This window comes from Amphiprion ocellaris, chromosome 15 (assembly GCF_022539595.1).
Source record: "Amphiprion ocellaris isolate individual 3 ecotype Okinawa chromosome 15, ASM2253959v1, whole genome shotgun sequence".
NCBI lineage: Eukaryota > Metazoa > Chordata > Actinopteri > Pomacentridae > Amphiprion > Amphiprion ocellaris.
Window position 1 is genome coordinate 644,114 of NC_072780.1, and position 120,198 is coordinate 764,311.

Here is a 120,198-nt window from a genome sequence, read left to right on the forward strand (position 1 = left end):
ACAGGCTGACATTATCCATTCATTTATCAGATGTTTGACTGATCATTTTTCTCCAAAAACACAAAATAAGCAGAATGACAAACAAAGGTTTATATATTAAAGTGCAAAGCTGTAGAGTTAAACTCGAAGCTTTAACTCCAAAAATATCCAAGTTTCTATGACAAGACTCTAAACAAACTGAAAATGTTTGATCTGTCTGTTACACAAAGTGTAAGATGGACACAGGACATGTTTTGCAAGCAACTAATTTTCTCCTTATTGTGCAGTTGTTGTTTCATTTTGATAATAGCTTCAGATTCTGTGTAAATGCAGCTTCTGTGTATGATGAGTTTGTTCAACAATGTTATGAAATCAGGATTTTAGTGGTGTAGAACAGCAGCTGGTTAACATGTAGTCTGAATGAGTTGTGTTTCAGTTATTATTCTTACCCTGATGCCCTCATCTGCTGGTTTATCTTCGACTCCTCTGGACACTACACCTACCTTCAAGCATGGAGGTAGCAGTATCATTATACTATCAATTTAAGTGACTCAAGTCTGAGACAGAAGATGACAAATTTAGTGGAACGGCACCAATTCTGGTGCCGTTCCACTAAATTTGTCATCTTTCTGACTTGGTTCTTCAGGTTCTTGATGGGTTTAAGTCAGGACTGTGGGGAGACCAGTCTAGAACCTTCATTCCAGCCAGATGGAACCATTTCTTTACCACGTCTGATATGTCTTTGGACTCATTGTCTTGTTGAAACATCCAACTGTGTCCAAGATCAACCTTCTGCTGATGGTTTTAGGTTTTCCTGAAGAACGTGGAGGTGATCCTCCTTCTTCATGATTCCATTTATTTTGTGTAAAGCTCCAGTTTCACAGAGCATGATACTGCCACCTCCATGCTTGGTGGTAGGTTTGGTGTTCTTGGGGTTAAAAAAAACAAACGAAGACCTGCCAAAGACAGTCTGAAACCAGTCCTCACAAAGTCTTAAACCACGACCAAAATCAAACCTAAACTACTGCACCATCACTTTGGAACAGGGTAAAGCTGGACCCATCAGACCACATGACCTTCTTCCATTGCTCCAGAGTCCAATCTTTATGCTACATAGCAAACTGAAGCCTTTTTTCTGATTAGCCTCAATGATCAGTGGTTTTCTTAGAGCTACAGCAGTTTAGTCCCAATCCTTTCAGTTCCCTTCATGTGGAAATGTTAAACTATTAAACATAGTCGTGAGTTCCTCTAAGATGATGGTTCTCCACTATCCTTCAGGTTTTAATAATGTGTTGGATGGTTCTTAACCTGATTTTAATAGTTTCATCTCCTTAGTTGTTTTCTTTGCTTGATTCAGGCCAATAATTTGACTCTTCTGAGACAGATTAACATCCTTTCCATGACCACAGGATATGTCTTCCAACAGGTTGTATAAGAAATGAGAAGCTCCTCACTGCATCAGCTAGAGTTAAAGAAGTTGTTTCATCACTGCAGTAATTATCCAATGGAAGGCTCTGACCTATTTGCTCAGTTAAATCCAGGTGGAGACTTTCTTTTGGCCAGTCAGTGTATGTCATTATGAGAGCTACAATGTCTCATACTGATATACTTTGGTTTCTGACAATGATTCATACTGTGATGTGTAGTAGTAGTTTTGTTACATTTTTTTGTGACATATAATTTAAGATTTTGTTGTTTTTTAAGTTAATGTGACACAACAAATTATTACTGAATTACTGAAACATTAAAGCAGCAAAACTGATTTCTCATATGTATGAAAGATGAAAAGGTTGTTAAATTTGGCTGAGACACAACTCGCGTTCTACTTGGCTTTTCTTTTGAACTTTGACAGATTCAGCTTCCTTGGATTTTACATGTGATACAGTGTTTTAAAAGTAAAATTAGACTTGTAAAGGTCGCGTTCTCACTACACACCCATCTCTGCACAGCTGCATTATTCTGACTGCAGCAAACACAACAAATACAGTCATCTATTTCAGTGCCACTGAATAAGAAATAAAGGCCAGTGTCAATAAAAACACTAATGTGCCTTCATTACACAGACATTTGAAAGAGTAAGAGGTCAGAACAGTGATGGAAAGCAGACGCCCCCCTCCCCGCCTCCTGTCCAGGCTCATGTTCACCGTATGACAGCGCTGGTCATGTGATGCTGTTCTGTCCACTGCTATGTGATACCCAGCACGCATGGACAGGGAAGGAAATGTCATGGAAGGTTCACCCAGGCTTCAAACTGCCACGGTCAGTTTAGTTTTCATCCCACTGCAGGTCAGTTTCAGATATTTAGCTAGAAATATAACGCTGAATGAGCTGAATGAGACTCGGAGGGGAACAGAGCACAATCAGCGACAGAATTCAGGAAATATGTTGCTGCAAAATTTGAATTAAAAAACGAAAAGTCTTACTTAAACCTCCTGTCGTCCTGCGGGTCAGATTGACCTGTTTTAAAATCTGAAAATGTGGATAAAAAATATATATATTTTCACAGTGAAAACTTCTACATTTTTAACATTTTTGGGAAATTTTTGAACATGTTTTGGTGCAAAAAAAGAAATGCAAAAAAAACCTATTTCTTTAAGAACATTTGGAAAAAAGTCTGAATATTCTTAAAGAAGATATTAGAACTTTTACTGATATATATGGAATCACTTTAGATATTTTTAGGATTTTTTGGAAGATTTGTATTCATTTTTTGAAAATATTTACATTTAAAAAAAATCATTTCTTACCAAATTAGTTTTGTTTTGTTTTTTTAAAATAAAGCTTTTAAGGGAAATTTTTAAGGAATTTTTGGAATTTTCTTCATGGAGATTTTGCAGGGTTTTTTAAAAATAAATTTGGGGAATATTTTGCTGAGTTTTTGGATTTTTTTCAGAGGGTGAATATTTAGCAAATAGTTGCACACTTTCAGGCAATATTTAAGGTTTTCTTGAGAAAACTCGTGAATATTTATTTTGCTTTTAATGATTTTTTTGGGGCTGCACAGTGGCGTAGTGGTTAGCACTTTCGCCTTGCAGCAAGAAGGTCCCTGGTTCGCGTCCCAGCTTTCCCGGGATCTTTCTGCATGGAGTTTGCATGTTCTCCCTGTGCATGCGTGGGTTTTCTCCAGGTACTCCGGCTTCCTCCCACAGTCCAAAAATATGCTGAGGTTAATTGATCATTCTAAATTGCCCGTAGGTGTGAATGTGAGAGTGATTGTTTGTCTCTGTATGTAGCCCTGTGACAGACTGGTGACCTGTCTAGGGTGTCCCCTGCCTTCACCTGAGTCAGCTGGGATAGACTCCAGCTCCCCCCGCGACCCTAGTGAGGATTAAGCGGTGTATAGATAATGGATGGATGGATGGATGGATGATTTTTTTGGTAAATAATGATCGATAAATATTTGTTTTTCTTTAACATTAACAACTAGATCTACTGATCGATTCCCTGAATAGATGCAAGTGAATTTAGTATTAAATCTTGAACATGTTACCAAAAGCCTTGCAGTATTTGTTCTGTTGTTTGGCTACAGCATTTAAGCGTTTTGCAGTTTTTCCCTCTTTTTTAAGGGTCAGTGATCCAAATTTGTCATTTACTAATTATTCAAGTCAGTTGGAAACAATTTTATCTGTCTTCACCAAATTTAATGCCATTCCTATTTATCTAATAGCTTAAACAGTTGAATACAAGTTTAATGCAATGAATATATTTCTAAAATTGCATCCAATTAGTGACAATTAACTAAAAAATAAATCTTGCCTGTGTAATATTATATAGATTTGTCTGTTTAATGAGCGACATCTTGTATAATATAAATTGTGTGATGCTCCAAAACACAGTTTCTACAATTATATATAAATGATTAGCAATTTATCTATTGCTAATATATACTATACATAATTTATTGTTTTTACACATGTAAACATACATCAATAAACATTTGAAATAAAAGTTTCATGGGAAACTAAGACTATAAAATGTATTTAATGATAGAAAATGATTGTATTTATATGTCATGGTAATTTCCAGTTAGTTTGTAGCATTTATTTTGATGTTTCAGCTGTTGAAACACGACTAGCGCGTCCATCTCCAGGGTAAGTCTTGCAGAGCGCCTGTCCAACTCTGTTCCTGTATAATCAGTCACACATCAGACCTCACATCCATCACACGCTGTCAGCACACTGGTCAAACACAATGGAGCAACATCTGTCCAGTCTGTTATTAATGATGTAGGATGAACCATTTATTAAGCCAAAAAAACCCAGTTCCAAAATACATTTTCACTATGCTGACATAGTTAAGTGTTTTCTAGGAAACAGGGTTAGTCGCGATGACACAAAGACAATCAATGCCCGTCATGAAATATGCAAAAAAAAAAAAGAGTGTTTCACAAATGAATCCCATGAAAATGCCAAAACTAGCAATAGAAAAGTTTCACCCACAGTTACTTTTGGCCTAAAGATCAGTGAAGCTGACAGAAGTTTTACACTGACGTGTGAAATAGCTGCTCTACCTGTCAATGTGCAAATAATTACACCTTGATGGTTCATCTTCTTCTCTGACTCTATGACAAAGCACAAAGAACAACAAACAAACTGCATCAGTACAGCTAGGAATATTTAAAAATGGTATCCAAGTCAAAATGCTGCAAGTACTCAACCAATCAGAGAAGTTTGGCACTGCAAGCCCCACCCCCAAAGTGCTTGTACTTTTTTGCTACCACCTTGAGCAGGAACTTTCTGCAGGGGGTAAAATAATTCCCCTTGGCACTCAATATAAAGCCTGGTCCCTTCAGTGTGAAAGCACTGAGGTCCTTCAAAGGTTCCTGGTGGGGAAAGTTCCTGCTGTGGACTAGAGCCTCATGAGTTTGTTCCTGTCTTAGTACTTCCTGACCTTGATCTCATGTCTGTGGATCTCAGCTCCAGAATCCAAGACATTATGTGGCACAAATGTTGACAGCAATGACCTCCTAATCAGCCTGTTTCAGCCTTTGTTTCCATTGGAGTGAAGGATCCAGAAGCTTTGACTATCATGTTAGTGCAGCCACAAAGAGTACTTAGTGGATATAAATCCAGTTCTATAAGCACGGAGGAGATAGAGAAGGGAGGTTTGTTATGTGAGCCTATACGGTGAATTTTACATTGTTGATGACAATGTGGCAACGTGAGGGATCATCATTTACCAGTCAACCCTCACCAATGGTGAAAGAAAGCTGAGCTGGTTCAGTATGATTTGGATGCCTCCTGGGCAACTTCCTTTAGAGGTTTTCCAGACAACTTCAACAAGGAGGAGACTATGGGGTAGACCTAAAATATGCTGGAGGGATTGTATATCTCATCTGGCCCGGGAACATCCCAGCATTCACCAGAAGGAACTGGAAAAACGTTGCTGGAGAGATGTCTGGAATGAGCTGCTTGTCCTGGATAAGCAGAAGAAAATGCATAAATGGATGGATGATGGCAACGTTGGAAGAATGCCAGTAGACGAGGACACCATATGAGCAGTAAAAAGCTGAACTGTTGGTACTGTGAATTTAACCAATCAGCACTAAGCCCCATATAGCAGGTTTTCAAGGGCCGCATTGAAGTACCTACCCTGGAGCAAGAACTTAATTTGTCCACAAAAACCGTCCTGAAAGAGATTCTACAGAGAGGGTTCTTAAAATGACCTACGACCCTCTTTATAAACAACTCACGACTATATAGTTTACAAAAAGAAGGCTCACTAAACTCCTGACACTATAGTTCACTGCATTATTTGGCCTTAAACAGCAGGTAATAGCATGTTTTGGTGCTGTACTGCAGCACACAGAAGTGACTCTAGTGAAGGTTTCCAGCAGCACGATGCTTTATGAGGGACTGAGTCACAACAAACTGCACTGTGAGTGTTCATGGTAATGAAGGAACACGTCAAACTGTGCAACAGTGTGGCTCCTGGATGAGTTTTTAAATAGTTTTTTGACAACAATGGAGTTCCGTGGCACAAAGGAATAAGATGTTCCAGGCTGTGTACACAAACAACACTTATCATTAGGAGCCATTTACTGTAGGTTTTGCTTGATTCATGAGTTTGTTGACAAGAATATATAAAATACAACCACCACAACATGTGCAGTTTGACCCTGTTTATACCTGGTGGTAAGATACAATCGGACAGTGCAAGGTGAAAATTTGCATTGAGATCAGATGTTAGCAGATGTAAATGGACTCCATCCTGAAGAAAAAACATCCATGCTGTTCTAAAAGCAGACACTGTCCAGATCACATGTTAAACCAGGCGTAAATGCAGCTTTTTACTCCTCACAATGCACCAGAACCTTCAAACCCTGAAGGCTGATGAACATAGAGTCCTGTAAGTCACTCAGTGGAGGGTGAAGTAAAGGTCAGGCTATAAATATGACGTCCAAACTGCTCCTGCTCGGAGCTCTCTTCATATAGTCTCAATATGTCAAAGGGTGTGACATTTGGTGAGACGACACGGTGAGCCGGGCATCGCCGGCTGGGGTCAGAGATACCCGGGAGGTTAATGCCGTCCGGGGCAGCGCGAGCGTCTGGAAAACAAGATGTGACTGAAGGTTGGTCTGAATACCTGAATAAAGGCTCGACAGCCCACAAAGGCAGTACGGAGATAAGATAAATGTGGTTTCTTTGTGTGTGTGAATGCATGTCGTGGTGTAACAGTGTACATACCGGCAGTTTATGTAAGATTGGGTGTGATAGATGCTTTGTCTCTGGTCAGGCGTGCTCTCCAGCTGCACTGATAATCCCCCTGATCCACCACAGCCATGCCTTATCAAAAAATAGGGGCACCTGGTTGCTATGACAACCCCAGTGGTTGGACAGCTGGTTAATAATTCAAGTCTCGCTTGCTCCTGTCTGATATTTGTCTTTCTGCTGCTCAGACTGTATAAGCATGGTCTAAAATTCACTCACTATTTCATGACTCCTCCAGAAGAAGCTCCGTTCTGACTTCAGGCTGTTCTTCTTTCTCTTCTTAAAGCTGCTTTCTGGTTTCATTTCCCCTCCACATAGACATGCTTTTAAATACATCTGAACATTCCTCTCATAGAAAGTGACCTGTTCGTAACATTCTGCATTATTCACTGAGAACTGGACGCATTTCTTGACTTGTCCATTCTAAAATCACCTCAAAATGCTCATATTTAGGATGAACTCTTACCTTCTTTAGATGGGAGCAGCAACACTTCACCATAACGGTGGTCTATTGATAGAAAATTATGAGATACAAGTCACTAAAATCCAACCATATTCACACAGATCACACAATAAAATGAATTTTGTTTACAAATAAACCAAACAATTTTCTATTATTTCAAAGGGTTTTGTGTTCATCTTGGTTTAAAAGACAAGAATAAATGAGTAAACTCCACCTGCTGAGGAGGAGCTCCACAAAAAGCACTGAATGGACATGTGGTGAAAATGTTTTCTGAATTGTTGACAATAAATATATAAAGTCAAGATGTTCAGTTCTCTGTCAAAGTGTTCAGAAGGTCAGGAGATAACCTTTACGCTCATCTGTGTCAAAGCTCAGGTTAACAGGTCAGCTGGTGTGTAAAAGGCAGCTCGCTAAGTTTAGTTCTGAGGTCAAATAAACTGGCTGACACCTGGCAGCTTGCTGGCACTCACACACACACACTCACACACACACACACACACACACACACACACACACACACACACACACACACACACACAGACACAGACACACACACACACACACAGACACACAGACACACAGACACACAGACACACAGACACACACACACACACACACACACACACACACACACACACACACACACACAGACACACAGACACACAGACACACACAGACACAGACACACACACACACACAGACACAGACACACACACACACACACACACACACACACACACACACACACACACACACACACACACACAGACACAGACACACACACACACACACACACACACACACACACACACACACACACACACACAGACACAGACACACACACACACACACACAGGTAAAAGGCTGCCGACAGGACACAAAGAAGCTGAAAGATTCTCTGAAAAAACACAAAGTAAACGTATGAAGCTGCCTTCATAGTGTACTGCTGCAGTATAAAACTATACAACTTCAATGTAAATATCACTGTGCTGCTCCGCCTTTCTCTTTAAAATACCCCACAGGTGTTCTATCGGATTCAAGTCAGGCAACAGCAACAAACTGGATTTTAGCCGTGTGCTCTGGATTCTTATCATGCTGGAATATTCCTCTTTTGCTAATCTTCTGCAGACTGGGAGACGTCGCTTCAGCCACTATTCTGGTAAACCCACAGACATTCAAGGAGGCATCTATAAATGTTGTCTCCTTGGCACTCCTGCAGCCCCCTATCACCACATTCTCCCAGCCCTGTGCTTCACTGTCAGGACTATGCATCCACTGTGGTAGTCAAACTGCTGGGCCACATCCGAGCTGAATAAATTCATAAATCGGTATTCATCAGGCTTCTTTTAATGCTCTTTAGTGAAGTTTCATCCTGTAGTTTTGTGCTCAAAGGCAAGCAGTTGTTTACACCATCTGAGCTGTCACAGAAACTCTTCCACTTTCCACTGATGACTTCATCTGCTCACCTGCTTTCCAGAACTCCATTGTGAAAGTAGTGCACTGACTGTGGAGTCATTTTAGGAGGAACTGCAGCCCTGATTAGTGGCACTATGACTCCTTCTATACTTCCTGATTACTGCTGCAGCTGTGTTTAAAGTATAAAGTAGCATTACACTGGACATCATCTGAAATCCTTGAAATTTAAATTACTACGGCATCGTAAAATTCTTTATCGGATTTTAATTACATGAAATTATACAGTAAAACCTAAATATAACAGCATTTTTGCATTAATCAACCATGCTTGTAGGTCACTTAACTGTTTTACACATAAAAATATTTGTCATTACACATAAAAAGACAAAAATACACACAACATCATGTCAAAATGTGTCTAGAAACTTTTTCAATTATTATTCTAATCATGGAGAACTATTGAATTTTTACTATATTGATATTTTCTAAAATTTTATGATATTTCTTTGGTTCTCCAGCAGCTAGACTATTACCAGTCTTACAGTGTAGAATAGAGATGAGTATCACTAAAATTTTAACGATACTACTACTTTTACCCATACTGCTTATCGATCTGGTTCTTTAATAGTGCTCTTATGAGTACTTTGGGATTGTTTGTGTGTGTTTGTTTTGTTCTTTAAGAGAAAAATCAAAACACATTTTGGGAGGATGGCCGCTGCAGCCCTGATTAGTGGTACTAAGACTCATTTTACACCTCTTTATACCATTGAAATTGAGATTTTTAGTTGCTAACTCCTACTGTATCCCTTTTCATCTCTGTGAAGTCTCACCATCAGCTTTTTCAGTTTCTTCTGGTAATTCTTTTCCATGTGGAGCCATGATGAAGACATGCAGAGATACAGCTGAGACTGTGAGAAAGTTCTGGAGTTCACATGAGCTGATAGGAAATCACAGGTGTATTCAGTTTAGTATCAGAGTTTCCTCTTTCAATCCTGTATTTTCTACATAAGTAAATGTTTTGGATTGTTGTACCGTTTAACTTAGAAATAATGCAATTACTGAGAGGTAGAATCATTTGACATTTCAGTGATTTTGCACAGGGGTGTACTCACTTCTGTTTCTCCAGGAAATGACTGAGTCGCCACAGGAGGCTCAAACTGTTTATGGGGGTGACCTTTTATAATTTCATTTAAGTTGATGACATTTATAGCATTTCCTTTTCATTAGAGAGTGAATGTGACGGTGGGTGTAAGAAAAGGAAAAAAGGAAGACGTGGCGAAAAGGTCAAGAGGCAGATCTGAGTCTAGATGACGGGAGTGGGTGATGAAACCTGCTGAGACACCACCACCACAAACACACTCCACGCCAGCGTCTCACATCTCGAATAAAGTGGGATTCTGAAGGGTTTATCCTTAAAGTGGGATAAGACACACAGCTGAGTGACACTACACTTAGATGCATGATTTGCTGCAATCATCCTGTGGATTTTAACTCAGAACTAGCAGCTCTGTAGCTCCTCAGCTGCTCAGGAAATGTTTTAGCTTTCAGGGTTTTTGGGAGAAACTCAAGCAGAACTAGTTGGTTATTATGAACACATAATACCAAAGAAGAAACATAATTATCATCAGATAAAGCACACGACACGGTGCGGGTTTTAATTGACCAGACGGATTAAAAAATTTCACATCTGAGTCACATGAATGAAATCTGAGGTGCTGTTTGACACTCTGGAGGCCCAAAACCAACAAAATATAATAATGGTGCGATAAGGTTATCAGATAAATCTAAATTACAACTGAGTACATGAAAATATAATCTTTTATCTGTAAGAAAAATACAGTTTTTACAAGCTTTTGGTTTCATTTTTGCTGAATGGGTAAAAAAGCAAAATGCCTTACATCAGGGGTGTCAAACATGCGGCTCGTGGGCCAAAAGCGACCTGCCAGAAGGTCCAATCCGGCCCGCAAGACGACTTTGTAAAGTGTAAAAAATACAGAGAGGACATTAAGGGCAATTTGTAAAACTAAAAATTTTAAATAATCTCTAGACCATGACAAGTTGTTTTGATCATAAAATAAAACATTAGATTGTTCTTTGTCATTTTGGGTCTCATTTTTGTAATATTTTGTCTTGTGTGTGTTCTTTTTTTGTCTGACTTTTATCGTTTGTCTCATGTTTATGTCGTTTTGTGTTTCCTTTTTGTCTCGCTTGTGTTTTTTGTCTCATTTTTGCTTTATTCATTGTTTTGTGTATCGTTTTTCATGTTTTGTTTCTCGCTTTTTAAAATTTTTTCGTCTCGTTCGTGTCCTGTTTTTGTTGCATTGCAAATTCTTTGTCAATTTTTTTGTCTCTTTTTTATTGTTTCGTGTCGTTTGTCTCGCTTTTGTCATTATACGTCTCATTTTTGTAATATTTTGTCTTTTTTAAAGTAAAATACTATATCGTTCAGTTCCAGATACCTGTGACTAAATGTTGTGTTCCTTTGTAGACACTCTGATCTGGAAGTTGTAATGTGGAAATGATAAATTGAGGCTGTACGTTGCTGAAACTGAATTTATCTTTCTTAACAAATTTCAGTTTGTTCATAATGTTTTGTAAAAAGATGGTTCCTTAAATGCGAATATTTTCAGAATGGTTTTTTTTGCACTAAAACAAAGGATAAATTAGGAGTTGTGATTATTTATAGGCTATTCTGCTGTGGTTTTACTCCTCTGGTCCATTGGAGATCAAATAGGGCTGAATGTGGAACCTGAACGAGAATGAGTTTGACACTCTTGCCTAACGTCATCAGTTATTTAAATTAAACTACCACTCTATTTTCCTAGAAATAACAAAATAAAACTGACTACATCGTGTCCTCTTCAGTATTTACATATTTATCAGACAAACTGACACCGCAAGAATGAAGCGAGATGATTTGATCTCCCAACCTTGAGGATAAAGAGCGAAAACGAGGGCAGGAGGAGGTTCAGGGAGGAGATCAATCGATGGACAGCCAGGCGAAGAGAAAGAAGACGGAGAGAGGAGAGGAAACCTGAAGTCTGCATTCAGGGTAGAAGCTACAAAATCTCACAAACAGCAGTGACAGTGCAATTAAAATAAATGAGCGGATCGTGCTCTTTACCTGCTATGTGGCGCCCTCTAGTGCAAACAAGAACAACCTGCTGAAGCCCATGGAGACCTCCTCCTTGACCTTTGGGAAAAAATAATAAGACAATATCACTTTGTGTCTGTTTATTTATGACGGTTCTTGTTTTTGGCTTGAACTCCTGTTGCATTCACTGTCTTTCTTTTCATGAGTAGAGTCACAGGTCAATACATAACTGAGGGACTTTTGAAGTCAGTTATTTGCCCCCTAGGGACAAATAAAGTTTCTGAATCTGAGTCAATGGGATATATCTTGCATGCATTTTTATGAAAAGTAAAAAAACTAATGTTGTTTATGTTCATTATGATCATGTCTTTACAAATTCCATCATTATTTATCATGAAAACAATCACAACCAAGTATTTGGTTATAGGCGGTCATGTTGATTTTAGGCCTAAAAACAGCTAAAATGTCAGCTATGTTACAAAAAGTCCCACATTTATATATTTATACTATTTTTATTTTTACATTTGGCTCATCTTTTTTGTGTTTTTACGACTGTGTGATTTTCTGGGTGTTTCTTGCTCCTGTCACATTTTTATTTCCTGTGGGCTTATATTTTTTCACTGCAACATAAAGTCTCCCAGTAGAGAGAATCAATGTCTTCTGTTTAGTGTGACACATCCGTCTAATAGCAGAAATCATTGCACCTATCAGAATTTAATTCATTCATTTTGGCAAATCTTTAAATCAGCCATGTTAAATATAAGTGAGTTTTGATCATTTCTCTCCGTTTCAAGGCTTCTATTTGATTATTTATCTCATGGAACAGCGAATCACAAATGATTAGTTCAAGGACTGTCAGAAAGTCTGATGATTCTTTCTGTTTTTGCAGTTTGTGGCTGATAAACTGTGCCATTTTACAGATTTTTAAACGATAACATGCTTTTCAAACCCACTGCCAGGTTTTGCGATTCAGAGGGTTGAATTATTGTTTTATTTATTTGTTTATTTTTTGTTATTTGTTAGTGGAAGCAAACAGGATAAAAAGAATTAATAATAGAATTAAACCCCAGAACAAAACCAGACACATGACCAAAGTGTTGGAGTTCAGGTAAATCAGGGGAGTCAAACATGCGGCCTGCGGACCAAAACCGGTCCTCCAGAGGGTCCAATCCGGCCCATGGGACCACTTTGTAAAGTATAAAAATGGTGGACTGTATTCACCAGCTGCAGTCCTAACTGTGTTTGCCTTCTGTTTGCAGGTCATCACAGAGGCTTTGTAACGCTTGCTTTCTTAAAAAAAACAACACAATGGAAGCAGCAAGAGTGAACCAAGAAGGTACATTTGGTTGCATGAAAAGCAAAACTATGCTGGGAAACACCACAAAGAGAACAGAAGATTTGGTCCATCAATAACAGCAATTCCAGTCATGTCAGCCACTGCTAATATAAAAATATTGGAATAGAACCTTAAAGGAAAAAATCCATCTTTCATTCCACTGTGATACAATCTCCTGAGGTAACTTTAGATAAACTGCTCAGCTGTTTACTTCAGGACAAAAGACTCAAACATGAATTTTCAGAGGCCTCTTTGCTGTTACTTGGTACCGATGACGTTTGAATCTCATTTTCAGAAGGACTCTAAAGGCCAAACAAACACGCTTTGCGCAAACACGAAGGGAAAATAATGAAATAACGGCTGCATTTGTGATTATCTCATCAAACAGAGTCCTGTGTGGCGGCCACCTCGCAGACTGCCATTTTAACCCACCTTTCCCCCCGCAGGATTGGACCATCCGTCTTCATGGAGCTGCAGCCTCCGCCTCGGCCAGACCGGCTGAATCTAAGAGCTCTGCTGGCAGACGGGAAGCGTGTTGTCCTTGTCTTGTCCTCTGTTACAGGAAAGGGGCCTCTAATCAGCTCTGCAGAGAGGATGCTGGGATACCTGGCAGGAAACCAGGTGAGGAGAGGTAAATGAGATGGAAGGATGTTGCTGAGGAGGGCTGGGGGTGGGCTGTGTGGGATTTTTCATTCATAATTCATTCAGCCAGTTGTTTCTTAGCACACACTGAAAAAAGGCCGCATTTGAATCAGCGTGACATTTCCAAAATTACAGAATGGCATTTAAAGAATTGTTTAGTCAGATAAACAAGAACATAATTGTCTTTTAAGTAATCTTAAAACTGAAAAATCCTTCCTGGACAATTAGGGAAGATTGAACTTCTAAACTAATGTCAGCTCCCCCTCTTCCTTTCCTCGTTCATTAATCTGTCTCTTCACTGACTCATCAATCAGTTTGTTCCTTAATTCTGTCCGACTACTCTTAAGTAGACGACACTTTTTGAGCTTATTTTAGGACACATCAATTTAATTCTGTCTTGTACTCATGAATGATTTCAAAAGAGTAAAAAATAGACAGAAAAGCTTCTTACTGTGATGCCAAAGACAGTTTGTGTACACCAGGGCCAGTGAAATTTAGGATTCCAATTGAATGTGCATTATTTATAATAACTGTACACAATAAGTCAGGAGAGTCAAACTCATCTTAGTTCAGGTTCTACATTCAGCCTAATTTGATCTCCATTGGACCGGATCAGTAAAATCACAGCATATGAACCTATAAATAGCCACAATTCCACATTTTTCCTTTGTTTTAGTGCAAAAAAAGTACATTCTAAAAATGGTTACATTTAAGAAATTATCTTTTTACAAAACATCATGAACAACCTGAAATTTCTTAAGAAAAATAAGTTCAATTTCAAGAATATGATCCCTCAGTTTATCATTTCCACATTACAACTTCCAGATCACAGAGTGTCTACAAAGGAACACAACATTTAGTCACAGCTATCTGGAACTGAATGATGTAGTGTTTTACTTTATGATTAAAATGATAAAAGTCAGACAAAAAAAAGACAAAAAACTACAAAAACAAGACAAAATATGACAAAAATGAGACGCAAAATGACAAAAGAACAATCTAGTATTTCACTTTCTGATCCAAACAACTTGTCATGGTCTAGAAATTATTTTAAATTTCTAGTTTTACTCATTTACAATCTGCAGTTAATGTCTTCTCTAGAATTTTTACACTTTGAGGACCGGATTGGACCCTCTGGAGGACCGCTTTTGACCCGTGGGCCGCATGTTGGACACCCCTGCAACAAGTGGACACCTCTGTGTCTGCAGGGCTTTTATGAGAGCTTGTATCTCGCATGTTTGTTTGTGTTTTTTTTGTTCTTAAGCCCATTTGGTTTCATGCAATATAATGTCGCCTCTAGAATGCAATAAAAACTGCTGGAGTTTTTTCCAAAACAAATCAACTTTTGTATTTTGGGAAATCTGTTGAAATCTTTTGGCAAAATAACAATCATTTAGTATTGAGTTTTTCTTAAGCTTTGCTATATTTGCACATCTGAGCAGATGCAGTCGGTTTCAGTTTTATTACTTGGCCCATGCATGTTCACATTCATGTTTACGATTGCAGTAGTGACTAATCTTTATTAACTTCTTGAATAATAGTAATGATACCTACAAAAACTTTAAATATTCCTGTTTAAAGAACAGAAGGTTTTAAAAGTTAAACTGAAGACAGAAATAACCTAAACTACAAGGTCTCTGCAGTAGAAAGTCTAAAAATATCTTCATTCATTAATTTAAAGAGCAATTTGGGGTTATTAGTATCTGGTGTATTTCTCATTAATGTTGCTGTGGCTAACTTTGTGTCCTTTACCTACTGATTTGACTAGCGCAACCTTCTCACAGTTTTCCCCACAAAAAAAGAATTTTTACAGCACGTTAGGTTGCTTACATTTTAGAGGCTCTTTGATTTTCTAGAAACTTAATAGTTGATGCAATGACAGATCAACCCAAGAGTTTCCTTCCGAGTCTAACTTGAAAAATGACATTCATTTGCAATATTTTGGTGCCAGACTTTCATCAAGTGTCTTGAACAGGAAGTGGCTGTAAATCTGCAGCAAATCAACATTCCCCAAAATACTGACGGAAGGCATCGATTACAAAACATAATTCCACCAAATGACAACTTCTAGTAACATACAGAATGCTAAGAATCATAAATATATCCCGAAATTATCTACAATAAATGTGATACCAGTGTTTTAAGTATGTAAATGAACCTGCGATTGCAATGAAAAAAAATCCACAAAGTCCACACATTAAGCAGATAACATTTAACTCTCCTGTTGTCCTCATTTACGGGCACCAAAAAATATTGCTTCCTTGGATAAAAAAACAAAAAAATTCAACTAAAAAATTCCCCAAATTTCTGACAATTTGCAAAACCTTCAGGAAGAAAATTCCAATAATTCCTTAAAAGTTTACCTTAAAAGTTTTATTTAAAAAAAAAAAAATGACCCAAATTTGGCAAGAAAATTCTTGTAAAAATTTTCAGAAGATGAGCAAAAATCTTCAAAAAAAAATCCTAAAAATATCTAAAGTGATTCCATATATATCAGTAAAACTTCTAGTATTTTCTTTAAGAACATTCACATAAAAATCAACCAAAATCCAGCGAAATTCGCTGGATTTTGTTTGATTTTTTTGTGAATGCTCATCGAAACATTTTTAACATTTCTTTTTTTCCACCAAAAAATGTTCAAAAATTTCTCAAACATGTTGAAAATGTGGACTCAGAAGTTTCACTGTGAAAATATATTTTTTTTCCACATTTTCAAACTTTAAAACGGGTCAATTTGGACCTGCAGGACGACACGAGGGTTAAAGAGCACAGAGGGAGAGTGAACATCTGATAAATAACATCCAAATTAACTTTACTCAAGACTCTCCCCACTCCAATATATAAATACAGGCATCACATCTGAGCCTCCAGAATCCATGCAGCATTAATGCATGTGTATATGAATGAACACAATCAACAGACCGGGTGGTAAATGAACTGTGTCATACGTGTCTATATTCCCACGTATGTAAATAAAAGGTAGCGTCTGTGAAGAACAATCCAGTCATGTGACACAGACACCTTCTGTTAAACGGAAACTACGGCAGTGGCAGCTGTGCACAGCGCAATATGAAAATGAATCATTGTTTCATCCCCCACGCAGGTTAAATAATATCCCATCAACGGTGTGATCAGCTGTGCATCGAAGCATGTGATCTATATGATGTATGCCCCTGCTGGCTCACACGTGTTGGCAAGCAGAAAACTAAAACCAAGCATCAGCGAGCGTAAAAGCACAACACACTTATCACACAGCTGGTTTTACCATGACATCTCCTCACTGTGTTTGTGTGAGATCGAACAAGCTTTGTTAACACCTAGAGGTGAGGACAACGATGAAATACTGAAAAAGCGGAACTGGATTTACACTCTTCAAACATTGTGTTCACTGAACGATGAGCTGCTTCTTAGATTGTACCTCTGGCCTCTTACATTGAATATTTACCTGGATGTATATACAACTGGTCGAGGCTCATTACACATCAAAGCACCAATATTTGTCAGGTTTCATTTTTCTGTGCATATCTATGCATATACCCAAAAAGACAAAAACAAAACACAAACTGACATAAACGAGGCACAAAACGACAAAAATGAGACAACAAAAACGAGACGCAAAACGACAAAAAGGAGACACAAACGAGACACAAAGCAACAAAAACAAGGCACAAAATGAGACACAAATAAATGTGTCTTTTTTGAAACTTTTGTAAATGTTCATCCCTCTCCTATGTTCCTTTGTGTTGGGTTACCTCATGAACCGGCATGAGGACATCTGCAGATCATGTCAGTTTGATGCTCAGCCATATTTACTGGAGTCCACAGATGAAGAGTCAAATCAAGTAGAAAATGACACTCTGAGGATTGAACTCATCGCCTCTACAGCTGGTCTGAGGATGTTTGGAAAGAAATGAAAGCTGTGAGGACTTTTCCCACACATGGGATGTTCGCTTGGTATATATTCTTAGTGTGTGTAAGTTCCTGTTGTTTTTAGATCAGTGCTAAACCTTTGTTCTTACTGTTTGTCATCCTGTAGCTGCAGTACAACTGCTCACACAACAGCTGTACTTTAAAACACACAAAAGTCTTCCAACACCTAAAAACTGCCACCTGTTCAGTGATGTACCCTGTCACTGTTACGGCTCATCCTCTGCTTGAATAATATAGTTTAGCTTGTGGTGATTATTTATGTATTGGGGCACAATATAAACCAAAATATAACTACATGTTGAAACAGACACGACTACAAAATTTGCTGCAAATGCAGGACTCACTGCACTTTGGTTTTGTGCACCAAACAAACTCTGTAACTGATCTGAAGTGAACCTGGCACTCATCTTGGCTGCATTTAATTAAAAATCAGAAGTAAAATCAATGAATGAATCACACATAAAAGAACTCACAGTGAAGATGAATCAAGTCTGATCGGTGGATTTCCAAAAGACTTTCACGTCTTCAGATCCGTTGAAGAAGGAATAACTGGAATGAAGAGAAGAGAAAGACTGTAATCAACAAATAAAACTGCTTCATGTAGACAGCTGTGATTAAGAATTACCATCACAAGTCAGTGTCTAACAAACCAGTATCATATAAACAGAAGACGGTTGCAGCTCCTCAGTGGTACCATGATGAGCCTCTGATCAGACTGGCATGAACACATTTCACTTCACCATACTCTCTCTTGTCCAAACATTTTTTTTCCATTCCTGTTGCTCCAAACAGTCAAGGACCTCTGCTGCAGATCAGCTGATCCCTTCTGAAAAGTTGCCACACAAACATTTCTTTGTATTTTCCTGATTTTCACGTCGCTTGACAGTTCCTGCCACATCTTTTCCTTTCTGTTGCTTCTGCAGCTCCTAGTGAGGAGGAGCAGAGCTGATAAAGTTTCGTCTGCAGCTTTAATTTCAGAGTCACAGCGTCAGTCAGAACAGCAGGCGACCTCTCAGCATCACACCACTCTGCTGCTAGCACTGCTGCACAGAAACCAGAGGAGAAAGGAGCAATCTGTGGGACTACAGCCACGCTTTCACATCTGCTGCCATGCTGGAAGTACAACATGTTTAGAACCAGCACATTTACTGCCTTTAAAATGATTTTATCACATAAACTACAGCTGTAAGACTGAAGAAACTGTAGATATGAGCTGAAGGTGATGGATGGATCAGCAGCGGTCAGTGAACGGCTAGCATTGGATGCATTTGTAATTTAAATAAGAAAAAAATGTTTCAGGTGTCAACAACTGATAAACTGATCAATCATGGTTGGTTTTAGTTTTTTGGGAAAATATTGTGCAAATTTTAATAAAACAAAACAATAAAAAACAAACATATGAGTTCCGTGTTTGGATCCCAAACAAATAAGGAAAACAAAATTGTCAAAAAACAAAAAAATGCACCATGATTGATCTTTTTTTTCCCGATGGTGACACCTGAAGCATCTTTTTTGTTTAGAATTTCACATGAATTATGGATTATCTGACGATAAACACGATCCTCAAGTCTCCCGTTTCACACTGAAAGCAGAGAAATGAGCCACACCAGCATTAATTAATTTAGTAATTAACATAAACACAAAATCTATTTTACCAGAAACACCTTAAAAAGGCGAGGGGAAATGTGGAAGCTGTTTTTTCAAGTATCAGGTGAGATGGATAATCTCACACTGAAAGGTGAATTCTTCCAGAGTTCAGAGTCAAAGACAGAAAAATTTCTGTCTCCCTGCAGCCACCAAGCCGTGCTTAATGGAGATCCATAATAACATTTCTGTGTTTTACACTTAGAAATATTTAGCACAAAGAAATATTTTACATTATTTTTTGCACTAGCTGCCCAGATACAGGCCACTGTGCAACAAAATCTCTATGACGACGGTGAAGGAAAAACGACTCGTTGAAACTAGAATTATCCTTTAAAACAAACTCCCAGAACATTCTGTAGTAGTCTGAGAGACTTTAAATTAATTGAACAGAGATTAAATAAATCAGGAGTAAAAAAAAAAAGAAGTTGTTTTTACAGTAAAATTCTGGCAGCTGTGGTCGCCAGAATTTAATCACAAAATTACAGTAAAACATTTTCTACATTTACGGCAAAGAAATGCATTGATATTGTTGATTTTAGGGTTAAAAACGTGCTTCATTCCATATTTTACTGTAAGAAAAAGTTTTACGCTTTAAAAACTTGAAAATTTACATGAAAATACCATATAAAATAAAGTTTGTGTAATTTATTATAAATATCAGCATTTTTCCAGTGTATTTACCATTAAATGTGTGTATTTTTAGGAAAATTTGTGGTTATACCTATTATGACATTAAAGCGTATGTCCATTAAAGCAAAAGTACATGAGTTTGATTGGGAACAAACTGTATTTTTTTTTTATACATGTACTAAATGCAAAGAAATAGCCATGTTACTATAAATAATGCAGCATGTTCCCACTGTCAGTACAACAATATGTACATTTAACTGGGAAAAACTGTATTCTTTTGCAAAAATTACTGTATTGTTCTACACATTATGGCATTTTTCCATTAAAAACTGTGCAGGAGTCAGGAAATGTATTTTTTCAAGAGAAAAAAAACCCTAAAAAAACCCCACATTTTTCTCCTGATTAACTTGGTTATCGTGATTCAGTGTTATACAAACTACATCAAACTGTTGCAGAGTTTACAGATTTTTACCGTCATGGTTTGACAGTTATTCACTGTAAAATTACGAACATTTTTTCCAGTGTATCTGCACGAGAATGGCACTGACTCCATTCCAAGCAAGATGTAAATGACTGGCAGGGCAGTCACATGGCCATTTCTCTCATTAAGAAAAGAAAGAAAGACGAAGAAAAGAATAATTAAAGAGAAAAGGTGGTGTTCAAAGCTCTGTTTGCATTTATTGTTTGCTAAAGATGTTGTCTTTTTATACTTGAAGTGTAGGAATTCATTTTTTAGGTTGGGACTGCTTTAATTTAAGAAAAAAGAAGAGAAAAATGTTTAGTCCAATGCTCTGTAGGCACTTGTTTTTCCCTAAAAGAGCCACCTATTTATTGTTTTCTGAAGATGCTGACTTATTTACTTGAAGTGTAGGCCTTCAATTCTTTAGGATGGGAAAAAAGGGTTATTTGGCTCTGTTTGCATTTTTAAAATTTGTTTCATTCTGAGGTTTTTGTTTTCTTTAATCTGAAATAAAGGCCTTACATTTATTTGCCTGGGACTACTGATATATATGTTGAAACCATGAAAATGTGGACATAAGGGAAGGCTGTCACACACAAACTAGACTTCAGTTTGGACCTTTTACTTGGAGGAAATTTTAATAAGTAGACTTCAGTGACTTTTAATTGAACATCCCTGATGTTATAAGCTAAATTTATATTGAAATATTGACACTGGAGCAGCATCTTGAACCTACATCTCCACAGTCGATTCAGGAATATAATCATTTCTCAGCATATCTGAAAGATAAATATGTCTGATCTTTGAAATAATTCACAGCTGGAAAAGGCAGGTTCTATACAGTGGATGCAAAAAGGCTTCAATTTTCATTCTTACCTGCAAATGAACTTTGAAAGGTAGAGCTGGTGGTACAAACAGGGTCCGCCATGGCGACGGCCTCACAGTCTCCACAAACGATGCTGACAGGTCAATTTCACACACGCCTGTACAGATGGAAGTTAAAAATACTGCAGTGTGACCCAGGTTATGTCACATTCAAAGTTTTAAAGCTTTTGGGCGACAAACACAAACTGTACATGCCCAGAGACGACTCCTCCAGTAGATTAAAGCTTTATACGACAGACGGAGAAACAGTCCAAGTGGAGAACAGAGGATCTGACTTTCCTGTCATCAGCAGGATGCTCTCAGAGTTTCACAGCTCTGCTTCTCTGCTCCGGTGAACTCGTTGTGTTGTGGTTTCAGAGGCCTGACGAGCAGCACAAATGCAGCTTCAGAGGTCTTTTCACTGCAGCGGGGAGCTGAGCAGCAGGACAACACTGTGAGTAGAAAACAAAGAGCATCGATTCTGCAGGACTCAAGTGTGGGATCAATCGTTTTTGCGTTTACTGTGAGCTCTGTGAAGCCTATAAGCCGTTGCTGGACTGTGGATGTTTGTGTGTCTGTGCCATCGTCATTATTCACGTCACACTGCTGGAGTATGTGGTGGTGGGAAGAGTGTTGATGCCTTGTGTGTTTGTGTGAAGCTGAACTGAAGCCTCTTAACAGGAGAAGTTCACTGTATACGATCACACGGTTTGTTTTGATGCGATGAAGGATGATGTTGTTTGTGGCCAGTTACCTGTTCAGCACCAAACAGCCGGTTGGAGACAAGCAGTGGAGCATTTAGCAGCTAGACGGGCAGATATTTCTGTGAGAAGGTGGTGGAGACCAAATACGGAGCTAAAAGTGAGTGAATATCGGACTGACTTTGATCAAGTAGGCAAAAACATAACAAAATAAATGATCACGCAACTGCTGGGTGAGGAAATGCAAAATTACTCCGCCAAGGAACGTGGTGGAATAATTGTGCACAACATTACTCAAAAACAGACTAACGGATTTGGATGAAATTTTCAGGGAAGGTCAGAAATGACACAAGGACCACCTGATTACATTTTGGCAGTGATGCGGCTTATAGTCAGGATCCATGGATTTGTGAAAGATTTCATTATCATTGCCAGATAGCGGCACGGCGTCACTGTAACCATGACAACCAGTGAACACTACGTCAGCTGCCTGCTGACGATCACATGATTGTGATCCTACTACAAATCCACCACTGAGGACTTATCAGGACTTATCCGTCAAAAATGATTCAAGGAACAACTGATTAAATTGTGGGGGTGTTTCTGAGTCCCATCAATTCCCACCACCCGTTACATATTCAGGTCACGTGATTCAGTATCCATACATAACGTACACATGCAGAATACATGCCTGTACTCAGCGCAACGGCATTTTGTTTGTGGCTACATCTATATTAACCCTCGTCTCGACCTGCAGGTCAAAATTGACCCCTTTTTTTTTAAAGTTTAAAGATGTTAAAAAAAAATATAGATTTTCACAGTGAAACTTCTGATGTCCACACTTTCAACATTTTTGGGAAATATTTGAACATTTTTTCGTGGAAAAAAAGAAATGTTAAAAATGTTTCTTGTATTTAAAAATTAATTTCATCTTTATTTTTTTCCTGTTGGTGGGTGCTTAATGATGTCAACTGTGAACACGTGGGTTTGGCTGCTGTTGCTATTAGTTACTGTTGTTGTTTATGCTTTTGAGCAAGCAAACTTTTCTTCTAGCTTTTAATTGTATTGAACCTGTTTTTTAAATCTTTCATATATAGTGTATTTTGTTACGCTTATTTATGTCTTTTTGAGTTAAGTTAATCCCAAGTGATTGATTTAGACAAAAAGATCAAATGTACTTTTTTTTGCTTCATTGTTTTTGAGCTTTCAAGTTAAGATCATCAAACAGTAAGTCAAATTTTTAGTAATTTCTACTTAGTACCTTGGTTGTGGTGCATAATCTGCCTATGAATTAGATAAAATGTAAATGTAAAAAAAAAAAAAAAAAAAACACCAGTAATTTAAACTAAATTTCATTTTCTTCAGATATTCTGGTATTTATTTAAGTATACAATATCAATAAAATGACAAAATCCAAACCAAAAAAAACAAAACAAAGCAGCAGAATAGGCTGAGTTTGCACCTGTAATCTAAACGTTAAAAAGCTGCAACTGTGAAAACCACATAGTGTCTATTTTATTCATATTTTTCCACATGAAATACATTTGCAAAGGTGTTTATTGTTTATTTTCAGGGTAAATTCAAGAATAAATAAAGTTTGATGTTAAATTCAAGTTTAATCCTGTAACTACACTTTAGAATTATTGCAATTAAGCACTGGTTGAGTAATTTTTGTTTGTTAAATGTATTTATCTATTCTATGTGTCTATTGTAATTCTATGTAATTTTGTTGTTTTTATACATGTCAACATCCTTCATTAAACATTAAGTAGCCAAACATATTTCATTTAAAATTAAAGTCTGAAAATGTCATCTAATTATGGAAAATTACAGCTGTTTTATGAGATTGTTATTTTTTTTCTTTTTTCTTTTTTACAGCATTTTCTGTGGTTTCATAACTGCTGAAACATTACTGCGTTTATATAGTGTATTTTTTAACAGTGTAAACTTGACAATTGTTTAGAGACACACAGTCTTGATCACTAAGGTCATCATTATTTACAGAGCTGGACAATGTGAAGTTTGAAATATCATTTGTGCCTGAAAAACTGCCTGACTAACCTTTTTCTTTGGCAAATAATGCAAAAATAAACTACAAGAACAAGATAATCAGAATCACTTACCATAAGTTGTCCTATTCTATTACTTATGTGAGTTTTTCTAAGAATAATACAGTTCAGCCTCGTCATGCTCAGCACATTAACATTATATAGTACCCTGTATAGTATTATTGATATGACATCATCAGATGTAGCTGTGATGCCCAGAGGCGGCTGTTTGAATTCTGATGACGGCGAGTCCAAACCACAGACAAAGAGAGGAAAACAAACAACTGGGAATCTGGTTGGTTGCTAGTCAGATTACTTTCATGTAAAAATGGGTGTTTTGTTGATGTATCTTTAACCTTCTGAGCCTCACTGGCAGGTTTGAAATGCATCTCACCAAAATGACACAATTTATCAAACAGTACAAACAGAGAGAACTGTCGGATTTTCAACAGAACACCAAGTTACACACGATGCATTCAGGGATCATCAAAAAAACTTGACCCAACCTATGCTTAAAATCATGATATTTAATGTGGATTTCACATGTTGAGTCCAAGTTTTATCCATTTTTGTACATTTCTGACATCATGTGGAGCAGGTCATGTGATCTGGAATTAACACACTTCCTTGAGAGGTGTTTTTGTAATAAGGAACTTAGCTGAAAGTGATTTCTGGGACACAGATACAATTTGTTATTTTCCATATAAAATTTGATATATTTTCAAAAAAGAAATATGTCATGATTATCTCAACTTAATAAAAAGAACATCAATCCAAACTATTTCTGAATCAGCTCATTTTATTATTGTTTAGCTCATTAGAAGGTGGTTGTTATTAAATTCAGACGCTTATTTAGTTGACATTTTAGTGACATCCAGTCATTTTTTATTAAAAACTGAGACACAAAGTGACAAAACAAAATACAAAACAACAAAACCAAGACACAAAATGTCAAAATCAAGACAGAAAAGGACAAAAACGAGACACAAAATGACAAAATCAAGACAGAAAAGGACAAAAATGAGACACAAAATGACAAAACTGAAACACGGAACCACAAAACCAATACACAAAACGACAAAAGTGAGACAGAAAAAGACAAAACCGAGACACAAAATGACAAAAACGAGACAGAAAACGACAAACTGAGATACAAAACAACAAAACTGAGATACAAAATGACAAAACGAGACAGAAAAGGACAAAGCCTGAAACACAAAATGACAAAAACGAGACACAAAACAACAAAACTCATACATAAAATGACAAAAACGAGACATAAAATGACCAAAAGCAGACAGAAAACGACAAAACTGAGACACAAAATGGCAAAACGAGACAGAAAACAACAAAATCGAGACACAAAATGACAAAAAGTAGATAGAAAACGACAAAACTGCGACACAAAATGAAAAAACGACACACAAAACAACAAAAACGAGACACGAAACAGCAAAACTGATACAGAATATGACAAAACCGAGACACAAGATGACAAAACTGATACACAAAAGGACAAAAACGAGACATAAAATGACAAAAAAATTGTTGATTAAGCTCATTGTATTATTGTTTAGCTCATTAGAAGATGGTTGTTATTAAATTGGGACGGTTATTTAGTTGACATTTTAGTAATATCCAGTCATTTTTATTAATAAGTGATTGTTTCTATAATAAATAATTATGGAATTTGTAAAGATATGATCATAATGAACATAAAAAAACTATTTTTTTTTTTTACTTTTAATAAAAATGTATGCAGGATATATGCCATGGACTTCAAAAGTTCCTCAATTGTATATATTGACCCGTTCAGCTTTTTAAAATAGCGTGGAAATACAGATTTGTGAGGTGTTTTGAAAGGATTTAGAGTTGACAGTCGGAAGCAGAGGAGCTGAGAGCTCCAATCAGACTCACACATGGTTGGTTTTGGCCTTTTCACTGGAAAAACACCAGACTTACCTCTGGAGCTGAATGAAGGCTGATGTTCCTCCTTTTTCCGTCTCTGTGAGGACATCTGGTCTGCAGAACAACAAAAGAACAGTCAGCACAGAGGCTACATTCATCATCTTCATGAGCTTTTCTTCTTTTTGTTTCGCGATTAAAAGGCAATTTAGCGAGAAGTGTCCACCGAAGAGCCTTTCATCACTTCCTGTCATCCCCGTGCGTCCACTCACACAAACACACACCGGCTGCATTCACACAAACACAGCTATAAATAGTTGTGTTTGTCTACATATGCAAATACAGAACATTTCTCCTTCTTGTCAGCTCCCATTATTTTTTAGCTTTTCTCACCTTGTCTCACCCGTCTCTCCCTCCTTCCTCCCCCTCCTTTGTCCTCTCCCAGCAAGAATACTAATAACCCTCCATCCTCCTCATCCCTCCTTCCTCTCCTCCACCTACTTTCTATCCAGCTCAAGTTTTTTATTCCTACAGAAGCTCATATACCCCCATAAATTTTCTCTGCTTGAATTCTTTCTCCTCATTTCTCAGAATGACTCATAGACTTTACCCTCCTCCTCCTCATCCCTCCATCACTCCTCTCTCTCGGGCAAGTTTTATTTGGAAAGCATCCATGCTTGCTTCGGTTTCTTACCTCCCTCTCACTCTTTCTATGTTTCTTCCTTTCTCTATAATTCCCATCCCTCTTTTCTTCTTGACCCTCCCGCCTCCCTCTTTTTCTTTTTTTGTTGTAATCTTCTCCAATAAACACCCCCCCCCCAAAAAAAAGACAACTTTAAATTTGCAAGTCTGAGTCAACATTTTTCTCTGTGATCAGAGTAAAAGGGCTGCATTAGCAGATTATGGGGTTCTTGGTTCTCAGTACCTCCAGCATGCAGGACATTATGTTGTCATGGCGATGTCTAGACTGCCAATGTGAATTTTAAAATGTTTTTTTACCTGCAGTGTTGAATTTTGGATGGCGTCCTTTGCAAAACTGAAGAGTATATCAGACGTATGTCAAGGCGAGGACGTCACCTTCTACCAGGAACCTCGTTTTATTTCCGGCTGTCAAGCTAAAAGCAAAATGAGTCATTCTGCCTTGGACAGTCGCAGACCATTGTTCCACTGTGACTGGCTCCAGAAAACCAAGTACACAAAGTATGAGCACTTTCAAGACCTGAAGTGCGTATTTACTGGTCTTATCCAGATTTTGCACGTTTTCACACAATGCTAATAAAAAACTCTGCTTGAAATGAATATTTTAACTCTTGGTAATTTCATTAAAATGTCTTCTCATTCAGCAGTGAAAATGCAAACTAATGTTCACTTAAATCATCTCAGAAAGCCAAAATGTTCAGAAACTGCATTTTTAGTAGGGATGTCCGATATTGGCTTTTTGGTCAATAACCAATATGTCGATATTATCCAACTCTTAATTTCCAATTCCGATATCAACCGATACCGATATCTGTGGGCTATTGAACTAATTGTAGGTATCATCACACATCTCCTGTGGTGGAATTAACACGTCATGCCTGATTTTATTGTGATGCCCCATTCGATGCATTCTCTAATGCAACAACGCTTTCAAAATGTAAACACTGTCTGTGCAAAATAAGAAAACTACTTCAACTTAAGTTACGGAAAAAATGCCTTTTTAAAAAATTTTTTCTCCAACAACAGTTCACACTGTCCATCCCTTCCTCTATGGGTCAGTAAATGCCGGCGAAATCAGGCATTATTTTATCGGTTTTCGTGACAGACAAAAAATTCTATAACAATATTGACCGATATTATATTTTTATGCCGATATCGGGCTGATAATATCGGCGGGTCGATATTATTGGACATCGCTAATTTTTAGGACAAAGATTTTTGTTGAAAACCTCTTTTTTGATTGGTTTAATTGGACAGATATTTGTCAGAAACTGAAAATATTTTTCATGTAGACAAAACTTTCACCTTACTATGCACCTTTTCCCTAATCTGTTCACTTGTTGGACACAGTAACTGTTTCATAGGTTTTTTCCCAAGTTTTTTTGGAGGTTTCATCCAACTGCATCAAGCAAAAAGTTCTGGTGTGTAATTTCAGAGGTAGGGATTGCAGCAACAAAATCAAAACAGCAGAGAAAAATGTGCACCCTGCGAGATGAAATGACGGCACGTTTCCGTACCTGATTTACATTTTGCCGCCATTCCCTTTGAAGCTGTCTGCTTGTGTCGCTGCTCCTAGTGCTCCTGCAACACCTGGAATCCTCTCTAGAAGTCCTGCTCTGGAAACACACCAAAAAAATGTTAAAAATGGTCAAATATTAAAATGTTTAAAAACTGTAAAAGAACAGCAAATATCTGTAATTAGCATTTTAGCTGATTGAAACACAGCCAAACTGCCTACTTTTTGCAGTGATATTACAATTTATTATGTGCAATTTAACAACTTGGAAAATCTGTAAAATAACACCAAATTATTTCGACTATTTTTCAATCCATAATATCCACAATTTTCTTTCAAACAGCAAATATCTGTCAAGTAACTATTTGTTGCTGATTTAAATACAGTAAAGTATTCTAATTTAAAAATCAAACGCAGTAAACTTCTGAACTATTATTTACAAAAACACATATTTTTGTTGTGGACATAATTTACAGTGTTGACCAGTTTATTGATCTGCTTATTTATGGTTAAGACATAATTTATTACTTCTTTTGGGATTGTTCTAGTTACTATCTTCAATTTAACAAAACAGGTAAATCTGTAAACAGTAAATTGTTCAAAAAATGTTAAAATCACTTCGTAAAACCCACTTCTATGGACTTGCTTTTATGTGAGGTTTAGCTTTATTCAGTTTTAGTGTTTTATTCTGTATCATATCCCATTTATTTTAGATCTTCTCTCTTGTTTATTTTACTTTTAGCTGCCTGGTTCTTTGGTGTGATGTCGTCTCTCTAATTCTTTAATTCTGTGATTTTTTGATTTCTAATTTCTAACTTTAATCCTCAATCTTATTCTTTAATTTTTAAAACTGCCTAGTTTCTTTGTTTGTTATGATTGAATTTATTATGAATTTATCATCATTTTTTACTATTTATTTTAATTGACTGCTCTGACTTGTCTCCTATATCTTGTTTGATTGTCTCTGTTGCATGTTTTAATTTTTAAAGTACTTTGTGAACCCTGTTCTTAAGGGTGCTATATAAATAAAGTTATGATAATTATATTAACAAGTGAAAAGTGAGTGAAAAACTGTTAGAAAAACATGAATTTTTAACAGTGCACAAAAATAAAAAGTCCCAAGAAGCAGCAGTTTGTAATTATCTTCTAAAACTTCACCACTTTCTCTAAATGTGTGTTTGGTTTATGACTACATAATTTGGTGGCTTTCTTAATAACATTAAAACAAAGTGTCCTGTATAAAGGGAAAGAGAGGATTCTCTGTGAGTTTAACTGTGTGCCTCAGTCGTCTGTATATTTATTGAGTGTGGAGTTGAGAGTGAACTGCCGGGCTGTACTCGTATTCTCCGTCTGAAATGGAGATCTGAGTTAATAGAGTCTGGAGCGTCCTCGCCTGCACTCCTTAGCTCAATCACTGCGTGTTTTCATATTCATACTGGGAGAGACTGGAGGTGGAGGGAGGCAGCTGGGGAGGTGAGGGATGTTTGGAGGAGGGAACAGCTGTACTGCATTGTTAGAGAGAGATGGATGAGGGGCTGAGAGGGAAGCCCAGCTGCAGACTGAAACAGACCACAGTGTGGTTTTACATGCATCACATCCAGCCTGTATCACCGCCTCACCTTTACCCGAGTGGAATAAAACTTTCAGGTCCTCCGGCGATGACGAATATAAAAATGATGCATCTGACGGTTCATCGGGGGGCGTTTGAGAGCAAATGATGAGTAAACATGTTGCTGTCAGAGCCGACGAGTTTAACCTGAAGGGGTTTAAATCTGAAGGTTGCAGAGGAATCCATGAAAAGGTTTACTGAGTTTATATGGAATCTGGAGCAAGATATGAACAAAAAGAGCACTTTTAAGAGTATTTAGCTGAAAATTTTCTATCAGTTCACTGTATTTTACAATTTTTTCCTGTTTTGTTAAATTACAGATAACAGAGAAATCACAGCAAAATGTATTATTTACATCTGAACCCGACAAAAACACCTTTAATGATGTCCACATGACAAATCTGGCTTTTTTTTTAATTTAACAATGCCTACCTGTAAAAGTACACTATTTTTACTGCATTTAATCATCAAAAATGTCATTATTTTCCTGATAATTCCCAGTATTTTAAGGAATAAATGCATATGAAGGAATGAAAAATGGTAAATCATTTTTTAACTGTTATTTTACAGATGCTCCTTGCTATTTTCTTTTTTTAAATTACAGATGACACCGAGTAAAATCACTGAAAAAAAGTATAAATTTAGATGTGGACTCAAAATAAATAAACATTACAACAGTAATTTGTGCTTGTACCATGTTTGACTGTAAAAACAACGGCTTAAAACAACTAAAAACACCATAATTTTACTGATATATTCCACTACTTCTCTACTTTTTACACATTTTTTCACACATTTGTTTTCTAGCACAGGTTTGTCACTGCAGCTCCTGGATAAATTTTGGTTAGAAGGTGAATTTGAAAAGAAAAACGCATTTCATATGTCAACTCTAACTTCTCTTCCAGGAACAATCAAGCTACGGAACTCATTCTGCTGAATGAAACTTCAGGTCTGCCAATTCCCATTTGGTTACTTGCAAACGCAATTAATTATTTTCTCTCTGTCTTTATCTGACTCGGCCAGTTGTCTACATTTGTGTGCGCTGTGCTGCAAAAACATGCACAGAGAGAAGAGAGAAGAGGGACTAGTTACTGTGTGGCGTTAGCCTTGGGAGATGACGGTCAGCAGCTCATAAAAAAAAACTAAAACACAGCCTTCGGTCTTACTTTGGGCAAGACTGATTTGATATGTGGTGCAGATTTAGTGGAATATTTGTCCAAAAATAGATGTCAAAATGTACTTAAAAATCTGTTATGCTATATACTTTACAGTTTAGAGTGGCCAATTACAAACTTCTTCCTTCCAGATTCTATTTTGGTGCAAAAACACGTAAAATCCGACGATGTGCCGGACTGAGATCTCGCCAGACAGAAAACCTCCTCAAGGTTCTAGTGAAAGTGTCAGAGAGCCTGGAGGTAATGTACAAACAGAGCAGTGAGCTGCTGAAGGCAGGAAAACTTGAAGATATTTTTCAGCATAAATAATTTACAATTCTGTGACTTTTTCAGTTGCAAACTCCGACTAGAGATCATCCCATGAATCCTGCAGTACCAGATACATCCATGTTTATTGACCCAGTGTGTGGGGGCCAGCCGAAGCACAGAACAGGCCATGGATCTATGGGTTTAACTTAACCTGTCTGCCTTTGGACTGCAAAACACCACAGACGATGCTATAATATTACTGATAGTGAAGATGCACTTAATGATGGGCGACGGCAAGACGAGCCCAGGTTCATCATTTTCATTTAGCAGGTCAAGTTAGGAGGCTACAATCCTCACAGGGATTAGAGTTCATACTGCTTCTGCTGCTTGGTTTTACACCAATAAATATAGCCAAATGAAAAAAATACATATGTTGTCACCAGATGACTGGAATAACTAGAACTTGAAAGACTGAATCAGACAAATTAGTTTTGTTTCTCGTCTCACCTGACTGTGTACCTGTTGTTTTCTGTCAACATCATCTTTTCTGCAGCTGAAATATTTCCACACAAATGATGACAAATGGCAGTAATATAGACTAACCTTTATTATTATTATTGTTAATGTTAGCAACCTGCCTGTTTGTTATTTTATGTTGTATGTAAGCTGCTGAACACTTGAATTTCCCTTGGGATTAATAAAGTGTCTATCTATCTATCTATCTATCTATCTATCTATCTATCTATCTATCTATCTATCTATTTATCTATCTATCTATCTATCTATCTATCTATCTATCTATCTATCTATCTATCTATCTATCTATCTATCTATCTATCTATCTATCTATCTATCTAAAGATTGCTTTCATCAAAACTGTGATTTCAGTTATCTATCACAATGATTCATTTATTTTAAAGACATTTAAAATATTTCCATGTTGTTCATGTTAATGCACAAATCTGCACCAACATCTGAAAATAATATTCTTCACCCGATTACACAGAATCACCTAGAAGCTAAATATCAATAAAATTGTACCCAAAACATCTTCACTGACTGACAGACGCTCTGATTTACGGATGCTGCCTAAACGCCTCAGATTCAGACAACAGTAGATGCTGTTCGTGGGCTGATCATGTAGAAGCCTCTAGTCTCCATTTGGTTACTGCAGCAGCTCAGTTAAACAAACACTTTAGAAAGACTACATCCAACATGCAAAGTTTTGCTTTAGGGCCTGTAACAAAAGCGAATCGTAACACTTGGAGACGAATGGAAAAGAATACAAGAAGATTGGTGATCAACTAGAGAGCTGTGACAAGACACAAAACAGAGACTATGACACAAAACAATTACAAAAGACACAAAACAGCTGCAACTGATGACATAAAATAAGACGCAAATTTACCAGAAAGTGACATAAAATGAGATACAATAGAGCACAAAGCAACACAAAACCTGCAGAAATGAAGCTTAAATGACAAAAGGGCAACAGAAGATAATTGATCATCAACTATTTTGATAACTACATAATCAATCTGAATCAAAACAGTCTAAATCCTGTTTGCAGCTTCTTCAATGGGGATATCTTCTGGTTTCTTCCCTCCTCTATGACAGTAAACTGAAGGTCTCTGGACAAAACAAGACATCTGAGATAACCCGGATCCCCATTTCTCCACATCCAGGACCAACCAAACAGATGATCGAATCATCCACAAAATGATCCACAGATTAATCAACATCAACAGTGCAAACCCAGTGTCAGCAGTAATCGGGAGCCATAGTACCACTAATCAGTTGACCTTAAATGACACCATAAAGCACTACTGGGGCAGGTGCTTCGGACCTGGTGCAGCGTTTATCAGTGGAAATCAGAGGTCCTGTCAGCTCAGACAGAGTGAAGGACAGTTCAGAACCTCTAAGAATGACATGCTCGTTCTTCAGTAGAAATATGCAAGATAAAGAACAGGAAAAACCCTGATGATTATTCAGAGAACGTTCTCTGGTCGGATGAGAAGTTGTTGAGAAGATTAATTTGTTCGGCTCGGATGCAGTCCAACAACTTTGGCCTGAACTTGATCAGAATGACCACAGTGAACGCACAGTCCTGACAGTGAAGCATGGAGGCGACAGAGTAATGATGTGAGGCTCCTCACAAGATGACTCTCAGTCTGCAGGAACTTGAATATTTCAGCGTGATAACCACCCAAAGCACACCGCTAAAATCACAGAAGAAGAAAAAAGCTGCAACCTGGACAGGTATGTCACCTGACTTGAATCTAATAGAACATCTTTGGGGTATTGTAAAGAAAAAAAAAACACTTATTTAAATTTCACATGAGTGCAAATGCTCAGTGTAGAAGTAATCTGATTACACTAAGTGGCTTTGACATTTAGGTGACATTGCACAGGGCTGTTCTCTCCATTACAGGGTCACAGGTGGCTGCTGACACTGTTGCATTCATTTAGCCAACTGGGAATAAAAAAAACAAAAAAACTTGAGTAGAAATCAGAGCATTTAAGAAAGACACATCAGCAGTGCCTTGCTGTGGTATTTACACATAAGACAGTGTGTTGGTGCATATGCGTTGGCTGTAAAAGAGAGAGCGAGGCAGAGTGACAGAGCGACAGCAGCAATGACTGGGGGAGACCGGAGAGTGTGACGACGGTGGAGAGAGAGAGAGAGAGAGAGAGAGAGAGAGAGAGAGAGAGAGAGAGAGAGGAGAGGGAGAGTGAGGAGGCGACGACGCGCACATACACACCCTCAGTGTTCACATACGGAGGAGAGGAGGACAGAGGAGAAGACAGAGAGGAGAAGAAGAAGAAGAAGCAGAGGAGGAGAGGGGAAAGCGCAGAGGAGGAGATGCCCGCTGGACGGATGGATTTTATTTTCCCCGAGCTTCTCTAAGACAACATGGGCTGCATAGGATCCCGGACGATCAGTAAGGACGCTTCTTTCTTTAAATTCTACCATGTGCATGGATGGATGAAATGATGGGTGGATGAAATGATGGATGGAGGGATGGATGGATGGGGGGGATAAATAACAGAGGAATGCGTTAGAGGCAGAGATGGCACCGGTGAATCCAGCGCTACTTTTTTAGGATGATCCTGCAGGGAGTTGCAGCGCTGCAAAGCTGCTTCTCGTCTCTTTCAATGTGTTTTTAAAAATAATTTATTTAGAGAGTGTTTTTGGAATGTGTGAGTGTGTGTTGGAGCGGATGGGGGAGGCGGGACAGACGGGGATGTGAGCGGAATAAGATGCGGCTTGACGTCTCCACATGGATGACACCGGCCAGGCAGGGAGGCAGGCAGAGTGGGTGAGAGAGTGGGTAGGAGAGGGGGTGAGAGAGGGGGTGAGAGACCTCCGACTTGACTTCAAACTAAGGTCATTGCATGTTGGGTGTCTGAGAAAATTCCTTCCCCTTCGTCACCCCTTCCTTCTTTTCCTCCCATCCTTCCTCTCTCCTCCAGTCTCCCTCTCTCCACTGTGCGTCATGCAGCGACGTAATAAACTGAAGACGCAGGCAGTGCACACCGGGTTATTACACACACACGCACGCACACACGCTCAAGCGTCGTGAAGCTCGTGCAGGATGAGTCAGAACCGGGGCTCGGTAAACTCAGGTGTGCGCTTCCTCCTGCACATGTAGGTCAATTCTGCAAAGTCAGTGCGGGATTCAGCACATATATGATTACCCTGCATGCTTCCGGAGACCCCCCTCGCCTTATGCATTAACCCTGCACTCATGTAAAGGTTGAAACTCACAGATAAATTCTTTTTTTTTTTTTTTTTTTGGATTCAGTCCTGCAGTGACAGCGCCCCCTACATCAGGAGCTCCACAGGGGTTACTCATCTGTCAGCACGACGAAAATCAGGAGTATTAAATCTGAATTTACAGCCAGTCTGGGAGTTTATAGATGTATTTATATTGTTGAGGGTAATCTTGGATATTGTGGGTGTTTTTTTTTTTAGCTGTGACATTAACCCTAGCCCTGCGACAGACTGGTGACCTGTCTAGGGTGTCCCCTGCCTTCGCCCGAGTCAGCTGGGATAGGCTCCAGCACCCCCCCATGACCCTAGTGAGGATTATGCGGTGTATAGATAATGGAGACATTAACCCTCCTAAACCCAGGTGTGAGACAGAATGAGGCTCTATGCATGAGTGAAGAAGCTACAAATCAGTTTTCAGCGCTGCATTGTCTGTTACGTCTGTCTGGCAAAATTGTGCCAAAAATGGTTAAGGTCTCTTCAAAGTGGTGGATTGTAATTATGCACACAGGAGCTTTAATATCAAGACAAAAATTGGATTTAAAGATTGAAACGTGAGTTGAACTCATGCAACTTCTCTCAACCAAGCCCCAATGAACAGGGCTGGTCTGTCCAGGGATTTTACTATCATCCATTGTATTAAGGAGAACTGGAAACTGGACTAGAAGATGAAAATTACTCACCATGGTTGATGAGCCAAAAGTGTTCTCTAGCTTCTGGGTTCACTGTTCTGAACCTTATGAACCACTAAATGTGGCGGCAGGTTTGAAAGGCATATTACCTTTAAAGAAACATTAAAAAGACACCTATATCAGCCAGAAAATGTAAAATCTGCAAGAATCTACTTTCCGAAGGTCCTTGAACTACTCATCAATGCCATGCAGTTCCATTATCTAAGTTTGAGGTTGTGATATTTAATCAAAATCACTTTATTCTAGAAGTCGTGTTTCAGAAATTAACAAAACAAAATTGTTTGTCCCAACCCGATTGTGTACAAAAACAAAAAAACAGCGCTCTTCAGCACAACTGTGAAGCCATTAGTTAGCTGCATAGTCGTGAAAAAAATTCAACAAATCTGCTGAACTGCAGGCTGTGTTTACACAGAGGTGACAAGTATTTAAAAAAAAAATCAGAATGTAAACAGTAAAATATCGACAGTTACGTACAGTCGCCATTATTTTTCAGTATTGTAACATCTGTGGGCACTTTCAGAAAAGTTATGTTGCAGTGAAAAATGTGACACAAAACAAAACAAACCCAGAAGTTGCTTGGGGGGGGGGGATTAAAGTAAAAAGTCAGAAACTTTCCTGTACATTGGTGGTCTGTAAGGATTTTCATTTCGCTGCAATACTCTGAGTGACCACTAGGGACAACTGGCTGAGTGGTGTTGTCCTGTCCAGCTCTGCTAATATTGCCAGACTGCAGTTCTCTGAGTCTGAAAAGTAAACCCAATTCTAGTGTCTTAAACCTGCATTCTTTCTAACAGCCACCAGGGGTCATCAGTTTTGTTTGTAACAAGAAGTCTGACTGTATAGATCTGTATGGGACAAAGTTCTTATTTCTCAATTGACCTATTACTTCACTAAACATTTTCCTGATAACTTCACAGTCTCAATCACTAGTTTCAAGTCTCCTTCACTACTGTATGATGTTCACTTAGTGTCCAATTTAGAGGAAAAGGGATGATAAAGAAGGCTATGTATTAGGGTGGGGCCACTTTATGATTTATAAGTTGCTATTCTTCCCCAGCTTCACTCTCTTCAAACATGGTCACTTCTGTTTTCAAAAAGCAAGATGGCGACACTGTGTAGAGTAGGATTCTTTGACCAGTTACTTTAGCAGAGGCACATATAAATCCTCAACCGCAATTATGTCTTTTGGCGTCAGAAGCTGAAATGGTTCAATATGTGATTAGGATTCCTCCTAGGCACTTTCCTTTGGAGGTTTTATTGGCAATTGGGAGGATACCTAGAACTCATCGGATGAATTACATTTTTATTTTGGCCTGGGAACGCCTCAATATCCCAAAAGAGGAGCTACAACATGTTGCTGGGGGAGGGACACCTGGAATACCCTGTTTTGCCTGTTGCCAACCCAGGATAAACTGAAGATATAAGAGCTGTATGATTATTTTATGACATTCATGGGCAGGGAGCCAACCAGAGGTCAGTGAGATCACTTGGTAGAAGGTTCAGATGTTCATGTTCAGTGGGCCAAAAAAAATTGCAGTCATATGAGGAGGCCCACAAAAATATGGGTGGCATTCCTCTAAAAATATGCCAGTGGGAAACTTTCACAGAAATGATTCCAGGACCATCTTGGAACTTCGTTCTCATAAATGCATCCACACTCGAAACTTTCCTCTAAAGTGTAGCTGGAGATTTTTTGAGTCTGTAGGACACCAACCTGATTGGACCTCTTGGTTGGGCTTGTGGCTTAGCAGCTCGGGAAATTGTAAAGTGTTGGAATTTGGACAAAACTCTGGATACTAAATGCTGTGTATTTATCAATGAGAGCCTAACTTGTGTGGTGGAGCTGGTGGCAGTTGAAATTTCAAACACAAAGTAAAGGCTAGTGGGAATCAGTGCTACACACAGGTGGGTTGACATGGTTTGACATTCCGGGTAGGAAAGTTGCTGACATGGTGCTCCTCATGATATCTTACTAACTTGCTAACTTGAAACCATAGCCATGTTTGTAAAACATTTTAGGTGCATTTTGAGATATCGCATTAGAAAAGGATGACTGATACAAATGGCAAAATTAGAAGAAACTTCCATAAGTTTTTGGGGGACTTTTTGAGAAAGCCTTTTTTAATGGAACGACTGGAAACACCTTTTTAAAAATTATTTCTGATGTATAAACATTTAAGGCACGATTGATGAGCCATTTCTGCTTCTAGAGATTGTGGACAGTATGAAATATGGCCAGTAGTATCTGACATGAAGGAATCATTACAACTTAACCAACTAAAGACAATTCCTAAAGACCTTTCTTCATTTTTCTCCGGTAGATCTTCTTTGAGAGTGTTTAATGTTTGGCAAAAAGCTTGTTTTGTTCCCGCCTTCTTTTACTCCGTTTATTGCAGCCATGTTTAATGTAGCCAACTCTACGCAGCCTGATTTATTCACTCTAAACAAGTTAATAGAAACAAGACTAATTAACATTTTCTTTTTTACAATTTCAACAGTTCCCTTCAAATTCGCTTGACAATTCTATGCAAACACGGCTCACGTCTCCTTGCAAAAACAGTCCAAAAGCATGAAACTGAGCTGCTCTTTCCACAAATATGTCCAAAAATTATTCATCCTTTTGCTGCACTAAATCTTTCCATTTCCTTGCTCACAAAGACAAAATAATTCCAAATCTACTTCAGCTTCAACCAAAAATAAAACCTTAAACCTCAAACAACCTCTGAAGAAGTGAAGACCAGAACAAAATGTCCTCCTCCTCAAGGTCTAAGACGGGTCCTCACAGCGACAGAAACAGCAGAGCACTCACACAGCTTTATATTTTCTACAGAAGCATCTCCAGTCCAGACACTGAGGCCCAGGAGACTCAGTTCAAACTGCTGCTGAAGAAAAGCCCGGTCACTGCTCTGCTCTGTGAGCCATTAGGTCCCATTACAGCAGCCGATGCCTTCACATGTATGCAGACACACATCGCAGCAGAGAACGATCACCTCCCTCTGTCTTTGTAACGCGTCATCAAAGCCTCATCAGCTCCTTTAAGAAAACAAACGGAGGCTGCTCAGGGATCGAAGTAAATAAAAGGGAGGGAGAGTTTGACCTTTGCTTGTCATTGAGCTGGTGGACGGATGGACGGCGGGGGAGTCGTCGGGGGAGGGACGGCGGTAGGGAGCGATAAGAAGAAAAAGGTTTTGTGAGAGGAGAAGATTGTGGTGTGAAGATCTAAAAAGAAAAATAAATCCTGTTTTTTTTTGGTCTCATAAGTGGGTGTGTTCCCCTTTGTGCTTAGTTTTTGCTCTCATCTTATCTCCTCTGGCTGTCTCTCCCCCCTCCCTCTGCTTCTCTCTATTATTTGCCATGTCAGAAGTAGATCAAAGCATATTGTGCTAGCTATGCGCTGGGCACGCTATCTAACTCCGGCTGGTATTTTCATTTTTGGAAACATGTGCTTCAGACGCTGAGAGGCAGGTCTGACTGCACGCTGGGGAGACGGAGCAGGAAAGTGAGTTTACAGCGGCAGACAAACATCTGACTATTGCATCATATTACAGCTAAACTGACGATCCAGGATGGTTCATGCAAAGAGCAGCAGCTGCTACTCAATGATCCCATTCAGCCTGTTTCTAGTTTAGAGTTTGACTCTTCAGGTTGCGGAGGCTTACATGTTTTTACAACAGGAACCAGCTAGTTTGCATCGACAGTCCTCATTGAGCAAAGAGCACAAGCGTCAGCTTTCTAAACAAATACTTTGTTAATAGAAATTATAAGTAGAAGACATCAAGTTTTCCTGACTGTTGGAAATAACAGACATATTGAAATATTTTGTATTATGAAAAAATACACCAATTTCCACTAGAAAACCTGAATAACCCTATTCAGAAAGTACTAATCATTTCAGAATTATGAGTGTGTTTTGTAGGGAAATGCATCAGCATCAAAAAGAAATAGCCCGAAAAGTTAAAAAAGTGGCTTTTTACTGGGAATACAGGAGGTCCTTGGTTTACAACGTCCTCGACCTACAGCGTTTCATTGTTAGGTCTGAACTGGTTACAAGGAACTAGTTGGTGAGTGGAGCAGATGAATACGTCGTCACGGTGCTATCAGACAGCTTTGTTTCCATTCTCTGGTTGTACTCCACCTTGGATTGTGCTACATTCACTAACTTTTTGTCCTTCATTATGGCTCCCAGCGTAAGTCAGACTCTTCTGATGCTTGGAAGAAAAGGAAAGCCGTCTCCATGGAAGTGAAATTAGACAGAATAAAACGCTGGGAACAGGAAGAAACACCGACCAACATGGGTGAAGTTGTAAAAACAGGTCAACATATTGTAGTGACCCTCTGTGATGAATGAGTGAGACTTTATCTGGTTCTCTGCTGGTTTATTGAACCTTCACACAGGATACTGTGGGCCGTAGCCAACGCCAGAATAACTAGAAAAACCCCATAACTTAGCTCCAGAATTAGCCACCGTTCCCAGCTCTCTCTACTGCTGACTCTCAGCCAATCAGAGGTGAGCTAACTAAACATGGCACGTTCACTGACATTAGGTAAATCTGGAACTGAACAATAAACATTGAAACCTCAACATCAACAGCAATATCAGTCCGTTACAATATTCTGTTATCTTCTAGTAAAATGATTCATACATGCATGAAAGTCGTTGGTGTTCATGACTTTATGAAGAACTCAGAGTAAATTATAATCTATCAGACAGACTTCTCTTGTAGACTTGATGCTGAAACGATATAATATACAGCTCCAGTTATCTCCTCAATGTGCAGTACAGGAGAACCACAAACACCTAAAGCACATAAAACAGCTGTTTGGGGTGATTTTTTATTTATTTTACCTTGATCTGGGACAGTGGCTGCATTGTTAGGCACTATGTGCTGAAGAACTGAAGGAAAATATACACTTAGAGAAGACAAAAGAAAGGAGGGGAAAGCTGCCCTCTCCAGGATAAAAACACTGAACATTTGTTATTGTATTTTATATGGCCTTCTGTCCTCAGACTACTCAAACACATACAAACAGAAAAATCCTTTACCAGCACGGAATCAACAACAAACAAGCCTCTAGCTGTTTTCATATTTCCTGCTCCTTTAGTCGAGCTTCAGTTGAGTTTAGGCATTTACACCTGGCCCTGCAGGGCGTTCTCCCATTCTCCATTCTTCCATTATTATGGTTCTATATTATTATACAATAAATATGGCACATCTCAAGTGAAGGCCAGCTGCAACTCAGTGCCTCCCAGCATTTGTGCTTCATGTCTGAATCTCTTTTGCTGCATTTCTCATCTAATATGGTGGAAATAGAGCCCAAACAACCGACACATATCAGTGTCCTAACACTTTGTAAGTACTGTACACACAAAACAACTCACAGAAACAAAGAACCAGGATGTGAAATTTCAAAAATGAGAAGATATTAATCAGAGAAAAACCCAGTTTAGCTTCATAAACATAATACAAGTCTATATTAATGCAGCAAATGTCCTATGTGGGCACCCAAACCAAATCACAGAGAGAATCAGTAGTTTTTTCCAGACATGCACGATTGGCAAAGAACCAATCAGGCTCTCTGTGGTTTCAATAATAAGAAAAACAGCAACACTGAGTACAGTGTTTTCTCCTTCAAACTGAGTGAAAATAGTGGTTCATGTTCAGAAAATGAAGATGAAAGCACTAGCAGTGCGCAGCTAACATCATCATCAAAACAGCAACCAGTCAGAGCTCCATGATGAGCATCTTCAGTACGAGGAGCCCCATGAGTAAATATCAGCTGACTTCTTTTGGTAAAAAAAAAAAAGTGACTCGAGTGTTGCAAGTGTCAAGAGACAAACAGTGTGACAGCGCTTGTTAAATCGGTCAGACTGATTGGACAGCCAGCCCCTCCCTCCAACTTACTGCCTGCAGAATATTTCCTGCTGTGTTTCTTGCGAGGAACATCTTATATTAGGCCTGAGTGAGAGCGGCTGCTGCTAAAAATAGATCCGGGGTAAAAGAGGGAGGTCAATGAGAGAGGAAGGCAGGGAGGGGAGGGAAAACGTTACAGTAAATATGGGTCAACAGCTCTCTCTCTCTCTGTGTTCCTTTGTGTTTCACCCTTGACTTCCTGTCTGGCCATGTGCAGAAAAGATGACAACATATTAAAAAAGCTGCTCAGTTACGCTCCTTCCCTACTCTGGTTCTTTCCACTGCCTCCGTGACGCTGCTGTATCATCACGGCTCGCTCTTCCACTGCTCCATTGTTTGACTCAGCTGTGTGTTTCCTGTGGAGTGCCATTTAACCAAAGCATCCGCGTCTGTCATTACACTCGATTATCCTCCAGTTACAGAAGAGCTGATGTTCAGCAGTCATCACTCAGACAGCTGGACAGTCACACAGTCAGGCTTTCAGGCAGAGTTGCATCTCCGTCTCCATGCTTTCCAATTAGGGCCAGAGAGGCGAGGAGAGGATTGAGGCGTCGTCGGTTTGACGCACTGAAAGGTTGCAAATGTTCACCGCGGGCCGACGCCATCTACTATGAGAGATCTTCTCAGCAGATTTAAGACTTCTTTACCTCGAAAATAAAATCTGACGCAGCTGACAGAGACTAAATCTGTTTGATTGTTTACATCAAGATTTGACACAATCAGGGAAAATTGACACAGTTTAGAGTTACTTCTTTTAAGACATTTCATCAAATTCTTTAAGCCTGGCCAGCGACTTTGAAAGACATCTTTTTGCATCTTTAACTTTCAGACGATCTTTAAAATAATCATCTGTGACGGAACATTCTTTTGGGACGAAATCTAAGCGTAAACTGTGAAATTTCATAAAAATTTCTGCTGAGAACGTGTTCTCACATGACTGAATGTCCAAAGATTTTATGTTTTTTTCAGTCTTGAAAGGAAAAGTCACAATATAACACTTCTGAAGGAACTGAAACTGGATTGTTATCTGGAGTTATATATAAATGACCACATTACATTCAAGCCAAATGAGCTCACACATGTTGTTTCACAGTAGACCTGAGCTTTAAATCTGTGGTGACATTCTCATGCAGGTGCACTGTTAACAATGCACTTAATATCAGACTGGTTTTTCAGAGCTTAAGAGGCTGCAGCATCCAGGAGAATGGTGAAAAAATGTGGTCGAAAAACCTAAGAAACATCTAAGATGAGTTTCTGATGCTCCAGATGAAAAAAAAAAACGTCAGAGGAAGAATTATACTCCAAAAAAAAAAGAGATTGAAACACAAGCGTACGTCGTAAGCGCACACACAAGTGTTGGTGTCCATCCATCCGTCTGTCCGTCCGTCCGTCCGTCCATCCATCCATCCATCCGTCCATCCATCCAGACTAAGCAGGTCGTTCCAGGCGCCTTTCTCCCCAGCAATCTTTTCCAATTCATCCTCGGGGATCCTGAGGTGTTCCTAGGCCTGATGAGATATGTAATCTCTCCCTACTCTGGGGATGTCATTGCAGATGGAAAACCTCCAAAGATGATAAGGAGGCAACCCAGTCAAGCGTTGAATCATTCGAGCTGACTACTTTCGATGCAAAAAAATAAGTGTTCCTCACCTTATTTCTAAGGTTTAGCCCAGCCACCCTACAGAGGAAACTCATTCTGGTCACTTGTATCTTCAGTCTCATTGTTTCAGTCACTACCCAGAGCTCATGACAGTCGTTGAGGGTTGGAATGTAAACCGCTTTCTGGCTGAGTTCTCTCTTCACCATGACAGCGTCCACATTTCTCCTGTTGAAGTGCACCAATCCTTCTGTCCATGTTAAGCTTCATTTTGTGTAAAAGACTCCTTCGCTGAATTTAATGCCAGCCCTGAGCGCTCGCTGAAGGTCAAAATCTAATGAAACCAACAGAACCACTTCCTCTGCAAAAACAGAGTTGTGATTCTGAGGGTCCCAAACCAGACACTCTCCTCACAGTGGCTGCACCTCAAAATCCTACCCATTAATACTGTAATATTCTCCGCATGGCGACTGACCATGACATCTCATTGAACTATGTCCACAGTTTCAAAAGCCTGATTTGAGATCTTTATGTCAAACATGACATTTGATGGGGTGCATGCTGTGCCGACTCATTGGCATCACTGCAACAAATCACAGAGAAAACGCTTAGTCATGGTTGGAAGATCCTGCTGTGAGCAGAAACACAACCTGAAGAGAACATCTGTAAAGCAAAAATGGGTGCCAAACACACTTTTTGAATTGTAAAAGAGATTCTGTGACAGTTGATACTTTGACTCCCAGTTTGTTGCGTTTTAACATCAAATGTCTGCATAGAGAGAAAAAGAGGTGCTTCTGAGCAGCACCAAATTACCAGTTATGCTTTGGTGCATTTCAGAACTGGTTGTCTTCACTTCCTTGGTGTACAAAGAGAGTAAACACGTGGGTTTGGTTTTCTATCTGCCTTTCACTCCATCCTCCGACTGCTGCTATCAGGAAGCCCTGAACCCTTTTGATGGGAGGAACAGCTTCCAGCAACTGTTTTCAATCCAGCAGATCTGCATCCAAATCCATTGAGTGGCTGACAATGGAGAGACAATGCACGTCTTCTTCACTGCTGCTGCTCTCTTGTTGACAATAATTGCACTGATGTAGTGACGTCCAGCTGGACAAGGTATCAAGTGTTGGTCACCACATGACGACATCAGAACATCTTTTTGTGTGTAAATAAAGAGATGCTGATGCCCATAAACATGCTGTTAAAAAGCACAAGGTTACACAGTGAAGCCTAGTGGAACTGTTTGTTGTCTCTCAAGGCCTAATAACAGGTTTCACAGTTGGAGCTTTGCGAACATCTTCACCAACTGTCATTTAGAGCGTGACAAAAAAGAAAAAAAGTACAAAAAATGTTTTGTTTTTTGCTTGTGGTAATGGTTCACAGTCACAGCATTTATTTACTGATGAAACTTAATGTTGGGCATTTTGAAATGTACTTAATTAAAACCTAACTTAATTAAAACTGTTCTAATGCTCTGAACACACAACCCTCCAGTGGATTTTAAAAACATGTTAACTTTAAAAACAAAAAGCCAAAATTGGATCATTTGTCAGCCACAACTGGTAAAAAAAAAAAAAAAAAAAAAAAAAAAGAAAAACCCAAAGACAAAATGGTCATATTTCCAACTTTCTGACTGTCCTTGAGCTGTGTGATTTTTGCTTTTGATGGGAAAATTAACCAAATGTGAGCTTAAAATCTTAGTATTTCAGCCCAATCACTTTATTCTAGATATCCCATTTAAAATGTTGCCAAAAACAAACCATTCACACTAACGAGACTGGGTTTAAAAACAAAAATTCTGTGCTGCTTGGTGCAACTGAAAAGCCAAGACGTGACCAACAGCAACATGACAAAAATGTAAAGTCTTTTTTTGGCTGAACTGTAGGCAGTGTTTACATAGACAAGAGGAAAAGTATGGGACAGATGTAAGAAGTCAAATATTTATAGTATGTAGACACTCTAGGTTTATACAATTTTTGTAAAATAAATTCCACCGTTTTTTTTATGATTTATGTTATACTTCATGTACACATTTTTAGCTCCCTCTACTTCTGGCCATGGCTGTGATGCTTTCATTAATGTGCAGGACTGAACATTATCACATGATAGGAGCAAAAAACACCCCACAGACGTTTAAAAATAGGAAGAAGATGCTGAATCAATTACCATTTGTTAAGTCAACAATGTACATTTTTTGGATTACAGGGAGTCCTCGACTTGTGTCGGAGTTCAGTTCTTACGGATCGATGTAAGTCGATTTTTGCCGTAAGTTGGAACTCCGGCGAAAATGTAAACAAAGCCGTTCCGTGCATCACGATATCGATCAGTTCTTCATGAAGTCATGAATACCAACGACTTTCATGCATGTATGAATCATTTTACCAGAAGATAACAGAATATTGTAATGGACTGATATTGTTGTTGAGGTTTCAATGTTTATTGTTCAGTTCCAGATTTACCTAATGTCAGTGAACGTGCCATGTTTAGTTAACTCACCTCTGATTGGCTGAGAGTCAGCAGTAGAGAGAGCTGGGAACGGTGGCTAATTCTGGAGCTAAGTTATGGGGTTTTTCTAGTTATTCTGGCGTTGGCTACGGCCCACAGTAGCCTGTGTGAAGGTTCAATAAACCAGCAGAGAACCAGATAAAGTCTCACTCATTCATCACAGAGGGTCACTACAATATGTTGACCTGTTTTTACATCTTGACCCATGTTGGTCGGTGTTTGTCCCTGTTCCCAGCGTTTTATTCTATCTAATTTCACCTTCCATGGAGACGGCTTTCCTTTTCTTCCAAGCATCAGAAGAGTCTGACTTACGCTGGGAGCCATAATGAAGGACAGAAAGTTAGTGAATGTAGCACAATCCAAGGTGGAGTACAACCAGAGAATGGAAACAAAGCCGTGTTATATGACGACGTATTCATCCACGTAACCAGTTCCAGTGTAATGATGAAATGCTGTAGGTCGAGGACGTCGTAAACTGAGGACCTCCTGTATTCTAATGTTTACCATTGAAAGCCACAGCTTAGAAAAAAGTTGCCAGTAAAAACAACAACAAAAAAAGAACTTGGGGATTTAGACACCTCTGAGTGAACATCATGAATATTTTGTTCACGTTTCAACCCAGAAGCCCTTAATTAACAGATTTTACTGCTTCAGCGTGGTCATGATGCAGCATCAGATGGCTCAATGAGCAGTAATACTGCTGCGTTACTGAGGTTAGGAGCTGAATGGTACATTAGACAGAAACAATCATTGACACGAAAATGTGAAAACTGGTGATAACAATCAGCCAGACACGTTTACTGTCATATTTCAAATGTGCACATAAATACTGCAAGGAGTAAAGAAATCTATACATCCTACAGATATTTATTTGAGCTGTGACGTTAGCCGTCCGTCTGTCAGCGTGCTGCTGTTTTGGCATCTGTGTTTCAGTTGGCAGCAAACACAGTGAGCCGCTCTGACTGAGAGTAAAGAACAGACTGACAGTTTGGCAGACAGCAGCTCGAGTTCCACATAAATAAACACAGGTTGGATAATGCAAGTCGCATCTGATGTGACACTTGGCCTGTGCAGTCATCTGCAAACACAACACGATCACAGCGGAATCCTGCTGCTTTTATTTTTAGCAAAGATCAATTCAGGCCAGTAATGGAAAACGAAGGTGATACCTCAGTTCGACTCGTCTTTTTCTGAGTCTCTAGTTTCTCGTTTCCTCCTCTAAATTTGCATCGCGATGGCTCTGTGTGTGTCTTCCTGCTGCAGGTTTCTCAACATGGAAGCCCAAAGCTGCCAAGTGGGTGAATTTTAGACATGACAAGCAGCCTGGAAAGTAACTGGGCAATTTTATTTCACAATTTATCAATGCTTCTCAGAGATAACTGCTTGAATTTCAATGCTCAAAATTCCTCCACAGTGAAATTGGTTAACTGCAGACCACTCATATTTGCTGTTTCTTCTGGTCTATGTGGCTCTATACACTTTAGTTGAATTCAGTTTGACTTAATTTAATTAGATAAACAGTGTCTCAGTTACTTGGGAAGGAACCAGGGTGTGACTATACCACACAGTATTTATGATCGGTCTTCACATCTTTGCCTTTTCCTGTCATTCCTGACCACTTTATAAACAGAAATGTCTTATCTTACAGGCATATATTGACCCACTAATGGATACAATCTGTTTTGAATTTCTCTGTGCAGGAAACCCACTGCAGCACTCTTTTTTTTAGTTTTGCAGAAATTTGTGATTTCAGCCTAAAAAATTTGTTTTTTAAGCAAAGTTTGGGCACACGAACGAACAGAGTAAGAGCTCAGTTTTAGCTCCATTGCAGACTTCAACAGCCCGAACTCTCATCAGACATTTCTTAATTAATTGCCTCAACCCACTTACCCCTCCAAGGTGAGGAGGCGGCTGCAGTGTGTCCCAGCACACGCTGTCCTTTCATAGAATAAAAAAAAGCAGAAAACACCATGAGGAGCAGCAGTGAAGCTTATCTACTGCTCTTCACATACTTTGATAGCACAGAGTGTCGCATCGGTCTGGTTTGTTTATCTCTTATTACCTCTGACAAGGAGACTCAGTGATGTTTGTCTCATGATAATGACATTTAAATGACATCTTTTAGGTAAATTTAACTGTTTATTCCTGCAGACATGATGTGAATCACATAGACGAATGAGCCAAAACATTACGACCAATTATGTTGTTAGTCCTTTAAATGGTGCCCAAAGTGCTCCAACCCCACAAAGGAGACGTCCCATCATGACACCCACCTGTCACTCGAAGCAGCTACGCCTCAAGTGGACATTAGAGGAACTGCAGTTTTTGTCAGTTGTTTTTGTCAAACTGACAAAGAAACACAAAATGACCAAAAAAGGCTCAAAAAGACAAAAAAATGACCACAGAAAAACACAAAATGACTCAATGACACAAAAAATTATAATTTAAAGATACAAAATGAAGAGACACACACAAAACAACTTCAAAAAGTTGCAAAGTGACCACAAAAAGACCTAAAATGCCCACAAAACAGAAAATGACGAAAAAAGAAACCAAATGAGAACAAAGACACACAAAACAACCACAAAAAGACACAACATGACCACAAAAATGCACAAAATGACAAAAAAAGACACAAAATAACCACAGAAAAACACAAAATGACTGTGAGACATATAATTATCATGATAAAGATACAAAATGACGAGAGAGACACAAAATAACTACAAAATAACTGCAAAATGACCACAAAAACACCTAAAATGGCCACAAAACGGACTGAAAAAATACCAAGATGGAAACAAAATGAGCAGGTCATGTGATCTGGAAATAACACACTTCCTTGTGAAGTGTTTTTGTAATGGGGAACTTAGTGATTTAATTTATTTTCCATATAAAATTTGATTTATTGCCAATAAGAACTATCTGTCATGATTATCTCAACTTAATAAAAGAACACAATCCAAACTATTTCTGAATCAGCTCCTTTTATTATTGTTTAGCTCATTAGAAGGTGGTTGTTATTAAATTCAGACGGTTATTTAGTTGACATTTTAGTGATATCCAGTCATTTTTTATAAATAAGTGATTGTTTCCATAATAAATAATTATGGAATTTGTAAAGACATGATCATAATGAACATAAAAAACATTAGTTTTTTTTTTTACTTTTAATAAAAATGTATGCAAGATATATCCCATGGACGTCAGAAGACCCTCGATTATATATTGACCCCCGTTTTCAGGTCCTTGTGGTTGCAGGTGGCTCATACATAAGACAGGGGGAGGAAAGTTGGGTGAAAATGTAAGTAAGATCAAGAGGGACCACAACTCTGGCACATGCTAACTCTCTAACAAGTGCTAACTAGTTAATATCAAGTATCCGTCTTCAGAATTGCAGCAAACTACACTGAGTGCATTGGATGTGCTGCTTTAGAAAAACAACTGTGTCATGTTTTAAGACATTTATGGACTTCATAAATGAACGCATGAATTAATGATTTCGACTGAAACTGTGATTTTTACAGCAGTCACATCAAAGATGCTTTGCAAAGTCACACTACAAAGACAACCGTTCTACTTTTAATTTCACAAATATACAAAAAGACAAAAATATCAATAGAATTACACAAACAAGCTGTGAATTTACAGACCTAATGGAAATTAACATTTAAACATAACTTTTAAATAATTGTAAAATCTATGTAAAATGTATTTTTTTAACATAAAAAGATCCTTCATAATTTATTGTAATTTCACAAATGATTCCTGTTTGCTTTACTACAGATATATTTCTAAAACTAGATACAATTAGGACAACAAAAATGATTGGTTCTGTACTATACATAACTGCAGAAGTTTTCAGATCAAAAATGTTGAATGAACGGGTTTTTATCAGTAAATTATCCATCCATCCATCCATCCATCCATCCATCCATCCATCCATCCACAAAATACAAACAGTCATATCTATAATTTAGGCTACAAAATGTATTTTTATGTGGAAAACAGCTGTATTTTTGTGAAATGTTTTTGTTTTCTGTTGTTTTACAATCCTTTTTGGTGTCCCGGCTGCCAAATTATTGCCCTTTTTAATTTTTTTTGTACAATAGCAATCGATGTGCACTGTTGTTATGAGTCATCGGTGTTTTATCTCTGGGTAATTATCCTGTTTTGTCTCCTGGGTGGTTCATGAGATACACACTTATCAGCTCTGATACACCAGAATGTCTTGCTACACATACGAGACGCTATAGTACAACGATGAATTTGCACAGAATAAAGGCAAAATCTAAATTTCCATATCTGACGTAAGGAGCGCTCAGATTCTCTGGCGTGCTTTAGTTAAACTGTTAAACACTCTGCTGTGTTTGTCCTCTTCTGTCAGGTGTGTTTGAGGTATCGCCTTACACAGGGAAGCCCTACACCCTCCCGACACAAAAATATTGACTTTGTTTCCTCTGCCGACTGACGGATGCCCTGAGTGCTAAGTGTTGTGTTCGTGTAGACAAACACACACACACACACACACACACACACACACACACACACACACACACACACACACACACACACACACACACACACACACACACACACACACACACACACTTGCAGATGGATCATGTGATCTTGCTCTCAAGTCAAAAGGGTGACAGATACATGCAGTGAGGCCATTGGTCAATAATTTGATTGACAGGCAGCCATGAGCATCTTTAACCTGAAGGGCAGAAAGAGACAGAGAGGTTTTGATATTTCAGAGTTTTAACATGAAAATAACCTCATTATCTCATAGAATCCTCTGAACCCCAAGCAGTTTCTGGGCGTTTGTCATAATGTCATTCACTGTAGGCTCATTATTCACTGCAATATAAAGTCCTACACCTCTATGGAAACAGAACAACCATGACTAGAAGTACAGAGAAGTAAAAACTGTCTTCTCTGCAGTACAAAACAGTTATAATGTCATAAATCACAAAAACAGAAAAAAAAGAAAGTTCAATGTCTTTGATTATTCATTGGGTCAATACATAACTGAGGGACTTCTGCAGTCCATGGGATATATCTGCATACATTTTCATTAAAAGTAAAAAAAACTAATGTTTTTATGTTCATTATGATCATGTCTTTACAAATTTCATAATTATTTATTATGGAAACCATCACTTATTAATAAAAAATGACTGGATATCACTAAAATGTCAACTAAATAACCGTCTGAATTTAATACCAACCACCTTCTAATTAGCTAAACAATAATAAAATGAGCTGATTCAGAAATAGTTTGGATTGTGTTCTTTTTATGAAGTTGCGATAACCATGACAGAGGAAGAATACATTTTTGGTGAACGTTTAAAAAAGACATTGAAGCTAATATTTGGTTACAGTTCCCAACCAATCAGCACACAACAGATGAGAAGTTCAGGGACTGTTGGAAACTTGAAAATGCATTTTTTTTTCAGTTTTTACAGTTTCTCTTTCTAATAACTGGTGTCATTTTGGTGTTTTTTAAAAGACAACATGCCTTTCAGTCCCTCCAGCTGGTTTAGAGTTTCAGAAGGTTAATGAATCTGGACTTCCAAATCAAATTATGCTGAATCCACTTGATTCAAAAGCTGAAGTATGAATACAGCTGCTGCCACAACGGCCTGCACCCCTCTGGTTTCAGCCTTTCCACCAGACGTTGGCTGCAGGGATTTGCTCCCATTCAGCCACAAGAGCACTAGTGAGGACCAACACTGATGTGGGATGATAAGGCCTGACTCACAGTTTGTGTTCCAGCTCATCTAAAAGGTGTTGAATGACGATGAGTTAGAGCTCTGTGAAAGCGAAACTGGGAAATCCACTCTCAGGGAGCTAAAACCGGAGATGGTTTCCACAAGCACTACTAAAGTTACATTCATATCCAAAATGAAGTTAATTTTAGTAGACAACTGCAGGGTAATTCAGATTCTGATTTTTCCCAGAGCTTGAATGTGGACCTGGATATTCACACATGTCCTCAACAGTATAATCCATGCCAGGAAGCTGTCTTTGTTTAACAGAAATCCTCCAAATTGCTCAACCATCAGCGTCTGAGTCCTCTTAAGCTGCTTGCCTGGATAAAGCTTTACTGTTTTTTTTTTTTTTTTGGGGGGGGGGGGGGGGGGGGGGGGTTTAAGAAACAGAATTAGAGTTTGCCTTAAGGAACAGCAGGCTGGAACATCAACTTATAAAGTCAAATTTACTACATTTTCTCCCCCTGGGTGTGAAAAAGTTTCACTGGATCTCACATTAAGAAGAAGGATAAAATCTTATTGTGGAAGATGCCGACATACGCTGCCTATGCTGCTGAGAAGCCAACACTAAGCAACATTAGTAGAGTCATGTGAGCTCCAACAAGACGCTGACCTCCGCTGACCTTTAGCTCCAACAACTTCTGCCTTCCAGGGTGAAGATTTTACCTTAGAGGCAAACATTGCTTAAAGCTGCTTCAACACTATCAAAGCCTCTTGAGGATAAAGTGATAGAGAACGAAATCAAAAGGCACATGACACAGAACTTCCCTCTGGGGATTAGTAAAGTCTAAGTTTAATGTCAGACGTAATAAAAGGATGGAAACATCTTAGAAACATGAAGAGCAGCCATAAAGCGAAGCACCTACAGCTCTCAAGCACAATCAAAGTCCATGTGTTAGCCTCTGAACCTCAGAACCTCGACTGAAAATTGATTCAAAGATGTTTCCTATAAAAAATGCCAAAATGACGGAAAATGTAAAAAAAAACAGCGAGAAGAATTTTAAAATTTCCTCATGATCTTTGAAGTCATCATCTATGACGTCGTATCATCAGGAAAATTGACCAAATCTGAGCCCATATTTGTGTTATATCATCAAAATCTATTTATCCCACACGTGACATTTAAAAATCACCAAAAATAAGCCATTTGCTTTAACGAGATTCTGTACAAAAAAAAAAAAAAAAAAAGTTCCAATTTTGTGCTCATTGTTACTCCGCCAAGGAACGGCAGAGTTATGTGACGACTGGTGTACGTTTGTCTGTCTGTTTAGTATTATGGCTGTGATTGTACTGAAAGAAACTGCACTTGAAGACCGAAGAGTGATTCCTAATGCAATATACATGCAAATGTATGGGGTGTCCGAAAACTTATTTCTGCCACTGTGTTTGTTTGGAAAAATTCTGGCTAATAAACTGGAGATTTTATTAACAATTTAACGTTTCAAATCCGCTGGTGGGTTTTGGAATTCAGAGGCATTAGAAAATGTGACTAAAAATCCAGCTTAATGCAGCAATTTCTTTTTTGGATTCTCAGATAAAAAGCAACTGTTAAAGGTGCAGCAAAATAAAAATACAAAGCATTTCTATTTGTTGGGTCCATGCAATCAGGAGATGTGAAAAGAGAGGCAGGGTCAATATATAACTGAGAGACTTCTGAAGTCCATGGGATATATCTTGCATACCTTCTATTAAAACCAAAAATTTATGCATATTAACATGAAAACTAATGTTTTTATGTTCATTATGATCATGTCTTTACAAATTCTATAACTGTTTATTATGGAAACAATCACTTAATAAAAAATGACTGGATATCACTAAAATGTCAACTAATTAACCATCCAATTTAACAACAACCACTTTCTAATTAGCTAAACAATATTAAAATGAGCTGATTCAGAAATAGTTTGGATGATTATCTCAACTTAATGACAAGAACACAATCAAAACTATTTCAGAATCAGAATCGGCCATTAAAGCGATTCTGATGATAATCATGACAGAAATGTCTTTTTCGGCAATATATCAGAAGAAGAAGGGACACTCATTTCAGGAACACTCATTTCAGGACACCAATGTTCAGATTTTGGACAGGGAGGACAGATGGTTTGAGAGAGGCGTGAAAGAAGCCATTCATGTCAAAGTGGAGAAGCCATCTCTGAACAGGGGGGTGTGGTCTGCGACATCATCTTTTGCCATTTTACAATCAGGTCTTTTCAAAACTCCCCAAAAGAACTACTCAGCAGAATGACTCGGGTGAGGTGGCTCATGCTAACGACCACCATTAGCATACGAGGGCTTGGTGAAACTCACATTTCAACGACCCCCTTTGTGTCTCTCCCTGGCTCCTAACGACCATCGTTGAGGAGCCAGGTGGGCCTTGGCAATGGTCGTCAGAATGTGAATAACACTGACCACACCTCACAGAGGTTATAAGCTGAGGCAACATCAACCACCACCAGAACTGAAGAAGCCTCTTGGATGAGAGGTGAAACGTCTTCAAGGAACCTTCTTAAAGTCCAGTTGGATTGATTTAAACAACTTTGGATAACCATGACCTGGATGAATGAGAAACTACACAGACAATATATCAGAATTTATATGGAAATCTGTGTCCTAGAAATCCCTTTCAACTAAGTTCCCCATTACAAAAACACCTCTCCAGGAAGTGGGTTAATTCCAGATCACATGACCTGCTCCACATGATGTCATTTCCTCCTGAAGAAAAGACTGGCCAGACTCCAAGGCTTTCTGAGTTATTTAACCCCTTGATGCCCAGTGTCATGAATTTGCATCATACCACTTTCATTCAGACCGCAGCAGAGATAGCGTATCCCTTCCCCCAATGCTGGTTTGTGCATATTCAACACATACCTCGGAACCTTTTACAAACACTGGTTTCTGGTAGGACCAGTCAGAGTGGGACCTAATTATTATATATATTTTATTATTATTATATATCTGTTCTATGTGTAATAAATAAATTAACAATCTCCATTTATTTTAGCATCAGCTGGAAAGCAAAAACACACAAAAAAAGTTTTTTTAATATAATTCTAAATAAATTCAGGCATCAAGGGGTTAATATAAATTAGTGTGTGTGTCAAGTGTCAACAGGTTTACTACAATATCTTTATAAATAACTTTCAATTTGCATTTGACTCAATTGTATACATAATATTGAGAAGAATCTTTCAGTAAAAATGCCATGTGGTGTTTGGTTATAGGCGGCCATGTTGATTTTAGGCCTGAAAACAGCAAAAATGTCAACTATGATCCAAAAAGTCCCGCCATTATATATTGACCTGTCTCATCTTTGCACTGTGAGAGACAACATGTACTAAACAGAAACCTCCAGAGGCTCAGGGGAATTTGGGCTAACCCGAGATGTTTCATAAAATGCTCCACACACTAAGAGTCAGGACGGAGGGTGAACGGATGGATGGGTGAAGGTACTACCCCGACGAGCCGTGAGCAGCGAGCAGGACTCCCTCAGTGTTCGGTGTCAGCTCAGAGCATCCGCCACTGGAGCGGAGGTGAGTCAGACTCCAGACTTCGCTTTGCATCACTGTCACAGAGCCGTGTGTCACCTCACATACACAAAGACACGCACACGGACGCAGGGAAACACACACCCAGCACCCAGAGCGATGGCAGCAGACAGGCGAGGGTCGGCCACGCAGAGCTGTCAGGACTTATTGTTGCCACGTCCCACAACGCCACCCTTCCTTCCACACTCGCTTGTGTGCGTCAGCATTCATGTGCAGGTGAATGTTCGTCCACGTGTGGTTTCCTCTCCTCTGCCCAGCTGATCACCTTCCTCATCTCTCCTCCACTACTCTGTTTACTAAAAAAAACTGAATTCCCCTTCCTCCTCATCCTCCCATTGTCTGTTAATTCGTCCTCCACTCAATAATTCCCTCATCATTACAGCCGCTCCCTCCGCTTCATCGCTGCCTTTCCTCTCCCACCTGTGTCCCCGTGGTTGGGTAATTTACCTTTATTAGTCCTGAAGCAGCAGTTAAACCAAGACGCAACACATTTTCGAGCACAAATCTGCTCTCTCAATCTCTCCGACCCCACCTCCCTCGGTGCTTTCTCTCCAGTCTCGTGTTTTTCTTCTCTTAAAGATGCCGAGTTAAAGCTGCACTAATTGATTTTGCACACTGACAGCTCTAAATGACAGCCAAGGCATTAATGTTTACCAAAATGGCTTAACTGGGTGGCCTCAAAGAAAAGCAACCGATGATGAACCGTTCTGATAACGACTGAACTGATTTGATCAGTTAAAGAAAATGAAAATTTGTTACTTTAGGCTTCATGCCATGAACAAAATGAATCTTAGGATATTTTAGGAGTACTGCTAGCATAAATCAGAGAGCGGTGGGTATTTACTCACTACTGTTATCTGAGTAAAACAGAGAAATTAAAAAAAAGGAGAGATCAGTCAACAATGCTTTACAATGTTTGATCTCAGGCAGTCATCATGTTCTGCTTTTTGAAATGATGTAGTTCTGATTAGTTAGTAGGGAAAAGAGTTATAATGTACCAAACTCCTTGTTTTGTTGACCCATCCATCCACCCAGGCCTCCTCTCTCTGAAGACTTTTGGTCCGTTTCCACTGCAGGAACTGGAACACCTCACACAAACATATTAAAAACGGTCCACTAATCTGTCTTTTTGTTTCTATGACAGTTTAAGATTCACCAGACTTACAGAATAATGTACTAATTTCATGTCAGCTTTAAATGCAATGTCAATCCAAGCCTGCTAAAACAACGTCAACAATGGAGGGAACGGAGACAGTTGCTGTTTGATATGTTTGCCTGTATGGCGGAATTTACATTTTTATTGCAGATGTTAGGGGAAGACTGCTGCAGTTTTTTTTAGAATATGATCCTTTTGTTGAGCTGGATAGAACTCCAGTTAGCTGTTTTGCAGAGCTGCTGAGAAGTATCTATCCTGGAGTGAAACATCCTTGAAAGAGCCTCTACATGAACGATAACTGCGATTCAACGTGCACAAAGGTACAGCTGCCCTAAAACATCTGGTGAGCTACTGCTGTAGCAAACAGCTTTCTGTGATTCCAGAACATGAAATGTTCTTTCCTCCAGATGGACAAAGACTTTGCCACTTTAACAGAACCATTCCTAGGTATATTGGATTAACTAAAATATGTGGTGGAAAGAACTTTTATCAGCAGGACAGTCTCAGATGAATAGATAATGAAAATAAAGCAGCTAAAGATAATTTAAATTTGTTATTAAACTTGTTTTTAACCCTCTGAACCTCAAAACCAGCAGCAGGTTTAAAAGGCATGTTATCTTCTAACAGTGGCCCAATTATCAGAGCCAGAAACTGCAAAAACAACAAGAATTGTTGGATTTTGAAAGTTCCAACAGTTCTTGAATTGTCAAAAAAATGAAAAACTGTGCACTCCTTAGCAGAACTGGGAAACCATGACAGACTCAGCTGTGACCAAAAAACTGAATTCAAGAATTAAGGACATTTCTTAGTTTCCAGCCATGGTTGTACTGTTTCCATTCATGTGCTGGACTTCAGATCACAGTTTATAGTCGAAGCAGCTAAAGATACTTGTAGTTTGATTATAAACTATATAATCTGTTGCTCTTGTTTAAAGGGTTAGGGCTGCATGTGTATTTTTTCCTTTTCACTCAGCCAATCAGTGAAGATCACTCTACGTTACATCACACTACATCGTGGCATCTGACAGATCAGCAGAGGCCTGGAACGTATCAAACTTTCTCTTTTCTCTGAAGTTGGAAAAAGACGGACTTCCGGCTCATTCCTCTTCCATATTTGCAGTCGAAACGTCAAAACTAACCATGATTACTTGACGAAACTCACACATTTTACGATTGAGTAGTTGTGCTATGTGATGATATATACATTTCTTGGAATTTTTTTTTTCAAAGAACCGCGTATGGTAACTTCACTGACCTTAAATTTCAACATGAAAATTAAAATTTTTGAAAAATGTCACAAAATTAAGAAGTCTTATGCCCTCCAATAACACTCTAGAGTTAAAATTTTGAATTTCAAAGTATTTCAATGAGTGCCCTTTAAAGGGTTAACAGCAAAGAAAACACTGGAATCCAATTCACTGTATGTGAACTCATACTTGGCTGATAAAGCTGATTCTGATTCAGATATATGACACAATGAGCCATATGTACAGTATCTCACAAAAGTGAGTCCACCCCTTGCATTTCTCCAAATATTTAATGATATCTATTCATGGGACAACACTGACGAAATGAAACTTTCATACAATGTAAAGTAGTCACCGCACAGCTTGGATAACAGTGTACATTTTATCTTCCCATCAAAATAACTAAAAGACAGCCATTAATGTCTAAACTGCTGGCAACAAAAGTGAGTACACCCCTAACCGAAAATGTCCAAATTGGGCCCAAGTGTCAATATTTTGTGTGGCCACCATTATTTTCCAGCACTGCCTTCACCTTCCTGGGCATGGAGTTCACCAGAGCTTCACAGGTTGCCACTGGAATCATCTCCCACTCCTCCATGATGACATCACGGAGCTGGTGGATGTTAGAGACCTTACGCTCCTCCACCTTCCGTTTAAGGATGCCCCACAGATGCTCAATTGGGTTTAGGTCTGGAGACATGCTTGGCCAGTCCATCACCTTTACTCTCAGCTTCTCTAGCAAGGCAGTGGTCATCTTGGAGGTGTGTTTGGGGTCATTATCATGTTGGAACAATGCCCTGCGGCCCAGCTTCTTAAGGGAGGGGATCATGCTCTGCTTCAGTATGTCACAGTACATTTTGGCATTCATGCTTCCCTCAATAAACTGTAATTTTCCAGTGTCGGCAGCACTCATACAGCCCCAGACCATGACACTCCCACCACCATGCTTGACTGTAGGCAAGACACACTTGTCTTTGTACTCCTCACCTGGCTGCCGCCACACACGCTTGACACCATCTGAACCAAATAAGTTTATCTTGGTCTCATCAGACCACAGGACATGGTTCCAGTAATCCATGTCCTTAGTCTGCTTGTCTTCAGCAAACTGTTTGCGGGCTTCATTGTGCATCATCTTTAGAAGAGGCTTTCTTCTGGGACGACAGCCATAGAGGCCAATTTGATGCAGTGTGTGGCGTATGGTCTGAGCACTGACAGGCTGACCCCCCACCCCTCCAACCTCTGCAGCAATGCTGGCAGCACTCCTACGCCTATTTCCCAAAGACAACCTGTGGATTCGACGCCGAGCACGTGCACTCAACTTCTTTGGTCGACCATGGCGAGGCCTGTTCTGAGTGGAACCGGTCCTCTTAAACCGCTGGATGCTCTTGGCCACCGTGCTGCAGCTCAATTTCAGGGTGATGGCAATCTTCTTATAGCCTAGGCCATCGTTATGTAGAGCAACAATCCTTTTTCTCAGATCCTCAGAGAGTTCTTTGCCATGAGGTGCCATGTTGAACTTCCAGTGACCAATGTGAGATGTGTGAGAGTGATATTACCAAATTAAACACACCTGCTCACCTTTCACACCTGAGACCTTTTAACGCTAACAAGTCACATGAAACTGGGGATGGAAAATGTGCACTTGGGCCCAAGTTGGACATTTTCAGTTCAGGGTGTACTCACTTTTGTTGCCAGCAGTTTAGACATTAATGGCTGTGTTTTAGTTATTTTGATGGGAAGATAAAATGTACACTGTTATCCAAGCTGTACGGTGACTACTTTATATTGTACGAAAGTTTCATTTCGTCAGTGTTGTCCCATGAATTGATATCATTAAATATTTGGAGAAATGCAAGGGGTGGACTCACTTTTGTGAGATACTGTAAGTCTCTAGTGCTGATACGGCGACAAAACAAGGATTAAACTACAAAGACTAGAGTTTGACTGTCATTATGAAACCCCCATGTTGGTCACAATCCTGTTCGGCTGGACGGGCTTCACTGAATAAAACTTTTTTTGTGTGTTTTGTGCTATGTAAAGTTTGCGTTGGAATCTGCACACTCCCGCTGTTGTAGGGGATGTGCATCGCATCAATGTCACATCCTGTGGACTTAACTAGAAAATTTACATAGAAATCAATCCACAGGCTGTTGGAGGTCATGGAGACAGTCGGGGAAGGTCTCATTTTTAAGTTACAAAACAGTTCATCCACATATTGGCTTTAAAAAAGTGATGACTGCATGCTAATGGCTTCACATTCTTGCACAAAGTACCTTTAAGTTTTAATTTGTAGCTTCATGTGAGGAGCTGGGATCCTGCACTCCACCACATGTTTAATGCTGATACAGCGGATCTATTTCTACCTAAATACCTGTTCTGTTGTAGCTTTGAAGACAGATAAAATAAGTCGCATAAATCTCTCTTTTTCTGCCTGTTTTTCAAAGAGAAACAGGAGGATATTTTATTGGTTTAAAAGTAAAAAAAAAGAACACAAATGTGCTGCCAAAGCTGTCTAGTAGATTGACTGAGGTAAAAACTGTCTTCTTGGCTAAATGAAGTGTGCAGCTGCAACAGGCCATTTGGCAGGCAGCACTTTCTCTGTCGTACACTGAGGTCTCAGATTCATTTCCGTGAGACCTTCTGCTTTGTTGTCAAACAGATTAGACAGAGCAGCACCAACATCGACACCGACGGCCGCTTAATCTTCCCAATGCAGAAGAATAGCCCGAGGAAAACGTAGTCGAGGCTCCGTGAGGACAACAGGAATGGAAACAAAAAACGCTAAACTTTCTGTTTTCATTTCAGTTGTCGATGAGGTAAAGTTTGGCTTCATTCAGAACTTGAATCTTTTAAAAGTTTAATTTATTTCTTTTGTATATAGCTAAAATTTTAACTAGGGTTGTTTTCTTCTCATCGACTTTCTTTTTCCATTAGTGTGAATCGCAACTGCAAATTCATGAAGTAGACTATTACAATCCTAATTAACTGTAGCTGATTAATTTCTTTTTATTACAAAATTGATTACTAAAGTTAACAAACAAACATGGCCTTTTCAAGATACTAAGAGCTTTGTGGTTTTATTAATAGCTAAAGCTCTTTCTACGTGTCTATAAATGACATCTAAGGTCATGCAGCAGAAGGCCTCACCTTTTATATCTGATAGTCTTTTGTTTTTGTTCGACTCCACTGCAGAGTTTGGATACGTGCACAAACAGAAATGACCTTTTTCTCAAAGGTCAGTAGCTTCACACATACTGTACCAAATCTCAGAAGCTCCGAGCTGCACAATCTAACAAGCAAACATTACACGGCAGCCTCTGACAACACCGTGTAATACATATTCACACTTGGAACCAGATTAATTACCAAGTACAAAGCATGAGCAAGAATCAGCATCCTTCACCTCCCTGTTTTCCCAACTTTCCCCCCACTGGTAGTGAAACCAGTCACATAATCACACAAACGCATCCAACGCTGACTTTGGTAGCCTAATTATAAGTCGATAAATTCATAGAAAATTTTTCTGCAACATTTTTGAGTACTAGTACCAGCTGCCTCAACACTGGCTGATTTCAGCATTTCAGTTGTATGTTGGTAAACTGAAAGGCAGACAAATATACATTCTTTACTATTTTCTGACATTTTTATGTGGCAGGAGACATTATATTTTGGTTATTCCATCAATCTGTTCATCCCATTCTTGTTACCACGTTTCTCTTGAGTAATTGTCTTCAAATTTGCCACAAACGTCAACTTGGACTCCAAGCTGAAATGATTTGATGAAAGGTGAATGTCATTGTGACCTCACAAGATCTGTCTTTGGTCATTACTCAAGAATTAAGGCAAAAAATATGAAAAAAAATCACACAGATGTCTAACAGGAGAAAATGATGAAGTGACGGCATTTTATATCCGAAATTTATATATTTTTTTCCAAAAACACTTCTGCATGTTATTAAAAGCCATTCCTCAGGAACAGGAGGGACGGATGTAAATGGCAACTGGACTGATTGGTGGAGGTGTTCAACTGCAAGGCAGTCATGATTAATAAAGAAAATAATCAGTCAATGGCAAAGATAACTCGTAGTTGCAGCTCAACAAACTTTAAAAGCCCAAGACAAACAGAGACAGATACATCAATGTTAGAGTATTTGCTCCACTAACAAAAAAATCCCAGAAAATATTAACACAGAAGTAGCTGTGATCAGAGAATCATGACTTTTTTCTTAAACAATTCCTCAAAATGACAAACTGATCACCAAAATTAGGGATGTCGCACTTAACATCCGTGCTAATCGAGATTACGAAGCCTCAAATTTGATGTCTGCTGTCAAATAATTTTGTTAATATATGCAGCATTATCAACCAGTAACTAATACTGATTACTTTATACTCATGTTTTAAACCACGGAGAGATGTTATGGGTCACAGAGATGGCTGTTCCATATGCATCTGGGCTATCACAATGCCATTCTAGCTGCTCCCAGCTTGATTCAACATAGAAGTGCTGGTCTGATGTCGTTAAGTGTCACAAACGACTTTGTCATGGTGTCCCTTTACTAGATAAACCCCCCACAATGCTTTCTGCTTGTCAACAACTGCCTACTCTAATCTTCTACAGTATTAAACAATAAGAGGCTCAACATGGTAGCACAACCAGGTACTATCTGGAAAGTGTTCCAGGGTGTAGGCAGACTTTAAAATTATTAAAAGGCTTGGATCAGATTGGGGCAAAAAAAAAAAATAATCAGGATATGGCAAACCAAAATAGGTGATGATAAATTCAGGAACTGACAACTAATCAATTAATGTTTCGATTGCAGTCCATGTACTAAGTAACACCGCTTATAGTAAATTGTAGATAATACTTTTACAGTAATATTGATCAAGTAATTGAGTACATCCCAACGCTGACTGAGGCTCATTAGAATGGGTAATAGTAATGAGTGGGTTTGTGTTAGACTAGGGTTGAACTCATTATTAATAGACTGACAGAAGACCTCTGGGAAATGTAGTGAAGAACGCTGATTAGTTGTTGAAAAGGTTTAACGTTACAGACACTAAAAAAGAAGTCCTGTAGAGTTTGAGTGTTAATGGTCATTAGGTCATCCAACACTGACTGACACTAATGACTAAAGCCAGCTGCACTCCCTCCAGGTGCTGCACAGAACTCTGGGTAAATGTCCATCAAATGGCACTGATACTGCCAGCTATTTGGACAGCTGTGGTTGTGTCACAGGACAGTGCTGTGGGCAGTGTTTGAGTGAAGGCTGAGGACTACTTCACACTCTTATATAGTCTCCTCTTGTGTAACTGTTTGGTCTCTTTTCTTATATCAGACCTGCAAACCTGCATTTTAGCCACATAGCTCCTGAATATTCGTCATGTGACGGTCACTAATTGGCTTCATGGTTGCACCTTTTGTTTTTTAACAAACCAAATATTTAACGAGACACGTAGCACAAAGTGATTTGGATGAAATATGATTTTGAGCTGAGATGTGGTTACTTTTCAGACTGAACTGTACGTCATACATGATTATTTCAAGAACCACTAGAAACTTGAAAATCTTGTTTATGGTATTTATAATAGAAAACAAGCCAGCAGAACCAGGCTCAGGGTGGATGGCCAAATGCCTCAACTGGTTGGGGTGAGGGTAAAGGGGAGAGAGAAAAGGATGACAAATCAGGAAGGTAGCTTTAAACAAGATTTTAAAGCCATCTGTGTTTTCATAAAACTGTCAAGCAAATTTGAAGCAAAAAAAAACAACAAAAAGCAAATCAGGCTTGTTTCCACTAAACCGCGAACTATAAGCTGTTACTCATGGATGTACTAAACAGCAGAAGAAGCTGAAACCAGCCGTTCACCAACTGCTAAAAAAACTTAGATGAAGTGAAAACCAAACTTTGCCCATCTATCGGAGAGGACCTGCAGGAATAGTTTTCAATCAGGATTTAATCAGCAATCAGGATTCTCTGATGTCTAGGGCTAGACTCGAATATCCGAATATTCAGCTATTGTGGTGGTATCCGAATATTAATTTTGAGATCCGAATACTCGGACCAGCCCTACTAATATCAGCTGCTATTGGCCATGTTTCACGATGTCTTTCATGAGTCTCAGTTTGATCAGTCATTTGACCTAAATGGTCATTACATCACTCAAAAAATGTGTTTTCATCTCCAACAAATTAGCTCTTTGTAGAAAAAAAAAAACACCTTCAGCAGACGAATCTGGGGAGGTTTTCTGATTTTTGTCGTTTCCAAAAACTTTTTCTCATGTGACGCGTCAAAATGTGCAGAAGAACACATTACAGAAACATGGCTGCTGACAGATTAGTCTTTGTGGTTGGTGTTAAGTAGAATCAACCTAAAGCTACGTGTCCACTAGATCCGGCAAATTCCCACATCCCATTCATTGTCTATGTGAAACACACCGCGTTGCATGCTGGTCTGGTTGCAGTGCGTCTCCCCGCAGCTCATTTGCATAAACTAGACTCGACTTCTACTTTATGCAATTTCGATGCGGCGTGCGGCGGTCAAACGCATCGTGAAACTTTCGTCAAACATCTAAACCAGCCGTCGGTGAACTAAAACCAGGACAGATTCAGCTGCTGCACAGATTATTTCTCGCCTCAAATGCTTTCAGAAATACTTTTCGCTGAACTGTTTTTGTAATAGTTTGCGACCGAGCCACCATGTTGGTCCGGCTTTAAATCCAGGAGCAGAAAGCTCCCGAGTCGATGCGTTCGTCCAATCAGGGGCAGGATAGTTAGAGAAGAAGGAAGCCTCAAGGACACGCCCACCAAGCGGGAGATTTTCAGATACAGCGCATTTCCATGTGGGAAAAACGCATCTCGTGGACACGTAGCCTGACTGATAAACTGATGTTTGTATATTTTGCCTCACAATCAGCGCTGACTGGAATTAGTCTTTTCCATTCAGATGACATCGCTGCCCTTTCCTCCTCCTCCTCCTCCTCCTCCTCCTCCTCCTCTCGCTCTTCTTCTGTTCCTCCTGTTTGTCTTATCTCTCCAGCTCTTGCTTTATCTTATTTTCCCTGCAGCCCTCGCTGCTCGCTCCTCGAGAGAGGGCGGCTCTGAGCTCCGATCAATGTCTCGCCTTTTTCCTCCTCAATATTTTTCCCCCTCTCTGGTTTTCTGAGAGCCTTCAGCTTCCCTTGGTGCCACTCTTGCCCTCTCCTTCCTCCCCTGTGGCTCCAGCAGGGAGCTCCATCAGCTCTGTGGTGTGTGTGTGTGTGTGTGTGTGTGTGTGTGTGTGTGTGTGTGTGTGTGTGTGTGTGTGTGTGTGTGTGAGTTTGTATGTGCTTCCATGTGTGTGGGTGTGTTGTGCAAAGTAAATGTCCTCCAGGATCCCCTGGGCTGCATCTCAAATGTAGTCACAGGGAGCAGAGTCATGACTAAGACTGCATGCCTTTCATTAACACTGAGAGGCAGGGAGGGAGCAGGAGCTCATCTAGCAAAGTTGAAGAAGTCGGCTGAACTGGCTGCTCTGGTAGAAATGTTGTCCTTCCTCAAGTGCTGGGTCAGGAAAGGAAAACTTATTAAGAAGCGCGCTTGTATTATGTGGATGTAATAAATATGCAGCCGCAGATCAACTCAGACGTTCAGGAATTGTTTAGCTGTGAAGTGAGTTCAACTTTGGTTCCAAAATAACAGACGTCTTTATAAATTCTGATTACATAATTCCTGTGAAAGACATACGACTGATGAAGTGATGTTCTCACATCCTCAGTCTAATTTTATCGTTCAATCCAGGAGTCATTTGTGATTTATTTTCTGCTGCATAAACTCACTCCTTGTCCAGTTTCTGTTCTCCTGTGTTACCCAGACTGCACTTTAAAGAATCTACACTCATCATCTAAACACTTAGTTAAAGAGCACATATTATGCTTATTTACAGGTTCATTATTATCTTGTTGGGCTCTGCTAGAGTATGTCTACATGCTTTAATGTTTAATACTGGACATTTCTGCAGTGCTTCTTCTCACTCTCTGTCTGAAATGCTTCAATTTAGCTCCTGTGTCTTTAAGGGCCCCTCTTTAAAAACCAATTCGGCTCTGACGGGTCAAGACTAAAGCAAGGAAACTTTGGTTAGTAACCCTAGATTACTGAATACAAGCAGAGACAGAACCAGCTTTAGTTTGGCAATTGCTCACTCTTGGATGTGCAAACTAGCTGCAAGGCAGGCACTATGCAAATAGTTACATGATGACATAGATGAGTAATGGAAGAAAAGCATGTATATGGAATGAGGAGTTTCAGGCAGCTAAAAAGAAGTACAAAAACCTTTTTAGTGTGAAATTTTGGCTCTGAAATTTGGCAGTCCTTTTAGATACACAAAAAACAGCCACAGAATACACTGAAAGAAAAACGGCAGATTATGGACTCTTTAATACAGAATTCCACCTTTGTATAGATTATTTTAAAACTATTTGTATCTTATTTTTGTCACTGCTGGTCACTCCTACGCTGTCTACTGTCCTGCTGTGTGTTGGAAGGCAATTACCAGCACCCAGTTGAGTATAAATATGCATAACCTGGTCATTCAGTGGCTTTAACAAAATAAAATGTGATCCAGGAAGTCCCATAGCAGTTTGTTTCTGAAATCACAGCGAAATGGGAGTATAGAGCGAATTCAGCTTTAGGTTTAGTTATGAGTGACTTTTATCAATTAGTTAAATGTGAATAGATCCCCTAACCCTGTGAACCATAAAACCTGCTGGCGAGGTTGAAAGGCATGTTGTGTTTAAAAAATAATTCTCAATAATCAAAGGCAGAAACTGGAAAGAATTGTCTGATTTTAAAATTCTCCATGGTCCCTGAACCACTCATTTGAATTTCCCTCGGGATTAATAAAGTATCCATCCATCCATCCATCCATCCATCCATCCATCCATCCATTTGTGACATTTCACTTCTGTCTGGAAAATTAACTAAATCTCAGCAACAGTCACACGACAAAAATTGTGTTACTTCTCGGTTGAACTGCAAGCTGTGTTTGGAGGAGACAGGTAAGGAAACGGACAAAAATTGTTAGTAGTAAAATAGTATGTCTCTCTCTCTAGAGAGAGACATACTATTTTACTTACTACTACTAAGGAAACGGACAAAAATTGTTAGTAGTAAAATAGTATGTCTCTCTCTCTAGAGAGAGACATACTATTTTACTTACTACTACTAAGGAAACGGACAAAAATTGTTAGTAGTAAAATAGTATGTAGAGAGGAAAAATGTGACGAGAGCAAAACAGATAGAGGTGGGAGGTGAATGGAAGATACTGATAAACTGTTTAGTTGTTAAGGTATGAGAACCTGTTGGAGAACAACAGAAAAACGGCGTAAAGTCCATAGAAAAGTGAAATAATAAAAAAAAAAAAAAAAACACTCAGCTCATCTTGTATTCTGGTCTGGTTTCTGGTCCTGTGGGTGTATAAATTGTTCTCTGTTCATCCTCTGCGATGACAGATTTGTGTGTTATTGATGTTGGCGACTGCAGAGAGAGGCTGACGTTTACTGTGGCTGATGTCTGAAACATTTCCTCATTTCAGAAACCCTCTGAAGCTTTACCCAGAAGGAGTCCCCATGAGGAGACTATCACAACAGAGTGGACCAGCCTGATGAAATAAAGCTGAAATGAAAATGAAAATACACTGCATCAGGGCCGAGCAAACTCACTGCTATCTGTCATGTAATGGGCGTTTATTCCTGATCAACAAGAGGAATGAAGTGTGGGAAGAAGAGTTGTCAGTCACCTTAGATGAAGAAACATGGGACTCCATCTGGGTTAATGCAAAAAAGATTTCAATATGCACCCGGGCAAGAGCAACACAACTTAAAATTATACACAGATTACATGTATCTCCTCACTAAAGGCATCTCTTTAATCACTCTCTCTCCCCTCTGTGTAAAACTAATGTGGTCTTGTCATAAAATTCAACAATATTGGACTGAAATTATCTGGGAAATTAAAAGTATTCTTCACATTAATATAGACATGGACCCTGTGTCTCTGATCCTGGGACTTCCAAGTAAACATGCAAGAACATCAACCAGCAACAGACTTTATAATATTTTAACATTTGCAGCCAGAAAAAATATTCTTTTGCAGTGGATCAGTGACAAGGACCCCTCTGTAAGCGGATGGCAAAAGATTATTTCTGAACTGATCCCTCTAGAATATCTCACCAGCATCATGCATTCTAGTGTGGACCATTTCTTCAGAGTGTGGCACCCATACTTGAACTATATCAGGCTTGACCTTTCCTCCACCCTTCTAAAAGGAATCTTGTACAACTGAAATCATTTTCATAATGTGGAATCCACCACCTCCTATAAATTTTGTATCCATTATTCCCGCAAGTCAGAGTTGTACTGCACTTTTATTTTATTTATTTTTTGTTTGTTTTTGTTTGCGTCTGTTGCAGACATTGTTCTGTATTAAAATGTAAAAACTGCAATAAAAACAATGAGAAAAAAACAAAAACAAAAAAAACAAGAGGAATGAAATCCATCTGAATGACTGTTTCTACAATACTCATTCACCCTTTGGCAGGTTTAAAAGGCATGTTATCCTTACAAAATCGCCAAAATGACACGATTTATCAATTTGTTAACCAAGTTTGCAAAAGTCCTTTAAGTAATCATCCGTAACCTGCCACTCCAACAGAAAAAAATGAACAAATATAAGTTTAAAATTGTGATAATTCATCAAAATCATTTTATTTTACGCGTCTCATTAAAATTTGGCCAAAAATTAATTTTTTTCTATAAAGAGATTCCGTTAAAAGCAAAAAAATTGGTGCTCCTCCCTGCATACGTGCAGCCATTGATGACTCAGCTGCAACCAACAGCAGCATGACAAAAATTCTGGGATGTCTCAGTTGTACTGCAGGCTGTGCTTTCACAGAGCAGAGACGAGTATTGAAACTAATTAAGAATATTGGCAGTAAAACATCTATAATGTGATTTAATGTGCATTAAATTTTTGTGAAACAACTAATCACAGAATTTCAGTTTCCTGTCATTCTGCATTGTCTGCAGAGTCACTACATTTTTTTTCCTTGTGATTGGAACATGGATGGACACTTGGAAAAATATCCAACATGTTTACTCCGGGATTTTTAAAAAAAATTTTTGTGAAATAAATCGTCAACTTTTTTCATGACATATGTTATTCTTATTGTCTTACACTGCACAAACCCCATCTTTTAACTATCTTCTCATAATCATAGCAGTGCTGCTTAGAGGTAGATTATTACTTTATTATGCAGTGAAAAATGAGGCCACAGTGAGTCAAAAACAGGAAGAAATGCATCAGGTTCAGAAGGTTAAATTATATCTTCAGCTGTTTGTAAAATGTTCAACAATGTGTTTAAAGATGTTATTCTGTCTTTAGACACTTTCTTAACACAATAAACAGTTTGGAAGATTTTTTCTTTTCAAGCAGAAGCCAGTAGCTTCTTCTTCAACTTGTACAAATCGATTCCTTGAAGCGACTCTGGCTCAGAGCTGTCACTTTTCTTTGTCCATTGAGATAAAGCACAACATCTCCAAAGTGCATCTTCCACCGCTCAACAATAGTGAAAAATGCCTCCTCCCACCACCTCTGGCCTTTGCCCAGAAGGGTTTTATTGATATTGATTTGGATGGAAAGCTTAGGTGTCCATTGAAGGCCGAGGTATATTTAGATGCTGTCGATGAGCAGCTCTCCCTTCAGCAGGATGGGATCTGGCAGAGAGCACAAAATCAATCCGAACAGCATCGACATGGATGTTGGGCCATATGTTGAGAATACAATACATAAGAAATATCGGCCGGCAGTGCAAAGTAGACTGATAAGTGAGTCCAAACTGCCGTATTGATTTCAGCTGTTTAATCCACTTCGTCAAAGAGATGAAGGAGAGGTGACGGGCTGAAGGAGGATTTTAAGATTTGGACAACGGACTGTTCTAATGACGAGTGTCGAAATCTCAGGGTTACTGCTGCTTGAAACAATTTCGGAGTGATATTCAACAACTTATGCAATTTTCCCCACAAGCACTCTCATCCTGACGCATGTTATTCGTAACTGAAGTTGGACTAATTTCGCTGCACTCGACTTGAAGTATTTTACTTCTTCTGCAGCCTTCTGGAAGCAGCCGGAGCTGTGAAGAGGTGACAAAGCGATTTTTATCTCCGTTCTTCATTCCACAAGATATTCGAGATGTGGGTTATAATTTGTGTTAACAAGGGGGAGGCCTCTCCTTTCATTGCCACTTAAATCTAATATCCTTCAACATTCCAGGCATCGCTGACTCATACAGGTCGTGGCCCCCTGTGCCACGGCATAGCGTGGATAATTAATCTAATTTTAGCGCCAGCTCTCACTGTTACACTGGACAGAGATTTTAATTTCACTCCTTCTAATGCTGCGACAAAAGATGGTGCTTCCAAGAAACAAGAAAGCAGCGGTGTCGTCTGATTCGTTATGATCCATGAGACAAGACTTAAGAGTCATATCCTGGTTTTGTTTATGTTCAGGATGTGACGTTTCCATGAAACACGCTGTGACAAACTGAGTCAGAGACTGAGAGAAGGTGAGAGTCCAGTCAGTGGAAAAGAAATATATTTTAAATAATTAAAAATATTTGAAAATATTTGCAAGAATTTTCTTGCCAAATTTGGGGTGTTTTTTTTTTTTGTTTTTTTTTTTTAAATAAAACTTTTAAGGGAAACTTTTCAGGAATTATTAGAATTTTCTTCCTGAAGGTTTTGCAAATTTTCAGAAATTTGGGGATGTATTTGCTGAATTTTCTGATTTTTTTTTTAGACAAGGAAACAATATTTTTTGCCCCTAAATGAGGACAACAGGAGGGTTAATAACAATTTGAACTATCGATTCATCATCATTTTAAATTCATGGATCTTTTTGGTTTTGGACTGTTGATTTTAGGACAAAAGGTGGAATCTGACAACATTTCTGTGAACTTTGGGAAACTGTAAAAGGTATTTTCATTCTTTTTCAACATTTTATCAGATATTTAACAGATTAATCAAAAACAGTGGCTACTTTTTGCCCTGAATTCATGTATATGGGAGATGTGCACTTAGTTCCTTTCTAAAGCACGTTTAAAAACAACAAATGTTCACCAAAGTAAGATTAGAAATAGAAACAGAACTGATTAAAAAAAAAACAGACATAAAGAATGGGGAAATTAGATAATTATTAAGACCATCTGGACAAAATCAGAACACAGCAAATAAAAGACAGAATCTGGTCAGGCGTGCCTGTGAATATTTTACTACTTGTTCCTAATTTGTTTCCACGCTTCTCTCCTCGCTGAACAGTTTTTTTTTCAGCCAAAAACTCCATGAATTTTTGTCATGTAGTTGTTGGTAGTTATGGCTTCATTGCTGCGTTAACGGGCTCAAAATTTTTTATCTTTTACAGACTCTAATTACACAAAACTAGAGATCGACCGATATGGGTTTTTCAGGACCGATACCGATTATTAGTAGTTAGAGGAGGCCGATAACCGATTTTTGGAGCCGATATTCATTTGCAGTAAAAGTGTAAAAATTAGCGTGAAAAAAATTGAATAATGCAAACACTGAACTTCGTTTAAATGCCTAAAGCATGTTTATTTAATCAAACAAACAGAAAATAATAGCTCCAGAAGTGCATGGATTTCCTACACTCAGAAGCATCTCTTATAAAGTTGAATAAAAGCTTAAATAAATACCTCCCTGAAATTTTTCCACAGTAAATAAAGTAAAATTTAAATATAACTATAATGACTTATCTTTGCTTTAACCCTTAGGAATCTGGGGGGACAATTTGACTGAGGTCCATTTTTGACCTGTACCTTTATATTTCACCTTAAAAATTGTTGATCTTGCTTTGCTTGGTGTCCTTTTTTCAGCACAACCTCACCTATATGATTCTACAATTATTTATACATTTTTGATATAATGTATGAACACACTTGACCTAAAATTGCTGAAAAAATACAAAGTCTGAGTAGGAAAAGGTTAGTTTTTTTTACTGTGTACACCATAAACATGTGTAAAGAATCTTTTCAGACCTTAGAATGCAAATATAAATTGTATATGTCATAAAATAATGTGCAAATTCAGCAGTCAACACAGTTATATACCACTATTTGCACTAAAATGCAGGAATTTTTTAGGCACTTTGGCACAACTATTTACAAAATCATCAGGAGTCACAATAAAATTTTACATAAATGAATTTGTGCCACTCCAAAAAAACTTTTTCTGTCCACCACAGTCTCTACAATGGCAAAAACAATAGGAAAGGGGCTTTATGGATCAGTGGGTAGAGTGGCCGTCTTGTAACTGGAGGGTTGCCAGTTTGATCCTGGCCTGAAGAGCTCATGTTGAGGTCTCCCTGAGCAAGACACTAAACCCTTAACTGCTCCTGATGGGTTGTGGTTAATGCCTTGCATGGCAGCTTCTACCATCAGAGTGTGAATGGGTGAATGTGATGTATAATGTAAAGCGCTTTGGGTATCGTTTCAGGTACAGTAAAGCGCTATATAAATACAGACCATTTACCATTTAGGACCATGTGGAGAATCTGGAGTCCTGGTGTTCTCCATTGCTAGAATAAGTTTATTATTATTATTATTATTATTATTATTATTATTATTTTAAATAAAATGATAGAAAGTTCCAAATCCGCACTTTGGCCATCTCTCCTCTGTGTATTTCTTAAATATTCCACTCTCTTACTAGTACCACAGAGACGCTGTGACTGGGATCATGCCTGTGCAGACGCTCTCATCCCCCAGGTGTTTCCAGCAGGGAGTCTCAGAGCTGCTTGTTTTTCACACGTCACTCCCTAAGAGTTGCAAAACTCTCCCTGATGTTTCTGATTGTTTTTGTGTCGGCTACAGAAGGCTTCAAAGAATCTCCCGTTTAGCCGTTCACCATACGTCTAAAGTTCGCTCAAAAGTACAGCGTTTATTATTGATCATAACTCTGGTTTTACTTGGTCGATCAACACTATTCAAAAACTGGTAGAAAGTTCAAAATCCGCACTTTTGACACACGTTTAAAGGGAGACTCGTCGACGCTTCATCTTCCTGCTTCGTTCGATTACGCAGAGGATTAAGTAATTCACAGACATGTCGGAAGGTAATAGGAGTTAGCAGAGCTGCCGCTAATGTTTACTCCGCTCTTATGTTATTCTGCTGCTCACTGTAACGTTAGTAGTAGTTGTGAGATCTAGAGCACTGGGATGTTTATTACAATTTCGGAAGAGTTTTCTGCATTTACCTTCGACACGTGTTTTCTCTCTGGAGCTTCTCACACGAGAAAACGTTCCCTCTCTGCTGTGTGTGTGTGTGTGTGTGTGTGTGTGTGTGTGTGTGTGTGTGTGTGTGTGTGAGGACAGCTACTGCTTCAGAGGCTCTGCCACTGAAGCTTAACCAATCAGAGCGCGGGGTGGATAGTGCTGGAGACAGAAAGCAGGAGAGAGAGACGCGGCTGCATCTGAGCCGAAATAACTCAGGTTGAAATTGATTTCTTCATATCGGCCCGTCGGATTAAAAAAAGGCCGATGCCGATATACGTCAAATGTCCAAATATCGGCACCGATAATCGGCCCGACCGATAATCGGTCGATCTCTACACAAAACAGTTCATTCTTGGAGAAATGTTAAATGTAAAAGGGATTTTTGACAAAAAAAAATATGATTTTCAGCTCAGATTTGATTAAGTTTCCATATGGAACAGATGATATGTTCAAAGGCTGCTTGAAAATTGAAAAGCTGTTTCTGTTTTCACAGCATCAAGACAATACGCCTTTCAAACCCACCAGCAGGTTTAAAGAAGCACACTGCAGATCCACTCAGCAGAGCAGATATTCATTCAAATTCTGCAATTATGTGTCTTTTTTCTTATTATTATATTCCTGTCTTTCATCAGACGCAAAAATAACGTATTTGCATTATATTAGTCACTGATGCTCTAGAAAAATCGGCATCGGCCCCTGAAAAACCCCCATCAGTCAACCACCACGTTACCCAGTGCTGTCATATCAAAGAGGGAGAACATAAAAGGTGGAATGCAGCTGCAAGTAAGACAGAAAATGAGCTAATAGGTGAGCTTTTCCAGCCTTCAGGGCCCAGCATGAGTAGGTGAGCCACATTAGCTGACAGCTCTCCCAAGGCTCCTGCAGCATCGCAGGATCAACAAGGACAGCGGAAGAGATGCTGTTTATATCCCCGATTACATGATTTACAGCTCTGAAAGTTTGCTGTATGCGTGCGGGGTGTTTTCACCGCCTGATATCTGCATTAGTCATTACTTTAATGACTAAATCATCAAACATGGCCGAAAATGATCCCACTTCATTTAGAAAATGTTTGTGTGAACAGCCGCACACTGTATTCTGGATCTGGCTTCTTCATTTTAACTGCCACTAATGAAAGATACACAAGAAAAGAAGACACTCAAATGCAACCTTTCCCTGCACACAGCTGCTGTTGGGCTTCAGCACTCTGATTATGAACCAAAGGGTCAAACTGAGTCCAAGAGTCTCATAAAACAAACATATGGGTCAATATATAATTGAGGGACTTTTGAAGTCAATGGGATATATCTTGCATACATTTTTATTAAAAATTATCCCAAAGACACAAAAATTATCCAAAATGATGAGAAAAGATCCAAGCTGACATAAAACTTGTTGAAAATGACAAGAAAATTGTCCGAAATGACTTAAAAATTGTCCGGGTCAATATATAACTGAAGGACTTTTGAAGTCCATGGGATATATCTGCATACATTTTTATGAAAAGTAAAACTAATGTTTTTTTATGTGCATTATGATCTTGTCTTTACAAATTCCACAATTATTTATTATGGAAACAATCACTTATTAATAAAAATGACTGGATATCACTAAAATGCCAACTAAATAACCGTCCCAATTTAATAACAACCACCTTCTAATGAGCTAAACAATAATAAAATGAGCTGATTCAGAAATAGCTTGGATTGTTTTGTTTTTATTAAATTGAGATAATCATGACAGATATTTCTTTTTGGCAATATATCAAATTATATATGGAAAATAACAAATTTTATCTGTGTCCCAGAAATCACTTCCAGCTAAGTTCCCCATTACAAAAACATGTGATCATAATGAACATAAAAAACATTATTTTCTGTTTACTTTTAATAAAAATGTATGCAAGATATATCCCATGGACGTCAAAAGTCCCTCAGTTATATACTGACCCATCTGTTATTTGCACTTAAAGAAAACCAACTGTTCCTACTCCAATTTCTTCTCTGACTTTTCCTACATTGTTTGAGAATACACTCAGTGACCTCACATTCCAAATCTAAATCCATTTATCGTCTGAGCCACTGCTGATACCGAGCCATTATATCTCCACCGCTAACACACACACACACACACACACACACACACACACACACACACACACACACACACACACACACACACACAGCTCTAATCCTGGTGTCATTTTCCCCAGACTGTGTTGAATTATCCGTCTATCTACAACATCTACAGCCACCCATTTATATTAGGAGCTCGATGACAGAAAAGCAATGTCTTCATGTGCAGTAGTACGCGGCCCGAGGCTTTTCATTCACCACGTAGTGCAGCATTAAATATCTGCCATCCTATAAAATACGTGGAACAGATGTTGGAGATAAAACAAGCGCATGTTCTCACAATCTTGGTCCAAACTCAAACAAAAACTGGATGAAACACAGGCAGCTAGTTTTATGCGACGGTTCTCGGTGTTTGTTTTTTGTGCTGCATCACACAATAAAATGAGTGCAAAAAATAAACGGAAAGCTGAAACATTCCCACAACATTAAGTAACATCACCTACAAGTTCTAATAATATTAACATAATACGTTTTTATCTAATATTCAAAGAATGCTTTAGGGATATTTATCATTTCCAGCAATCTTCCTGTGAGGTTAAAAGTGAACTTTAGCTGCAACATTCAGAGGATGTTTGGAGGATAAATACTGGAATCATGTGTTCATAAAACATACATAAAACATAAAGGCATGATTAATTGTGATCACCATCTTTACTATCATTCGAGCCATAATCTTGCAGCTTTAGTCGGCTGTATGGAAATATTTCTGCTACTGTTGACCAAAAACAGACACTCTGTTGGAAGCGTGTGCTACAGTTTGTTGCAACACAATTATTTGTTGGATCATTGAAATCAGAACAACAAAGCTCTGTATGATGAGTACAAAGCCAGATCTGAATGCCATCCAAAGCAAAAAATATATTTTGGATGCTTTTGCTAGTGCTACAGAATATGAGAAATGTTCTAAATCATTTTTTTCCTGCTTGTTTCATGAATTATTTGTCATTTCTGATGCAGATGAACTCATCTACAGAATCTCCCCAGTTATTCTAGATTCATTCTTCTGCAAAACAGAAGTCATTTGGGGAAAATTCCTGCGACATCACAGAAAAACTACACATTGCATTTTCATTTAATCCAACATCAGCTGCCCTGCAGTTAACATGAACATGGATGGAGATACAGGAATCATTTTCAGACCTGCAGCTTCATTTACTGCTGATGTCAGAGTCAAGGTCATCGTGTAATGCAGGCGTATGAGTCAGTTATCGACCAAGTCCTCTGATTCTGTTTTCTCTGCTTCACCAGAAAGCAGTAGCCTCTGGTTTTTTTATTTTAGTACCACTGAATTATTAAAGAAATACTCCTTTACACTGAATTAGAACTAGTAGAATGTCTTCCCCTTTCATCACCCTCAAATATTTCAGTCATCTCTGGCCTTCATGACTTGCTGTGGTTGAGTCCTGTGTGTGCCAAAGCTCGGCGTGGATGATTAATCTAATTTTAGCTCGGTGTGTGTGTGTGTGTGTGTGTGTGTGTGTGCGTGTGTGTGTGTGTGTGTGTGTGTGCGCGTGCGTGTGTGTGTGAGAGAGAGAGAGAGAAATACTGGACAGTGCTGTCATTTTCCCTCAGCGAACATGCTGAAGGCTGCATCACTGTGACATACTGTTATCTGCCTCTGCCACTGGATCTCCCTGCTCACCCTCTCCTATCACCAGCAGTTAAGACAAAGCAACTCCACGCTGATATTTTCTGACTTTTCTGAATGTTGCTCGATACCTGTAGCTACAGCTGATAATGAAATCATCTGAAATTCTCATTCTCTCTCTTCTCTGCTTGTCTTTGCCTCTCCAGCAGCGGATGCGGTGCCGGTACGGAAAGATGGGGATCAGGTAAAATGCTATTATCATATTTTTCTTTTTCAAAGTCTTCGGCACACCGCAATCAATTTTCCCATTTTGCTGAAAGCAGCTGTGACAGAATACAAAAGACACCAGAGCCGGCGTCCTCAGCTCTCCTTTTACATCTGAACACTCTTCAGACAGAAATGACAGCGTGACAGTGTCGGTTCTTGTCTCCTCGAATCTTTCAGAGGTGAGAAAGAAGCCGTTACTCACCCAGAACGGCCTCCTGCTGCTAAGCGGCCAGGTCTCAGCTTCGTGAAAGGTCGCTCAGATCTAAGCGATGAAAAAAAGAACAGATTCATGAGTGTGGAGAGGCCATTTTTCTGCTGGTTTTTGGTTTATTTTACAGTCACACAGTAACAGGACAATGACAGCTTTGTTGTTTTGTCTCCAGCACAAAGGAACTGAATGAAATTATTTTTCACATCGATGTCTCTTTTCAGGTGTTGGGATTCACTACTGCAAATGTGAAAAATGTTTTCTGGCTCCATAGGGAACTGTGGGAAAGATCCCCAAATGTGCTCAGTTGCCTCTGAAGACGACAAGATGGAAAATGTAAAAAATCTGACAGAAGTGAGCCTACTAGACCTTTGCTTTCAGCTAAAGCTCAAGGCTTCAAAAATAACACACTTGAATCTTCAGCCAGTTGGCAGCTGAGTTACACTTGACCCACATTCTGCTGATTCTACCTACAAATATTTCTGTTTTTGGTAACATGTTGACCTGTTTTCATATTCAAAAACACATTATGTTTCTCATACTGTACATTCTTGCAGCACTTCCATTTTATTTAATTTTAGCTACGGTCTCTTTAAAGACCCCCTCTGATTGGTCGGCTGTCCCGACAACAGCCAGGTAACGTTGGCTAGGAACCCCAGATCTGTGAGTATAAACAGAGAGTAGAAGCAACTCTAGTGAGGAACTAAATGTAAGTGGTTCATTCTTTGTTTGAGGCTTAACTAGCCTCTAGACAGACGTTATGCAAATGTGTTACGTGACGATGTAGATAAGTAACAGAATAAAAGCTTTTTCTTCGAATTAAGCATTTCAGGCAGGTGAAGAGCAACGTTTCTGTGGGAGAGAATAATTCCTTTTAGCACAAAAAAGCAGCTTTATAACATAATGAAGGAAAGGAGAAACACTACAGGCATAAAACAGGTTCTTTAAACTAAAAGTGAGCCTGACAATGGTGTAGTGACTACAGTGTTAAAGTGCCGTCATTCCGCTATAACCCTCCTAAACCCAAAACCTACCGGCGGTATGAAAGACATGTTGTCATTAAAAAAAAAAAAAAAATCACCAAAATGACACCATTTATCAGCCAGAAAGCATAAAGTTTTCAACTTTCAGACGGTCTTTGAACTACTCATCTGGAGCATGCCATTCAGTTGGAAAAATTTAACCAAATCTAACTTTGAAACAGCAATATTTCATCCATATCATACTATTCTACATGTCTCATTTAAAATAATAATAAAATAACCACATTCTGTAAAAAACAAACAAAAAAAATGGCAGATGACAGAAATTCTGTCTATCTTTCCTATGTTGGTAATACCTGTGGACACTCAAAAAAATGTTGCAGATGTTGTTTCTTGTAAATTAAATAATCAAAGAAATGTTTCTTTATGATTTATGATATTATACAAGAGTCTTACTGCACAGAATATACTGTTGGTTCTCTCTACTTCTAGTCATGGTTGTGCTGTTCCCATTGAGGTGCAGGACATTATTTTGAAATAAAAATGTGCCCACAGTGAGTGAAAATGACAGGGGCAGAAATAGCCAGAAATTGCTTGGGGTCTAGTGTCTTTTAGACTTTATTAATACATTGTCCGCCAGTTTTAGGTACTGAGACATGAGTGTTTCAAACGTACAGGAGTTTTTTTTTAATGCCCAAACAGTGAGATGTTTTCAGTGGCAAAACCTCAGTTCAACTGATTCTTTTTTTTACTGCGGAGGCCCTGACTGAAGGCAGAAACACCCCGGAATTCTGTCTGGCAGCATCTCCACAGATGCCTGAGAGTCACAGATTTCAAAGACAGTCACTGAAATATTGAATATATGTGTGTGAACATCCTGCTGTATAAGTGTGTTGCCTGTTCTTTCCTTATAAATCCATTGTTATTTGCTTTGTCTCAAAAATTCTAAACAGAAAGACATTAATTTCATGTTAATTTCTCACATAAAGCTTGCTTTAATAGCTAAGTTTTGGGTTTCTGTGCTCGAGGCCTTTCTGTGCTCTACAGTCTGTAGTTCAGATTAATTAGTGACTCTAAACAGGCGGAGGTGTGAATGGTCGTCTGTCTGCATGTGTCAGCTGTGTGAAAGCCAAGCAGCCTGTCCAGGATGTACCCTGTCGCTCACACATTGTTAGCAGGGAAAACCTCAGGACCCCTCGCATGATAAGCAGGTAAAAATAGTGAATAAGTGGATGTGTGCTTGTTAGCTTTGGCTCAGGGGAGCTGACGATGATGCATTCCATTTATACCTTATTTACTGTCAAGGTGACGACCCTCCACACTTTACCATCACAGTCACTGTTTTATGTGAAGTCCAATGTTCTGGAAGACAGAGGTCACACAATGAAAACCACTGTTGGAATTATTCTGCAAACAGAATATCTAGTTCATTTATTTAACCCTCCTGTTGTCCTCATTTACGAGCAGCAAAAAATAGTGTTCCTTCATCTGAAACAAATCAAAAAATTTGGCAAAAAAAATTCCCTAAATTTATAAAAAATTGCAAAATCTTCAGGAAGAAAATTCCAAAAATTCCTTAAAAGTTTTCCTTAAAAGTTTTATTTTTTATAAAAAAAAAATCCCCAAATTTGGGAAGAAATAAATAAGAAATGTAAATATTTTCAAAAAAATTTATAAAAAATCTTCCCAAAAAATCCTACAAATATCTAAGTTGATTCCATATATATCAGTAAAAATTTGTTTTTTAAGAACATTAGGAAAAAAATCAACCAAAATCCAGCAAATTTCGCTAGATTTTGGTTGATTTTTTTCCAGATGTTCTTAAAGAAACATTTATATTTTTAGTATTTCTTTATTTGCACCAAAAATGTTCAAAAATTTCCCAAAAATGTTGAAAATGTGGAAGTTTTCACTGTGAAAATATATTTTTTCCCCACATTTTCACACTTTAAAATGGGTCAATTTGACCTGCAGGACGGCACAACGGTTAAAAGTCAGAATACATCACATTAAACGACAGCGGTATGTAGCAGCGATAGACGAATGTTCAGTAGTTTCACTTAAATGCATCAGATAAAAACCACCATGAAAAGACACAATTTGATTGCTCTATATTTATAACAAACAAAGAAACCAACAAAAAAAATGTGAAAATTTGGCAGCAATGGTGCAAGAAAAAAAGGTTAAAAAACAGAAACAAAAAACAATCAGATATTGTAAAATAAATAAATTAAAGGCAAAAAAATAGTAAAATTAACAGCCAATAATTATAAAATTATATAAATTATGACTTAAAAAAATCGATTACAGTAAAACTTTCATGATCACACATTGTCGCAGAAAACTAATCTATTTGTATAAATACAGATTTTTGACGCTGCATTTTGTGCAGTTTTAGCTCGATAAAGATATGTAATTTAACAAAACAGGGAAAATCCGCAATAGTTAACAAAAATAATTGCCCTTTTTTTAAATCCTTGATATTTTACCTCAAATAACTGCAACATTTTTTGCTCATTTACATACAGTTAAAAATGATGTAATTTAAGAGTCAAACATGGTAAATAACCAATTACCATTTGTGAAAATACAGATTATTAATGTGATGTTATTCATAGTTTTGGCCAGGTCTTTTTTTTACTGTTAACTAGTAACTTAAACATTTGCTCCTGCAATTTTACTATTTATCTGTAATGTAAAAAAACAGGGCAAATCTGTGAAATAACAGTAAATTGTTCAAGAAATACAATTATAGTTTCAAGCAGTTTTAAAAAAGCTCTTTTTTTTTTTACAGCGTACACTAATAAATAATTCTTGTACTCATGTTGGTTTCTTGTTTTTCAAAATTCTGGATGACAAATGGTGTCATTTTGGCAATTTTCAAAAAACACAACGTACCTTTCAGAAAAGAGTATAGAGGGTTAAAGATCTGCTAAAACAGTGTTTGTTTTTTAGAAACCTGACTATTAATTTGAACAGCGGGATCGTTTGGCAGAAAATAAGTGTGTGGCGCTGCAGAAGCTCGTTGTAGTCTAACCTGCGTGCATCGCTGTGTGTGTGTTTGCCTGCATTCTGGTGACTGACTGGCTGGCTGGGTGTGAAGGTGTGTCGCTGCTGATAGTCTCTTACCGAGGCCACAGAGCTGCTCTCCCCAGGGCTCGGCCTATTACTGAGCCATGTATCACTTCTCAGCTGTGGACCCTGGAGAGAGAGAGAGAGCAGTAGAAAGAGTAAGAGAGACGGAGACAAAAACACAGACATCCATCTTATTGTTCTTCCATCAGGGACCGCTGCTTTCTTTGCTCTACTATTATTTTTTCCTCCTATGCCAGAGATGTCTGGGAGGCTACACCAAAGCTTTTAAATATCACTACACTAACACTACATTGATTACTAACAAGTAGAGGTAAGATAGAAATAGCCTGCAGCGTCTTATACCAGTTAGTCCTTTAAATTTCAGACATTTATCTTCAACCCTGTTTCTCTCTGCCTCATCTCTTAACATCCACTGTCCTGCCATCAACACAAACCCTTAACTGGGTCAATATATAATTGCAGGACTTTCTGTATCATAGTTGACATTTTTGCTGTTTTCAGGCCTAAAATCAACATACAACCAAACACTGCATGGCATTTTTACAGAAAGATTCTTCTAAATATTATATATATCATTCAGTAAAATTGAAATTGAAAGTTATTTCTAAAGATATTGCAGTAAACCTGTTGACTACTTTATATTAAATAAGTCAGAAAGCCTTGGAGTCTGGCCAGTCTTTTCTTCAGGAGGAAATGACATCATGTGGAGCAGGTCATGTGATTTGGAATTAACACACTTCCTGGAGAGTTGTTTGTGTAATGAGGAACTTAGTTCAAAGTAGGGCTGGGCGATATGGCCTAAAAAAAAATCTCAGATTTTTATACAAAAAATCCCGATTCACGATTTATCCGATTTTTTTTTACCCCCTACCTAATCTCTGCACGCCGGAGTCCAGTCTACTTTATGCAAATGAGCTGCAGTCCTCTCCAGGTAAACACACCGGATCACAGCTGGAAATGCGCTGCATGTGGGATACTGGTCCGGTTGGTGCGTTTCCAGCTGTGATCAGGTGTGTTTACCTGGAGAGGGCTGCAGCTCATTTGCATAATGTAGACTGGACTCCTACTTTGTGCAAATTGGATGCGGCGTGCAGAGATTCCAACTGTCCTCAAACTTCTAAACTAGGCGTCGGTGACCTAAAACAAGGACAGATTCAGCTGCTGCACAGATTATTTCTCGCTTCAAATGCTTTCAGAAATACTTTTCGCTGAAGTGTTTTTGAAATAAAAGGGAAAATTTGCGGCCGAGCCGCTGTGTTTATCCGACTTGTCTGCAGGACTGTCCAGCTGAAAGCTCGGTCATGTGACCACGTAGCAGCCTGCTGTTGCTCAGTGCTGTCATGTGACCATGTTGTGGTTCGCTAGTGACCGCCGTCCGTGAGATTATCAGATGTGGTGCGTTGCCGTGCGGGAAAATAGCATCTAGTGGACACGTGTCTTTAGATCTGCACCGCTCGCCGCCATGTTGTTTGTGTATCAAGCGTGGGGGGGAGGGAGGTGCACTCTGAACTACGGGAGCCCAGCGGGAAGGCGTTGGTGGCGGATGTTGATGAGAAAATCGATTTTCATTAAAACAAATCGACATTAAGTACAAACTCGAATTAATCGATAAAATCGATTTATCGCCCAGCCCTAGTTCAAAGTGATATACTTTGTTATTTTCCATATAAAATTTGATATATTGCCAGAAAAGAAATATCTGTCATGATTATCTCACCTAAATAGAAAGAACACAGTCAAAGCTATTTCTGAATCAGTTCATTTTATTATTATTCAGCTCATTAGAAGGTGGTTGTTATTAAATTGGGATGGTTATTTAGTTGACATTTTAGTGATATCCAGTCATTTTTTATTAATAAGTGATTGTTTCCATAATAAATAATTCTGGAATTTGTAAAGACATGATCATAATGAACATAAAAAACATTAGTTTTTTTACTCCCATGGACTTCAAAAGTCCCTCAATTATATATTGACATAATCATTGGATTTTTTTGTTCAGTGTCTTGATATTCTTTGGCCGCAGCATCTCTAGCAGAATTCCTTTTTGATAAAGTGTTGTTTGTGTTGAGCGCTGATCCCATGGCAGCCTCCGAGTTGTTTACTCCCACAAACATGGCTCCGCTGTGTAATTTATAGACCCGCAGAGAGACAGGCCAGCAGGTGGAGAGGGATTTGAAAGAATTTAATGCAGCAGCTCTGAGGGATGATTCGGACTCAGGAACAGGGGCTCTGGACCGAGTGCCACAAACAAAACACTACAGACTGACAGACAAACCAAATCCCATTAGACCAAGCTCAAAAGCAAACACACAATTATGAAAAAATGAAGATAAAAATACAAGCTGGGAACATTAAAGAACTGGTAAGGAAAGCTGAAGATCAAGTCCAAAAGAAAGCCCATAGAACAGCATCGATGCAGAAATATAAACTTCAGACCAGAGAGGAAACTACTGTTCACCATGTTCCATTTTAATAGTCTGTTGCATGCTAAAACTTGCTAATTAACACAAATTACAGCTTGTCATTTTAATTTTGTCCTAATAAGGGAACAAATGAAGTGCTGTGGAGTCATTACAGTCTATTCTGAGGGAACATAAACCATATTTTCCAGAAAATAAGTGGCAGATATTTCCTTCAAAACTACAAATTTACAACCTCATAATGATGCTGAATGAAATATCAGTTTACCAAAGTTATATGGACATATTAGCCAGAAACCGTGAAGGACTGCACCAGTTTGATGGTCATCTGTCTAACAGCTACTGCAGATATTTCTATCTGGACCACAGTTTTCCACCACATTTACCATTTAAAACTTCTAACTTTTCCAGGTTTTTCAGACCACATTTAACTCCAACCAGTTGGATGTTTCTCGTGTAAATAAATGGCTTTAAAATCCAGCATGTATTAGGATGTTACATTCTAACTATGTAAGACATCATGCTGCCAAATAAATAATGATGATAAAAAATAATAGCAGAAGCTCTGGGTGCTGCAGCTCATACAAATTAATCAATGCCAAACCCACACAAGTTCAACGTTTAGCATTTTAATCAGGCTGGAACAAAGAGGGCCACTTCCATTTAGATTCATATTATTCATTTAACATGCTGAAGAAATAATATGATCATATTTTACATGTGTGTGAGTTGAAAACATTTTGTGCAGCCCCATTTGTTCAATGGAAATAAATTCATGGTTGCAATGAATGCATTATGCGATAAAGATTTCTGTGACAATATCATTGCTGAATAAGTTTTTCCATTTAGCCATGGTTGTTCTGTTTCCATAGAGGTGCAGGACTTTATATTGCAGTGAAAAATTAACCAGCAGAGAGCAAAAGAATCCCACCCAGAAACTGTAGTTCAGAGGGTTAATTCACTATGAACTTACTGCTAAACTTAAACATTACGTACGCCAGACTTTGGTCAAATCAATCTGAACAGCTTCACATCAGACACAAGCCATAGTTTTACAGAAAAACACAAAAATCAGAGGGATGAGCTCATCACACTGGACTCACATTGCACATTAAACACTGCCAGCTGAGGAGGAGAAAACATCCCTGTAGCATCATCCCCACTGAAAACACATTAGCTGAAACATCAGCCTGTTTGCGGTTCCACTAAAAGTCAGATCAATACCAAGTGCTTCAACCAGATCTCCTGCGAGGATATTCCGAATCCACAACCGACCGACTCAAAGGCAGGAAAACACAAACTCAAGACTTAATTTATCCCCATTAGTGTTTTATTTCCTTAGATTGGGGTTTGGGATTTAAAAGGAGTTTCTAGAAAGAAAGCTGCTGCAAAATCTCTGACTGGGATTCAGTTTGCCTCTAATGTTTCCTGTTAGGATTTTAATATTTGAAATGCAAAAACGCCCCAGAAACTGCATTTACACAGGGAAAATTAATTAAGATTAGCAGCTCTTTTAAGAGGATGATCCCACAGCTCTAAATGTGAAATGAAATGCTTATCTTGCATGTAGTACAAGCCCAATCACTGGTTTCTATTATACACTGTTTTGTTCTTCGCTGTTTTGCCCACTGAGCTACTGATAACCTTTTTGACTGAAGGGGCCTCAACGTTTAATAATGTAATAGAAATAAATATGAAATAAAGAAACCTCCTCACCTCCCTTTTAAATGAAATGTAATGTTTAAAAATGTGTTTGTCTGTACGTGCCTGAAAAAATTCTGCTATTACACTTCAGAATGCAGTAAGATTACTGGGAGCATGATGTGCAATGAATGTAATAAAAAAACATAAAACATTACATTGTCAGAAAGAACAGCCACAACAGAAAGTAGTTATGTACCCAGGGATAGGTTGAAGCACCCAGTGACCCTGGACAGAATAAATGGAAGCAGCAAATTGACTGTATAGAAGGTAGTTATTATTGTAGAAACTGTGTCCTTCGGCTAAAATGCTGTAAGGCGCGACTCCGGCACAAAGAGCCGATTTAACCAGCAGTGCAGTGAGTTAAATGTTGAGCTGAGAATGTCAGTTTACCGAGGGGCCATTAATGTCATCGTATCTGAATGGATTTGAGTTTGGGCTCACACAATTATGCAGTGTCTCGCTTCGATTCAGGAGACTACGCTACTGACGTGGCTACAAGGAAGAGCTCAGCTGTCTTATTGCTTCACCGAGTCCATTTGAATTCGAAATGCGAGCACGTACGCACATTACAGAGGTGTGATGACGCTTGGTTTTCTGTCCTCGGTTGACCGTGAGAGCTTAACGTTCTCACACCGAGGGGCGGCTTCTGAATCCAAAATCCTGTGACCACTGATGCAAGCTGATCCAACACACACAGTCCAAGGACAGGGACGACAACGCTGTTACCGCTCATGTGTTTGGCCATTATAAATCATGGCTCAAACCTACACACACAATTAATAATTTCTTTATGTAGGCGGTACACACCAACCTTCAACCTTGTTGTGTTTGCATTGACCGAATAATTTACAAGCGTATAACTACAGTTTTCTGTTCCATAGTGCAAAAATTATAATAATTTATCTGCAGAAGTTGACAGGCTCATTGATCAGTACCAAGGACTGAATGATTAGCTGCAGAGATTCCATGATTTCAGGCCTCAGTCTGCTGGATGTGACTCATGTGTATATTAGAAGAAAATGTGGCTCTGAGGTTGTTATTACTCTGGTCCAGACAGAAACTACCGGATGAATTTCCATCAGATTTGGAAGAATATATTCACACCTTCTATCGTGATGAATTCTAAGAACTTTGATGACTCCCTGATGTTACATCTTGTGCTATCATTGCATCAGAAATGAGTAGTTAGCAGATGTTATCGTGCTGTCACAAGGAAAATGGTGAACATCACACCTGTGGAGCGAATAGTAGTGGGTGGAATATATCAGGCAGCAAGTGAACAGTCAGTTCTTGAAGCTAATAAGGTAGAGGAAGGAAAAATGGGCAGCGTGAGGATCTGAGAAACTAGCTGACTGCTTCAAAGCATCTCCAGAACAGCAGGGGTTGTGGGGTGATCCTGGTGTGCAGTGGTTTCCAAAAGTAGTTGGAGGAAGAAGGACAACTGAGGGCATCCAAGGATCATTGATGGCTTTGGGGAGCAAAGGATGGCTCATGTGGTCTGATCCCACAAAGAGCAACTCCAGCACAAACTGCTGAAAACCTTAATGCTGCTGACAGAAAGGAATCAGAACACAGAGCATCTCCGCTGCTGTGGATGAAGTTCCAGACCAGCCAGAGTGTCCATGGTGACCTCTGTCCACCAATGGAAGCTCCTACAGGAGACATGTAAGCATTAGAACTTGACCATGAAGCAATGAAGGAAGGAGTACAAGTGCATCATTTATCTGAGGACAGTGTTCTGCTGGGGAACCTTGAGTCGTGCCTTCATGTAGACGTTTCTTTGACAACTCCCTCCACATCCTTGCAGACCATTTACACCCTGTCATGGAAGTGTGATTCCCTGATGGCAGTGGACTCTTTCAGCACTACAGCACTCCCTGCGACATCGCAAACGTTGTTCAGAAATAGTTTGAGGAACGTTAGAAAGAGTTCAAGGTGTTGACTTGGCTTCCAAATTCCCCAGATCTCAGCCTGATGGAACAACTATAGGGTGTGCTGGACAAACATTCAAGAATCTTCTACCAATGTCTTGGTGCCTGGACACATTGAGAAGTCTGTTGAGTCCAAGTCTCCACAGATTAGAGGGGGACCTTCATGATATTAGACAGGTGGTTGTAAAGTTGTGGCAGATCAGTTTAGCTTAAAACATTGCAGCCTCACACAGCCACAAGCCATGCCGTCATCTCTTGGTCTTGGTAGCTCTTTTTTTCATCCTTCTGCATGATGATACTTGTGGCATATCTTTTTTTCCCCTCCAATTTACAGCATCATCCTTTCAAAAAAACTCCAGTTTAACTGAAACTAAATCTCTTCATGAATGCATCTGCAAACCAGATTGATGATGTTTGTGTCTCTTACCTTCTAAAAAGTCAAAGATGCGGGAACAGATGTTAATGAGGAAGGTTATAAGCACAAACCATGAAGGGCTACAGCTGTAAATATTTATAAGCTGTTAAATATATTGACATTCAGATATCTGGTAACTCTTTTCCAGATGGTCAAAAAATCTATCAGTGGAACTTTCTGATGGATTTAGAAGCTAAAAAGATGGAAAATTTTTGATTATATAAACAGATTTCTGACAACTTAGCAACTGAAATGCTCTACCTTTTTCACTTAATAAAGACAGCAGTTAGAATGAATAATCTATTGATTCCATGGTAACGATATCTTGTTTATACTTTCAGTTGACAGTACTGTATCATCACAGGAGCTTCAAGCAAAGACGAGACAGCATTTATCAGTGTTATATGATTTTCTGCAGGACACCAACAGCAGCTGACAGAGGTCAAATCTCCCTTTAACAATGAATACATTAGCATTTAACTAAATAGTTGCTGATGTTGAGTATATTCTCTTATGATCAAACACATTATTTTAAAATTACAATCTTTGGTTGTAGCTGTTGACAGCAAAATATTCATTTGCTTCAGGTCAAGCTGCAGAATAAGTCAGCTGGGTTGGTTTTAAACAGTGAAAACTAACATGTTTGCTCTGGAAAATTCCTTTGTGCACAAGTGAAGGTTAAAAATATGTAATGGAGGTCATTTCTTATTAGAATAATTTTGCTCAGGTCTAGCTCTGAACGTAGAGCGCTTAGTTTTAGCTGCATCTGTGTGACTTATTCCGGCCGTTCCTGTTAATGTGGATGTGAGATAAAACCCACCTAGGCGACTGGTGGCTCGCACTGGCTTTTGTTAAACCCCTCCGGCATCTCGGTGGCTGCTTTGTTAGAGACGGATTATTCTTATTCCTCATTCAACTGTCAAAAAAATAAACATCTCTGACATGAATATTACATCAATGCTTGTTAGGAAGTGAAAAAGGGAGCTGCAGTGAGGCAGTATTAATTCTATCTCTCGTTTTCGGGTTATTCGTGGTTTCAATTTGCTAACCGTCGCCTGTATTTGACACCAGATGAAAAATGTTAATCAGGGCAGTAAGGCCTTAAACTAGTCACACCTAAATTCACATTCATTCATGGAGATATTCCAGTTATAGAGTATCTGCACCCAGAAGCATGAAGAAATACAGAGACCGAGGTTTTATCACCACTGCTTTCTCCTCTTACTCTTTCTTTTATTGCCAAATTCAAATAAGGTAACCCATCTCCTCCTAGACATGTTATTACTACATTGCTGTGGTATTAATATTATTTGTTTTGTTTCTTTAGATAACCTTATGCCAGTCTTACTAGTAATAAAATCACATGAAAAGGCACCTGATTGGTTTTTATTACTTTTTTCCCTTCAGCATCTTAATTGCTCATCTGAGCAACAAACAACAACTTCTGAAGCAAGATGAGATTTTCATGAACCAATCCACTGCTTATTCTTTGGAAATCACATAGTTGGAGTTACAGCAAGTCAGGAATGAGCCACTTAACTCTCTCTCTATATATATATATATATATATATATATATATATATATATATATATATATATATATATATATATATATATATATATATATATATTTAAAAACCCTTTCAGTCAATTACATTTAAATCTGGGTGCAACCACTATGCTGGGGATATTTTCTACTACTAAACAGGGTAGTTTACAGAAAATATATTTCAGAAGTTATGTTGATTATTGTTAAGTTTACAGAAACAAATGTGCGCATGTTTGCATTGTTTAATAACCATAAAGTATCAGACTGAGTTAAAATGTTTAGATTTTAGTTCTTTACACAGAGTCATGTCACATTAAAGTGATGCAAAGGTTCATCATTCTTCTCCTAAAAGAAGTTCTCTAGATGGAGGCAGCTGCTGTGTGAGGACTAGAGATGGAGTTTGGCATTTACTCTGACACAAAGTTTAGGGCATTTTCCGTTTCACCTCTCATGCAGTCTGTGGCTTGGAATGGTACAACTATGATAACAAGCTCACAGCGCCAGCAGAGAAACTCTCCAGGCCACTGTGACAAAGGGCCTGATGTAAAGAAAAAATGAAAGTCAAAAATCCTTTTGACAGCTGTCTACTTAAATTCTCTGGAGCAACCACAGTTTCAAGATGTTCTCTCGCTGTCTTTTCGCCATTGTACAGTGTGATGAATATGCATGATTGCCTGAATGTGTGTGTGCGTGTGTGCGTGTGCGTGTGCGTGTGCGTGTGCGTGTGTGTGTGTGTGTGTGTGTGTGTGTGTGTGCGTGCGTGTGTGCGCGCATATGAGGACCTGAAACAATGATGTTCAGGTTTGGCCAGCAATCAGATTTGCTGTTGCCCCTGGCAACACAGTCACCACTGAATGGTATCCATTGGCTACCTAAACATTCTAGCCAGTGTGGATAAACAAAGAGGGACGGTGCAGCTGACAACCCACAAACACAGTAACACACATGATTACACAATTTCCATGTTACTCCTCATGCTCCACAAACTGCTTTTCATGTTCTCTGTCCCTGTAGACTTTGAGCTGATTCAAATGAAACCTGTTTAACTGTTTGATCTCAGATCAGGCTATAGAATGTTTACATGGCCACACATATACAGCAACAAGTTGCAGATCACTGCTTAAAGTACACGCTTTAATCCAGCTTGTCTACCAAAACTTATGTTCCTGCAGAGCTGCTTTCTGCTGAACACAGTCATCTAGAAGAAACAAACTGAAGGGAAAAATGATTGTCCCAAACAAAGTACCGAGTCTTGAATATAAAACATGACGCACGAAAACACATCGCTTGGAAACTACTTCACTATGCACAGATATAGCAGCTAGTGCTTGTTAGAGCCAGGAGGGATCCAACATCATGAATTCTGTGTGAATGAGACATTAAAGAGAATTCAGTTTATTACTCTGCCAAGGACGATCGGCGTACGTTTGTCTGTCTGTTAGCAACATTCCTCAAAAATGAACTAACAGATTTGAATGAAATTTACATTGAAGGTCAGAAATAACACAAGGACCAAGTGATTAGATTTTGGCAGTAAAGCAACTTATAGTCTGGATCCACGGATTTGTTAAAGATTTCTGTATCATTGCCAGATAGCTGCACGGCGTCACTGTAACCATGACAATAAGTGAACACTACGTCAGCTGCCTGCTGATGATCACATGATTGTGATTCTACTACAAATCTCCCACTTATCCGTCGGAAATGATACGACTGAGCAGCCTTGGCCGAGTACTGTGCTCTCTGAGTGTTGTTTTATTTTTGTGTTGTAAAACTTCAGAGCTCTGGTTAATTGAAACTCTACAAGAGTCGGTCATGAATATTTTCAGAGCGCCTGAAGCTTTATTTAGATTTTAGACTTCAAAGATTTAATCTTTAATTTAATTTAAGACCAGAGTCACATAAATTATCAAGCAGCACAAGATTAAAGAACAGCAAGTAAACATTTTATGCCATTAAAATGAGTGTGAAACCCAATGTTGCACTGCATCCTTTCAAAATGTGATTTTAGAATACTTAGAGAACTGCTGTCACGCTTACAGCAAAAACAGAAATGTTTAAGTGACTCAGAACTAAGACATGTTTCTGTGTCCCACACCTCCTCCTCCCTCTTCTCTTCCTTCCTTTAAATTGCCTTCCTGTACTGTCCTCCTCCCTCTCCTTCCTCCCCCTTCTCTCTCCCCCTTCCCCTCCCCAGCATGGCCGTGCCGAGTTTTCCTGGGAAGGAATCAATGTAAGTCTCCTTGTTTAAATCTCCCTTTTTTCCTCTCTCTCCTCTCCCTGCCATATTCTCATCCATCACTCACCGACTACCTGAGTTTGGCTTTGAGTGCATAAGTTGACATCCCACTCGTTTATCCTTCCACCCCTTCCTGCCACTCTTTCTCTCTCGCTTATCTCTCTCTCCCACTGCCTCTCTCTTAGCCCCCACTTTTTATTTTTCTACCTGTAAACTCTCTCTCTCTCTCTCTCTCCCTCCCATCCGTCTCCTCTCTTGGCCCTCTGCTAATCTACTGTACTGCAAGCTTCACATATACACAGAGTCACAGATAACAGGCTGTAATAAGCTTATCTTATCCACAGCTGAAGCATTCGTACAAGTTCCAGTTTAGAGTGAAAGCTCTGCATGATGAAGTGCATCACCACTCAACTGTTTCTCTACCTTCAGCAGAATTTATTTGCACAATGTACATTTTTATTTGACTTAAAGCTGCCTGGAGGCCAAATATCTCTTATGGACACATTTTCGATTGAAACAGCAGAGGCCTGGAGAAATAAACAGGCACCTTTCTGACCAAGAGGCTGTAATTACTGAAAGGTACAAAACAAAAACCAAATGGAGAACATCTCGACCTAACTGGACAGTTTTAATTACATATATTTTAGAACAGAACTTAGCAAACTCACAAAACAAAGCTGGATTTGTGTAGTCTACATATGGTTGTACTTTTACCAGACGAGAACCTATGAAGTGCTTACAAAAAGGTCTAAAGCCGTGACATGAGCACCAGAAATTCCTCAATTGTGCACACAAATGTAAATATATTTAAAGGCATATTACCTTTTAAAAACGTCAAAATGCCACCATTTAAAGTGAAACTGAAAGGATTTCAGGATTTTCAACTTTCCAGTGATCATCTGTGATGTGACCTTCTGTCGGCAAAATTAACCAAATCTGAAATAAACTTTAAAAAAATCACAATAACTTTATTCAGTACTAAAATTCAACAAAAACAAATCACTGGCTCTAACCAGATTGTGTATAAAGCAAAAAAAACAAAAAAAACAAAACAAAACGATGTGCTCCTCGGTGCAAACGTGAAACTAGGTGAAACAGCTGTCACCATCAACCACATGACAAAAATTACAAATGTTCAGATTGAACTGCAGGCAGTGCAGCACAGCAAACAGATTAAAAATGTAAATCTTCAAATATCTATAGCATGTAGATCTATTTTCAGACACATTTATGAACACTTTGACATGTTGACTCCATTTTTTTTTTTTTTTTTTAAAACATTTTTTGGTCAAATAAATAAATTCAACTTTTGTTCCTTCCTGACTTATGGGGTTCTAACTGTGTCACACTACAAAGAAGATGTTTGTGAGTCCTCTCTACTTCTAGTCATGGTTGTGCTTTAAAAAAGATGATCCCACAGTGAAAAAACAGCTTAAAAGATATAAAATATTACCACTTTTTGAAGTTGTTCTGGCCGGCATGTTGGCCAACAGTAAAGTGAGAGTTCAAAGTGAGAATTCTTTTGCTCCGGTTTGGTCTCCTCAACTTCCTTAATATTTCTTCACCTGCTAGTCGCTGATGTTATCTGTGTACAGAGTGGTTTAATCAGAGCAGCTGCTAGAATGTGGTGGATGAGAGCTGTGAGACTCAACAATGGAGCAAATGAACCATAAAAAAACACAGAACCACAAAAGAAAGGAAGCTGAAACGCCTCACAGAGCCGCCGAGCAGGTATGTCACTACGTCACCCCTTTAACCTCACATACGGTGATTTGATTCATTGTCTGTATGAAAGGAATCTTGATTGATGCACCTTTAAGTGCGTTGCATCTTTCTGCAGCAGAAAACTGAGCAGCAGGGCCGTGCTCTGCTGTTGTAACTCATTTAACTGCTCTGACTTATGTTGCTGCACTAACGTTTCTCCAGAACTCTGTTGCTTCCCACTCTACTGTGACTGTGCAGTATTCAAAGCCAACTTGAGAATGCTGTTTTTTTTCTTTTGGTGCAAAATACGTGTTCATCCTTGTTTATTACATTGAGGACGAAGAGGCTTTAGTTGATAGAGGACTAATGGGGGAAGTTTGCTATAATAGCTACATCTGTAAGCCTGCTCAGTCACTGGCTGCTGGATTACTGCACCATATAATGTTACTTTTACATGCAGGCAGTATACAGCAGATGGGATAGCACATGGTTGATACTCCACTTGCACACCCCAAAGGGACCAGATAATATCAGATCGTATTTATATTCTAATTAATGCACTTTAATTCTGAATATTACATCACATCTATCACAATCCCCCAATCCGTAACTGAGTCCACATGTTTTTCCTACTATCTCCCACCGTAATGAGCTGTTGGTAAGACCTCATTAGGAGCCAGGCTCTGTCTCTGTGTTCATTAGTCTGCAGGTTGGTTTGCCATGAGCGCACTGGCGCCAGGAGTACAGTAGACATCACACCAGGATGAACAAGTTAGCTAAACACCAGAGAGCACAGAGTGTTTTTACTGACCTGATTCTCCTCTTTCTGCCCTAAAAAAACAGTTCCCTGACTCCTCTCAGTACGTTCTACTCAAAATATGGAGACATTACACTCCCTGATTTTTTGTCATGTTGGTTGCAGCTGAGTCATGAATGGCTTCACAGTTGTGGAGCACAGAATTCTTTTTTTTCTGGTTGTAGCAAACAGTTTATTTTAGATGAATGTTAAGGTGAGACATGTAGAACAGTGATTTTCATGAAATATCGTGATTTTAGCCTCAGATTTGGGTAAGTTTGATTCTGAAAACTGACAATTCTTTGTTTTTTAAAGTTTCTGGCTCATAAATGGTGTCATACTGGCTTTTTTTTTTTTTTTTTTTGAATGATAGCATGCCTATCAAACCTGCTGGCAGGCTTTGGGGTTTGGCTGCAACTAATGGCTCTTTCTAACATTCTTGATTAATCGATTAGTTGTTTAGTTTGTAAACGTAAAAAAAGGCAAAAAATGTTGATTAGTGTTTCCAAGATTACAAATGTGTTGTTTCATCCTCAACCCAAAGAAACCAAAAAATATTCACATTCAAGAAGCGGTCATTAGAGAATTAAGTCATTTATTAAACAAATTATATTTTTTATTAAAATAGCTGGTGATTAATTTAACAGTTGACAACTAATCGATTGATCATTGCAGCTCTATTTTGGGTTTCAGAGGGTTAAAGCTCCCTCCTTGAAGAAAAGTCCTTGAGTGAAACAAGGAACATCTTCTCTCATTATCACATAAACATCTTCCGCTAAGCTGTACCTGTATGAATAAATGCATCAACTTCTTGCTGTTTCCCTCATTTATCCACATATTAACACAACTTTAACCATAGGAACACTCACAGTAACTGGTGATATTGTACCAAACAGCCTCTGTTGTGCTGACAAAAGTCTCTGTTGCCATTTAAGTTGGTTTTCAATCACCATTTAAGCATTAATTTTTCCTTTCCGCCACAGTGTATCGAGGATTCTTTTCTTTTCCATCTGTGATCCCTGTAAGCCATTTATAAAGTGCTCAAATAATTAACCCTCCTTTCTTATTCCCTCTGTTACAACCTTCCTCCTCTCATCCTCTATCTCCATCCAACTGCTTTCTGAATCTTCAATCATCTGCTCTCCTCACCTTAATTTCTTTTATTCCATTTTCTCTTTCTTGCATTTATCTCTGTCATCTATTCTTATTTTGTCATTTTTCCTGTCATGTTTTTTTTTTCTTTTACCCTCTGCTATCCCTACCCAGATCCCAACATGTCCTTTTTCTTTTTTCCTCAAGAAAGGTGCGCGCAGCACTGCGCAGCAGCTGGAGCTGTCATTGGCAGGGCAGCTCAAATGAAATTTCATTGTATATGAAAGTGTGCAATGACCAATAAAGATTGATTGATGTTGAATTTTTTTTGTCTTTTTAATCTTATCTGCACTGTCCCCTCTTGCACGTTTTATTCCCTCTATCCCCTCTTTTTCTCTGCTGTTGTTACTCTCCATCTCTATTCTTCTTTCTGCCCTCACTCCCCTCCCCTCTCTCTTCAGTTGTCCATGGAGGACACTACTTCCATTCTGCCTCGTCTCAAGAGGAAGCCCGCCAACACCTATGGGATCGGTGCCCTGGCTAAGTCCTCTCTGACAGGTGTGTCAGGTGTGTGTCTGTGCTACTAGATGGTAAAACAGCCCCCATGTTGCCTCCACACGCTCCATGGCAGGTCGAAGGTGAAGTCGCTGTTGAGCACCGACAGAGGCTATACCTCCTTTTTGCCCCGCTGTGCCAAAGATAGTTTTCGGTTTTCTTTTATGTGTTGTTCAGATGGTTTTCTGGCACCACATTAGTGCAGCAGCCAAGTGATCAATGTGTGGTTTGGTTTGACAGGAATCAATAATTACTTCTGACAGAGCTGCCACAATATAAATGACCAGAAAATGTCCGCTTCTCCAGTCATTAGTGTTGATTTTGATTTTGAGCTTGTTATCAATTTAGGTTGGAAGAAAACCAAACAATTCATTTCTCTTTGCAGTATGTTTTTTTTCTTTTACAAACTTTTCTCAGAGGATGGTAGAGTATGAAAGCAGAAGTAGCCTGATTGGTTTAGTTTGACTTAAAAGTGTGGACGTGAAGATTTCTATTTTTATTGCACCACAAATTACAAGAGTGCATGCTTGAAAAATTACTCTGCAATGTGAAGAAATTAGTTTAACTTTTTATTTCACAATTGTGGAAAAAAGAAGAGCTCCTGAGTGGCAAATTCCTTCTTCATAACCTTGTAAAGTGTTGAGTATTGTGCATGTTGTGCTATTAAGTTAGCCTGACGTTTCTTTGTTCCATCACATTTTTACCCACTGTGGGTACCCACATTTTTCACTGCAGTATAAAGTCCTCTAACTCTATTGAAACAGCACAGCCATGAATAGAAAAAGCTTTTTTTCTTTTAAGAATGATGTTTTGTTTTTTTTAAGAAAAAAAAACACTATTCAACAAAAATTGAGAAACCCTGGAATCAACATGTGCCCACAGGTGTGACCAATGCGGGGAAACAATGGCGGCTCTAGATATTTTACAGCTTACATTTCAATCTCAGGTTTAGTTTGGGTTCCCAATATAAAGTTATGTCAAAGATGATTGAAGAGAATATATTCAAAAAGTCTTGAAGTCAGAGAGACGCCAGTTTCAGTAAAGGTCTAAACTAACATCATTCCAGGCTGTCTGCCAGATTTTTTTGGTACTTTTCATTTGCCAAATCTCTTAAAACAACCAGAGAGGAGAGAACAGAAGTCCTTGGTCAGACTCACAGACAAGAATTATACACCTTAAATCCAGAAGCAATAAGAATGCCAAAGGCTCCACTTTGATTTAATTTAATAAAGTCTAACATTTTTGTCTCCACAGCATCCTCTGAGATCTGTTTATCAAAATCTCCATTCTGCCTCCACTTTCACTTGGTTTGTGCACTGCATGCAGGCCAAAGGACCATCTGACACACTTGAAGCAAACGTGGAAATTATCTTTTAAACTTTGCCATAAATGGCAGACTTTATAAAGTGAACCTCGCCTCAGCAGACGACTTCACCTTCGAGCAGGAGGAGGAGGAGCTGGGAACCAACATGGCCGCCCCTGTGGGTGCCCCTTCCTTGATCACTCCCTACTTTCCCCTCTCTTCCATTGATATCAACAGCTGACGTCAATGACGGACACATTTCAGAGTCATTGATGGAAATTCAATTAGATCTTTTATTTCGAATAAACTAAAGTAAGTGGGACAACTGACTTACTTTAATTACCTACTGAAGCATCTCCACAGGTGTGTTGGGAAATGTAGTGTATCTGTAATGTGGCAGTGCTGCTGCTGGTGGTTGTGAAGCAGTGACTCTTTTGTGCAAGTGTTGTGACTACAAGTGGCCTCTTCTGTGCAAACTCTGGTGTTTTGTGCTTCAAACCGCAGTGCTCTGTGATGTCTGAGTGTAGCGCCTCCAAGTGTTTGTGGAAAAAAAAACAAGTGTCATTTTCTGTTGTGTCTGGTGAACTTTTTTATGTTTTGTTGGTATAATTTAACAGTGTATAGTACTATTTTTCGAGCCTTTGAATAGCAAAGACCCCCAACACCCTCCCTCATCCTCCATCCCCATTCTTTCCATTCCAATTTCCATCCCCAATTAGGCTCTGCAGGGAGTGTTTGATTTTCAAATGAGATTGGCTCTCATTGTCTCAGGGGAAAACTGCTCCTATTTATAACTCAGCCCGTAACTTGTCCCGTGGACCGGGGGAGCAATTTCCATAGCTCTGTCTCTGTTTATTCATGCCTGCTTGATTTTAATTTAATTTTTTATTGATCAGCTTCTCTGCGTGCGTTTGACTCAGTGAATATGTCCCTTGTTTGAATCCTATATTTGCATCTTAATTGGGCAGAGATTTGCCAGTGGACCCTTCTCCACGTTCTGTTTACACCTAAGGATTACTTTCCGCCGCTTCTCTTTGCCTCTGTAACACGTTTTTAATTATGTAACGTCTAAGAACCTCATTTATTCTGTTTACCAGGAGATGAGTAATGGCTTTAATTATTAATGTGGGGTTGTCAGCGTTTTAGATGTGATCCTCGTCCTTTTCTGTTCAAATCAGCAAACTCTCACAAGCACTCAGGTAACCAGGTCTGATGAGTCACCTGACGTCAGACCTCACCAAAGATTACACAGGTTTTGCTGCGTTCTGCACTGTTGCGTATAAAACACATAAATCAGTGAATGTACTTAGCGATTTAATGATTATTCACTGTATTTCAGATTTCACACACGTAGGTAGTTAGATCACAGAGAGAGTCATATGTCTGACTGACCACAAAAACACATTTTTTTCCCGTAATAAATGATCAGCAGATCTTCCAGTAAATCCTCCTATTTTTCCTACTTAATTTCTTGAGTTTCAAGATTCGAGAAGAGATTAAACGGCAGAATAACCTTCTGCAGTTGACTGGCAGATAACATTTTTGAGCAAAAAACATCTTTCAAGAGGCAAAAAACCCACTCACTGCTTTGCAAGTTCACCTCTACATGACGCTAATCTTAATGGTGCACTACACAATCAGTTACATCATTTGAGGTTCACTATAACTCTCGTTGTGGGCCACAGCAGAGAAAGTAAAAGAAATACACAAAAATAGCTTGATGTCCATTAAGACAAACAGAGCATTCCAAACCATTAGGAAAGCAGTATAAATTTGGCTTTAGAGCAGCACAAATGAACACCAGCTTTCTCTTTTTGTCAACATTGATGAAACTAAACTTGTTTGAATTAGAGCTGTAGAAATTAATGGATTAGTTACTGACCATTACATCAATTGCATATGATTCTGATAATCCGTTAAGAGTAAATTATTAAAGAAAAAAAGCCCAAATTCTATTAGTGCAGTTTTTAAAATGTGAATGTTTTCTGGTTTCTTTCCTCCTCAATGACCGTAAACTGAATGTCATTAAAGCAAACACGATCAATTTCTTATTTTTTCCCCGTTTTCTACAACTGATCAATAAAAGTAATCTACAGATTAATTGCCAATCATTTGTTGCAGCTCTAGCTTGAATAAACTTTACTGAAACCATCACTGAACTAAACCAAAAGGGAGAATTCTGCTGACACATTAAGTGTGAGCTCCACTTTCTGGCAGGTGGATAAACTTGTACAATGCAGACAGAAAAGTTGCAGGTTCTGAACATGGACAAAGGCAAATTAAAACACAGCGAGAGTTAAAACATCACAGAACAGATGATGGCGTCAGTGTGAACGCTGCGTTTCTATATCAAGATGTTTTCTCACATTGGTCAGTTAGCTAACAAGAGATATTAAAAATAAAAAGTTATCATTATTCTTATCTAATTACCTCCTAAAAGTCAAAGACTGTTTGCTAAGCTGTCCGTGTTGCCTCACATGTGTCTGCCTTGTTCTTAAGCTGTGTACCATCAGCATCAGTGCTCAGATTTGCAGCCAGTCTTGGCACTTAAAGCTGCCGAAGGGAAAAAAGTAGTAGGCATGGTCACTATAGCTGGAAACAGACAGACTCACAAACACTGTCCTGCTGCGGCACAACACCAGTAACCATTTAGTAAAACACTGCTGATCAATTAAAGCACGTCTGATTTCGGTAAAACGTTCCATCCTTGTACTGAACCAAAGAAGTCTATCCCCTCGTTACGTGTCTGATAGCTACCGAGTATGTTGACGTGAGATGTTCTAAACCCCAGTAACAGAAGTTTAAATGCAGCAGGCTACAGGCAAGTGTGTTCTACAAACAGGTACATTTTAAACTGCTTTTCTGCAAGTTCTGAAACCCCCAGTTACACAGGAATCCTTAGAATGACGAGTAGTGCAACTGCTGTTTAGCTGAGCATCTTTAAATGTGTTGACAATAATCAGTAGGTCCAGTAAAACAAAATTCCAGCACAAACAAATACAGACTTATTCTGACAATCCACACAAACCAGTAAATATACTAGATAAGAAAAATAGTTCTCATCCCTGCTCACAAAACTACCTAAATCCATCCATACCAGTTCATTTATTCCCCCACCATCATTCTCTATCATAATCTCTTGTATTAAACAGATCCTCTGCATCACAAAGTTCCTCATCATCATCATTCTTCTTCCCCCTCGAGCCTCAGCTGGAGGTGTAACCAACAGCAGAGGCCAGAAGTATTTTGACAGTGTTCGTGTGTGTGTGTGTGTGTGTGTGTGTGTGTGTGTGTGTGTGTGTGTGTGTGTGCTGCTGGTCTGCCCCCCTCCTGCTGCCCTCATACCTGTTGTAGGCGTGACTCGCTCCATGAAGGACAAGGTGACCAAGCCCACTGCCATGGCCCAGGGTCGGGTCGCCCACATGATCGAGTGGCAGAGCTGGGGCAAACCATCTGCGGGGCCGATGGGGGGCGCGGGACATACCAACCTGCAGAGGGAAAAGGAGAGGAGGATGGAGAACGATGCCTACAGTGACCTCAGCGATGGCGAAAAGGAGGCTCGCTTTGCTGCAGGTGAGGAAACACCTGAGCAACATGCAAACAAATCCAGTCAGTTCGTTGAGCATTCAAACAACAAAAGCAAAAGTTTGAATACATTCTGAAATAACAAAAAGCCCTGCTTTTGTCTGTTTTTGCAGGGTCAATTTATAACTGTGGAACTTTTTGTATCAAAGTTGACATTTGTGCTGTTTTCAGGCCTAAAATCAACATTACTGCCTATAACTAAACACCACATGGCATTTTTACACAAAGATTCTCCTAAAATATTATATATACAATTGAGTAAAATTGAAAGTTATTTCTAAAGATGTTGTAGTAAACCTGTTGACTACTTTATATTAAATAACTCAGAAAGCCTTGGAGTCTGGCCAGTCTTTTCTTCAGGAGGAAATGACATCATGTGGAGCAGGTCATGTGATCTGGAATTAACACACTTCCTGGAGAGGTGTTTCTGGAATGAGGAACTTAGTGGAAAGTGATACAGTTTTTTATTTTCCATATTAAATTTGATATATTGATATATCTCAACTTAATAAAAATAACACAATCCAAACTATTTCTGAATCAGCTCATTTTATTATTGTTTAGCTCATTAGAAGGTGGCTGGTATTAAATTGGGACGGTTATTTAGTTGACATTTTAGTGATATCTAGTCATTTTTTTTACTAATAAGTGATTGTTTCCATAATAACTACTTCTGGAATTTGCAAAGACATGATCATAATGAACATAAAAACCATTATTTTCTTTTACTTTTAATAAAAATGTCTGCAAGATGCATCACATGGACTTCAAAAGTCCCTCAATTATATATTGACCCTGCACATGCCCCAAAAAATACAAGCAAACATTTATTTTGAGGAAGCTTTGGTCTGAAATCTTATCTAAACTTATGTTTAACATTTATTTGTCTACAACAGTAAGTTCTCTCACTGGGACTGAACACTGGATTCTCCAGCGTCCCCAAACCTACTTTGTTTATTTTACTATGTTACCCTCATCTTCACTGTGAGCTCATTTTCACTGCAACATAAAGTCCTGCACCTCTACGGAAACTGCACAACCATGACTAGAAGTAGAGAGAATTCAAGAATGTCTTGTGGAGTATGACACAGCTACTCCTCTTGGAATATCTAAAACTATAGATGACCCTTTAATACTTAATATTTTTAGTCAGAGGTCTATGTGGACGCTTGTTTTGGTAAATGGCTTTTTGCAACCCCTTCTGTGTGTTCTTCTTCTGTTGTTTCTTATTTTATATTTTTATAACTTTTTTAAAAATTTGTTTTACAAGTACAGGATTTTTATTTACTTTGTACGTTAATGAAATTGTATCAAGTTCTATACCTTTTCGTGATTTGTAATAATCCTTGTTTAAAAACAAAAAGTTAATAAATAAAATTTGGAAAAAGAAAACATCTGTACACTACAAATATGTGCAATTTACGTCTGAAGAAAAAAGTATATTTTTTTTACACAAAGTGCTCTTTTTACATTGTGTACTGATTTTATTTTTATAATGTACATTGTATTTGTCTTTTTTTATTACCTTTTCCCGCTATTTTATTTTTCCTTGTACATAAAGCCAACTTAAGAAAACCCACAAACAATTCCAATGTAACTGTTCTGTAACGTACCTCTGCAAATGGCAATACAAGTCTATTCTATTCTTAACAAAACTAAATAAAAACATCTGGAATAATCACGTACAACAACTGTTCCAAGTGCCCACAGGTGTTACTCATAACTCAAAAATACAGGGACTACACTTTATAGATATTTTACAATTTACATTGTTTCTCCCCCATATTTATCTTCTCTCTGCTCGGTCTAAACACTGCCTGCAATTCAGCCAAAAGGTCCCTCAGTTTTTGTCATGTGACTGTTGGTGACAGCTGAGTCATTAATAGGATCTGAGTCACAGAATTTTTAGGTATGTTTTTTTTTCTTGCAGAATTTTGTGAGAGCAAACATTGTACTATGGGCAGATATTTAAACAACATGTTTAGAATAAAGTGATTTTGATGCAATGTCACTTCAGATTTGGTTACTTTCCACTTGGTGACCTCTCACAGATGAGTTGTTCAAGGACCACTGGAAAGTTAAAAAATATTGCAATGTTTGGATGACAAATGGTTTTCATGATTTTGGAGTTCACAGATGTTACTTTCTATTGGGGAGTTAGGGGATCTTTATATTGTGCATTTTATCTGTTACATGCTGCATTTGCTAATACCATGCTGCTGCCTCTCTGCTCACATTGATGCAACTCCTTCCCCCTCAGGCATCATGCAGCAGTTTGCCATCTCTGAGGCGACTCTGTTTGGCTGGAACTCGATGGATGGGGAGAGTATGGGAGCCGGCTCCAACCAGGGCAGCGTCGCTCACCTCAGTGAGGTCAACCAGGAGAGCATCACCAGCAGAGGTAAGGGTGGTTCTGAAAATCTACACTGAAACAGAAAGAAACTGGGTGAGTCATTTGTGTAGTTTAACACACTGAAGCCTATGTGTATAAAACACCAACACAGATAAAGCAGAGCAGATACTGTATTCTCACCAAGAGCTTCAACCATGTCTCACACTCAGTCATATGTCTTTGGAGCACACAGTAAACTGTTATACGTTCTCTTCTGCATAGATTTGAGTCTTGTTTCAAACTGAAAACAGCCACTGAGAGTTATTCTCCCAACCAGCTGTAAAGGGCTTTTGGAGGGCAGAAACACAGCTGCACATTTCAGCCTTTCACTCCGACCAGGCACTCTCTCAAAAACTTCTAAATGACAAATCCAGATGACAGCCTGTCATTTCTGAGAAACCAGAGCATGATCTGATGGGGAATCAGAGATATAAGACCACGGCCACACTAACACTGAAACATCTTCCTCTGTGTTTTAGCCTCTATACGATACACAAACACTCAAACTGAAGATTTTTACAAACGTCTTTTAAAGTGCAGATTTTTTAAAAACTTCGATTTATTTGCGTGTGTGTGGACACGTGTTTGGGAACACTTGATCCCACATTTCAGATTGCACCAAGACACATGAGTGGAGCTGAGTGTGACTTTGGAGGGCATGAGGCATGGATTTGTTTTTAAAAAACCCATCGTTTCCCCTTATGTCCTACTTCGTTATGCTCCAATTTCACTCTAGTAAAGCTCACATCCCGAGGTCAATGGGAAGGAACCAGGCAAATCTGCAAAGCTCTGCTTTTACTAGCACCAGTTAAGTTAGAGCTAAAATGAAAATACAGTGCATGTAGAACTTTTTTCCTTTTTTGCGTAAAGTGGAGGGAAATTTGAGTGGAGCGATATTGAGCTGAGCACTGTTGGGGGGCTATGAGAACGTTCATACAACAATAATGAGAAAAACACTCAGAGAGCACAGTACTCCGCCAAGGCTGCTCAGTTGTCCCGATAAGTCCTCAGCAGTGGATCTTGTTGTGGCTTTATACTTTATACTGCTACAGTATACTCGTGGGTTACCAATAAGTAGTGATACACTTATATAAAGAGGCTGAGACAAGGCAGTTGGGGTCCGGTGGTATTTTACTGTTGAGCAGCTCATTCTACAACTGTTTCCATAGCAACAGCACCAACTAGTGGTCACAGACAATTACAACATATGTTGCTGCTGATAGCACACTACACCACATCCCTCTCTTCCAGAATAAAGAACCTTTTAAAACTTTGACCCATAAGGCTGTTATTAAGTGTATAACTTTTATCAACACACAAATTGCTTCTTAGCATGCTAAACATTTTCTTTAACACATTGTAATTACCTAGTGCAACCAATTAGCATATTAAACAGACATTCCAAAATTATATCAAACTTTTTTTTTTTTAAATTATTATTCACTATTTCTCTCTTCTTGTAAAGAATAAAGCATGTCAAACACAAACATGAACACTAGAATCATGGACTAATAACTGCAAACGTCCACCTAATTGTCTCTGTATCTGGCAGGGCGCCTGACTGCACGGCTACTGCATGTATAACAGGTAGGTGTGTGGCCCACAGTCGCAGGAGGGGAAATGTTTGGCAGGGGCTCTTGAGAAGGTTCAACTGGAGACTGTTCTTCTGGGTCAGACGAGTCACATTGTTCATCAGTAGAAGTGTCATTGAATAGACTGGGGTGTATTTTCCTCAGATGTCTCCTGTTTCTTCTGAACATCCTTCCCACTGGAGTCTGCACGGTGTAGGAGCGCGGTTCCTCTCTTTGGCTGATGACAACTGCTGGCTCCCAGCCGCGTCCTGTTTGCATATGTACAGTGCTGCCTGGTGTTAACACTGGTAGTAGTCTTGCACGCTGATCAAAATGTAGTTTCTGACGGGACTGCATGTCTTTTATTTTGTTATGAATGTTTTCTGGGGTTGACTGTTTAAGAACAGCACTAGAACATGGCAGAGTGCTGCGCAGGACTCTTCCCATCAACATTTGTGCAGGTGACATGTTCAGTCCTGTAACTGGAGTGTTTCTCAGGGACAATAGCACTAGATGAGGGTCTGTGCCAGTTTGCATTGCTTTCTTCAGTGCATGTTTGACTGTCTTTATGGCACGTTCAGCCATTCCATTTGAAGAGGGAAAACCGGGACTTGAGAAGGTGAGCTTTATCTCCCATGAAGCTGAGAATGATTTCATCTCATAGCTGGCAAAGGGAACATGATCACTCGCTATCTCTTTGGGAATCCCGTGTCTTGCAAAGACAGATTTCATCTTTTGGATCACAGTATAGGCTGTTTTGTTCGGAAGGTTGAGAACTTCCGGATATTTGGTCGTCGATCAATAATAGATAAGACTGACCATTTAGCTCAAGAATGTCCGCTCCAATCTTCATCCATGGTAACTCTGGGATTGGATGTGGGACTAGTGGCTCTGCCTGGTTTCTTGGTTGCATTAGTTGACATTGTTCACATTTTTCAATCATGGTTTCTATATCGTGTGTCATTCTGGGCCAGTACAGTACTTTGCGAGCCTTAGCTTTTGTGCACTGTACTCCCTGATGAGCAAGATGCAACTTTTCCAAGATAACCTTTCTGAAGTTTTGTGGTATCACTATTTTGTCACCAATCATAACAATGTCCTTCTGAATGCTGATATTGTGTCGCATTGGCCAGTAGCTGTGTAGTGCTCTATCCAAACTCTTTCTTTTTGTAGGCCAACCATTCATGTGTCTCTCACGCACAGCTTGTAGCACACTGTCTTCTGCAGTTGCCGCTTTCAGTTGGTTGAGTGTGTCCTCACTTAAAGTGTCTGTAGCCTCTAAAGCATACACAACTCTCTCTTCACAGGGGTTTTCATCAGCATTGTCCTTGTCTATGTTTGTTATGGCTCATGAGAGTGCATCAGCTATGTACATGTGTTTGCCTGGCATATATGTGACAGTTAGATCATACCTCTGTAGCTGAAGGAGCATTCCTTGTAACCTTGCAGGTGCTTTGCAGAGTGGTTTACACATGATCACTTCAAGAGGCTTGTGATCAGACTGGACTGTCACAGGTCTTCCATAAACATATTGGTGGAATCTTTTGACGGCAAACACAATAGCAAGCAACTCCTTTTCTATTTGTGCATACCTCTTTTCAGTGTCTGTAAGTGCTCGTGATGCATAGCACACAGGGTGACCTTCTTGTAGTAAGCATGCACCAAGTCCGTCTTTTGAAGAGTCGGCTTGTAGTGTTAGCGGTTTCTTTTGGTCATAATATCTCAGAACAGGTGCTTGTGTGAGGGCAGTCTTTAGTCTCTGCAGTGCCTCACTGTGGTGTGGCTGCCACTGCCACACAGTGTTCTTCTTTAATAGTTGCCTCAGGGGCGCAGTAAGTGATGCTTCATTTGGTCTGTACTGCGCTAAGAACTTTGTCATTCCCAGTAGGCGTTGGAGACTTGTCTTGTCCTCTGGGATGGGCATGTCAACAATAGCTTTGATCTTTGTGTCATCTGCTTTCTGACCTGCTGCTATGATGATGTGTCCCATATATTTCACAGTGTCAACTTTGAACTGAATCTTGTCCTTATTAAACTTAACATTTGCTGCTTTTGCCCTTTCCATAACTTTTTGCAAAATCTCATCATGTTCGTGTTCTGACTTGGCTGCAATGATCGTGTCATCTGCTATGATGAAAACACCGGGAATGTCACCAAATGTTTCACAGTTCTTTTGTTGAAACACTTCGCTGGCTGATTTAATCCCAAATGGAAGTCGGAGGAAGCGGTACCGGCCCCACGGTGTGTTGAAGGTGCATAGCCTTGACGATGACTCATCCAGTTTGATTTGCCAGTATCCATCCTTTTCATCCAAAATGGTGAAGACCGACTTTCCAGCAAGTTTGCTGCGAACGTCCTCGTGTGTGGGAATGGAGTAGTGCTGGCGTTTAACCACTTTATTCAGGTCACAAGGGTCCAAGCACACACTTAGTGTTCCGTTTCTTTCTGTGTGGTAACTAAACTGTTCACCCATTCTGTATGATCATTGACTGGAATTATTACATCTCTGTCCTTTAAGTCTTTTATAGTCTTTGTAAGTGAGTCCATAACAGAGAGAGGGACATTTCTGCATGCGTGAATGACAGGTGTGACATTTGGATCAACATGTATGTGGTGAACTCCAGGAAACTCGCCCAAACCTGTGAACACCTCAGAATATTTCTCCACAAGTTCCTCTTTTGTAGCTGGTGGCTTGTTTAACTTTGGTGACTTGGCTGTGAGTGATTCTACTCTCTTCACCAGTTGCAGTTTTTCACAAGCTTGTCCACCTAGGATTGCCTTGTCTGCCGGGCTAGACACAAGAAATTCAAGGACAGCATTGTGTTTGGTAGTTCTACATTCCAGAGATACAACACCATATGCGTTTATACGGGCACCACCAAAAGCTACAAGCACACTCTTTGTTGGCTGCAGTTGAATGGGACCTGGCAGCTTGTGGTAGATATGCATGGGAAGTACATTCGCATCCGCACCAGTGTCAAGCTTGAAAGTGATGGTCACACCTTTTATTGTGGCTGTTTCCTTCCAACTTTTTGCCTCACTTTTATCACTGCACACCATACCTATGTATAAAGTGTCCATTTCAGTCTCTATATTATTTACAGCTCTTGTCTTCTTGTGGTCATTGTTTTTCTGAGTATTTGTTCTACACACCTTTGAGAAGTGGTTGCTTTATCCACATTTGTGACACAACGCTCCATATGCTGGACATTGCCTTGGCTCGTGCTTATTTCCACATCTTGTACAGACATTTTGCTTGTTACTGTTGATTTTGTTTCTGTTTTGTCCTGGTCGCAAGTGTCCAGGTGCTTTCTTTAACACATCCACAGAAGCATCTTGAACAACAGAAGCTGATTGCATTGCCTGAATTTGTGACTTGGCCACTTCTGCTGACCTACACGTTTCAATAGCCTTGTTTAGAGTGAGCTCTTTATCGCGAAGTAGTTTTTCTTTCAGACGTGTGTCATTAATGCTGAACACCAGTTTATTCCTGATCATATCATCAACATTACGACCAAATTCACAGTCCTTGCTCTTTTGACGTAGTTCTGTGATGTACCTGTCCACCATGATTCCTGGAGACATCGGGTGAGACCAAAACTGATGGCGCTCGAAGACAACATTTTTCTGCGGACTGCAGTAATTTCTGAATGCTGTTAGGACCTCATCCACTGATAATTCATCTAAGGCTTGGGTAATGGTGAGTGTATTGTACACTTCTAGCGCCTCCTCGCCGATGGCGTGGAGAAGAATGGCTATTTTAACCCCTTCGTCCTTCTCCGAAGCAACTGAGGCTGTCATGAAGCGCTGAAACCTTTGCTCCCATCTGAGCCACGCCTCAGACAGATTGCCAGTGAGTATGAGCGGCGACGGCGGCTTGAACTGCTCCATGCTCCCTCTTGCTAGCAACGTTTAGCTTTTAGGGTAGTCTTGAGTTAGCTTACTCGCTCCGTCGTCTTTTCACTCGGCAGCCGAACTTCTGACACCATGTTGTGGCTTTATACTGCTACAGTATACTCGTGGGTTACCAATAAGTAGCGATACACTTATATAAAGAGGCTGAGACAGGGCAGTTGGGGTCCGGTGGTATTTTACTGTTGAGCAGCTCATTCTACAACGGTTTCCATAGCAACAGCATCAACTGGTGGTCACAGACAATTACAACATGTGTTGCTGCTGATAGCACAATACACCACAGATCTGTAGTAGGATCACAACTGTGATCGCCAGCAGGCAGCTGACGTAGTGTTCACAAGTTGTCATGGTTACAGTGACGTTGTGCTGTTATCTGGCAATGATACAGAAATCTTTAACAAATCCGTGGATCCAGACTATAAGCCGCATCCCTGTCAAAATCTAATCACTTGGTCCTTGTGTCATTTCTGACCTTCCCTGAAAATTTCCTCAAAATCCATTAATCCATTCTTGAGTAATGTTTCTAACACAGAGACAGACAGACAAACCAACGCCGATCATCACATAACTCCGCTGAGGCTCAGTAAAAATGGCTCCTTTAGGTTTGGTTAGCACTCGCAGCTGCCAGATTTGTAGCTCAATACCTCTGTGTCTGCACAGTTTAAAAGACATTCTCTGATATTCGACACATCATTGATGCAGACTGATGATTGAAGTGTTTGAAGTCTTTTTTGTGGAGATAATTTGAAAAGCAATAGTTTGAGTGGGGTTTTCTATTTTTTCCTCCCACAGTTTAAACATGCTGAGGTTTATTGATGATTCTAAATTGTCCATAGGTGTGAATGTGATTGTTTACCTCTTTATGTAGCCCTGTGATAGACTGTTTCCTGTCCAGGTGTCCCCTGCCTTCATCCTCAGTCAGCTGGGATAGACTCCAGGCCCCCAGGACCCTAATGAGGAAGAAGCAGTGTATAGATGATGGGTGGACAGTTTGAGTGGACAGATTTTCTAATTTTCAAGCAAAGAGGAAGTTATCTGTTTAGAAAATGATCCATAATAGTGAGGCAAAGGCCTCAATGATCAACTGTATTAATATAAGGAAATGAAATGCACAAAGAGCAACATTAAGAGGATTTAACTTTTTCACTTGGTTTAATAAAACAAAAACTGTTTGGGTTTGTGCTTTGAGTCTCAGGTGATAAGATGTCTGGTTTGTTGAGTTGCACATCATATGATAAGAGGAGAAAAAAGGAGAAGAGAACAGAGCAATTATCTCAGAAGAGATCAGCAAACCCACGTAGACCTCACAGGAACACCCATGCCACGTCATGAAAGTCAGAACTAAACAACTCTGTGGCTGCTTTTCTCAGTTTTCTGCCCCTCGACTTGCACACCGCTTTCATTTGTACTCTGTAAATTGATTCTTTTTTAGCAAAGCAGAGCACCGTCCAAACCCTGAGGGACCCTGTAGGTTAGCACAAGGACTTAGCCCTGCTCTCATTAACACCACCATATGTGCTCTGCTCTGTGCTTTATCTAGCATGCAACACCAACACACACGTGCGATACACACAAACAAACACACAAACACACACACTGCAACGATTAAACAGCGACTTAATATCCGCATTAGGACTAAGGGGATGTTACTCCTCCACAGAATCTGTGAGTGTCTGGCCCCTCCATGGGTCGACTCTATAATAACACCAGTGCTGAAGATCAGCTAATTACACTCCTATTAAACTCTATGCTGCTTTTGGCTGAGGTCAGGTTTATCCTCCGAATGTCTAAGAGCATTTTAACGATGCGAGTTATGGCTCAAACTGTTTAATTTACGTGTCTTCTTCACTGTCTTAACCCTTTAAAACTTGCCAATATTACATCATGTGTGAGGTGCCTACATGTTTCATTTAAAAATCTGGCAAAAATAAGAAGCTATCAAAGAATTCTGCACGCCTCAGTGCAACCGTGAAGCAATCACAGACTCAGCTGCGTCTAACAGTCACCCGACAAAAATTTTATGATTTTTAGATTGAACTGCAGGCTGTGTTTGACGTCACTGAAAAACAACGTTGCCATTAAAATCAGATGAGAATCTGGCAAGAGTGACATAATACGAAAAAAAAGTGAATGTTGTAATGTTCAAAAACAAAAGAAGTGACAATAACAGCAATTATCTGCTTAATGAATATATTGTTGGCAGATTTAAATACAATAAAACCAGTATTAGTTATGGTCAAACACTGAGTAAGAACAGGTGACAATTTGGAAAATCCAGATTTTTGACGTAGACATTATTTACATTTTTGGCTTGTTATTTTTCAGGAAACGTGTAAATTAAAACTTCTATTTATGATATTATTAGTTACTGTCTGTAATTTAACAAAACAGGGAACATTGTGAAAATAACAATTATGAAATACCATATTTTAGACCCAATTAGACGAATTTTTCTTTCAAATAATGGCTAATATCTGCAAAATAATATTCATGGTGATTTCATTTGGTAGTTTTTAGTTAAATGTTGACATTAGACGTTCAAATGACTATTTGGAAAAATAAAGATGTTTTAGATAGATGTCATTTGCAGTTTTGAACTTTTTTAAAAAAATGTATTTACAGCTAACGTGTAAATTAACACTTTTTCTGTTATGTGGTATGACAAGTTCAGAGGGTTGAGCTGCTTTCCCACAATAATTGGCCCGACATGCTTCTGTTTAACTCTGACCTTCAGGGAAATTAGTTTTTATGTGAAATTATTTCTGCCTGAGGTTTTGCCATGATCAAAACGAAAAGGCTGTGGTACATATTTATTTTTCAATCCAATTATCTGCTAAGATATCTTGATAACTGAAAAGTCTGAGATGGCTGTATTAAACTGATTAAAGTCATGTCTTTTCAAATGAAGCCAATTTCTAAACCTTGAATTTCGTTCCTTCATTTTCAATGTTTCAGAAACTGATGGAATCATCAGAATTCCTACCAAGTTTCCAGCTTGTTCTTTCTTTTTCTCCATTTATCCCTGCCTGCATCATCCTCTCTCTGTCCTCTGTTTATTTCTCCTTTTGAACTGTCTGTATTTTCCTTTCTCACACCTCCCACCTGTCTGTGCTTTCCTGTACAGACCAGGTGCTCCACCACTCCTCTGCCGATGTCTGGCCTCACACCTACGTCTCACAGGGCCTGTACTGCCTGTCATCTTCTGACGCCTGGGACCCAATCACCAGCCAGCCCTCGGGGGTGGCCTCGCCTGCTGCAGGCTCCTACATCATGGCTGCGGGTGATGATTTAGTATTAGTTTTTTGTAGTCTTTAAGCACTAGCCTGTTTCTCTGAGCAGCAGGTATGAGGTGTGTTATGGCTGTTGCAGGTGGTAGCAGTGGAGCAGGGGGAACACCTGGTGAGGGCTACGAGGGAATGGTAGGCGGTTACCTTCAGCAGCACCATGCTCAACTCGCCCTGCAGCAGCAGAGTCAACTCCAACAGCTCCAACAGCTCCATCATTACCAGCAGCAACAGTTCCTGCAGTACCAACAGCAACAGGTCAGTGGTTTGAAGACAGCTGATGAGGCATGTTCAGGAGCTTTTAGACAAGAACGAGAATGATGGATGTCCCTCTGGTGAATGTGTCCGTCTGTACCGTTGCTGTTATAATTTATGATGCTTCAACTTGCTGCCTGGCGTCATGGTAACCTGAGAAACACAGACAAGAAGTTTCAGCATTTGATCATCCAGTTCTGGAAAATGACTCAGGCAACAAACAATGTTTATGATACTAATTAGTAACCTTTGCCTTATTTTAAGCTACGATCCACACCGTTTAGCTGTGTGATTAGCCCAGGGGTGTCAAACATGCGGCCCGCGGGCCAAAACCGGCCTACCAGAGGGTCCAAACCGGCCCGCAGGACATCTTTGTAAACTGTAAAAATTACAGCCAAGACATTACCTTCAGTTTGTAAATCTATAAATTTAAAATAATTCCTAGACCATGACAAGTTGTTTGGATCATAAAGTAAAATATCATATTGCTCATTGTTCTTTTGTCATTGTGTCTCATTTTTGTAAAATTTTGTCTTGTTTTTGTTGTTTTTTGTCTTTTTCTGTCTGACATCATTTGTCTCATGTTTTTGTTTTGTGTTTCCTTTTTGTCTCGCTTGTGTTTTTTGTCTCATTTTTGTCATTTTGTGTTTTGACTTATTCTTTGTTTTGGGTATGATTTTTGGCAATTTGTTTTTTGCTTTAGTCATTTTTTGTCTCATTTGTGTCCATTTTTTTGTCACTAACTTTTTTGTCTCAGTTTTTTGTGTCTTTTTTATTGTTTTGTGTCATTTGTGTCATTTTGTGTCTCGCTTTTGTCCTTATGTGTCTCATTTGGTAATATTTTGTCTTGTTTTTGTTGTTTTTTTTGTCTTTTTCAAAGTAAAATACTGTATCGTTCAGTTCCAGATATATGTGACTAAATGTTTTGTTCCTTTGCAGAAACACTGATCCGTCAGCTGTAATGTGGAAATGATAAACTGAGAAAAGTAAAAAATTTGGAGTTGTGGTTATTTATAGGTTATTATGTTATGATTTTACTGGTCCGGCACACTTGAGATCAAATTGAGCTGAATGTGGAACCTGAACTAAAATGAGTTTGACACCCCTGTATTAGACTATGTGGTGGACAATAGCAGGATGTGGTGTTCAGACTGGTTGGATTCAAAATAGAAAACACAGATGCTGCCGGGAGGTGATGGAAATGCTCACAGACTCAAAGCACCTTTACTGATTGGTCTGGCACTAACATTGCAGTATGTTACATAACTCAGCATCAGGTCTACTGTGAGCTGCTTCATTTACATGTTTCTGCTCCTACAACAGCTGCTTCTGGTAATACACGCCTTGTTTAAGGTTTCCACAGCAATATTTCATGCATTTGATGGGTGTAAATCAGCTGCTCACTTTCAGCTCTCAGGCTGCTGAAAGCTTTTCTGCAAATGAAGTGAGTCATGATGAACCGTGACACCCGGAGACTTTTTCAGCTCCGCTGGCTGCTCTTGCATTGGTGCATTTTCGGAGCTCATTAAATAACTGTGAGTTATAAAATAATAACTTGAAAAGGTCAGGGACTGTGTCTCGGAAAAGGTGTACTGATCCGCGACCACAATGGATATGAGCTTGCTAGCTTTACTGTGTGGATTATACAGCTTCCCTTGAGAAGGAGACTGTTTAATGTATTACGTTACATTTAGAATAAAACCTTCCAATCAGTCAGTCAGTTTTCTGAGCATCGGTCAATGCATTAGAGCTAGAGACATTTTAGCTCTGTTCCCTGCAGCACCATCCATGACTCAGAGTTTAAACAAGTATTTAAAGTAGATGCAATGCTGGAAGAAAGTGAATAACATCAGCTGATATATCACTATGCTATTTTTTTTTACTAAACATAATATAGAGAAAGGTGCTTCAGGTAGTTTAGACATGGTGTCATCACAGTTCAGCTGAAAGTCTGTAGATTGAGTCACTAATGGCTGCGTGGTTGTGCTGAGGAGGAAAGAATCGTTTGCATTTTACAAAATCTGGTTACTGCACAGTGTATTTTTCAAATTTTTTCACATAAGACATGTATAATAAAGTGTTTCTGATGAAATTTCATGAATTTTCATTTTAATTTTGTTGTCTGTCTGGATGAAACTGAAAGTAACACTGGTTTCAATGCTTTTTTGCTCCACTATGTAATTTGGATGATTCTGTAAACATACCATATAAACCTGCTGATGGGTTTCTGGGCTTTGAGTGTTAATCAACAACCAAAGAGGGCTTTAAAAATGAAACATGTGGCTATTAGCCGAGTGACTGGGGTGAATCAGAACCAATTCCTCAACCCTGTTTCGTTCTCTTGTTTCTTCTTTCTGTGTACAGTCTATGGAGCACAGGCTACACAGTGCCTCCCATTCCCTCCAAGCCACTCCCAACAGCACCATCCACAGCCTGGGTCCTCCCACCCATCCTCGGCTAGCCGACCTGTGGGGAGCAGCGCAGGTTGAGGCACACCAGGTAGGCGCTCGCCTGCTGAATCCAAATGATCGGACAACAGACCTTGTGGGCTGGATGATGGGTTAATATGTTGTGACAGAGTAGCTATGACAGTCTGCAAGGACACAGCAGTGTGTGACTGCATATACAGTCACAAGGATAGGACTCTGTCCTTAGTCACTAACACAGAGTGACTAAGAGAACACGATCATTATAACCATGACAGCATGCCTGTTGTTACTGTGGGAAGCTAAGGTTCATGTTGTTCTGTCCCATCTATCAAAGGTTGAAAGAAAGCTTATATCTTGTTAATAATCTGCACCAGAAGAGCCTTTTATTGTCTTTTCATTATGCTTGACACTGATCTCTGCTAATTTTTCATCTTGTGGATCTGGGTTTGTTTCTATCAGCAGGCCTATTTAGCACACATCTGTAGTGCAGTGAATGATGAACTGCCAGGGAAGTCGGCAAGGTAGGAGACAGGGTGGAGATCTGCATGGAGCACTCCCAAAAGCCTGCATGACAGCCTGAAGTGGACTTGATGAATTTTGAACACAGACATCTGTGAATCAGCCTGGTTGTCAGAGTGGCATGCCACAAAGTCCGCAAGTTTACAACTCTAGGCATCTGGATTCAGCATCCGTGACTGTTGTACCTTCCTGAGTGTTTGTCTTTTCTCTCCGACGGCCTGCAGAAGAAAACCAAGCTGGGTGTGGACAGGACAATCATAATCTGCTCCTCCATCTTCCTACTTTTTCTGTCGTGTTTGTCCTTCTACTCTGTTGCTTGTTATTAGGGTTTACTGCAGCTCAAGTGACGGACTGATTTCAGTCTATGGTTAAATATGTTAAAATGCCACTTTAAAGTCAGTGCAACAGAACACAACACACCATTCAATCAGCTAACTTAACTGGTTGCAGGTGGAGATTGTTGGGCAGCTGAGTGCACAGATGGCAGAGATGGTCGGAGGAGTGGTGGAGACGGTCGGAGAGGAGCCGGAGCCCGAGTCCGAAGGCATCCCTGAGCAGCATGAAGAGGAGGATGAGGAACTGACCAAGGTAAGTTAGCACTAAACTCTTGCCTAAAATCCTTTTTTCTCTTCTTACATGAACCTAAATTCAATAAGAATTTAAAAAGATGACACAGTTATATCGTACCAGTGAGAGCAACATGTACAGTTGTGAATAAAAGTTTACATACACTTCATTTTCTATGATGGAATCATTGAAAAAACAATCCTGCATTTTGTTTGTTGACAGATCGATTATAGGTCTTTTGGGAAAAAGTACAGTTATTATTATAGTCTGCTGGGTCAAATACAGTAACTTAAATGTGGAAACTCAAATTTGAAACTCAAATTTGGTGGCATAAAGATACTCGAAAATGTGTAGAACTCTGCACACAATTCAGGAAAGAATTTGCAAAAAATTTGATACTTTAGGGGAACTGCATAGGTGTGTGCCAAAATGGCTCAATAGCGCCACCTGGAAAATTTCAAACATTTACTACAGCCAGTACGTGTCACCTACAGCTATGAAACTTGGTAGGCATATGTAACTCGTCAAGACACACAAAAATGTAATTGACGCCCATCCCCAAAACACAACAGGAAGTCAGCCATTTTGAATTATGTGTCATATTTTTGGCAATTTTGGACCAAATTTTGCAGTTTTTCAAAAGCTATAAACTCAGAAAGAGTAACCTCGACAGAGCTGAAATTTGACCAGGATGTACAGCAGACATGGGTGATCAAAAGTTATCAAAATGCTGTGCATAATGCTGTGGTGCCGTGTCAATAAAATTTTCTTTGTGGCCTCACCTCTTAACTTTTTGTGAATGATTACGATTGACTAAAGCTGGCGACTCCTCTGAGTCAATTTAAATCGGGCTCATTCATGACACTCATTAGACTCAGTCAGAGACACTACAATGGGAAAGTCTAACTAGCTCAGTAAAGATTAGACGAGGCAAATCATTGACTTCAGTCTGGAAAGTCACTTGGAACTATTCCAATCAGCTACAGGCCCCAAAAGTCAACTGTGTAAACAATTGTAAGTATAAAGTGCGCAGTTTAGTTGTGTCAAAGCCGAAGAATAAGAAGACCAAACCCACCGTCAAGCATGGTGGTGGTAGTATTGTGCTCCAGGGCTATTTTGATGCCAGTGGCTGAGAAATGGGTAACTCAGGCTAGAATTAAAGTTTTACACCGGCCTTGCCAAGAACCTGTATATTGTACTATGAGAAAGTCAACAAATTTAGTTGAACAGTACCAATTGTGTCAAGGTGGGTGGTCAAAGATACAACCAGAAGCTTGCAGATGGCTACCAAAAGTGCACTGTTGAGGTGGAAATGGCCAAAGGACTTTTAATCACTTATTAGTTCTACTGTTTGTATATATTTGACCCAGCTGATTTCTTAATATTTCCAGAGAACCTAAAATAAACCAAAATGCATAACGGGGTCAATACATAAATGCGGGACTTTTTGTAATATAGTTGACAGGTATCATAGTTGACATTTTCACTGTTTTCAGGCCTAAAATCAACATGGTCGACTATAACCAAACACCACTTGACATTTTTACAGAAAGATTCTGCTAAATATTATATATACAATTGAGTAAAATTGATATTGAAAGTTATTTCTGAAGATATTGTAGTAAACCTGTTGATTACTTTATATTAAATAAGTCAGAAAGCCTTGGAGTCTGGCCAGTCTTTTCTTCAGGAGGAAATGACATCATGTGGAGCAGGTCATGTGATCTGGAATCAACACACTTCCTTTAGAGGTGTTTTTGTAATGGGGAACTTAGTGGAAAAAGAGTTCTCAGATGCCAACACAATTAGTTATTTTCCATATAAAATATGATATATTGCCAAAAAAGAAATATCTGCCATGATTATCTCAACTCTAAAAAGAACACAATCCAAACTATTTCTGAATCAGCTCATTTTATTATTGTTTAGCTAATTAGAAGGTGGTTGGTATTAAATTCAGACAGTTATTTAGTTAACATTTTAGTGATATCCAGTCATTTTTTATTAATAAGTGATTGTTTCCATAACAAATAATTCTGGAATTTGTAAAGACATGATCATAATGAACATAAAAAAACATTAGTTTTTTACTTTTAATAAAAATGTATGCAAAATACGTCCCATGGAATTCAAAAGTCCCTCAATTATATATTGACTCAACTGTTTTTTGTGACAATGTGCCTGTATTTAAATGAATCCATCTTAGAAAATTAGGAGCTATAGGAGTCATTGGAAACTCGAGCCTGTCATGATAAACTTCGTCATTACAACTATTTTTAAACTTTTGTGTACAACTGCAAACTCTTAATTAAAGAAGAGCCTCACTTACCTGTGACCCAGCACAGCATCTTGAATGATCTTTTAAACACTTTTCTGCGTTCTCAGGTGGAGGAGGTAACATTAACCCTGGAGCCAGAACCGTGCTCTCTGACACCATCCCCGCTGAGGGAGGACGCCCCTTCCACCAGAGGTTCAAGCCCCGGACTACTAGCACAGACCACCGAATCGGTCGCAGAGAGAATACCGTTTGACGTCACGCCCTGCGTAGTCCAGTCGTTGGAAGAGAAGGACGAAGAGGCGGAGGAGGGCTCCATTGTTGTTGTTGCAACCAACTGAATCATACGATCACAAAAAGACCTATAAAAACAGGAAATAAATACTTCAATAATCAATCAAGCTATTATCCCAATCCCTCCCTGTCCCAAATATTTACCTACTTTGAGCCTAAGGAAAAGTGAGATGGAAATGTGGGATGTAATGTACACAAACTAAACACCTAATTTAGTATGGAAAAAGTGGACTATGTGACAATGAAGAATTGATATTTATGCAGATGAGAGACTTGAACTCAGTGACTGCTAAGATGGATCAACGGAAAGTTTGGACCAAATGGACCAAAGCATCAGAATTTGAACTGGAGACGAATGGATGGATGTGAAATTCTCAATAAAAGAAGAAGGTAGGACAAGAAGAACAAAGAAAGGGCCTATTTAAAAATTCAGTGCAATACAACAAACATGGACACAAACAGGGTTTGCAAATAATTCAGAGTGCCTGGTTCAAGTTGCTTTTAGCATCAGAAGTAGGCGTTTGTGTACAAAAAACCTTGCAGGGCCACAAATACCTGGTCGGAGAGCTGCTTGATTTGCTAATTAATGTGTTTTGGTTTGACTGACAGCCTGGCCGGCGCCAAGCTGATTTGTCTTGATGAGGTAAACCCAGTGTAATCTAAAAACCTAAAAAAAGAGCAACCTGAAGCGTGCACTCGAGGTTATTTGCAAACACATGATCTGGACACAACCAAAAGAAAGTGCATGCTTTTTAACAGTGCCCTAGCCCTACCAGTATAACACAGTATACAAAGTAATGATATATCAAATTGCTTTTTATAATAAAAGACAAAAATCCAGTAAACTGATATGTATTTGTATGAATGTAAGACTGTATGTATGTATAGTATGTATGTTTGTATGACTGTAGCTTTGTTTGTGTGTAAAAATATATATATTCTGGGAAACTAATTCCTCTGGTGCTGTTCTGTTCCAAATGTCTTGCAAAATCACACACATGTAGTTTGCATTCTGTGATTAGAATCCTGTTTACAGTGGGCTTTAACCCACTGGTGGGTGCAGAAGGTGTTATCTTCTAAAAACAAATCAACAAAATGCCGCAATTTATCAGGCAAAAACCAGAAATAATCAAAGAAACCAACCCCGACCTTACCAAAGAAGTGAGGAACACGAAGAATTCCTGACACTCAAGGTCATACATCCGGGACGAAGAGATAAAATTCATAAGAACCGCTGTGTATGTTTAGATAATACAGCCCATCCTCCAACCATCACAACTCCTGCACACACACTGGCTTCACTTCTGCCTTTTACACTCTATTTATGCCTAAAGTCTTTATATCTTTAACAAATATGTCCAAACAAAACATACTGGATATAAGAAACACACACAACATATATTCTATATATATAGCGTATAATGCTCACTGACATTTCCTGCATGATTCAACAGATGACTAAAGAAACGTAAAGGAATGGAAATGACCTGAAAGTCCTGCTGTGTTTTTTCCAGCAGCACAGTGAAGGTTCGAGGTTTTCTCTTAACAGAGCTCTGGTACTTTGCTTGTAGTCATCAGTTCCACTAAAACACTTGAACTGTTCTGATCACCACAACAGCCTCATTTATTAAACCGGGCCATGTTGAGACTTAATCACTGTCTGGAGGCAGAAAAGTGCCCTTGTCTGCTCAGAGTGAGTTATTTTGAAGACTTTTCACTGCAGTTTAAAGTTCTATTGAAATGGCACAATGGTGACTAGAAGTAGAGAGAACTAAAGAATGTCTTCTGTGCAGAGGCTTTTCAAATTATAGATATTTTACTACTTACATTTTTGTTTACATATTTATTCCCCCATTCTACTCTGTTTAGACAATGCCTGCAGTTCAGCTGAAAAGGCCTTGAATTTTTGTCGTGTGATTCAGATTGTGTTGAAGAGTGCAGACATTTTTGCTTTTTTATAGAATTTCTTTAGAGCAGTTTATTTTTGGGGAGAATTTTGTAATACAACATGCAGATTAAGGTGTTTTTGAGGTTTGGATTGTTTTTAAAGCATTTTTCATTTTTCCACCCAAATGGCATGTCACAGATGATTAGTTCACTGATTAGACAATGAAAGTTGAAAATCAGACAATTTCCTGCTGATAATTGGTGTCATTTTGGTGATTTTTAAAACAAAAGCATGCCCATCATACTCACCTGCAGGTTTAGGGGATCAGATGGTTAAAGCAACAGTGATTTTATCCTCCCGAGAACCGAGGGGGAAAAGTATGTAAATTTCCCCTGGAGTGGGGAGAAATAAAGAACTTTATCTTATCTTATCTATCTTATCTTTCAATTTAACTTTTTTTGTGACTTCCTGCCTTTTTGGAGCTAAAACAACTTACAGTTTAGAATTTTACAAAAATATTTTTATTTTAGATTTTACAACATAGTAGTGTAGTGTAGTGGACAACAGAACGATTTTCAGGACTTTTTGAAATCATTAAAACAAGAAAGTCAATCCATTTTCTAATGAAACTTTAAGAAA

The 120,198-nt window shown here is 39.0% G+C and overlaps 1 protein-coding gene and 1 long non-coding RNA gene across 10 annotated transcripts; one reads left to right on the top strand and one right to left on the bottom strand.

The window, feature by feature from the left end:
• Nucleotides 1-3,797: 3,797 nt before the first annotated feature.
• Nucleotides 3,798-80,982, bottom strand: LOC129350674 (uncharacterized). 4 transcript variants are annotated; one of them, XR_008604149.1, is made up of 13 exons: nt 80,908-80,982; nt 79,068-79,140; nt 76,790-76,849; nt 28,042-28,140; nt 25,883-25,942; nt 21,384-21,623; nt 21,184-21,290; nt 18,044-18,119; nt 13,431-13,604; nt 11,693-11,761; nt 6,909-7,197; nt 6,666-6,792; nt 3,798-6,526 (listed from the first exon to the last, which is right to left on the bottom strand). It is a non-coding gene; the product is annotated as an uncharacterized LOC129350674 (long non-coding RNA). The 4 variants fall into 4 exon arrangements; XR_008604151.1 differs by adding an exon at nt 17,393-17,530 and having other exon boundaries at nt 21,184-21,623; XR_008604150.1 differs by adding an exon at nt 21,926-21,994 and having other exon boundaries at nt 21,184-21,623.
• LOC111568099 (involucrin-like) lies at nt 33,809-118,623 on the top strand. Of its 6 annotated transcripts, none has more exons than XM_055017886.1 (11): nt 33,810-34,015; nt 76,527-76,564; nt 91,094-91,129; nt 95,189-95,294; nt 99,940-100,158; nt 102,431-102,571; nt 111,173-111,328; nt 111,418-111,590; nt 113,952-114,086; nt 114,986-115,123; nt 117,488-118,623. In XM_055017886.1, exons 1-11 carry the CDS (start codon nt 33,988-33,990, stop codon nt 117,716-117,718), a joined length of 1,401 nt encoding a protein of 466 aa, XP_054873861.1. In that variant the 5' UTR covers nt 33,810-33,987; the 3' UTR covers nt 117,719-118,623. The 6 variants fall into 6 exon arrangements, with proteins under 6 accessions (XP_054873864.1, XP_054873865.1, XP_054873861.1 ...); XM_055017887.1 differs by having other exon boundaries at nt 95,189-95,285; XM_055017889.1 differs by lacking the exon at nt 91,094-91,129 and having other exon boundaries at nt 33,809-34,015; nt 95,189-95,285.
• The last annotated feature ends 1,575 nt before the right edge of the window (nt 118,624-120,198 follow it).

Coding starts and splice junctions, on each gene's coding strand:
- LOC111568099 (XM_055017886.1), top strand. CDS start 33,988: ATGGGCTGCATAGGATCCCGGACGATCA. Junction 34,016..76,526: donor CATAGGATCCCGGACGATCA/GTAAGGACGCTT, acceptor TTGCCTCTCCAG/CAGCGGATGCGGTGCCGGTA. Junction 115,124..117,487: donor AGGATGAGGAACTGACCAAG/GTAAGTTAGCAC, acceptor CTGCGTTCTCAG/GTGGAGGAGGTAACATTAAC.